The following is a 144,179-nucleotide window of genomic DNA, read 5'->3' as shown; positions in this document are numbered from 1 at the left end:
TTTAATGCAACCTTATTTGCACTAGTAAGAACAGCACTGAGAATCAAAACAGACGGTAAGAAAACAATATGCAGAAGAAATACATGAAATTCTTGATAGGTTTCTTATGCCATAAAATCAAAGACATAGATTTGTGAGGGGCCAACTACCTGTTCATTGATAAATCCAACAAATCCAAATTAGAGTATCCCTGAAAATGTAAATAGTGGTTGCTAATCATGGATTACCTGTATTTACAAGGAAAAGGCAAGAAACAAAAGAAACAGATGTATATTCATATCCAAATTAATTTCTGTTTGTAATACCTTTTTTCTGTGTCTCACAGGGCTTAATTAACTTTTCTTGAGGCAGGTTTTCATTTTCATATTAGTATGTAGAAGATGCAAACCGTTTCAATTCTGAATTGACCTCATACTTAAAATTGCATTTATCATGTCATTGTCTTCCAAGAGTTGTATTGCAGTATCATAAAACTAAGGTCATAATATAGAAGACTATAGCTAGATATTTGATGAATTAACAGTTACTTGAATAGGTGCAATATGAATTATGATCCACTCAAATTGCATATATAGATAAAATTTTTGTCCCCCTGAAGTAGCCCCTAACCTCTAGCTGTAGAATATTCTTTAAAAAAGAACACATTTAACTAATTCCTAAAATATTTTTGCTACTCATGAAACTTTCTGCTGTTCAAGGAAATCTTTACATTCTAAATTCCCTGAATACCATTCTACCTTTGTAAGATCATTAACTTAAATCTGGCTTCGTCCTTCAGCCTCAAAAACCATTCTATCACTATGTTTTAACAGTCCTAATAGGCCTAATAGACTGTCATTTTTTTCCATTTAATTGGGTTTAATAGGATCAGAGTTACTAAGAGTCTACTATAAGTTACTATAAGATGGCCTCTTATTTTTAAATGGCTCTCTTTTTATCTGTGGACCAGATAAAAGTACTGCTCTATACAACAACTGAAAATTATTTTACTAATATTTCTTCGTATAGGTAATTTGGAACAAGCCAACGAGGAGTTGCGTGCAATCATTAAGAAAATCTGGAAACGCACTAGCATGAAGTTGTTGGATCAGGTTGTACCCCCAGCAGGGGGTGAGTACATCCTTTTTTTCAATACTATATTTAATACCAATTCCAATCTGTAACACACTGTAATTCCTGAATAAAGGAAGATTAGTTTTTTTTTAATGGGCACTAATACGGTACTTTGTTAGTAAATTACAAAAACAAATAAACTATCAATAGTTTTATCTTTATCTTTGATTTTTTCAAAATGTTTGACATCTAGATGATGAAGTTACAGTTGGAAAATTCTATGCCACATTCCTGATTCAAGAGTATTTCCGGAAATTCAAAAAACGCAAAGAACAGGGTCTCGTGGGCAAACCTTCACAACGTAATGCTCTTTCGCTACAGGTAAGTATTGAATAATAGGTTGAGGTTCACAGAAAAGAAAGTCAAAAGTGGCTCTTGTATATTGCTTAGCATTATGATATTGATAGAAATTACCAGCCCAGCAGTTTTATTATCTACTCCAGAAACTTTGAGAAACATCTCTTTAAAAATATGAATTTAGTTAATTTTGAAGTTACAAATTCAAGATGGTGATTCCCAGCCTCAATTTTAAAAGCATTTTCATTTAATCTAATAAATTGGGTATATCAGTTATCATTAACATATTTTTTTAGTTATTAGAATTAATTATAAATTATAAATATAATATAAATATAGTTAAAATAGTATATGTAAGAACCTCTGGTTGGAAATAAGGTATCTTGATAACAAATATATTTACTTCTAGATTAATACACTTGAACCAAATATTTAGAACATAATTATGAGCAAGTGAAGTTATGAGGTTATTCTATTATCAAATAGCATCTCAAGGATCCATCATATAGATCCTACAAAAAAAATCTAGTGAAATTTAGGAAATGTTTATGAAGGGTATTCATTGTAGTTTTCATCATGTTTTCCCTAACTTCAGAATAGACCAAGTAGCTTCACTGCAGGGGAACAAGTTATACGCTACATTCTTTTGAGTCCCATTGTCACAGTTGGATTGAAAGTGATACTATTTTTCTGAATTGCTTTTTTTCATATTTCAGATTCAGGGAAACTATTACTGCAAAACTCTAAAAGAGTGCTTTTGTCAATTTAGAATTGCAGAATGAATCAGCTAATAGGGAAATAGCATTTAGCACAAATATGTTTATGCTAAATTACTTGAGCCCAAAATAGCCAGCACTATAATGGTTCCACCACAAAACCGCGATGCCCTTATCCGCGCCGACATAAGTGCGGAGGCAAATCCGCGGCGTCCGAAGCGCTAATAAAAAAACGACCCTACCGCCGCGACAACAGCGCGGTGACAGAAGGGCGTTCTACATGCTTCGTTCTTTGCCTCCAAAGGTAGCCCTCCTCCTCCAGCTGACAGCGGCAGCGGGCACGGGGCAAAGCGGGCTGCCCAGCAGCAGCAGCCCGGGGAAGGGTCCAGCACAGCCGCGGGGGGCATCAGGAAGCGGAGGAGGACGTGGCAGCGGCGGCGGCTGAGGCTCTCCCGGGCCGGCGAAGCGGGCTTGCCCGGCAGAGGCAGGCTGCCCTCTTCTTCCTCAACAACATCTCCTTGGACGGGCGGCCTGCGCCGCCGGCGCCTCCCCCGGAGGAAGAGGCAGGGCGGGCGGCGGCGGCGGCGGCTGAGGCTCTCCCGGGGCCGGCGAAGCGGGCTTGCCCGGTGGCGGCGGCCGCCCATCCAAGGAGATGTTGTTGAGGAAGAAGAGGGCAGCCTGCCTCTGCCGGGCAAGCCCGCTTCGCCGGCCCCGGGAGAGCCTCAGCCGCTGCCGCTGCTGCGTCCTCCTCCGCCGCCAGCGTCGGCGGCCCTGCTCGGGCCCCCCGCGGGCTTCCTGCTGCCCTCCGCGGCTGAGCTGGACCCTTCCCGCGGGCTGCTGCTGCTGGGCAGCCCGCTTTGCCCCGTGCCTGCTGCCGCTGTCAGCTGGAGGAGGAGGGCTACCTTTGGAGGCAAAGAACGAAGCATGTAGAACGCCCTTCTGTCACCGCGCTGTTGTCCCCGCGGTGATGACGCGCGATGATGACGTCGCGACTTTAGTGACGCGATTTAATCTCCGCTATTTTGCGTAGCGCGGTTTTGTCGTGCCACGCACTATAATATCTAATTACATTGAGATTTAGTGGCTGTTCAGAACCAATGTAAATAAATACTGTATTTTAAGATCAATTTTATTTATCTACCAGTACGCTAAACCATAATATTTTCTAGGCTGGTCTGCGCACATTACATGACATTGGACCAGAGATTCGAAGGGCAATATCTGGAGACTTAACAGCAGAAGAGGAATTAGACAAGGCCATGAAAGAAGCTGTTTCTGCTGCTTCTGAAGATGATATTTTCAGGGTAAGTGCTTGCAGCATGAATCTGGTGTGCAGCAGAATGATCCAAAAATATTCAGTCAGATTCATGGACTGAAGTATATGCAGTACAGGATGAACAGAGAAAACTATATAACTAAGAATAATTTAAAAAACCAGATCACTTAAAAAGGCATTTCAAATTTATTTATACTGCAATTAGCGAGCATCATCTGTGTTTTTAGTCAGTATCTACTTCTTATGAGAAATCAAAGATCAATAGAGAGGATTGGCAGAAGTACTGCATAGAACTGAGGTTTAAAAGACATGCCCATTCTTAGCTGAATGTGATTAATACAACATAAAACTAATTTCTTTCCATCACTACTATTAATGTTGTTTCTACATTCCCAACATGTTAAAGCAGAGATGAACAGCCCCAAGAGCCACATTACTTGCTGTGTTGTGAAACTACAAGTATGATACACACAAACATTCACCAATACACAGGCACAGGTTTCATTCACCTCTCTCTCTTGCCCTCCTCTTCCTCTGCAGCTTTGAAGAAGAAAACAATAACCTAAAGGAATCTATTGTAGAAATCAAGCAACTCTATAAGGTGTTTTCTGCTTAGCTCATTTTCCCCTCAATGAAGGGTTGCTGGGAACTCAGTTCAAGGTTGCTGAGTTCCCAGTGTAATAACTCAGGAATCTGAATGCCAAAGATGGAAGGATTTCTATTCTATTCCTGATAGACAGAAGTATCCTCATTACAAGTACATTGCTGTGCAATAAGGAAACTAAGACATTGTACATTGGAGTTTTAAGAGCCAGATATTTATTTGCAAGTACTGCTCCAAAAAAGCATCCTATGAAATGGATTGCTGAATGCATACAACAGGATATGCTGTTATAGCATACTGTATATACTCGAGTATAAGCCTAGTTTTTCAGCCCACTTTTTGGGCTGAAAAAAGCCGCCTCGGCTTATACTCGAGTCAGTGAAAAATTTGCCCGAAATGGAGGAGAAAAAGGGGCGGGGCCATGCCGCTGGGTGACGCTCGTGAATGGCCCGGCGCCCCTGTGAGTTTCCCCTCCCTCTGTGTCAGTTTGCCGCGCAGCGCGCACCGCACCATCCCCCCTCCTCACGTTCTAATGTAATGCAGGGCTGTCTTACGATTCCCCTTCCTCCCCCTCCTGCCGCTCTGCAATGATGTCCCACCTCCTCCTTGTTATGGCAAGCAGCCACATAGCGATGTCCCACCTCCTCTGGTACAGTGATCCAATGATAGGAATCACTGTGCCATGTGTCATAGGAGGCGGGACATCTCTCCCGCGGCTGCACGGGACATCATCATCACAGCGGGACATCAGCATCATGAGGTGAGTGAAGTATTTCATTGAATACACCGCTAGTTTACTGTTTTTCTTTGAAATAAATATTCAAAAACATTATTGGTATCTATTTTTATTTTTGAAATTTACCGGTAGCTGCTGCATTTCCCACCCTAGGCTTATACTCGAGTCAATAACTTTTCCAGTTTTTTGTGGTAAAATTAGGTGCCTCGGCTTATATTCGGGTTGGCCTATACTCGAGTATATACGGTATTCAGCAACCTTTTATTCAATTACCATTGATGTTACCACAGCAATGAAGAGAGAGACTTATGACTGGTCCTCATAGTTACAATTATTGAAGCATCCCTGTGGTCACATGATTGCAATTTGGGCACTTGTCACCAGCATTCCCCTATTACATGATCACCATTCATGACCTGCATGCTGGTTTCCGACAAGCAAAGTCAATGGGGGAAGCCAGCAGGAATCACAAATGACAGTCACATGTTGTTGTGCCCAACGACCATATGGGATTTGCCTAACAATAGCAACTGGAACTGCCACAGCTACCATCACTTGCCCGTGGTCAAGTGTTCCATCTCTCAGGCTGGGGGGGTCAAATACTACGCCCCTCAGATAGGGTCCGCAACTTGGGAGTCCTCCTGGACCCACAGCTGACTTTTGAACACCATTTGTCGGCTGTGACCAGGGGGGCATTTGCCCAGGTTCGCCTGGTACACCAGTTGCGGCCCTACCTGAACCGGGAGGCTCTCACAACAGTCACTCGTGCCCTTGTGACCTCTAGGCTGGAATATTGCAATGTGCTCTACATGGGGCTGCCCTTGAAGAGTATTCGGCGACTTCAGCTGGTCCAGAATGCGGCCGCGCGAGCGATCGTGGGTACACCCCGTTTCACCCACGTAACACCTATCCTCCGCGAGCTGCACTGGCTGCCTGTTGATCTCCGAGTACGCTTCAAGGTGCTACTTGTCACCTACAAAGCCCTGCATGGTATTGGATCTGGGTACTTGAGAGACCGCCTACTGCCAATTACCTCCACTAGGCCGATACGATCCCATAGATTAGGCCTCCTCCGAATTCCATCAGCCGGCCAATGTCGGCTGGCAACTACCCGGAGGAGAGCCTTCTCAGTGGCTGCTCCGACCCTCTGGAACGAACTCCCCGTGGAGATTCGTACCCTCACCACCCTCCAGACCTTCCGCGTAGCCCTTAAGTCCTGGCTGTCCCAACAGGCCTGGGGCTAAAGATTTCAACCCCACTCGAATTGTATGACTGTTGTGTTTTTAATGATGTATCGTTTTTATGTTTGTGACTCGTTTGTCCTCCCTCCCCTTGAGTTGTGAGCCGCCCTGAGGGAAAAGGGCAGCATACAAATAAAGCATCTCATCTCATCTCATCTCTCATCATAAATCAGCCCAGTTGTGTTATATTTGTTTTATAACCTATACTTTACTACTTCTGTAGTGATGCTTTTATTCATTCATTAATATGCTTTTGTTTTGCTTCCAGAGAGCTGGTGGCTTGTTTGGAAATCATGTCAGCTATTACCAAAGTGATGGCAGGAGCTCATTCCCTCAGACATTCACTACTCAGCGCCCTTTGCACATCAACAAATCTAGCAACAACCAAGGAGACACTGAATCCCCATCCCATGAGAAGCTTGTCGATTCCACCTTCACGCCAAGTAGTTACTCCTCATCAGGTTCCAATGCTAACATCAATAATGCCAACAATACTGCCTTGAGACGCTTTTCTAATCCACCAAGCTATTCCAGCACCGTCAGCACCGTGGATAGCTACAGCACCCCTTCCTCCGCCACTGTACGGATCCAGGAAGTTCCTTGGAAGTTCCGTTGCAGAAGGTAAAGACTGTTGACAGCAGCAATATTTCTATCATTTGCCAGTTTAATAGATCATTGTAATTGTACATGGAACTTCAAAGAGAAATATAAAATAATATAACAGACATTTGAGCCATTATGTATATACACATGCGTGCATGCATACATACATACTCTCCCTCCTAGAAGATGATGAAAATGGCTATTCCAAACATTTCAAAATATAATTAATTTTAAATTGTTATATCTTTTCAAATCAACAGAAAATAAATTATTAAATTTTAGTATAGGACTAAGCACCTCCATCAAAAACTTGCTGCAACCTAATGGTTGAAAAAAACGAATTGAGACAGTATTTAGTCCTAATCCATCAAGATTCAGTCCCATCTCCTTTCCATCTGCTCTTTGTAAATAAAACTTTTGGATTATTTTATTTATTTGTATCCCAGCTTTATTATTTTTACAAATAATGCAAGGTGGCAAACATATCCAGCACTCCCTCCTCCGATTTTCCCCACAACAATCCTGTGAGGTTAGCCTCCTGCTTTCTAGCTTTAACCACTACCAAACTGGCTATTTGAGGTGCATACAAGTACTCCAAACACATTACAAAACAATGTATTATTATTTGTCAACATTATTTGAGAACATTTTAAGCAAAATCACCTTATAAGAGTTCCTATAATAGAATCCAATAATGTAAGTTGGGGTACTCAAGTAAACTATCCTAATGACTTCTTGGTATTCATTTACTTATCTATTTAGTAGGTTCCCAGTTTTTCCAATTGGAAAAACAACTCTGAATGGACCACCTCCATAGGGAATTCCAAGGCTCAAACGTCTATTACAGTAATTCTTCCTTATATGGGCCAGAAAGTTAATGTCTGTAACATAATAAATATTACAGCTTCATAATCTAAGAAGAGCTTTGATGGATGTCAATCTTAATATAGTATTGTTTCTAATAAGGGCTGACCAGTTGGCTCAGAAGAACAGGAAAGAAAGTATTAGCTCATGTTCACTTATTATTGGTAGGATTACTGCCTTTTGATTATTGAACATTTATGGATAAAAATTACCACAAATTTTCCTAAGAATTATTTAAGGATATTTGTTGCAAATGGCAGCCAACAAGTCCATATTCCAGGCAGGAACGGACATAGAATCCTCATCCAAAGATGAGGTGCCCTCTATAGAGTTAGATTGCTCCAGATTCTCCAACTGAAAGAGCTCTAAACCTGAGGTGTGAAAAGCATGGGGCTAACTGACTAAAATTGGGAATCCCAGGAAAATGAAAAATCCAGGAAGATTAAAACAGAAAATACGTTTGAGAAATAGGTAGATGTTCCAGCCAGAAATTCTCTGGGTTTTTTTCCTCTATGATGCTAAAAGGTGTTTTTTTTTCATTTTCTTTGTACAACCTAGTGAAGTGTGTCCAATTAACCATTTATCAGGGTAAGCATGGAGATATTGTGTTTATAATAAAAGTTGAAATCTCTGCAGTAGCAAAATTCAACAGGAAAAAAATCTGTTTCTATTTACATCAGACAAGAATCATCTAACATTTCCTTTGCTTCATAAACTTGTTATGTTTCATTTTGCATGCTATTTTTTTATTTTGGCAGGGTTTTTTTTCCTTTTTCTAAGAGAATCTAATTTTGTTTTACTCTTATTTAATTTATTTTCTTCTACAGGCGGGGGGGGGGGCAGGAAGGACTTGTACTCTTCTCCATTTCAACACAACACAGGCAGAAGTTTTGGACTATTTAAATTATTTCTATCTTGGTATCTTTGGGTGATGGGTTCTGAAGTTATCAAACTAGCACTTCAAAAGCAGTAGGTGGGACCAGGATATGATGATCCAGAGTACTCCTGGAAGAAGAGATTGTACCATAGGGGCAGAGTCATCCCAATATTTTTTCTTAGTTACTTCTGTGAGATAATTAAGCATATGCAAGAAAAGTACTTTTTAAATCTGTTCTAAATTAACCATCCATTATGAGGTCTTTGCACCCATAAATCCTTTTGAAATATTCAATATAAAGAAGCAAATATTCAGGATATGTGTGATATAATTAAAGTATGAAAAGTAAAGTATGAAAAATATAACCAAGATCAACCTGTGCCTATTTAAAAGCTTCATTTTATTTTTCTTTCTGTGTGTTCTTCAATCCTCATTACTGTGTTCCTTCAGAATAAATAGGCTTAGGCCATGCAGAAAGAGGAAAAGAATAATTGGCAATGAATAAACACTGCATCCTAGGAGATGATGAAAGTCCTAATATCTGCGTGATAGATAAAACAAATTTTTTTTATGGTGAATTCAACTTGTAGGTAAATAGAACCAATGAGTCCTTATTCTTGCCCTCTTTCAATCCTGATAAAATAGGCATGGAAAAGAAGATTTAAGGGGATGAATGCTTATCATATTGAGATGAAATTGGGATTGCTGAAAAAATATTGCTGAAACACTTTGGACGTCTAAATCTGGCCATTTAATTAATTTGAAACATTTACTTTAAACTGGCAGAAACCACTCTTAACAACTAGGTGGATTGTGCTGTGACCTGCCAGGGGCCAGCAAAGCTGGCAGCAGATTCGGACAGTGAGGAGGTTGGGGAGGAACAAGGGCCAGTGTTGGGGTCTGGGGAAGGCTCTGACAAGGGCTCTGTGTCCGAGGTAGAGAGGGGGCCAGAGCTGTATGCCAGTTATCAGCTGCCTTCAGAGTCAGACATCAGTGAGGCAGACAAACAGCTGGAGCCTGTTCCCAGTGTGCGCATGCACAGAGTTGTTAGACGAAGGGAACAGCTAAAGAACAGGGGTCGACTTGGGAGGCCACAGGTGGACGATGAATGACCCCTCCCTGAGGACATAAAAGAGAAGCGAAAGGGGAGTAGAGTTTGCAGGAGACAATTACTTCATTTAATTGGTTTGTGACTCTCCGAGACTCCTTGCCATGTACTGCAGATATCGGCCTGGCAGCTCTCCAAACCAGATAAGGTCTGTGACTAAATCCTCTCTTGAAAGACTTTGCTGGATGTGAATGAGCAGAATTCACAGTAAATTAATAAAAGGGGGTTTTGTTGGGACCAGGAGTTTGCTTCATGCTCTTGGGAAGCCTAGGTCAGAACAGATTGTTTAGTATACTATACTGAGGAAAATTCAGGTAAAATGTCATTGAGATCCTCTGTAGTTTAATTATTTTTAAATCATATTGTTTAATAGGAAATATTGTTGTTAATATTTTATTTTTGATGAGATTGCATCAGTTCATAGCAAGGCAATTTGACTAATGTTTGCCCTGTTTTCTGAAGCATTTTAAAAGGCTAGGCAAATAGATCTGTGCTCCAGTTTTCTGCCCTACTCTGCAAAACTATAGCAATCCAAAAATACCGTACCTCTTTCTTTCCTTCTTTCCATCTCTATTTCTGATTATCTTCTTTTTTGCTTCCCATGCTTTCCAAATTAATTAGGATATATTATTATGAAACATTAGGGAGGGAGGTAATCTTGCTGTTCATCTGTATTTTATATAAACATTCATTTATCAAATCATGTTAAATTTTAGTTTTCAGGTATAGTGAGGGAGGAAAACTACTATTACTGCTATAATATAACACAGATAAATAAGAGGTTTGTTGCTATTGTAAACAGCAAACTTAGAATAATTTTGCGAATTACTATCCAAAATGCATTTCAATTCCATTGAATCAGTGTTGACGTTATGGTCAAACTACAAGTTGTATACAATCTTAACTTATTTGCAGGACCACTTGTCCATAGCCTTTGGGTCTACCCCACTTGCTGTCATAGGATGGGCATGTTTCCCTGAGGCAATGCCTTTCTATGGCAATGTCTTCATTATAATCTTCACTAATAATCCCTATCCCACCCCACCTCACTCAAAGCTCAGATAGCCCCAATTCTCTTCACCATGAAGAAAGTTTTAAAGGAACTTTTTCCCTTTAGATATTCGGTCAGAAGGGCAGATTATTTTGTTTTCTGGGAAGCAAAATACAGGGATTGATTGACGCTGCCCTCTGTGTTGATGATATGTTGCCTATGGATTGCATTACTTCTTATGATCTCTTAACTGTACCCAAATGTTTTTTGCTTGGTTTTAATTTGATATACTGCCACCTAGAGTCATGATCACACATGTCAGGTAGCTATATACATGTAATCAATTAAAAAACAATTGTTACTGGAATGCTATTATGTGAATTGGCAGTCTATTTGGAATAATGGCAGAGGTCAACTTTTTCTTCCTGTGCTGTTTTTCTGAATCACAGTTACATTTATTACTAGCATGTTTTTTTTAAATAGCAAAAAAAAAAAGATAATGGAAAACATTAATTAAGCCGCCTGCCCCTCTGATTTACTCCTAAAACAGTGACAGTTATTTCAATTAAATCACGGTAATGCATGTGAATCACCAAATACCAGTGAGAGAACAGTAATGGCAAAATTAAGTGTTTTAAGATTATGTGTATGTAGGTTTCCTGGAAGCAAAACAATTTAAAAGCTACACTACCAACAAGATAAAATGCAATTACATACATGAGCACTGCAGTACTAACAGACCATTTGAGTATCAATGTAGGTTTTAGACATTTTTTTCAAAAATCATTATTGTTGTTGTTGCTATTATTATTATTATTATTATTATTATTATTATTATGTTAATCTTTGGTGAGATTAACAGCCTTTGGGGCTGGTTGGTAGCTCAACAACTTGAGTCCTAACCAAGGACCTAGGAACCGTTAAGATAACGTTGGAGGATATAAGCTGTTCCAAGTAGGGTGGTTTTTTGTAGAATCAGAATGTTCAAGTCCAATAAATTTAGAATTTCCAAATAATGAGGTAGCCCTTTACATATTGCTCCAAGGGCTCCAATTACAATCGGGACAACACTCGATAGTCGCTCTACTTCTATTATTATTATTACATACTTTATTCACTAAACATGAAACTCAGCCAACTGAACATTCAAAAATGCATTACAAATACCATTGACTGGCGCTAATGGTTGATACGGTTTTCTGCCAGCATCCTAGGTATCAACCAAGTACCTTCATAAAATATAAGATGTTCCGAGTAGCACAGTTTTTTTGCAGTTCTGCTGGTGTTATTGCAGGAAGCTGCAATTTGTTGATGTATCTTGTAAAATTCTTGGACATGGTGCCAAGTGCCCCGATGACAATGGGTATCACTGTTATATCATCATCATCATCATTTGTTTCAGAAGTATGGCATGCATGGTGAACAGGAAATCTAAGACAGATGCTTCCCCATTTTCAAATTAGTTTCCATACATGAGATCTGTATCTCATTTGCCAGGCCAATTCAATTTGGCAGGGTTGGCACATCCTGGGTTCCACTAGTGCTATCTTGAAGAAGGTTCACTTTGAAATTTGAATAACTCCCACTCTATTAGTATTTTAAAGAACCTTAAAGAGAAGACTAACACTTTCTTCCTTTTTGTTCCCCTCTGAGTTTATTTTCTTTGCCATTGTTGTTCTTTTGTCTTGTGCTGTTTTGTTCTTGGTTTTTTAAAAGTTTTAACAATTTTAAACTGCCCAGAGTTGCTGGGAGTCCGATAGTATATGAATTTAATATATTATAGTTCATTGCACAGGCAGACAGATGTTCAGAGTAGATTTGCCATTTTTGTCTGCCTATCAAGTCCTTTTTCACAGACTTGGGATAGGCAGGTGTAGATGTTTGATGGTGTGAGAGGTATTGTTGCAGGATATAAGCTGTTCTAAGTAAAGTATGTTATCATTATCATTCTTATCTTTCTTGTAAGTTAATTTTGCCAGGACCTGCTTAAAAATAATGCAACAGAAACAGTGTTTCCACTGCAGCATTTCTACATTTTCTTCATTATTCATAAATCCTTCTGATCTTTTTGCTGATTAGATCCTATTCCAGAGACAGCCAAGTAGCAATTGTTAGTGAAGAGGAAGCTCCTCAGGAGGAAGAAACATATAGTGAGCAATTAAATGAAGAAACTGAATATTGTAGTGAACCAAATTTGTTATCACCTGAAATGTGAGTATTTTATTGTAATATACAAGTTGTTTTGGAATTTTAGGAATAGAATCACAACATTCAGTCTTGCCTTTCCAATAGTTCCACATTAGAAATACATTAGTAACTTTTTCCACATGTTTATACCATAGTTTAAATTGTAATTTGCTGATAATATACAAGGGTAGGGGAAAAAAGAAGAGGGAACAAGCAAGTAAAGTATTTGTAGTATTTGTAAATCATAATTTAGCACTGTACCTGAATTAATAATTTAGTGCTGTAGTATGAAAATAAATAGGTACCAGTAAGTCATAAATCTAAGCATATGTATATCATACCCCTAAAGGAATTATTTCTGGTTTTACCACTAGCTAGCTCCCAGATTCTCCTATAGTTCTCTATAGTGAGAAGAATATAATACTTGGATTGTCAATTGCTGGAGATTATAACAACCTGCTCCCACATACCAATATATTCCTAATTCTTTTGGATGAATTATCAATATATTCCTAACTATACTATTAGTGTGGTAGAGGCTGCTTAAAAAATAAAAATGGTTGTAAACTAAGGCATAAGAAACTCATTCTAAAATATATTTCTCATATATTTCATCATTCCATTATGGTACGAGTAACAGCTTGGTATGTGGAACAGAACTGAGAGGCAAAATCTGCAGATTTGGGGGTCACTAACCCAACATTGTATAGTGTGACATTAACCTAATTAAATCTGATAGAAGAGGCTGTGTTCCTTTTTTAAGAACTGTACAACATGGTGGCTAATTCATATATTTTGGAAAAACTTGACATTTTCAATTACAGGTTATCATACCAAGATGATGAACACAGACAGCTAACTCTCCCAGAAAGCAAAGAAGATATCCAGCCATCTCCAAAGATTGGATTTCTACATTCCTCATCACTAAGTAATACTGTTGACATTTTTAAAAATTGTGCAATCTATTAAAAATCTATCATTTATTGCAAACATGAAATAGATTACACAGCTGATACATATTTTCATGGCTTTTAGCTATTAGCTGCCAGAATGTTGGAATATACAGAGGGCAGCACAAATATTATTCAACTACTTGAGAACTGCTATTAAATTAAAACTTACAATTCAAATAGGATAATCCTTGTTTTCAAATAAACAAATATGATGTCTTCAAACTATAACTGGAGACATATGTTAGAGGGAAATCCTGTAAAATGAGAGTTCCTATCTAGATTATTCTTGACATTTACATTTTGCAGATAATAGACATTTTTAAAAAGAAATTGCAAAATGCTCTGCAATGTAAGTTTCTACTTAAAGTCCAGATTTATTATCTCAATGAGAAGTAGACCATGTAAATATGTACACTGTTTAATTAAGAACAGTGTAAACCCAAATTGTGTGTTTGTCTGCTTAACATAAAAGCCCATTACATGAGGGGAAATTCCTAATCTTTTCTATGCCTGTGATTTTCTTCTACCAATGCCATAACCACCACCCACCCCGGAACTATTTTGCCTCAACTCACATTAATTTAACAGAGTTGGGCTAAAAAATATAAATAGGAGACTTAATTGCAGAAGATGGCAATACTCTTCTAGTTGACAAACCTTACTACAAGCAAGTCCTATCAGTGATACAAGGGAAGTATGATACTTCAACATAAGATCATAATTAAGCCCAGGATTATGGTCATAAGTCATGCTGCTTGTTAAGTGAGTCACCATGTGATGGTGCACCAATTTTACAATGTTTTTGCAGTAGTCATTAAGCAAATACTGTGATTATCAAACAAACTCCATGGTCATTAAGCAAACCCATTGTATCCAATGGGTGTTTTTTTGCCAGCAATTAGAAGTAAATGCTGGTTTCAGTCACGCAGACTACTGCAGTCATAAATGAACACACAAGGCTAGTTGTCAAGCACCCAAAATGCAATCAGATGACTCAGGAGGGGGGAGCCATCAGAACTTCGAAATTGTATCATAATAGCTCTGAAGAGGTCTATTGTATTTCAAACAATCACTTAGTGACTAGTTGTAAGTCAAGGGCTACCTCTATTTGGTATCTGTGTCTGCTTCATAGGCTAATGCTCTCTTTTCAGTGATTATGCAGTTGGACTGATCTATTTTCATACCGTGCAATTGGCTTTCTAGGTCGAAGAGCATCCTTTCATCTGGAGTGTCTAAAGAGACAGAAAAATCAGACTGCAGGTGTCCCCCAAAAAACAATATTACCTTTGCATCTAGTACATCGCCAGGTGAGTATTTGCATGTAGAAACAGCTATCCTTTGAATCATATTGCATTTAAAAAATAAGGTATACAATCTGATCTTTTGATCATAAATGTTATGGTTAATTTTCTTGACATGAATGTATGCATTTAATAAGATATATGTATCTAATGTCCAATGTATACATCCAATAAAAAGATTATTAGTTAAAATAACATCAAATTAATATAAATAATAAGCTATCTGCTTAAAATATCACTACTGAGTTTTGTTCTACAGAATTGGAAAAATAATTGAAGACTGTTTAGAGGGTAAGATCTTCCTTTATATTTGATGACTTACATTCCTAAAGCAAATTCCCAACAGCACAAAAGTTATCAAAAATTGAAAACAAATAAATTATTATGGTATCATCTGCATGTGACGAAATGGACTGTATCTACAAACACCCATGCCATAATATATTTGTTCCTTGATAAAGTACTACAAGAGCCTTAAAGGTGTCATTTCTGTATTTAACAGATTTAAATGAATCATTTATCTGAAAAATGTTATCCACCTGGATGAATGAGATGTTTTCAGAGACAAAGTTTCTATAACTCATGAAGAAAAATATAAAGGGTGTTTCTCGCATGAAACCCAAATTTCATGTGATAAACACCCTTTATGTTTGGTTGGGGTTTTGCACAGTGGGTTTTGCACAGTGAAGGGGGGGGAGTCTGCTTTAGAAGTGATAATTTTCTCTTCCAGCTATCAAATCTGATAACACAGTATTTAAACACTTTAATACAATCTTTCCCAAATTTTACAAATTGACCTTCCTTGTAACAGATTCATGAGTAGCATAAGGAGGGATGTCATTAACAATGGATTCCAGCAGCTATCAAAGTTTTTGGGAGGCTAAACTCCAGCCTAACTGCTCAATAGCTCCATTAACACAGCACTATAATTTCAAGCAGGTCTGATGAAAGCTGAAGCCTAAGTTTGATTTTTATTAGTCAACTATTGGTTTAAATTAAACTACCTTCCAGTGAGTTTTTCACTTCTCACATTACTAGATAATAATTGTTGATACAGAAATGCAACATCTGATATGGCTTAATTTTTACTCAATGCAAGTAATTCAGCTTTTATATGGGCAAATTTTGTGCTGCAGTTTTCACTCTTTACTTTATATTGGTCAAAGAGTATAATAAAATCATGGAATTGGATAATTTAAAATAGGGCATGATGTCTTAAAACAATACAATGGGAAATATCTGTTATAATAATCTGTCACAGAAATTATGGTGACTATCTACAAATCATGTAGAGGTGTTAGTTTATCCAAACACAACTTCCCAGTAAGCACACTAAAGTTTCAAATGAATGGCACTCTTCTCTATTCCCAAAACAATAATAGAATCACTGCTACGTATAAAGTATACCTAAATTATCTTAAAATCCATTAAATTATCCATCAAATTCTAAATGGCACTTCAGTATACATAGGAATTATGAGAACCATGTATTATCCTTGTTCAGTTAGCAAGTTTCAAGTTACAAATAGGTGAAGAGCAGACATATATTCATTTTTTGTTAAAGTTTCTTTTTGATCCGTGTTCTAGTTTTCTATAAGATTGAGGACATTGTTAGTATGAAATATAGAACAGCAGGTTAAAGGAATATCATTATCCAACTACAGCCAGCTCCCCAAGTTAAGCTGAACTTTTTTCAAAAATATTTGGCTCATTTCCCCCCATGTTCTGAGTCATCATGTTGCTGACATACTAATTTATCATGTTTTCTGTCTACAGGCACTAGCAGTTGCAAGTCGGAGTCCTCTTCAAAGTAGTCATTCATCAATTAGATCTTCTCGACCCTGTTCCACATCCTCTGCAACACATTGTATGCAAGACTGGCCACAGCAACATGATAAAGGATTGTGGCTTGATGAGGAGGAATCCAATGAGAAACTCAATAATAGTTTCCCATCATTATACTGCAGTTCCTCATATTGTGATAGCACCAGCTCTAGCATCACCCGAAAAGCCAGGCCAGTCTCCCTTATAATCCCCAGTCAGACAAGAGAGTGTGGCAGGCAATTCCATGGTAGTGCCAACAGCCTTGTTGAAGCGGTAAGTTGATGTCTGTTATAGTTGTAAACATAAGAGCAAGAACCTACATGTGAATTTTTAGATAAGCATCTACACATACACACTTATCTAAAAATCATATATTTTTAACAAATGTGTGTACACATATATAAATATATATGACGCAAATATAGACAAACAGTAAGATGTACTTAACTAATTATTTCTTAAGTTGATAACTTTAATGATAAGCTTCTTATCAAACATGTATGCTGTCTGACTCGCAAAGATTCTGGGCAGATGACTGATCAACCAAACAAATTACAATAAGATAATAAAAGATAAAAGTTGATAAACCTGGAGACCAAATGGAATGAAGGAAGAGGTCTCATTCTTCCTCATTAAAGGCCTGGCTAAGAGAAAAAGCACAGTGGTGCTGCTACAGGGAAGGCATGCTTTCGTGGTCCTGAGAGATGATATTGTTTAATCAAAGGAACACAGAGTGAGCCAAATCTGCAAGACTAAAGTGGCCAGATAGATAGGACTACAGCCATAGTTGGAAGTCAATCTTCCAATGTATCTGGAGGAAATTCATTTCAAGAAGGCAAGATTCTTAGTCCCATTCATCAGATAGAACCTTCAGTTTTTACTGGATAGATATTTTTTCCTAATAGCATTAACAATAAATATATAGAAAGAAATAATTCAGTACAGAGAGGATGCTTGCCAATAGAAATGGGAAGACTAGTCCAAGGTAAATAATTAATTTGATTAATATATTTTATCTTTGACAGTTAAAACAAAATCCCCAATGCACACCAGTTTGGTTGGATGGCTTAGAACTAGTCAATTAATAACAGCCAGATGGTTTCTTGGTGTTACATTAGTTTACACTGTGAAAAAAAAAGATTCTTCTCAGTCCCTGCTGTAAACATTGGGGGGGGAGGGGAGACACATACCCAAAACATATACTGTAACTTCTAACCAACACAAGGGATCTTTTTTTTAAACCTAGCAAGTAGAATTAAGATCCTAAGTGATGTCTTCATTTTTATCATCTCATTCAAACAATTTCTGACCTCATTTCCAGAAGTCCCCACTCTTCAAATATTTTTTGGAAGAGTAGGCTTTGGAACAAAGGTGGTATAACTGCCAAGGTTTTTCACTAATTATTTTTATTAATTTAAATTTCAAAGAGAGATAAAATACAATAGCAGAAAAGTAAAATGGGGGGAAATGTTAAAAAGTGACAAGAAAAAAAATATCAAAACAAGGCAAAGTTGTCTTCCAACATTCTTCAGTACAGATATAAACATAATAAAGCAACTGCTTACTCTAGGCTGAAACAAAAAAACAGAAAGATCATATAAAAATATACAAGTTAAATAATAAAAATAACAATAGAATTATATGACAAAATAATATACAGTACGTATGTCTACTAATAACAGTAAGAATAGGCCTTATTTCCATAATCATAATGGATCTAACTATCAAATCCTAACACCAAATCTTCAGTTTTATCTTTCTTAAACAAGAAGTCCAAAACTGGGAAACAAACTAGATAGGTTTTGTCTTTCATCAAAGTAGTCAGCTTTGCCCTCTCTATCAATTCTATTAATTTTACAATCTTCCTTTTAGTTGTTGGAATTTCTGTATCTTTCCACCTTTGATATATCAATGCTGTTGTCATATATAGAAACAAAATCCCATGTTTTCTTTCAAAACGTCTATCCACGATACCTAAAAAATACTTCAGATTTCAATTTTACAGCCATTTAATATTTTCTGAATCAAACAACATATCTGATCCCAATACTTCTTAGCAGTCTTACATGTCCACCAAAGGTGATAAAAGGTACGTTCACATTTCCAATACTTATTTGATATTCACTTAAACATCTTTGACTATTTTTCAGAAGTTAAATACCAGCAATATGTCATTTTATTAAAAACATTTCAAATTATACTTCAATAAAATTTCAATCCTTTAGGCCACATATTTTCCCATTAATCAAGCATAATGGTATATCCAAAGTTTTTGCCTATTTAATCACATGCACTGTAACTTTATCCTACTGGTCCATTTTCAACAACTATTTATATAACTTGGCAATGAGAAGTTTATAATTAGTAGATAATCGCTTACAGTCTGTTTTCCATCTACAAAAACATTTTTTTTAATCCAGTTTAAATCTTTCTGCCAACTGGGCATAGGCAAACTATTGACAAATATATCCTTCCTTTTTCAACTCTTCTCTTGTTTTTAATCTTGGTTCCCTTTCAGTAACAATCAATACATCAGCATAACTAAATGAAGTTAGTGTAATAAAATTTCTCTTCTAAAAAAGGCTTCTGGTGATGAAAGCCATAAAGAGATTTTAGGACAAATTTTTACTTTACACTTATTCCAAACTCTTCAGCTCATGTTCTTTTAATTCCAATAAATCTATTCCTTAAAGTCACCCAAAGTCACTTCATAGATACCAAATAAAATACCTCAAAATACAATTTTAAGTCCAGTAGTACTAAACCATCTCTTTCTTTCAGATCTTGCAACAATTTATGTTTAATTATTGTCATACAACTCTAGAAATTTCTTTGTGCCATTGTTTAAAGCAAAGGTCTTCAACCTTGGCAACTTTACGACTTGTGGACTTTCATGCCAGTTCATGCCAGCTGAGGAATTCTGGGAGTTGAAGTTCACAAATCGTACAATTGCCAAAGTTGGAGACCCCTAAAGGGTGAATCAGTTGTCAATACTGATATAGTTTGAAATAAAAATAACATCCTAATTAAAACTTCATTTTAATAACATTCTACTCAATAGTGAGAACTGTAGTTTATCCCATCTTTCTGAATGTCATTCCATACTGCAATATACGGTAGTTATTCTGAAACAACATGTGGTTAGTATGTTGTTAGTATAATGTCTAATATTTAACTTTATCTTCAATTTTAAAACCAGTGTTTTTCATTAAAATCTTTTAATCTCTCTCCCAACATTGTTGTAAAAATTATTCAAGAATGAAATTGGTCTATAAATCTTATTAGAAACCAATGCTTCCTTAGTAATAAAACAAGATTTGCCTCTTTCCAGGAATCTGGCGCTGCAAGTTACCGTATGTATTAAAGTTTTTAGTTGCATCACTTTTTCCACTTTTAAGGGGAATTAAAAGTTGATTCTCAAAACATTTCCAGCATAAACTCAAAAATCTGCTTTCCCTAGTTTAATTTTCATTTTAACTTCTGAGGTTTCTGAAGTTGTTGCCCTATTCTTAATTTGTTTCTGAGCTTGTCTAAGATTTGGTAAATTGTTTCTTCAAATAATTATACATCTCCTTTCTGATACTTCCAAGGAGACTTCCTGTCTCTTATATAAATTTGAATAATAATGCATTATCTGCTAGAGCTGTATTATCTTCTTGAATCTTTTTTTTCCCTTTTTCTCAGTTTATAAGCCAACCATCTCCTGGTACGTTGGCAAAATTCATTTTTTCTCTTTCAGTAATTTTATTAATTTGGTTTCTATTTCTTGTGTAGTTAACATCCGTAGTTGTTGCTATAAAAGTTTTATTTGATATACAGTGGGGGAATCTATTGGTGCTTTCTGTAGTTCAACTTTTCCTTGAATTTCCTTTAGAATAGATTGCATTTTTCTTGTGATTTTTTAATTTCAGAATTATATTAAATAAAACACCTCTGCAGCTTTACTAGCATCTCAGGCAGACTTTAATTCTGTAACTTTGTCAAGGTTGCCATCAAAAACCTCATTTTTTTTTTTTTACAATTCTCTACTACCCAGTCTTTTTGAAGTAATTCTTCATTTAATCTCCATCTGAAAGTGGTAGATTTTGTCTTTAGTATTAACTTAACTGGATTGTGGTCAAAAAAAGTCTTTGATAACATGTCTAGTTGGACTATATTTTAGCCACTTTTTAAAAAATCCATATCAAATCAATTCTTGAAAAAGATTTGTTTTTCTGTCTCCAAGAGACTTTATCAACACAAAATTGTCCATCAATAAATAAATAAATAAACATACATAAATACATACATACATATAAAATATCCTGATTGGATTTAATTCCCTTACTATATGTTCTATCAAACTGAAGAATGGGTACAACATTCCAATCCCCCAATGTATACAAATTTTGGTATGAAAATGAAAACAAATGATCCACCAAGTTATTAAAAATGTTTATCATGTGGTACATATAACCCAATACAAATAGATTTGATCTCTTGCATCTCCACTTTCACAGTAACATATTCAGCACCTGTCAATTAAAGACATGGATTCAATTGTGATTTTATATATAAAACAATCTCCCTGGACTTTTTTGAATTTGCAGATATAAATTCATCTCCCCAAATTTTATTTATCAAGTGTTTTATATCTTTTTTTTATTTCACTGATTTCTTTGATCCTTGCTATAACAGTGATACTAATACTGATATCTGCTTTTGTTCCTTGTTTTTGATGTCCTGGATTATCAAAGGTCTTGATTTCGGAAGGACTGATGCAGTTTGCTCAAGATCCAAAGTTCATTGAGGTTACCACCCAAGAACTAGCTGATGCCTGTGACTTGACAATAGAAGAGATGGAGAATGCTGCGGACAACATTCTCAATGGTAACAGCAAACCAAGCCCCAATGGCAACCTCTTGCCTTTTGTTAACTGCAGGGACCCAGGGCAGGACTGTATGGGCAAAGAAGCAGAAGCAGCCCAAAACCCAGATTCTAGGAAAAGTCAAGAGGAATCTAAGGATACCAGGATTTATATCAGCAGCCTGTAGTTGCTGAAGCTGAAAGTGATGCTGGTTTTTTAATTTGTTTCAATGTTCCTAATGGGTTTGTTTCAGAAGTGCCTCACTGTTCTCGTGACCAGGAGTAACCAGAACAGCATTCTTCATTTATTTCTGTCGGGAATTGCAGAGTTGGGTGGTGTAAAAGAGCTTTTCAGGAGTGAATATAGAACCCCAGCATGTGTCCGTGAAGGAGGAATCAGGAGAAGTAAAAGGCAGTGTCAGCTCCCTTCTTTTTTCAGTCCCTGCACAAGGAACAACAGCTGCTTCCTGAGTGTGAAGGAAAACCTCAACTTCCTGTGGATGGCCGTAGCCAAAAGGACACTGTATCAAGCGGGTGTCTTTCAATTCTGCTTGTACAAAAAGGAATCATTTTGCACATGTTCTGTATGAGCCTCACTGTCTCCATAAAGCCAAGACCCTTCTGATCTACAAGTGGAATAGACTTCTGCAACAGATCCCACACATTGCTGAGAAGGAAGCAGAAGTTGCAAGATAGGAGATGCAGGTGGCAATATTGCAGATGTTTCTTGATGGAAATGCAGACTCCCAGGCAGTCTTTTCTGCCAACCAATCAGAGCTCAGGCAGTCATCTCTGCCAAATTGAGTTCAAGACAGTTAGCTGTGCCAACGGCTCCAAGAGCATGAAGCCAGCTCTGTCAAAAGGAGTTCAGGCAACCCGCCCATTTCTAAGAGAGGTGGTGATGGGCTTATGTAGATCTCTCCTTGTTCTTGCTATTTAATATTTTCTTGAAAGCATGTTCCAATTTTTATTTTTGGATACTTTATTTTATTGTATTTTATTTTTTAAGGGAGAGGGATGGAGTGTTTACAGAGTTTGTAATCACCTGCCTTTTTGTTTTACACCTTCACAAATATTTAACATTGATTTATTTTTATTTTTGTTTTCCTCCACTGACATTTGGTAGAAGCTAATGATATTAGGAGTTTTGCCAATCATAATGTATACCAGACTTTGTAATTTTATTTGAAGTAATGAAAATTTCCTTTTTTGTTGTTGTTTTATAATTTAAAGATAGTAGGCAATGCACTTGATATAATCTTGCACATATGAATGATTGATTTGGATTCTTTATAGTACTAGGTATATTTGCAATGTGTGAACGAATGAGCAGGACTGGGTGAATGAATGAGCAAGTGAATACACACCTGAAAGTGTGCAACTTGATACAGTTCTCCATTTCCTGGTTATAACTGAAGGAGAGCTTTATCTGGGGTGATTTGAGTGCAAAAATAAATCACTGTCTCTGCTTTTGAAAGGGGAATCAGTAACTCTTTGCATTTTCTGTTCCACAAGATATGCAAAAACAATGCAATAATATTAATTTTGAATAAAATGTGTGAATTGTGCTGGCATTAAATCTGTATAGAAAAACAAAACAAGGGGATTAAAAACAAACAAAAACAACCAAGTGAGAAGGAGTTATATTTCAATATATTCCGTGTGATGTTTTATTGCATTGATAATGTTTCTGTTGAAGAAACCGTAATACTTGAATTCAGGTCAGTTTCAGTATTTTTCAACTATTTTTTTAAACTGAATAGCAATTGTGCCAAGCAAATATAATGAATTAAGTTTGTTTAAGGGAAAAAAATAACAATTCTTGTATATTTTGCTGCATGTAAAGTAAATCATTTCGTATTTGGAGTGTGCCAAGCTTTATCTTTGAACTTTAAGTGCTTTTCTACATGTGGTTGGGGGAAAGGGTATACTATTTTTTTTTTCATTTTTTAATTTGTATAATGAACAAAGTGTACCTAGTGCTAAGTAATTATCCTGCAACCCACTGACAGGTTGAACATTAACTGATTTTGCATATCTTGTGTTCATTTTCCTTATTCTGCACTTTCTTAAACATGCATGATAATGAATTGGGAAGACTATCTTGCATTTTGAAGCTATGGATTCTTATCCAGCTTTCTTCTTTTGCATAGTTTCTCTCAGTAATTCTCCTAATTTAAAAGGTGAATAATTCCATATGCTAGGATAATCAAATATATCCAATCCTGTAAACTGAGCTGGCATCAGCAACCTGGGACGGGAATATCTTATTTTTATTATATGCCTCAAATATTACAGAGATTCTTATTATGACATCAAATAATGATCATTAGCAATTGGTTGAATATTTTCTATACATTCACTAGGACATAGTATACCTTTAACCAAATTTGTATGTGTAGAGAAGCTTCATTTGTGTACTTCAGAAGACTAGTTAAATATTTTTCATGGTAAAATAAAAGGGAAAGAAACATATTAAGGAAAATAAGAATGTAAGAGTTATTGCAACACATGGTCAATATATAACAGGGATAAGCTGCACAACTATAAAATGAAGAATAACATAATAATAGTAATATGCCAAGAAGTATTTAGAGATTATGATTAAAAGTCTGATATAGGTCAAAAATCTCATAATGCATACATAAAAAAGAATTTTATATTGTATGATATTAACTGATTAAAAAAACATAGAATGTAATTATAATCTTCCAGAATTCATAATTCATAAAATTACAAAGAACAAATATGGAAAGGCGTGATATGGTAGCATACTAAAAGAAGATAGAAAGAGATGTTGAACCCTTTCAAATATTTAAAAACAGATCGCAGTTGCTTCTGTAGCCTCAGTTCATTCATATATGCAGTAATGTAGTACTTGGAAATGTTTGATCATATCTATTACCACCTACCTCCTATCATAAGGAAAGCATTTTGGCATAATTCAACAGCAACCACTTGTTTGAGAATTAGTAGAATCATCTGAGTAGTTGGTTTAATATTGTAATTATATGATGCTCAGGATGAAAACTATAGAAATAGTTTGCAATTCAACATCTGGAAACTTTTCTGCAGGCCCACATGCTCAACATAATATAATCCTCTATAACACACAGGTCTCAAAAGAGGTGGGGGTACAAGCATCATGATGTACAGTGTATTCATTGATGGGGAGAACATATATAAATCACAGGCCAAAGGCAATTTGATGTAAATATTTCAAAGAAAGTTTCTAACAGAAGCAACTTTCCTTCACAGAAAATGAGTAGTTTTTAGAGATGCTACTCAAAGGAAATGTTATTTTCAAGAAACAAAGGTCAGAAACTATCCTACCTGTAGGAATCCAACCTTTTAATAATCGTTGATTCTCTGAATACTGAAATCAGATTTCTTCCAAATCAAGTAAAATCTACTCTAGAGTGCTGTTTATACACCATATAGTTATACATTATACACCCTTCAGAATTATAAAGTTGAACATCTAAATCATTATTTATAAACTTTGATTAATGCAGACATCCAAATTAAACTTTTTCAGAAAAATGATTTCTAATATTCATCTACTGGAACACATCCAAAGAAGCAACCATCTTTCTGGGTAGTTGGTTTCATCATCAAACAGCTCTTAACTTACTAAAATTTATTTTGAATGTCATCCTATAGGTTAAATCTATTATATTATTTGTTGCACTCTGAAATGAGAGAACTGATTCTAAGTTGTTGTTTTTATGTGGTGTTCTTTCAGGTATTTGAAGAGTGCTGTTATATCCCTATTAAGATGGTTTTTTCCTAAGCCATCCATAGTCCTCTGCCAATCTTTCTCTGAGTCACCTTATAGATACAATATTTTACTCCAGTCTGAAGGAACCACATGATACTCATGTTCAAGCCAGCACTTTATCCATGAATATGTTATCCAGCCTATACAAACTTTGACAAATGTATTCTGAAAAGAAAATATATTATTCTCACTAATCTGACATTGATTTTACCATTTGTTTTTAGGTGATAGTACATTCAGAAGTGTGAAAGCATATCAATTTACTGAGATTTCTTTTAAACTCCAATCTTTCAAAAAATATCCTACAATAAATAATTTTAGATACTTAGCATCATTGTTTGTCATACTACACATCTGTTTCTATCTTCACAGTACAAAACTAAATTTCTTCTATATTAAAATAGTAGAATCTGAACATATTTAACATTCTTTTCTGTTCTGCAATGTAACTATTCTTTTTCTTTAGGGTATTATACTCCATTCTTCAAACCCAAACAAACCCTACCTTTACTATGAACATAATAAATAGTCATTAATTGAGCTTTTTAAAGTTTCAAAAGCCCTGCAAAATGTTTTTCAATATCCAAAATATTCGCAATTATTGATAAACAAATCTTGCTCACTAAAATCTTTCTGCATGTTAATCATAAAACATAAAATAGTTTCCCTGAAATTAGAAATTGGCTATCAGTCAATAAATATACTGTCTATAAGACAAAGATACAAAATCTGCCTGAGTATTAAATTTCTTCTTTCTTTCTAGTTATTTATCTAGTCTTCCCCTTGATATCATCATGGGGGGATAGTTCATATCAGCATTTGATCGCTAGGTTGCAGTGCCTTGGAGTAAATTCAAACTTAATGAGAAGTACTTCTAAATACAACTGTGCTAGTTGTAATTTTGACCTTGGGTAAAGAAATTGCAAAAGCACATAAGCCAAAGCAGACATGTTCTTGTGGGTTAATTTAAATTGCTGACTTTTGGCCATTATAAAGAATTCCCCAAACATCCACTAACTGAGATAATTAATTTATTGCTCAACTACAGTAGATGAAACATCACACAGTAAAAGAAGTAAAACTTCACATTACATAAAGCTCAGATATATTGTGCAGAATATGAACAATGTGAATCTCAAGACGAAATGCTATGAATCTACAATATGGCTTATTCCCATAGAAGCATACTGTAAATCCAGAAAAGGTTAATGTTTGTGTACAAATTTATTTCAGATTATCATGAACTTTTCCCAAATTTTCTGGGGCTTTAATATTGCATTGATAGCATATAAAAAAACCTCTGTTGCTACTCAGTTATTTCAGAAACAGCTTAAAGTTTTTCACCAGAATTAGTTCATACTAATTAGTTCATCAGTTGTATAAGCACTCAATTGGCAAGAAATTGTAATATATACATATATACTAATGCATATACACAGTAGTCTTAAAATGTATGCTAACCCTCCTTTCCAATACAAATATATATTACAAATTCTGATGAACAAGGAATAAGATTAAAAACAACTAGTTGAATTAGTTTTATACCAGCTGTGAAAAGGGTTAAATATGCAATTACAACATTACTTGTGATAACATTCCGTTTACCAACATCAAGATGTTTCCAGGTCAAGTCAGCTACTAGTGACTTACATGGATACACATGTATTTTAATGTGATAAACAAGTGGTTTGCCAATGCCTTCTTTCAAGATTTTTTTTAACTTCCCAGTAATACTTCCAAGGTTTCTCTCCTTCGCTTCCTAGATCAGCCAAGGTCAGCTAGGTGCTGCCAGGATCTTTTATTTACAAGATTGAAATCCACAGGTAGCATAGTACCAGTGTAACTGGTCATATATGGTGCTATTTCCTTATCTCCTGTGGTTATATAAGCACCTCTAGCCCAGTCATTGCAAATGCCAAATTGCTTTATTTATTTAATTGGTATAAGAATTAAATTGTGATATTGCACATTCAAGTAAAACATAGCTGCAATAAGTGATGACAGAAGTAATGACTATTGAACAGTGCCAGATCTATAGAAAAAGAATACAGAAGTATGTTCTCCAGAAGATAGTAAAGAATATGTCATTTATGAATTGATCAAAAGGAATAATTTCTGTACTGATCAAGTAGTATATGAAGTAATCTATTTATACCGCCAATTTCTGCATATGTGCTAATATGTTTTGAGACTATATATTTAACAGTATTCTAAAAGGCTCTTATCTGAACTATTCATTTGTGTATATTCTCTAAGCCTCATGAATATGCATAATAATTTTTTATGCAAGTTACAGTCAAAATAAGTGACAACATTCCAAAAGCCTAGGGAAGAGCATTAATAAACTCTTTACATAAGGTACGGTGCTTATTTTGTGCTTATGTAAGAGAAAAAAATCTATGAGATCTCAAAAGGGACAATATTTAGGCTCATATTTTGCCATGATTATTCATTTGGGATATTAGTTACATCTCCAATTAAAGAAGAACAATTCAATACTCAGCTTGGTAGCAACATTTGCTTCAGTATATATGAACACTAACATACTAGTCCCAATTTGCACCCTTTCAGATGTTGATCAGTAAAAACAAAACTCTATCCTGTATCTAAATGACAAATTGGTGGATATAAGGGAAGAGTTTGCTGGTGCCAGCACATTTTGCTGGTGGATAGTTGGCAGTTGAGCTCACATGGCTGTAACCTAGAAAGAGAGAAACTTCAAATGGGTATGAGCAAAGAGCTACTGCCTCTTTTAAGCGGGGCAGAGTTTGGGGCACAGTAGAAAAAAAAATTGACTTCATAACATGTTCTCTTTTCCCTTCGTATTGAGCTTATATGCTGGATACAATCATTGCACTGCAGCTGGAAGCTTTACAGAATCTAAAGACTGGGCTGTTTCTTAGAAGGGAAAATGCAAGCATCACTCTTGAGTTTGTCTACTTGTGCAACAACTAAAGACATTGATTGCAAATACCAAGATTTCCATCTTCCCCAGCCAGCTTGGTAATTCCACCAGATCAATTATTTTGGATCTATTTTTCTTTTTCTTCCTTCTGCTGTATGATTTAAATGATGGGAGGGAACAGGGATTAATGATCGAGAGCAGGAGTTCCCTTAGCCCCAGAATTTCTCTGCATCGTCTACCTCTTCAGGTGAACACACATGATGAAGAAGTTTCTGATTATGATGATGCAGATACTGCTGCTACTGCAAGGGATCCAATCTGCTTTATTAACCAAACTCCCACTGTCTGAGGAAGCAGCCAAAGGAGCACTATGTACAGGATTGCATCTATTCTGGTTTGTTTTCTATCCCTGGCCCCATATCATTGATGACTATGAAGACAACAACAAAAAAGGGCAAATGCATTTTTTTACATTTCTTGATAATTTTCAAAGCAATGTATCATTGCTTTCTTTAAATTGATGCCAATATAACAATTGTATGGGTCTCAGCCAGCCTCCTGTGTCTTTTTCTGACTTAGAGTTTGAGATCTTTCTGTGAAAAAATCATATTTATATACAAATATAATTTGACAACCCAGAAGAAACTTTTAGGTAATACAAACTCCACTAGCTGATCAGTTACTAAGATAAAGTGAAGTTTCTTCAATACTTACTTAAAAACAACACACACTATCCTATAAAGCCTACGCTTTCTATATATTTGTGTTAAAACATTACAATATGCGTGTGTATACACATACGCACACACACAGAATATTTTTCATTAAAGAAGAATTATGGAACAATTGTGGAACTGAACAACTGAGCTCCATGACTGACTTTATATTTCACAATTAAAATAATATTTTACAATGTCTAGAAAACAGATTATAGTTATTTATATAGGCCTTCAAAATCCTCTTGCAGAAAAAGATGAGATGCTAACAGAAATGTATATAGGGAACTGTTACAAGAATAGAGAACATTAACTATTGATCTAATAGGCATCGCAAGCCATGGTAACCAAAGGTATTTATTGCATGAAGGGATGTAACATAATCAGAATTATATTTCTGGAAGGTACCTCTATTATTATTTATTCAAGTGGTGTGGAGAGGTCTAGGATCAAAAGTATATTGGTGCTGCTATCATGACTGCTGACTGCCGACAGTCAGCAGTTCAAGTCTGACCGGCTCAAGGTTGACACAGACTTCCATTCTTCTGAGGTTGGTAAAATGAGGACCCAGATTGTTGGGGGCAATAGGCTGACTGTAAACTGCTTAGAGAGGGCTGTAAAGCACTATGAAGCAGTATATAAGTCTAAGTGCTATTGCTAAATGCTATAATGAAATAATGTTCTGGATTAAATTAGGGTTTCAAAATACAGTACATAAGGTTACAATTTCCTATGCCAAAATTGACTGGATATAGTCACTTTTAATTTACAATGGAAAAGGAATTTATCCACATTTGATGTATTGATACATGTTACAAGTATGAAATATGATAAAAATCAAGAGTTCATGAACATATGTGAGAATGGATCAGATCCCCTTCTTCCTCTGAAATGACTGCTGCAGATAGAGAAATATGGAAGGGAGAATGATAATGTAACCTAAACACAATAATACAAAAAGCAGGTATTTTTTCAAAGAAACTGGATCCAGGTTTAGCATATGCTATAGGGACTACAGTACACAGTATGTCTTTACATGCAGCTTATCCTATACCGTATCAAATAGTGCAGGTTGATGAATAGCCAACTCTGAAAAATCAGTCCTGATCCTGAGTACACTAACATTGCCAAGATGTGGAGATCAGGTGTAATAGCACACCCTCGATATGAGCACCAAAGAATAGAGAATTTCTTTAAAAACAAAAGCTATTTCTTTTATTATATTCACCATTCAGGTTGCTTCCTCTCCCCACTTTTATCATTGTCTGGGTTTTTTTAAACTATTTCTAAATTAGTTTTATTTTTAATCCCATTTATTCAGCACTTGTTCAGAATGTTTTAGAGTCTAATATCACTAATGCCATTTTGAAATGGTTTTGTCAGAAAATAGGACAACTACCAGATTCAGCAGACACAGAATTTTCAAATTCTTTGCTCACATGTAGCAGTCATCAGATTTTTGGTAGATTTCAGATTTCATTAGATCTGGTAGTTCTATCAGATAACTTTCCCTCCCAAACTCTTAATTAATGACTATTAAAGCTACCAGGCACTCATTATCATAATCTTCTGCCAAAATCAAATTGAACATAGAGATTAGGACAGAAAAAGAGCCTAGTAATGTAGTTGAGATATATATGCTTTGTTACTCCATTTAATAATATTAAAAACTGAAATCTAATAAGTTATTTCACCTCAGTTTCTTACATTACTATATAGATTTTAATATGTTCTTTCACTATCTTGTGCTACAAGCATGCACATTCTTTGTTACATCTTGTACTTCTAATACTCAAGAAAGAATACCCTTTCCACCCACTTAGTTCTGCTCACAGCAGGAAACCTATATTATTTCTCAGCTTCTGATGACAATTTATTTTGGACAGGCATTTCACAATTGAAGGGGCTAAATACAGAATCCTACAACCCAGAAAACCTATTGAAGAACTGTCTAGAAAATATATATATATGCTGGCTTACTTGTTAATTATAGTGGGCACATATGTGCTATGGACCAAAGCTGCAGATGAACAAATCTCACATTTTCATTTTTCAATGACTAGAGAAGATTTACCATCTTACATCATTGCTGACTGCTAAATGGAGGTGAGACCAATTCCAAAATGAAAAAAGAGGAGAAAATCCTCCAATTACATTTTCCAAGAACTTTTACATAAATTGTTCCCAGGCAAACAAGTTAGCTACAACTGTTATTGTTGTACTCCAGCTAGAAACAACTTCCATAAAATATTTAGATAGGAAGGCAAAACTCAAGGCTGCCCATTTCCTCTGTATGTGTAACTGAATGCATTTGTTTGACTAGGATACACAGATAGGTTCTCCCATAACTTGGTTAGGCATACTTGGCAATCAAAGCTTATAACCATTACAGAAATTTTTGGAAAAGGGCAGAAAAAGATGTTTGTTATCTTCCAGTTCCCTAAAAGTGCAGCTGTGGGCTGACGGCAAACAGGCTCTGGAGAACAGTTGAAAAAAAGCATAGTGGTAACTTCTCTGAATGATTGAAAGGTGGCCAAATAGAATTTTGCTCGTGTTCTCTTGATGAATTGATGAACTGCTTCTTCTGTCCCTATGCATACAAAATTAAACATATATTTTTTCTGACTTTATTCATTATAGTTTAATTATGTTTCTCCAAGAAACTCAAGATGATGTGCATGATCATATCCTTAAATATAATTAAGTTGCTTTCATTCCCCTTATTTGCCTTAATTTCCTATCTCTTCTCTGGACATATTTCTAATATAAGTACCTGGGCAATTCAAAATGTTCATGACTTAGTATGTTTGCAGTGGCTTAACAGGAATCAAAGGCTTAAAAACAACAAGCACAATACAAAATAGATCTCAGCTTTCTTTTCAGTGTATATACCATGGATCTATTCCAAGAAAATCCTCATAAGTTGATAAAACAACAATTTATTTTCTTAATCTTCTATATTACAAATACATTATAATTAGAATAACTGAATTCTTCCAATTAGTTCCTATAACATTACTGGATAAAAGGTGTCTTACGAGGCCTATACATCTAAAAAAGAAAAAAATTCTAGATTCTATAATTATGAATTTGAGATTCATACATAAATAAGGCATATTATAACCTCACATACCCAGAGCTTCCATATCAACATTCTTCCATAAAATAAACATGCTGCATGTCTCTACCAATAGATATTTTAATATTTATAATACTATCTCTATGTCAAAGATGCCTCTATTGCAGATATGTTTGATTATCTCAAAGTGTCTGGATGATGAGGCTACCTTGTGCCTTTCTTCAAGATGTATGTATAGAGAATGGGAAGATTTATTCCTATATGAATGTAATTTAGAAAGATGAGAATTTTTGAATTAACAATTTATGTAATTTTACTTTAAAAACGACATAATGTAGGGTATTATATCTATAGATCACTGTCTCTGATTTCAGCTTAGCACAGTACAGGAAGAGCCATATTTATCCTTACCCCATTAAGCTAAGAGAGTTGATCCTGAAAAAAAATATTAGCCACCTTTTCTAATTTCATTGTAAGGTAGGCTGGAGTAATTTTGATGGCCTTTCTGACCATCAGTTATAAATATTTATTTACATGATACAGCCTTTTGCATGTATTTTTTTTCTGTGTCTGGATTTGTGAATTAACTGGATTCTCAAAATGTAAGTCAGTTAAGAGATATATGTCTATTCTACATTTCCCTTTTCTCCAACCTGAAATGCTCATACTGTTTTAGAGATGTGCCCAGGTATAACTGTTTACCACATCTAGTTTCACAATTTTAAAGAACTTAACTGAAATCAAGAAGGCTGCACTGCCCTTGTAAAATAAAACTGTATACTTTGTAACCATGCAATCCTGCCATAGGTTAAAAACAAAAAGTCTCACCCTCTTTTCAAATATTTTAAATAAATAGAATTGTTCAGAAGTGAGCCAGAGAATTGCCTTGGTGTGAGACAAATGTATATATCTGTAAGACTGCATTTTTATTTAAGGAATTATGTTATTTTAAAAATTACTAATAAATTTTTTAACTATGTCATTTTTGGTTTATCCTAACTGTTTCTAAATATAATCTTTCCTCTTGGAATCTACTGCAAAAGGACCAATTTCCCTGATATTGTCATCTATTTATAAATGTACTCACCCCAATCTTATCTAAAATAGCCCCATCAATGCAAAATGTAAACAGAATCAGTCTTAATTGGCTACTACCAAAAATGTAGTTATTGCAGGTAAAGGGCAGTTCAACAATCACAACAGAAGACATTATCTCGCTCACACACATGAACACAGGCACACAAACAGATTATTACAAGCAATGAACAATTTGAGATAAATCAGAATCAGATATCAAGAATCTTGATTTATGATAATTCTTCATGTTTTAACAAAACTATTTCCCATAGTTTTATTATTAAAAATGCTAAGGGACTACATTTAAAAACTAAACCTAAAACCCCCACTAAGCTGTTGTTCAGAATAGCTCTACTGCAGGAAAATATACTCAATTGTACATTCCTGTTTATATAAACACTTCAGGAAATTTTCTACATGGAACGTATCATGTGCCCATCAAGATGTCTACAGTTCTAAATGCTATTCACTGCATTAAGAGAAAAGTATGAGGAAGATGTGAGATATTATAAGAATATAAAAGTGAAAGGGGCAGGAAAAAATTAAAATTAATAGCATTTATTTTTAAACAGACAAATTGTACATTCATAATTTGAGGACACCTGTAATGAATTAAGTTACAAGAAGTCAGAACTCCAGCTGATTATTGGGGGGGAAAATCCTAAGAGCAAAAAATATCAAATAATGGAACCAATTAATTATCCAATTAAGGCGAGTCTTCCTTCACAACATATGTTCAAGCAAAAGAAAGTCATCTCTCAAAGGGATTGGGCACAATAGAAAAATGCCCACTTCTAACTCTATATTTATAACAAATATTAAATTTGTTTTGATATTACTTTGATAGAATTATTTGTATAAGAAATAGCCTTACTTATATATTCCTATATTTTAAGACTCCTGAAACGCTAGTTTAAAGTATGTGAGCACTCTATTAATAATTTGAGGACCCAATAAAAACTTAAACTTTATATAGTAGATCTGAATCAGTTCTTGTTCTAGATTAATGAAATGCGTGGATTTAATATTCTTATCTGTAGCATTGTAAGAAACCTATGTGGTTTGGTTTGGTTTCCAAATACATTTTATCATTTAAAATAATTAATGTATATATTCTATGTTGGTCATTGAGGTAAGTAATGAATCAGTCAGTATTGGACTATAATTTGCCAAAGAACATAAGAAGAACTTATCAAGAACAAAGGCCTATTTCGGCTAGCATTCTGTTTCCCTATTGATCAATCAGATGTCTATGAAGATAACAACCAGTAAGATATCGGCACAACAGTGTCCTCTTTCTTTGATTGCCTAGCAATTTGTACGGTGAGACACAATGCCAGACAATGAAAATAATACTAGCCATTATATGTAGTAGTTACTAATAAATGTAAATTCCATGAATATATGGAATCTTTTCTGAAGCCATTCAGCTTGACAATGATCAATATGAAAATCATAATTTAACTATATGTTGTAAGAAAGGTAAGTCCTTATTAGTCCAACATCTGAGAATTCTGCTTCATTGATTAATTGGATAATTATGGATTGTATTTTTATATCAGGAGGAAAAAATATTTTCCATTGTCTTTCTACCATGCATAATTTTATATATTTCTATTGTGCCTTGTCTTAATAGTATTTTTCTTACTTAAAAACTCCTGTTACAAATACATAAAACTGTAAAAGTCACTAGCGCTGTATAGACAACTAGCTGATTATAAAAGCTCTGGAAAGATACCATTTTTATGTTTGTTCTGAATAATTTACCTAATACCTGAAGTGGCACATAACCATCATAACTGATACTGGAGATAATACATAATCATGAATGCTGAATGCTTAGAAACCAAAAACTATAGCCTCCTTGAAATGCAAATGCAGCTCATGAAAGATTATGCCTGTTAAAATATCTTACCATACTGATCTTTTACAGAAAAAGGCAAAACTGGAAGAGGGCATTGAAGGAAAACAGGCTGAAATAAAGAGAAAAAACATTGTTCCCCAGAGCCTCACAACTGGAATTTCCGAAAGAAAGATAAAGCCTAATCAAATAAAGGAGAGAATGTCTGCTTCAAGGGTGGGGAAGGGACTTTTTCTTTAGAAAAGGGTATATATTCTAGTCAGAATTTGCTTCAGACTGTTTTTCTTTTTACACCCATGTGTGTGTTAAGGCACACCTGCTGTTGTTGTTAATTCTCTGTACACAAAACAGCACCGTGAAAGGACACTTCTGCTGCGTACTTTCAAGCCCATTATTCAGGCTGATTAGAAAGATGTTTTTGGTAACTTATGTAATAAATCTCATTGTCCCCTCTCATAGGACAAAGCATTAACTTGTAGCGGACTAACCTTACATTAAGGACAGTCCAAAATGCATTTTCTTTAGTACTTCTGAGGGCTTTCTTCTATATAGCTTCTTCTTAAAAGTTTACTTCTTTCTGAGGACATTGGGTTTATTTCAGTCATTTTCGATTTTCACTCTCTCTATCTTTTTTAGCTTTGGAACTCCAGAAGTACCTGTACACGAGTCAAAAAGAGGAGTGTGAAAATATTTACAGATCCCATACATCCTGGACATAAATTGTTTCAACTCCTACCCTCAAAACGATGCTATAAAGCACTGCACACCAAGACAACTAGACACATTTTTTTCTCCTAATACCATCACTCTGCTAAACAAATAATTCCCTCACCACTGTCAAACCATTCACCAAGGCTGCATTACTATTACTATTGGTCTTCTCATCATTTCTATCACCCATCTCCTCCCACTTATGACTGCAAGATTGTAACTTTGTTGCTTGTATCCTTACGATTTATACTGATATTGTTTGCTGATTGCTTATTTGTACCCTATGACTAGCATTAAGTGTTGTACGTTATGATTCTTGACGAAAGTATCTTGTCTTTTTATGTACACTGAGAGCATCTGCACCAAAGACAAATTCTTTGTGTGTCCAATCACACTTGGTCAATAAAGAATTCTATTCTATTCTCTGTCAGGTATCAGGGATAGCAAGAGGACCCCAAAGGATGGAGACGGTGGGATTTGGGCGGGAAGGCTTAAGATTCCCCGGCCTGAAGCTTCCACAGCAAACCTATCAATATCAAAGCAGCAACCCACACAAACCAATATTGGCAATAAGGTCTCTTGTCAACGCCCGCCCCCCCCCCCGGTAATACGCGCTCGCATCGACAAGTTAACCGATACCCGCAAACTCGAGCTAACTAACGGCCGCCGCTCGCAGTCAGCCACGCCCCCGTTTCCTCAGCTTGTCTCCTCACCGCCGGTCCAGATAAGGGGGAGGCCCGCCCGCCTTTTTCTGACAGCCCCGCCCACACACCTCCTCGCCTCAAGGTAACGCGCGTCCGCCGCGCCCCCTTCACCGAGAAGCCCCTCCTTCTCTGGGGGACCACGCCCCTCCCGCCTATGCCCCGCCTCAGGTGAGCTTCCCCAGACTCCTCCCTCCCGACTGTCCCGTTTCGAGTTGGGTCCCGGAAGCCGGAGGCGGGCGGAGCCAAGTCAATGAGGCCGGTGGTCCCGCTTCGGGAGCAGGGCGACGGCGGCGAGGATGAGGGGAGACGTTTCGTGGTGCTTCGTGCTCGTGGCGGGGCTACTCCCGGGGCTTTCAGGACTGAGGCTTCTGCTCAGCGTCCCGCCGCTTTTCAACTGTTCCCAACCGGTATGTCGGGCCCGGGCGGGCGCACAGCGTGGGAAGTGCGCGTGGGAAGCGGGGCGGAGGGGACGCGCTTCTTTCCTCCCAAGCGAAACTCGCTGTGTTCGGGAGACACGAGTGTCTTAAGCAGCCTTTCTCACCTGTCAAGATGCGGGGAATGTTAACTGGCTCTCAAGTAAAACACTCCGAAAGTTTGTACTAATGCTTAGCTTGAAACTGCTTCCTTTGCAGTTTAAACCCATTAGTTTATGTTGGTCTATGAGCATAATAAACATTTAATTTGGTAATCTATTACCGTGGTTCTATTCTGGAGCAATAAAGAAATCTATTCCCTCCCCTATAATCCCTTAAATATTTGAAGATTGCTATCTGGTGACTAGTCAAATAATGAACAGATCCTTTTATTGTTCCTATTTGTGCAGTTTTCAGATGCTCATCCTTAGGTGCAGTCCTTTCAACTTGCTTCAATTATTACTTGTTTTTTTAAACTATAGTATCCAGAACTGGTGTCTGGTATTTCCAATGGGGTCTGATCAGGGAACAATTACTTGTCATTACCTGGACTTTGTTTTGCTGTTAATTGCATCCCAGGATAGTATTTGCCTTTTTAGCAACTGTATAATGGAACAGCATATTGTGTATTTCCTAGGTAAAGAGATGTTCACCATATTTTTTGTGAAAAAAAATATTTTGACTGAAAATGGATTTTTTTCTACATTTTATATTGATTTTTTATTACATAGTAACTTCTAATACAAAAATACAAGCAATAACTTTTTAAAAAATTAATATAAATAAGTATCCAGCATACATTCAATACACATGGGCACTTGTATGTCTGTGTTCAGCAAATGCAGATAAAATTAATCAGCAGTTAGATAAAAAACAGCTTATGTAAAAGTCATCAGAAACAAACCATGTATATATTTGTTTAATTTTGATTGGGGATCATCATACAGGTAGTCTTCAATTTATTAGCACAACTTAACCCAATTTCTATTGCTAAATGATACATTCGTTAAGTGAGTTTTGCCCCATTTTACGACCTTTCTTGCCACAGTTGTTGAATCACTGCACTGTTAAATTAGTAACATGGTTGTTAAGTGAACCTGCCTTCCCCATTGATTTTGCTTGTCAAAAGGTCACAAAGGGTGATCACATGACCCCCGGACACTGCAACCATCATAAATATGAATCAGTTGCCAAGTGGCTGAATTTTGATCACATGACCATGGGGATGCTGTAATGGTCATAAGCGTGAAAAATGGTTATTAGTCACTTTTTTCAGTGGTGTTGTAACTTCGAACGATTGAAGTTGTAAGCCGAGGACTATCTGTATAGTGTCAGCCCTTGGGCTGCCATTCCCGAGTCGCGCGGATCCAGCGATGCTGGGACATTCGACCACAGGGTTACCAACCATCTGGCTCGTTCTGATCCCTGCCATTCAGCGTGCTTCTCTAGTCCATCCCTGTTTCTTCTTCAGGACCATGTCCTGAGCAGGATAAACGCTAATGATATAGCCTAAATGTACTTCAGATATTCTATTCAGTTTATTGCTTTTCATAGTCCTCATGTTTTCACTGAATTATTTTTTTCTTTAAAAGATTTATATGGCCACCCATCTTGTAGCACACAATTCTGGATGGCTATCAACAGTGATAAAGATATTAGAACTACAGTACAAATATTAGAACTACAGTAATTCACAAACAAAAGAAAGGGGAAAAAATTAAATATTCCCATTCATCTCTTCAATCCTTGGGCTCCAACTTTAGTGCCTGAGGAGAAAGCCAACTCTTCACTAATTCCCAGAAGGCATTACTGATAAGATCATATTTTTATAGCATTCTTGGAATGATATTTTGAATGTTAAAAATGTAATGATATTACCAAATAAAGCATTTGTATATTTATGTTTGCTTTTGTTTATTTTTTTATTTTTTTTTAAATCTGCACCCATCCATGTATACAAAACATTGCCATCAATTATTACTTAATTCCTGAATGGGTGTCAGCAATTACCTTTTTTTTAATTAAGTCTGTTTTCCAAAGTTCTCAGTCTAAAAGGATTTTTTTTTAAAAAGCAAAGAGGTGTTATGAGGCAGAGGAGAGAGACCTTGGAAGAAGGAAAGATGGCTCTACTAAGCCAATTTTTTTCTTTTAACTAACAGGTCTGAGTAGCAAAAAATGGATAATCATTTGTTGGTGGCAAAATTAAATGTTTGTGCTATGAGAAATCTAGCCCCAACCCTAGACTTAGGAATAGGAAGGAAACAAATAAAAAGTTACATAGATAATCCTCATCTTATAACCACAACTGGGATCAGAAGTTCTGTCACCCAAGCAGTGCAGTTATTGAGTCGTCACATGACCACACACGCTTTTACGTCCTTTTTCACTGCGGTCATTAAGTGAATCCAGTTTTCCCCAAGATTTTTGACCTTGCTTGTTGGAAGCCAGCTGAGAAGGTCACAAATTGTGATTGTGTGACCTCAAGATATTGCAACCGTTGTAAATACATGCTGGTTGCCAAGTGCCCAAATTGCAATCATGTAACCACAATAGTTGTAAGTGCAAGGAACAGTTGTAAATAATTTTTTTCAGGGTTGTCATAATTTTGGTCGTAAGTTGAGGGCTACCTGTACTTAGAATATTGAGAGTGCAATGCACACCTGAAAAAGTAAGTCGTCTAAAACGAGACAAGACTACTGGTAATTCATTCAAGCAGTTAAAGTTGTTCCACAAAACAACAGTCAACACATCTGTTAATAATTGTACAATAGTAGGAAACCAAAATTATTAACTTCCGGATGCAGACATAGTACATTTCTTAACCAATGATGATAGTGCAGTTTGTCCGTGTTTTTCTTGCATGACCATCTATGTTGAATGTGCATGGTGAGAAGGGAACAATTGTGTCAAGAGAAAATGTATATAGAAAGTAGAGATAGTGATTGTGTGATTATTACCTTAATGTTTTTTTCATACCCTCAATAAATGGAGTGATCCAGTTAGAGTAATATTGCTTAATGTCATGTTTCTCCAATTACTTCATGACATATGCATTTATACTCAGTTTCATTGAATTTAATGTATATAATAAATTTAAATATGTTTAAATAAAAAATAAAGAATTTGATTTAATATTTTAGTAAATATGCCTTCAGTATTTACATGAGTTCACATTATGAATTCAGGATTGCAAAAATTCATCTGTAAGATTGTAAGTTACTTCCTCCAACCTTATGTTTACTCATGTAAGTGGCCTATAAGTAGCACCTAGTAACTAAAATAAGCTTCAGAGTATCATAACCAGTGAATTATTGGAAAAATAAAAACAATTATTTTAATAATGAAGAATGCTTTTTGTAATTTTGAGGATGAAAATGGCTAAATTAAATTATTCCTATATTATATTAAAATACAGACTGAATTAACTGATTCAGTACAGACTGAATTGACTCTTTAGAAGAGCAAATGAAATCTACAGATAGACCATAGCTTAATGGGACTGGAATTTTCATCTTATAAAATCAGACCTGATTTTATGGCAATTTTTACAAGAGTCATTAAGTGGCTTCCAAGATTGTTAAGCAAAGCAGAGGTTGTTAAATAAATTACACAATTTTTAAGTGAATCCAGCTTTTCCAATGGGTTTTTTTTTCGCCAGAAAATTGCAAAAATAGTTGCAGATCATGATCACAGAATGCTACAACCTTTCATAAATGCAAGATGGTTGCCAACTGCCCAAAGTGCAATCACATGGCCATAAAAGTGGCTGAAAGTCACTTTTTAATGAAGCTTCATACTCATTAAACAAAGTGTCATAACTTGAGGACTACCTTTTTAAAATTGATAGTAATTTTAATTTATTTTTAAGATTTTAACATTCCTTAAAATCTTCCAGAATTCAAATCTAGTCAATAAACTTTTTTAAATAATAGCTTGATCTGCAAATTTCTAAAAAAAAAAAAAAAAAAGCTATAAAAAGGTGGGGATTTTTTCTTAAAGGACCCCCGCTAGAAAAACGTCTTAGATTTCTTTAGGTAATTTTTAAAGATTTGAGAAACTTCAGGAAAATTTAAAGTTTTCTTATATGACTCAATCTAATGCAGTACAATACATTTTGTATTATTTGAATAAGTCATAGTCTACCTGAACAAGTTTTATTTGATCTTTTTAAAATCCAATTCATCTTTGCATATTTAACAAGATCATTTATAGCAGATAAGTGCTATGGGAATACCGTAGTTCTCTGTCTTCTTGTGCTGCTGATAATGGTGGTAAAAGGAATTGAGGGATCCCAGAATAAACCACCACTCCAAGAAATGCCCCCTCCCAAAGTAACATATTTAACTGCCCTGCAAGCACGTGACTTCTCCATATGTGTTTGCATTTCTTAATAAGGATCTTAATACTGAACCAAAAGATTGCATGCCTGAGTCTGTATTATTATATTTATTGTCAAAGGTGTTCTCTACAAACATAAAAATCAAACTCTGCAAAATAAATTGCAGGCAATATAATTTGCACAAACACCTAACTATATTGCTTTGCATTCCTTTTACTGCCTTTTAGAGCTATAGGAAGGCTGAGAACCACTGGACGGCAACAAAGAGATTCAAACTACAGTAGACTACACCTCCATTTAATGGTCAGGGGTAGTTTTTTAGCTTTGAAAGAATAGCCCAAATATTTGATTTTAAATTCTATAGTTGATTCTAACTTTGAACAGTTTATATACTAGTGTGAGAATTCTAGGAGGAATCTAGCACAAGCATAAATCACTGGGAACTTCAGAATATAGATAGAAGCATATAAGAACCCCTACGTGCTCAGTGTATATAAACACTAACTTCTGTTCTTCTATTGTTTATCTGCCAAGCCTGTCCTAAAACAGGTTGTGAAGAACATGCATTGACACTTTTCTCAACCACATATAGAAACTTATACAATTCTTTTTCCTTTCTTCCTTCCCTTTCTCTCACCCTCCCTCCCTCCCTTCCATTATATCTAGCTATCCCTCCCTCCTTCTTTCTTTCTTCTTACTCTGGCTGAAATCACACAGCAATGATATGACTGATTAAGGCCAGATATGCCTAACCACAGTTTTGAAAAGATGGGGCAACATACAGGAAGTATGTGCCAATACAGTAACAGTAATAGGACCTCTTTTACAGTATAAGCTGCGCAAAATCACTACTCATAGTAACTGTATGTTTATTTTGAACATCACCATAGTAGAAGCAGTGACAGAACGATGTTGGAGACATTATGGGGTCCATTTAGGTTGACCCTTCATGTATCTGTGAAGGATTCTTAGAGTCTAGATTTTTTTTCATGAGATGACATTTGGGAAATTTTGGCAAGCATGTAAACATTATCCACATATACTAGGATCAAAATAGTATCTTACTGATGTATTAAAATATGGTGTCCTGGAACTGGTTTTTTTTTTTTTCATTGTTAGAGGACTGTTCTGACCCCCCACCTTGCCCGTTCAAAAACAAAAGCCAAACAGAACTTCAAAGGAATATTTTTATCAGTCCCGGCTCTTGCTGGTTGCGAGCCCAAAGTAAACACAGATAAATGCTCTGGCAAAAGTCCTCACTCATAAACTAATACAAAACAGGATTATATAAATCAAGTCACTTATCCAAGTGCTTTTTCTCGATGGTTGCACACAAATGGAGAGCTTGACTAGAACCGGAACGGAATGGAACGTTGACTTCTGCAACCAGGGCGTGACACCATCAGTCTTTTATCCGCAGGAGGAGATCCTAATGAGCCACAACTGCTCGTTATCATCCTCAATTGCTCCTTACGTCGGTCAGCCCTTCTCCTGCATGCATCCTGAAATAACGCACAGGAGGTTTCTGTTTCAGCCTCTCTCACTGATCCCAGGCTCAGTCATTACCTGGGGACCAACTAGTCTCTCTGAGCCCTGCTCAGTCAGAACCCTGTCCAGGGCCCTCCGCCTCCTCCAAGCCTGACTCACAGGGCTCCTCGCTGTCAGAGTCTGATAGCAGCTCCAAAGGTTCCTGCCGAGTCACAACAGAGGGCTATGCACAGATTGACTAAATAGTCATTTCAGCCACTCTCAATATTTCCTAAGGATAGAAAAGCTAAAGATTTGAGTATTTTGCATAAAATTACCCTAGGCATTTGGGCAACCATAATGGGGGGGGGGGGGAATCTATAGTATCAAAATGGTGATTGCAACTAAGCAATCAAAAGCCTATCCCTTTTAAAAGTACCTAGGTTTCTTGTGTTTGTCATTCTTTGTTCCTACAATAAGACATTCTGACTACTTTTCTGCTACTTATTTGAACCCTTAGAATTTAAAAGGGGAAGATGCCACCTAATCTGTTTGGGGAAAAAAACAACCTTTTGATATACAGTTGAATCATACAGAAATAGAATTAACAGGAAAATAAATGTCAACCATTTTTATCTTTTTGATCTATGTTAACTATTCTGCCTATTTTTATAGGATTATTTGCATATAAACAAGATAATACTCTCCTTGTATATAATGATTCAGCAACATAGCTTGTTACGTTTCTTTATCGTATTAAATTAGAATACACTTATCATCACATGTATGACAAAGAAAAAATATATACATTTTAAATATGTTAAAGGTGAAAATTCATTTAATAAATACCCAGTTTAGTAGACTAATAAATAAATGTCTGTTAAGCTTAGCATCTGTTAAATGGGGGGGGGGTGAGTTGAAAATATGCGTGAGAAAAACTACTGATAAAAGTTAATACTATTTTGAGGTGAAGCAACATTCATGATCTGTATTATTCTTAAGACTTTTTTTAGTAACATGTTTGTGTTCTCTCCTGTAGGGTTTACGCTGTCTTGCACGAAACAGTAGGTGCCCTTTTTTTGTTTTGCCCTTAATTAATTTTGCTTATTTTAGAACTGTAATACTAACTCTGTTCTGTGCAACATTTTATAATCGATTGATATTTCAGTAGGAGGAATGTTAGTGTGAGGTAGCTATTTCTCATGTTTGGTTCAAATGAGTTCAGGAGCTATATAATTTGCATATGAAAATACACATATACATTCACATCCCCAACTCTTAATATCACCACAAGCATTTGTTGTATATGCCTCTATAAATATATTAAATAAAAACAGGAATATCTCACATCTGTGTCTTCCTACTTAATGTTAACCATTCACTAGGCATTCTGTTTATTTACATGTATGCTTTATTTTTCTCGTACATTACTTTTACTGCATGGAGCCAACTCCATATTCACATAAAATATTCCATAACTTAATCCTATTCTGTTTATCATATGCTTTCTCTAAATCAAGAAATACACAATAAGCTTGTTTTTCCAAAAATTAACCCAAAGTGCATCTTTTCGTCTGGAATGAAATGTAACAATACTCTCTAAATTATCCATATCTATACCCTACTATGGAATTATTACTCTAAATAGCTTGTGTCCAGCTACATCTCTTAACATACATCTCATCATACATATTTTTTTATCTAGGCTTTCTCAATCTTCCAGAGTTATCAGAACTGGCTAGAAATTCTAGGAAATGCACATCTAGAGATAATTTAAGGAAATCTAGTGGTAGGTTAGAAGTTTAGTCAATATTAGAAGACACATTTTTCTAAGAAACATAGAAGCTAATGTGAAGTATTGACTATTCAACGTGGACATTAATAATGTGTGAGCTCATTTTGGTTCACCCTTTAACTCTATTTTTCTTAGCTTTTCTAAAGAGTGTTGTAATGCAGCAGGTAGTTTTTGATAGGTTGCGCTGCACTGGAAGTTTGAGAGGAGGCAACACAGCTAGAATGTTATAGTCCAAAGGAAAATCAGTTGTTATTTCAAAAGTGGGACTGAGTTCATTTCCATCAAACTTGTAGGTAACTGTGTGGATGAGAACTGGCTCCTTCCTTGGAAATGGACTCCTTCAGCCCCAAGTTCTGTTGACATATTTATTGATACATTTTTTGCTGAAGATGGGAAATTGGTCCCTGTGCTGAAGATAGAGTGGAAAGTGGCTACTGATGGTAAGTGAGGAAGAAATCAATATAGAACTGCACTATTTACAGCAGGTAAGAAGTGTAGCATTAGACAGTTGTCTAATTAGACAAGTTATAGTAGCCAAAACTATCTCCATCATGTTTTAGAGGCGGGTTTGGGAGTTTAGTAATAATAAGAACTGGTAATGTTTTTTAAAAATTATTCAATAGTTACAGGAAAATAACCCTGATTTTAAGATATAAAACAGATAAAAAAATTAATCTGCCTGTAGCGTGTGTCCCCAAAAATAAGCCCTAGCCTGATTTTGGGGGGGCTAGGCCTAATATAAGCCCTGCCCCCAAAATAAGCCTGGGGGGATGGATGTGGCCAGCTCAAGAGGCGCAGGCAGAAGCAGAGGAACTGGGGGGTGGGAGGCGGGAGGCAGGTGATCCCAACACCCCGCATGGGCGCCTGCCCCAGCATGGCCGAGGACAAGCCAAAAGACAGTATTTTGGTCCCAAAAGAAATATAAGACCTGGTCTTATTTTCAGGGAAACATGGTATTACTGTTTGTGGTGAATCCATGGTACCTTCCAATTTTAAAGGTAAATTATTGGGGAGGGGTTGATTTTCCTTTCAGATAACAACAGTACAGAATAAAAATGTAAACAATTTAGTATAATTTGGGGATGAATATTAAAATGCCAGTATAACATGTCAATATGTATTGTGTTCTTTTCATAGAATAAAATACAAATGTTTCAACAAGTCTTTGTTTTCTTTATACTGACTGTTATCACTGGTCTTTCTAACCCAGGATTCTCCATTTCCTAGACTAAACATTATAACTTAATTTTGCACAATTGGGGAGTTGGGGAAGAGGAATACTTTTTTAAAAGTTGGCCCTGACCTCCTGCACGTGACTTCTAAATTATGAATCTTGTTATGGTTTAGCTTCCAGCATCATCAGAGGATACAAAGAGAGATCTCTTTAGCAATGTTTTTATGTCTCTCCTTTTCTTCCAACAATAGCAAGCATCATATATCTCAAAGGAGCGGAATTGTCTGTACTACAATTAAGCAATAACCGCCAGATTTGCGCTCAATTTGACTTTCAAAATAACTTGACGTTTCAAGTCCGTCCAGACAATGGAGGCCGGGTAAGCGATCGTGAAAGTTTTACAAATTTATACTTTGCCTTCTTAGAATCCAATAGAATCGTAATGGAGTTGGGCAGGCTGGCACATTTAGTAAACTAACTAACAGTATATTGGCTAAAGAAAGTCTGACATTTGCTAGCCAAAGAATAACCTGGTGCTTAAGAAAAACTTTGTAATTAAGAACATGGTCCGTTACATACAGCAAGCATAGATGATTTGGTATGGCCTCTACTGTGTGTGAAATGCTAGTGTTGGAATAACTATATGATTTATGCTGTAGTGCAGAAAAAAAAAATGACCTATTCCAGGAGAAGGGACAAGAAAAGGCCAGGCTATAAGCAAGGAAACAGTTGCTTCCATTTCTGCTCTATGTAAAAACACCAACTATGTTGCATTCCCCAAGTTAGGGAGGTATTAGAACACGGTGCTGTAACTTTTCTTTTAACAGCATTGACTGAATATTTCTGGATGTCCTGGAATAAAAGGTCACCACATTCATGGGAAGCAAATATAATTGATCATCCCAGAATGCTTTTCTCTCCCCTGGCTCCTGTTGTCAGCCTATAAATCTTTTAATCCCTTGTTTAACACCACAGTTTTGTCACTGTCTATTGTGTTTTATCAGAAATATGGGAGAGAGGGGGGGTCCGAATTTACTTCCTAGACCAGGTGTCCCCAACTCCAGGGTCGCAGCCCACTCCTGGGGCGTAGCCCATTTGCAACCAGGCTGTGCAAGTGGGCAGGTGAGTGTGTATGGGCACGCAGCTCCACTTGCCTGAGTGGCAGGCGTTCGCACTCAAAGCTCCATTAGCGCAAGCGGGATCATTCAAAGCCAGATAACTAGATCTGAACAAAATGAATTGCTCTGCCTAAGTGATCGTATAGATCTTAGAAAAGAAAAGAGAATTTCATACAAGGTCGGTGTTATAAGCCACTGCATTGACTCACTGCACATTTCAAGAAACATTTCTCCTTATATTGTTTCAGTGGAATTTCTCTTTCGATCGTTTTGAGGTACAGCCAGGCCAAAAGTACCAAGTAACTGTCTATCATTTGCCCAAATTAAGTACTCCGGGGGACTACAACAGGATTTCAAATCCATTCACAGTACCAAGTAAGGGACACATTTATGATATATTTATTTACATATTTTTTTTTACTGACAATCCACTCCTAGATCAGCATTTTCCAACTTTAGCTACTTTAAAATGTATGGACATAAATTCCCAACTTGATGGGCATGACTCTCAATATCTGTCTGAGGATGAAAGCACGAGATAGCTTGATTCTACCTGAAGGTGGCAGTCATGCAAATATCTGGTTTTTAAGCCATTTTGGGTTTTATATATCAAAGCAGCACTCTGTAAAGTACCAGGAAGCTTAACAGAAATTAATGTGTGCCTACAGAGCCAGTGTTATATGGCCAACATGCTAAGAAAATAGCCCTATACAGTAGAACCAGAGGTGGTATTCAGCAGGTTCTGATCAGTTCTGAGAACTGGTAGGGGGAATTTTGAGTAGTTCGGAGAATCGGTAAATACTGCCTCTGACTGGCCCCGCCCCTGCCTCCCGAGTCCCAGCTGATCAGGAGGAAACTGAGATTTTACAGTATCCTTCCCCTGCCATGCCCACCAAGCCACACCCACCAAACCATGCCACATCCACAGAACCGCTAATAAAAAAATGTGAATCCCACTACTGGGTAGAACCTCTGGTCACAATCATAATTCGTTCCATAACTTTGGTTGCAACCCGATTTGGTAGTGACCCGAACCTAACCAAAATTTACCCAAAAAAAAAATGGTATGGAAGGGGAAATCGGCTGCAGCCATGTTTGATCGCCCCCTGAGTATGTGTTCGTGACCAGATTCAAAAATTTTGTGAATTTTTTGGTCGGAACCCTATTTGGTTATGGTCAGAAGCGTTGGTGCCCAATGTTCTACTGTAATTTGTAATTTGTAAGTTTATTTATAGGCCGCTCTTTTCCCTGAGGGGACTCAGGGCGGCTTACAACTTGTGGGGAAGGGAATACAGACAGTGACATATAAAAACAATACATAATTAAAAATAGAAACAACATTCATCATTCGGGTGGGGACGAATTACAATCTTTAACCCCAGGCCTGACGGGATAGCCAGATCTTGAGGGCTGTGCGGAAGGTCTGGAGGGTAGTGAGGGTACGAATCTCCACGGGGAGATCGTTCCAAAGGGTCGGAGCTACTACTGAAAAGGCTCTCCTCCGCGTGGTTGCCAGTCGACACTGACTGGCGGATGGAACTCGGAGGAGGCCTAATCTGTGTGATCTGATAGGTCGCGAGGAGGTAATTGGCTGTATACTGCAGTACATTGCAGTTCTTGATCTGGGAGGTGGTAACCATTACAGGGGCTTCATGTCTATACAGTTAATGACCAGTTCAGTTCAGCAACTGTTCAAAGTTACACCAGCATTGACATAATGGTCCTTACATCCAGATCACCAAGTTACAGCCATTAACAGCATTCCTGTGGTCACATGATTAAAATTTAGGTGGTTGGCACCTATCTGCTTTTGGGAGGGGGGGGGCGTAATATAGGCTATCTGAGGCAGAATTTAAAAAATGGAATTGAAAGAGATGTAAATGAAGAATCCTTAGTTGCACCAATTGACACTAGAATATCCTGCACTTTCAGGATATGAAGAAGAATTTACTGATAAGCAAAGCCTACCTAGTGTGAAAGATGCACATTTGAAGTTGCAATTTGTAGTGCTTAAAGGAAATACAGTGAGGAAAAGGCCGCTGCTCAAAAAATAAAAGTAGGGGAGTGGAAAAAGAACTAGTTCTAAGCAAAGTGGAACCACATAAAAGAAACCTGCCATTTCTTTTAGAACACCTCCATGTTTAAAGTGGTTTAAAGCCACCTTAAAGTTTTTAGAGTGGTTTAAAGCCACTCAACTGAGAAGCCTATGAAAGGATGGAGTAGAGGCAAGAGTGGTATTGTCACCACTGCCATTTTGTCTCTGCATATCTGTAACTGGGATCCGGGGTGCCAAGCAGGGATAAAAAAAGCCCCCAGGTCTATGCCACCCTATTTAGGCACGTTTTGAGACCGGGCACATGTGCAGAAGGCGCATGCGCAAACAAAGCACATGCAAGGAAGGTGCGCACAAACCCCCTTTGTGCGTATGTGCAAAGTGGGCGGGTGCATGCAGGGCAAACCAGTGATAGCGAAATGTGCAACCCACCGCTGATTGGCTTCCGTACATTTGAGCATAGTTCTTTTCAAACTGCTTGCAAATTGAAGTCGTCAGTTTAGCCAGTATTGTCTTTCAGAACACAGATGCAATCTTTCTGATTTTATTTTATTTTTTTGCCATTGCAGATTGCACACATCCTATCATGAGAACAACCGAACCGTGTCTGCGAATAGGTATGCTTTTTTCAGGTGTTTGGGTGCATCCGTGAGCAGTGCCATTTGATGCCATTGATGAGTTTTCTGCATTTAGGGAGTTTGTGGGAACCCAGAATTAATGGAACAAGTCTAGATGATCATTCTGTGTTGGTGAGCTTTGACCCCGCAGAGATACCAGCCACCTATATTATCCATGTAATCAGTGTTCAGGAAGATGGAAAGGAGTGCAAGAAGGCCACGGAAAGCATTTCAAAGGTAATCAGTTTTGTTCCACTCTGTTTTCTCCTCCAGGCATTTAATTTTTAGGTTAGCAATTCCTCATTATCATTACTTAACAATCCATCAGAACTCTTGTCTTCCCAGTAACAAAAGCCCAACAGTTAGCATGTTTGGAATTTGAGCCTTTTTAAAACACATGGTTTACTACAAAATGTGAATTCTTCATAAATAGCAAATTAGGAGAGTTAGACACCTGTTTATTTCCAGGATTGAGACAGTTTTTGCATTTTGAATTTTCTTTTAAGGAAATTTTTGTTTTTTAATGTGGTTTGAAAGGTGTGCCAGGCAAAAATCTGCTTTCTCAATATATATACCTTTAAACAAGAACTGCTTCCAAGCAAACAAGGAAATGTATGTTGCTGTTTATTGGAAAAGAAGAAACCATTTAAGAATAATTGAATAGAAGAAGCTGCAATGTCTTGCTTTTTCTTCCCAGTCCTGTGAAAGAAGCAGCAGAACTGTAGTCAAGTCGCTGCATGCTTGTATGTGATCAGCCACTCCAGATTTATGCTATGCCATTTGATTTCCAAGGTGGCGCAGTGGTTAAATGCAGCACTGCAGGCTACTGCTAGATCAGCAGTTCAGCGGTTCAAATCTCACCGGCTCAGGGTTGACTCAGCCTTCCATCCTTCCGAGGTGGGTAAAATGAGGACCCAGATTGTTGGGGGCAATATGCTGACTCTCTGTAAACCGCTTAGAGAGGCCTGAAAGGCCTATGAAGCGGTATATAAGTCTACTGCTATTGCTATTGCTATTGCTATTTCATGTTGGCACAGCTATTGAAAAATGCACCAGTGCATCACAACTACAACAGCTGCCCCTCACATCCACGCGGGAGCTGTCCTGAATCCATTCACTGCTTTATGATAACCCGCAATTGGCCCCTTGATTTCTATTTCTGAGCCCATTTAGTTACCTGTTCTGACCCCCCCCCCTCCATATGCTGAGACACTCCAAGAAAAGATTACTGCTAGACAATTTATTCATAGTAAATTAACACACTGACAAGACTTGGGCAGCAATCCTGACTTCCAAGATAAGAAATACACCCGAGAGCTTCTCCGGCGTTGGTATATCAGTTGAATCCTGCAAACAGCCTCCTCCCAAAATCTCTCCTTATATACTCTCTTGGGAGGAGCCTAATTACAACCACCTGGGTCCAATTATCTTCTGTATCTGCGTAGTTGCTCTCGCCGTTTATCTGCCCGCCTTTGCCTGGCATCTGGGACCAACTCCCTTAGCTCCTCCCCACTGTTCCATGGCCTGACGTCATGGGCACACTCCCTTTGGCTTTCACCGCTGCTCCATGCCTCACGCACCTCCTGGTAGCCAACCAGCCTCTCTGGTCCCTTCTCGGAATCGGAACCCTGTCCAGAGTCCTCCACATCTTCCAGAGCTGACTCATAGGGCCCCTCGCTATCGGACGTGACCCATCAAAACCGCGCTCGACTAAGCCGCACCCGATTAAACCGTATCGCTGACGTCATCAACAAGGCGACAACAGCCAGCACGGAGAAAGAAGGGCGCTTTAAATAGCGCTTTGAAAGCAAGCCAATTCAACTTAAGGTAAGGGTTAGCTTTAGGGTTAGCTTTAGGATTAGGTTTAGGGTTAGGTTAAGGGTTAGGTTTAGGGTTAGGTTAAGGGTTAGGTTAAGGGTTAGGTTTAGGATTAGGTTTAGGGGGGTTAGGTTTAGGGGTTAATTTTAGGTTTAGCGTTTACAGCGTGCTGTCTCCGCGCTGTTGTCGCCCTGTTGATGACGTCAGCTACGCGGTTTCGTCGAGCGTGGTTTAGTCGAACGCGGTTTTGTGGTGGAACCCTATCGGAGTCTGTTTGCAGCTCCAACGACTCCTGCTGGGCCACAAGAGTTACCCCAAAGGTACAATATATTTAGATTGATCCCACTGTGCTTGTTGGTCCTGTCTCAGTTGTGCCTCTTGATTTCTGCAGGAGGGTCTGCAGCAACGCCTTAATGTAACAGTCAAGCTGGAAAGGAACCTGAAGATTTGTTGCAAATACAAAGTGCAGGTAGGTTTCTTCCATGTTAATAGTCACATTCGGTTACAGGTGATTTTCAAATATTTATTTAGTGACCATTCGAAGTTGAAAGAAGTCTTAATGACCATTTTCCACATTGACGACCATTGTAGCATCTGCATGGTCACATGATTACAATTTGGGTACTTGGCAACTGGCATGTGTTTATGATGGTTGCCCTGTCCGGGGGCCATGTGTTCCATCATTTGTAATCTTCCCAGCCGGCTTCCAACAAGCAAAGTCAATAAGGAAAAGCCAGATTTGCTTAATGACTGCATGATTCACGTAACAACTATGGCAAGATCGCAAAATGGGGCCAAACTCACTTAACAACCATGTTGTTTAACAACAGAAATTTTAGGCTCAATTGTGTTCATAAGTCAAGGACTACCTTGGCAGTGGGGGGGAGAAAACTAGAAATAAGGATGTTCTCCAGAGGTCAAGCTCAGCTCCTGGTAACCAAATCGACACATCCATTGAAACAACAGTTAAAAAAAAAAAACAGATTTGCTTTCTTCTGTGATTTTTTTTTTGAGTACCCAATTTTATCTCCAGTATTGGGATTTCCTAATAACCTCCCATCCAAATAGTAATCAAAACTGCAGAATAAACAATTACTGCCAACCTGCCTTCCATTGTACACTGCCTGAGTCAAAAAAGGGCCATGAAAATATCTACAGACCCCTCGCATCCTGGACATAAATTGTTTCAACTCCTACCTTCAAAATGATGCTATAGAGCACTGCACACCAAGACAACTTGACACAAGAACAGTTTTTTCCCGAACGCCATCACTCTGCTAAACAAATAATTCCCTCACCACTGTCAAACCATTCACTAAGGCTTCATCACTATTACTATTAATCTTCTCATTGTTCCTATCACCCATCTCCTCCGACTTATGATTGCAGGACTGTAACTTTGCTCCTTGTATCCTTATGATTTATATTGATATTGATTGTTTCCTGACTGCTTATTTGTACCCTATGATTATCATTAAGTGCTGTACCTTATGATTCTTGACGAATGTATCTTGTCTTTTTATGTACACTGAGAGTACATAAAAAAAAGTTTATTTAGATTGTTATGCAATATATTAATATACTATATTAATAGAATATTATAGTATATAATAATACAGTGCATTATACTGCATAGTGATACAATTACATTATATTAATATATCATTGTACATTGTATTGTCTAATAATGTATAATATATTACATTTTATTTACATAATGTAGCTGTCAGGCCTGGAAGCCAACTTTTGCATTGGGCCTTAAGGCCTGCGACATTTATTGCTGTGGGAAACTGGGAAGGAGGATTATATGGAGTGGGGTAGATATAATGAAATTAACATTCCTTTGCCAGAGAGTCGAGGGCATCTTGCCCTGCACCTGGAGTGGCACGACTGGAAGGCATCTCCAGTTTTGGAACAGTGCCTGATTGGACCATATAATGGACATGTGGGTGCTGGGCAGGGACTTGAACTTTCAGTTGGGTGGGGAAAACCTGGAAGCTTTCAGATTCAGGTTTTCCCAGATGTGCCAATATAACATCTCTAATAAAATGGAACTTTGAGGACACTCAAGCCTCGGAGTCTTCTTTCATTGGGGGTGTTACTTGGAACCCTGACAGTAGCCAAGAGAAAATAGTCCTACATAAGCTTTTTTTTAAAAAAACTTTTTAAATCAAGTGGCTGATTGTGCACAGAACTAGTTGCTATAATTATCCTCTCTTTTCTTTTTTCACCAGATCCAACCATTCTTTCCTGCCTGTGGTACAGACTGTATGAGGCAACTATTTTTAATCCCGTGTTCTTCTGATGATGCCTTAATTCTTCCTGATCAATCCGGAGTGAATGGTGCATATATATACTCTTAAAGTGCTCTGATGTAGTTAGAAAAGAGTCAATTTTTGTAGAGATTAGGAGCTTAAGAACTGGAGATTCTGTTGTTGCTTTTCTACCACAAAATGTCGACTTGGGGTTGAGTGCCCAGAGCAGAATCAAGAAAAAAAATATTTTTGCATAAACTTGTCCTACTTTAGCCCTGTCAAAAGGAACTTTCTTTTGAAAGTTAATGTTTTGGTGGATACAGTAACAGATTGTGTGATGCCTGACCACACTTACGTACATGTGCCTTCTGTTATACCACACTGAGAATGCACTAAACTGAAGATAGGAGTTTGAAATATTAAATATCACAATAGCTTCTGTGCAGAACCAATAAAATAAATTGTTCTACTATTTCCTGGTCAATTATTGTTAAAAATGTCAAGGCATTCTTCATAGTAATATTTGGTTTGATGATTCTCCCTCTCATTTTTATTACGATTATTATTTTTCAGATACATTTTCAGTGGGGCTACCTTGGATCCACACTATCATCTGCATTTTGTTAATTGGTTCAGCTATTGGTTCCGCAATCTGCATTACTCGAAGACAAAAAGGTGGGTTCTACAAATGGGGGGGGGGTGTTTTGTCTTCAGAATAACTTTCTTGGAATGGTGTAGGGTTGGACCAAATTTGTGCAATGGGGCAGCAGACATTAATTTTCTCACCCTGGAAGCTTCCCCCCAAAAATCCTCAATGTTTGATAGATAAGGTGAATCTTGTAGAGCAGTGTTTCTCAACCTTGGCAACTTGAAGATGTCTGGACTTCAACTCCCAGAATTCCCCAGCCAGCGAATGCTGGCTGGGGAATTCTGGGAGTTGGAGTCCAGACATCTTCAAGTTGCCAAGGTTGAGAAACACTGTTGTAGAGCACTGCAGGCTGGGAAGAGGCTAACCTCTGAAAAAATCAGGTCAGAGTTTTAATTTTCCGCTTAATTTTCAGGTATACCCTTCTTTGCCTCCCCATCTGTTAACCCATACTATTCCACAGGGGAGGAACAGGATAGACGCTGGGAAAACTGCCAAGGAAGAAGAGGAAAGAGGAAATTAGCAGCTCTGTTACACTAGCAGCTCCGTTACACCTGTGTTAACTTAAATTCAAGCTCAATTTCAGCTCTTTTGGGGAAGTTTTAGATAGCCTACTGATAAAAAGTTATTCAGTTTTAATGTTTTATTCTACCCATTGTTAATTATAGCCAATCATCTTAATTTCATGGTCAATCTGACACCATTTTTTCAGCATTTCATTTATGTTCCCCCGGTTGTGTCAAGGAAAACTTAAATTCTTATTCAAGAATTTCTGCTTTTCTTTGCTTGCACTTGAGTGTCAGATGAAGGTCATTGAATTGTTATCCCTTCTTTTTCAAAAGTATCTGAACTTTTATGATCAGAGTTACATTCCTTAACGTTTTCTGTGTTCTTCTTTCCCTCCTAGAATTAAATTCTGCAGCAAAAAACGGTGATTATGAACTCCAGGGTAAGCAAACTTTTACTTTTTATGACTCAGCATTGATTTATAAGCTATGTACAAGGATTAGATTCAGAGGTGACAGTATTGACTTTGTATTTTCTTAAAAGTTCTGTGTGTGCTTTCAGTTACATGAACACAAACGCAGACAAAGCCAATTCTTACAAAGTTAACTGTTCATCTGTTTCTGTAGTTGAATATCGGCTGGGCAATGTTGACATTAATGTCAATGACTACTACTTTCTGACACAGCTTGTTTTTCAGGAGAAATAAATTTCTACATCAAGGATTGCAATTTTCTGAAATAAAATATCTTCCATCTACATCACTGGTATTGGAGATAAAGTTTAGTTGGCTAAACTGAAGCTAATAATCTTGAACATTGTTTTAATATTAAGTGCAGTAATGTACACATGAAACAATCCTATTTCTTGTACTCTTTGTTTTTCCATGTATAGGGAGGTGGGGGAGCAGTAACCATAATATTACCCCTTTTTATATATTTTAACTTTTTTGACTTTCCAGATGTCACCCCTATGTTGCAACCTCCTCCACCCCTCAAGCCACGTACAGTTTGGATTGTGTATTCTGCTGATCACAAGCTCTATGTAGACATTGTGTTGAAGTTTGCTCAGTTCATGATCACCGTGTGTGGTACGGAGGTCATCCTAGACCTGCTAGATGAACACCAGATCTCCGAGATGGGAGCCGTGTGCTGGCTTACTCGGCAGAAACAGAAAATGGAAGCGCTTTCTTCAAAGATCATCGTCTTGTGTTCCCGGGGTACTCGAGCCAAGTGGCAGGCTATGCTTGGGCACAGGGAACCCAATGTACACCTGAAGCAAGATAATATGCTGCCAACAGGGGATCTGTTCACTCCAGCACTGAATCTGATTTTACCAGACTTCAAGCAGCCATCTTGCTTTGGACTGTATTTAATCTGCTATTTTGAGGGCATAAGCCATGAGAGTGACATTCCAGACCCATTCCACGTCACCTCCAAATATCAGCTGATGGATAAGTTTGAGGAAATTTACTTCCTAATCCAGGATCTTGAAAAATTTGAGCCGGGGCGAATGCATCAGATTCCGGCCATCTCACCTGAAAAATACACTGAAAGCCCCTGTGGCAAACAGCTGAAGGAGGCCTTGCAGAAATTCCAGACATGGCAGGATGAGCATCCAGATTGGTTCAAAAGCGAATGTCTCTGCGATGAGGATGAAGATGATCTACAACCTCTGATTGAGGAACTCCCTGAAGAATTAATATTCCCCGGAAAAGGGATTCTTAAGAAGCAACTGCTTCCAAAGGAACCTGACCCCAATAGCTGTTGCTTAATCAATCCTCTGGTTAATGAAGATGACTTGGGAGCATATAAACTGACACCTCAGCATCTGTCACGAGAAGATCTATCATTCCAGACTCTGGTCACTCCTGCTGAGACACCTTCTGTTCAGGTGGTCATGCCAGCTGCCCTCGCAGAAGAAAATGAGATACTCAGTCATAAAGTGTTGACCAATGAGGATTGGCTAGAAAGTGTGCCTTTGATAGAAGGTAGCGTCCCAAGAAGAAATAATGTCATTCTTCAAGAGGATTTATCCTCAGATCCCCAGGCCTTGCCAGATGAGGTGAGGCAACAACTGGAGGGATTGATGTATTCCCTCTATCAACAAAGTGTCATCCCCTCTGATATGCCCCTTTGCCAAGAAGATGTTCATGAGCAGCAACAGCAGTTGCTTGATGAGGCTTCCAAAGTTCAGAGACAGTCAGTACAGTCAGACCAGGGTTATATCTCCAGATGTTCTTCTTTGCCTTCTGATAGCCCCGTTGAACCGGAGGAAGAAGAGAACCAAGAACAGGAAGGATCTTGGTCTGCTGGGCATCTCACTGCAGATGTCTTAAGTAGTCTCAAAAGTCTTCAGCAGCAGTTGCTTTTCCAGGATATCCAGAAAAACTCTAGCTAAGGTCCCTTGGGAGAAGGAAGGGAGAATTGCTTCTCTTTTTCAAACAGCGAGACAACCCATGACTGATGAGGTCATTCTTTTTTCAGTATGTAATATAGACCCGCATTGTTTCCCCTCCCCTTGTGACCTTTGAGAGCCCTGGTGAAGCACCTCCCTCCTCTTCCTCAGCTGATTCACGAACTGCCTGTAACTTTACTAGAGGGAAGGAGAACAAAGAGAGGAAGGGGGCTCAACTATCCCTGGCACTTGCCCTTTTTGTTTCCAAATATAATACAGGCTTGCACCTTTCCCTTCCGTTCACAATCCTCAGAAGAACCCCTCCTCCTGCCCTCAGCTGGCATGTGGAACTGCCAGCCACTTTGTTGTGAAGAGGGAGAACTATGGGAGCCATGGACTACAAGGAAAACTGCATCCTCTTCCTCATTCTGGCATGTCCCTAAAGGATCCCTCTCCAGAGAGGAAGAAGGCTCATCTCAACGAACCCTATCTCTCACCAGCAGGCATCCAAGTTACTCCCTCATTCTTCCCTTACTAGCCACTACCATTAAGAGTTTTAAAATGTTGACCATGATTTCAAAGCTGCCAGTGGTCACTTGTCTGTCTGGTCTTGCTACCAGCCAATTGGGCATAGGGGCTAGAGGAAGACTGGAAATAGGGTAGGTATGTGCCCCTCCCATCTTTCCTTCTGCTATGCAACCTATAGTTTCCTGGAAAGTATAGTCAGGGAAGTATGGCATTAAAACATTGTCAAATTTCAATCCTACGGGAGTCATGGCTCCCAGATTTTGGATGCACTCTGTAAATTGGTCCATTTAAAGTACGTTGATTCAACAATTGTTGCTCTATGATGCACCATTTTACCCAATTGAAAGCTGCCAATTATCAAACAGACGCAAGAGTTTTAGTAATACTGTATATAAGTTTAATGGCTGTTTGTTGGATTGTGCAACGTTCAACCTAAGCTAAATAGCAGTGTGCTATGATGATACAAACTGCCTCTTAAGAATACAGGCATAGCCAAAGAAGATCAGGAGAATTCGCCAAATATTCTGAAAGCTGCTCTGAAAGTAAGAAGTATTAAAACGGGGGAAAAAACTGTAGGTGACATGAAAAAAATGTCTAGTCCAGCACCATTTTCTCCACTGTGGCTGATAGCAGAATATCTGTGAATTTAGCAGTTGTAAGGCAAATCAGCAAGAATTGCCAGTCTCTTTTTATACAAGTATTCACTTTTGTAACTATGGTCACAATTTGTAGCAATGAATTTTGTCAGCCAGTTTTGCCTTATACAGAGAAGTGTTTTCTGTCACCTCTGTTATTTAATTTTATAGTATTATCTGCATTTCTCTTTATTACCAGCAAGGAAGAAAAGCTCTACTTACCTTATGGCCTTGCCCCCTTCTCTCTTTTGTACCCGATGTCACTTTGCTTTTTTTCCTGAACTATAGTATCCGAGAACACTTTGTCAGAATTGGTAACTGATCAGTTGGACAGCTTATTTATGCAATTTCCTATGCTAGGATGCCTATGTTGAGCTAATATGGCTAGAGTTGTTAACTGAATTCAAGTCTATTCAACTATAGACTGATATCGGTTGCTTGATTTTCAGGTCTTTTTATAAAATAACTTCCCCCTTTTATGAACTGTCCCTATTTCATAGGCAGAGTAGGCCAGTGAGTCACGTTGTCCAGCCTTAAAATTTTTTCTTAGTCTTTTCTAAGACTAAGGGGCGGGGGGGAGAGAGAGAGCACTGGGATATGTGGCCAGGGTAGGCGTGGCCAGCTTGACATTTCTCGAGGCTTTGCTACATCCGCAACGGCCGCATACAGTCTCCCCAAGCTCTGTTTTCGTTGGCAGAGGCACAGTGGGCCAAGCCTTCACTGTTTCCAGGGTGAGCCCTGGGCCAAATCTAAGCACCCCATGGGCCGGATCCGGTCCGTGGGCCTTGAGTTTGACACCCCTAATGTAGATAGTATATAGTTTTACATTTCTACAGTCTTCCTGGTGCTCCCAAGTGATGCTGTGGCTGCCTGGAGACCTTAGGGACCTGGATGGAGGACAACAGGCTTCACTGAACCTTGTCAAGATAGAGTGGCTGCGAGGGAAGGCGACCTCAGGATCTAGTTATCTATCATTTTTAGTTCTGTATATGGTTATACTACTCCAGACAGATCTGGTGCGCAACCTGGGAGTTTCTCCTGGAATCGCAACCCTGTGCTCAAACAGCAGGTGACAGACGTTGTCTAGGAGAGCCTCTACACAACTCTTGAGTTGTGCAGCAGTTGCCCCTTGATCTGGATCATGAGGCCACAGTCAGTCACACCCTAGTTATCTCTCAGTTGGATTACTGCAATGCTCTGTACATGGGGCTACCTTTGAGGAGTATTTAGAAGCTACAGTTGATGCAGAAGACAGCGACACGCACAGTTCTGAGGGCCTGTAGGGTGGCATGTGTAACACTGCTGTAGCACAAGCTGCATTCGTTACCAGTTTGCTTCCAGGTCCAATCCATGGTGTTGGTTGTTAGCAAAGCCCTATATGGCCTGGATCCAGGGTATCTGAGGAGCTGTCTCAGCTCAGCGTGACTAATCCACCGCACTTGGGCCAGCGGAAGAGGCCTACTACAGACTCAGTGTGCTAAGGAATTTAAGCAGGTGAGGTAAAGAAGAGCTTTTTTCCACCATGAGCTCAACCCTGTGGAATACGGGTCGTCCCCAACTTACAACAATTTGTTTAGTGACCGTTCAAAGTTACAACAGCACTGAAAAAAAGTGACATGACCCTTTTTCACAGTTACCATCTTTGCAACATCTCCATGATCATGTGATCAGAATTCAGACTTGGCATCTGGTTCCTATTTACGACCGTTGGTCATGCGTTCAAGGTCATGCGATCCCCTTTTGCGACTCTCCGACAAGCAAAATCAATGGGAAGCCAGATTCCCTTTACCAGGTTACTAAGTAATCAGCTGCAGTGATTCACTTAACAACCATGGCAAGACAGGTGGTAAAATGGGGCAACACTCACTTAACATAAATTTTGGGCTCAGTTGTGGTTCTAAGTGGGGGAGTCCCTGTACTCTACCACTGAAGGTGAAAACTACTCCCAGCCTTTTGGCCTTCCAGAAGGGCATTAAAATGCAGTTTTACCATTTGGCCTGGGGCCCCTACGGGTGTGGGGTGTGTGTGCTTCTGCTGGGGGTGGTTGACCTGTTATTAAGACCTCAACCCCATATCATCCACCTCATTGGTTCCGTTTTTTTGCAGGGTTTTAAATCTTTATATGCCACCCAGAGTTGCCCAACTCAGGGAGATGGGTGGCATATAAATTTAATAAATTTTTTAAAAAATCAGATGTAGGAAATAGCCACAATTGCCCGAATGCAGCAGCTTTCAGTTTTACCCCTTTGGGTTCTCCATGGAGTGTTCTTTGCAGCAACAGAGAGAGTATTTCATAGCAAAAGTCTGTTGCCTCTGAAACATGCATGGTTCCCAAACTTGACAGTTGCCCTGACTACCAGTTGAAGCAAATAGTTGTTGTTAAAAGCGTGTGTGTGAGTGTACAAGTGCATAGATGAGAGAGGGAATTGGAAATTTATCTGCCAGAAATTATTTAGTGTGCAGAAAACACATCTATCGCCTGATTCAAAGTTTAGACTTCTTTTTAAAATTAGCTTCAAGAATCCAGATAAAGGTTCTTCAGAGTTAGATATAGGGGATTCTCGACTTTACAATTGGGATCAGAATTACCACTGCCAGCCAAGACAATTGTTTAGTGAGTCATGCCCGATTTTACAACCCTTTTTTTGCCATGATTAAGCAAATGACTGTAGTTGTTAAGGGAATCACAGCAGTCATTAAGTGAATCCAGCTATTCCCTCCCCCCCCCCATTGACTTTGCTTGTTGGAAGCTGTCTGGGAAGGTTGCATGCAGGTGGCAATCAAGTGACTTGGGATGCTGCACTATCATAAATACATGCAGTTACCAAGTGCCTAAATTTTGATCATGTGACTATGGGGACGCTGCAATGATTTTACCTGTGGGGCCTGGCTATAAGTCACTTTTTTTTCAGTGCTATTGCAGCTTTGAAGGTCACTAAACGAATGGTTGTAAATTGAGGACTACCTATACTGTTGAATACCTTTACATTGCAACTTTAATACCGTGTATAGCAGAGGTGAAATGCTACTGGTTCAGACCGGTTTGCCTGAACCGGTAGCAAAGATGCCAGCTGTTCACCAGAACCAGTAGTAAAAAAAATGAAAAACCGGCAAACTGGTTTTTCCAACAATCAGCTGTGCCGCGCGGTTTATATTAGCTAGAAAGTAGGATTTCTTGCTTTCTAGCTAATTAAATCGCATGGCACAGCAGATTTTCCCCCCACCCTCGCTGTTCACTCACTTGCCTGGTGTCCTCAGTAGCAGGCTCCGCCCACCCTCTCGGAAGTCATTTTTGCGCTCTGCGCATGCACGGAAGGTCCTGCACATGTGCATAGGTGGTGCAAGCAAAGCAAGCAAGCACGCTCACATTGCTACCAAACTGGTAGCAAAGATAAGTGGATTTCACCCCTGCTACATGGGAATTGAAAAGGCTATTAAAAGATCCAAGTACGTAGGTTAATTCAGTTCAAACTCAGTTAAAGAGCAGCCGCTGTGCAGGATTTGGGAAAAGTAATTTTCCAACTTGATTATCTTATGCTCTTCATACATTGTGAAACCTGCTTTCTTGCTAATTACATCAATATATTAAAGCAAATGAGCATGTGTTTTTTTCAACTAATGAGCTTGTAGCCTACTGGAAATTGCTCTGCAGTATCTTTCAATGTTTATCATTGATGTTCAAGCTGGTTATTTTAATTTTACACTCTGTCTTTTCAGGTGCAGCTTTTATTAGACAATTAAATTATGTACTATATTTTTCAGCGTCGCTGGCTTAATTTAAATTTGCAAATAAATGAATCCATATTTTTAGTAATGTATTAATCAGATTGTTTTGTTTTGCATTTGCATGTTTACTACTTTTGGCCAAGCTTGGAAATGAGCAGTTAGAGAATACCGAACAGAGGCTAAACCTGTTTCGTTTTTTACCTAAATATTTAAAGAGCAAGTATCCATTAGCTAAGTCAGAAAACTGTGGCTAACTCATATCTAATTATCTATATATTAGAAATAGGAAGAATTAATAATTAACACTTCAAGTACTTTGCATTTCAAAGACACAGTACATCAACGGACAGTTCACAATAACAATGTTATTCTAATAAAAGTTTGGAATATTTTATGTAACAAATCTTTTCTTACAAATGCCCTGAAATGATGGAACATAAAGAGTATTCGTCATTTTCTTCCTTAGGTCAGTCTTTCATAACCAGTTTTTACATAGTTGTAGCTGTTAGCAAGTTTCATGTCAAATTTAAATAGCTGTTAAAATATGCAAAATTTATCTTGAAACATTAAACTTCGTTATATATTTAATCCAATCTGCTCCGATGATCATTACCCAGAAAGTACCGATTGTCCTGGACTTACAGTGGTTCATTTAGTGACCTTCCAAAGCTATAACAGCACTGAAAAAAGTGGCTTATGACAGTTTTTCAGTTACAACCTTTACAGCATCCCCATGATCATGTGATCAAAAATTCAGAAGCTTGGCAACTGGTTCATCTTTATGACAATGCCAGTGTCCCAAGGTCATGTGATCCCCGTTTGAAACCTTCCGACAAGCAAAGTCAATGGGGAGGGCAAGTTCGCTTTACAACCAGGCTTAATAACCTGGTTGTAAAGTGATTCACTTAACTGTGGTGGCAAAAGTCATAAAATGGGGTAAAATTAGGATCAATTGTGATCATAAGTTGAGGACTACCTATAAATTATGTTGTTAGTTGAGAAGTCATGTCCGACCCATCTCGACCCCATGGACAACATTCCTTCAGACCTTCCTGTCCTCTACCATCCTCTGGAGTCCATTTAAGCTCATGCCTACTTCTTCGGTGACTCCATCCAGCCACCTCAATCTCTGTCATCCCCTTCTTTTGCCCTCAATCTTTCCCAGCATTAGGCTCTTCTCCAGTGAGTCGTTTCTTCTCATTAGGTGGCTAAAGTACTTGAGTTTCATCTTCAGGATCTGGCCTTCTAAAGAGCAGTCAAATTGATCTCTAGGACTGACCAGTTTGATTGCCTTGCAATCCAAGGGACTCTCAGGTGTCTTCTCCAGCACTATAGTTCAAAGGCCTCCATTCTTTGGTGCTCAGCCTTTCTTATGGTCTAACTTTCACAGCCATACATTGCAACTGGGAAAACCATATCCTTGACTATGCACACTTTTGTTGGCAGGGTGAGGTCTCTGCTTTTTAGTATGCTATCTAGATTTGCCATAGCTGTAATTATACATAGTTAAAATCTGAAACAGCCAGTGGAATATTGTAAATATCTTGTTTATCTGTTACAACAGCTAAACTTACGTATCTCTTGAGTTTTCTAAATGCATCCGTCCTCAGTACCTTTCTGTAGCTATATAATAACATAAGAACTTGAAGCTCTTATGTGGCCTTCAATCTAAGGTCATGATTCAAGTGAAACTTTAACCTCTACTGACTGCAGTGGAGATTAGCACAAACTCTAAGATTTGTACCATTGAAAAATGATTGACTTTGACTAGTAGGCATCCATTGCAGTGAAATAGCTAGGTCTACGTGAAGTGCTTGAGGTACCTATGTTATCTTATATGCCATAAAGCAAACATTTTATCTTGTCAAAGTGTAGAAATATTGCATATGGTTTCTCATGGCCCAAAGTCATGGTAGGTGGATAGTAAAGAAAATTCTAGTTTTGAAGAACTAATAAATTTCCAATGCATGTTTTGATAAGTATCCAGAGCATAAGAGGTGTTTTTAAATCTCCCAGCAAAAAGGAGAACAATAGAGTCAATAACTATCCAGCCAACTGCCAACTATGTTAGCATCTTATCTCCATATTGTATTTTGATACAAGAATTGGAATTGCCTGAATTCTGAGATTTTTGCTAGTTTAAAATTGGGAGGATTACATTTTTTTCAGGCCTGAATTGCAAATATTTAACCAGATACCAGCCAAAAATCCATTCTTTTTATTTTAAGAACAAAATCTTTATTTTTTTTTTAATAATCTGTTAAGTGTATGGGGATGCTAAGTTTCCTAGGCTATATAACTGTTTTATTTTCCATGGCATTGTTGCTTGTTTATCTGCCCTTGTCATATACTGGAAGTTTTCTACTTAAAACTAAGGGTGTGGGACATAGCTTCCTACAAGTAGTTGTAGTTCAAATTTGTGTGCTAGTTTGCAGTCAGCTATCATTTCAATTATGCCTACTTAAACTAATCCAACTGCATAACAACTTGCAGTCATTGTTATTTCAGTTAATATGTGTGTATCATTTTAAAATGTACAATATGGGCCAAGGTGTAATACTTATTCTATGCTATGAAATATGAAGTGATTGATGCTACAAAAGATTAGTCCAACTGCTTCAAAAAGGAACAATTGCATGTATTCTAATGATATTTGGGGGAGCAAATAGAACTTGGTATTTCTTTAGTAGGCAACTAGCATCCCCATTTAAAATATCACAGGGTTCAGGAAAGGGCAGGGAGAAGAGTGCACAGTACTTAAGCTTCACAATCACAATCACAGCACCAAGATTGTCCAGACAAATAGAAAGGAAATACTAAAAGGAAGGCCTCTGGCCCAAATTTTACACCACTATTCTTCAAAAGCTCTGCTTTGGGACCAGAATAAAGCATTAGTGAAAAAGTTAAACAATTTTCAGTCCTGTAATAACAGGCTTAGCAAACATCCCAAGAAGAGTTGTATAGAATTATATAATGAAGCACCCAACGGAGACCCTTATTCATAAATGATAGAGGAAAAAAGTAAAATGTAGTTTTAAAACTTAAATTGGAGGCCATTTATTCATTTTTTTTCATAATTAATAACTTAATGGCAAAGAATTGGGGAGAAAGCAGTGCTTCCCCCACATGCCATCATGTACATTTTACATCTTTTGTGGAATAGTCTTCTTGATCTAGCCAGTTTATAGGGAAAAAGATGTAACTTTACATTTCTTCCATATTATGTCCAATAATTTGTTTCTCTGAAAAAGTAAGTATTAACCAAAAGTGAGTAGGTGGATATTTTCTTACTTGCCAATCACTGAACATACCACCATTTCTGAGCTTCTACTCTGCAAGTAAAGTTTTAACAACATGGGTGGCTGAAAACAAGTTACTCTAAATCCACTTTGGAGCCTCATCCAAATTTAGAGGTTGTTTTTGTTTTTTTATCTAGCCCTGTTGAAGCCTGACTGCATTATGAAATGTTAGGACTCTTGCCAAGACATCCAAATTCTCAATTAGTGATCTTCACCTATCACATTTAATCCCTTATCGAATTAGTTTGAATGTATGAGGAAGCTATGTCACACTCATGAATTATCAGGTACAAAAAGGCTAATCCCAATTTTATTTGGCCTGCCTCTAATGGACATTTAGCAAGTAGAACTTAATAGACCTGAATGAAGGCTGTCCTGAAAACAGAGCACCAATTTATTGAAATCATACAAGGCTTATCCCAAGAGACATGAAAGCCTCAGTTGAAGGTTGTTAAGAGACCCTGTTATCACCGGTGAGTAAGCTGTTAATCAAGAGAGATGGACATTCAGGCCCCTCTCCAGATGCAATAAGTTTCAAGCACAGAGGTAGACGTCAGCAAAGGAAAGGGGAACACCTTCTTACAAGAGTGTAGGCAGCACCCTAATTCCAGGAACTTCCCCCAAATGGACTCTATCTCTGCGAGGAAGGAGAACAGCAAGTGTTGGTGATTTTTGTAAAAAAAACTTTTAAAAGGAGGTACAAGAGAGGGAGAGCCAGGGGTTCAAAAGGCAGGCATGCTGAGGAAGGCAAGGTCCAGGACAGTCGGCTCCTAAGTTACAATGATCAAGAATATTATACAGTCTGAAACACTTTGGAGCCTTGGCATCCAAGAGGAGAGGACAAAATCAAAGCAATGAAGGGCACTATGATTGTGCCTTTCCCCCACTCCAAAAATCAGCCTACAGTACATATGTGGCTGAATCCTTTGACACCACAAGAAGCAAAGGGACCTGCAGTAGATTCCTGAGAGGTGAATCTTAACTGATTTATGTGTTCTTATAGATGTTTGGGATCTTTATGCTGAATTTTCCTCCACACTGTGAGCCAAGGGAATGTAGAAAAGGAAATAATTGTTAAGGGGGTGGGGGGGAAATGTGTCCTTGATTTGCCCTTGGTCAAAGCAGCTGGTACAACAAGAGCACCTTGGAGCAGCAATGCTGAGGAGAGGCACATTTTTTTAAAAAAATGGCTTAACTCTCAAGGAGATGGTATTTTTGTGCCCACCCATCACTGCAGGTGATAACTCACATCCATAAGATTCCCACCCCCGCCAACCCTAGAAACAAGAATCTATGGGTAGAGATTTGACAGGGAAAAAGCTAAAATCCACATGCCTGACATGTCATTTTGACATAGAAATAATATTTACATCAGAGGGCCATCTGATCAGGATCTTCCTTTTTTTTTTTTTCATTTGGAAAATCCCCTCCATATCCTTAATCATAGAACTATTCCAACATAGCATCAGCAAAAAAATAATTATTTTCTTTCATTAGTCAGCATTGCCATCAATACTTAAGTCCATTAGGAAATCCAGGCAGGTAGGCTCGATTGGGAAGTGTTTAAAAAACCCAGGAAGGCAGCAATGTGGAAGCTGTATTTGTGTGGTTGCCAAGAGAACTACGTAGATATATTCATGATGTTACCAAGAGTCTGACTCAACCCAAAATAGATTTTAGCCACTACTGCAGGAGGGAGACTCTTAAGATACTGTACGTATGGACAATTTGAACAGTTTAGAAGAACATATCAGGCAAAGCTTCATGATCTTTCCCACAGCATGCCACAGAGTAGTTGGTTTGTCCCCAGTTCTCCCTTCATTGTAGGCATTGATGGCAGGAGGCACCTCAGCAAGGACAGGTGAGTGGGAAACCTGACAAGGTGAAGAAATGGAAATAATGTACATTCCCTCTTCCTTAGGAGGATAAGACTAAGAAGCTGCCGCTGTCTCCTTGATTGAAATCATAGGAGATGAGCAAAAAGGAGTCCGTAGCACAGCACATGAAGCAGCTTTTAGAATCTATAGAATAAATAGGGTCAGGTGTGTGGAAAGCAAATATTTAGGACTCATGAATCTAAATGGGAATGATTTTGTTTTTGATGAAAAAGCTTATTGCTGCCAACATTGGGCTAGTGAATACATTACCAGGATTAATTGGGAATGGGATGGGAATGCATCTAGTCCCTTGGAGAAGAGATATCCGTATACATTTCCAAAAGTTATATATGCTTATGATTATAAATGGGTGGCTAGAGAAGAGAATGAAGCAAGAAAAGCATCAAGAATGCAACAAGAGAGCCAAATCACAAGGGTTGTCTCTGTCCAGGCATCCATTTCATAAAGCATTCTACCCATCTTGACCACTGCTGCATGGACATTCTTGCCCTGATGGAATCACCACAAGCCAATGTTCACATTATCAGCCAAGTATCTACAGGGAAGTACTTGTGTGGCAATCTTCAAAAAGCCAACTGAGATAGGGAATGGATTTGTGAACAATGACAAGGATAGTATGGGAAAGCTCATAATTTAAGACTTAACCAAAAGGAAACTTCACAAATATATGGGGGAAAGGTATAAAGACTACAAACTAAATACAGGTTAGAACCCCTCTTTCCAGTTGCATTCAGTAAGTGACCAACACAGACACAGAATAGTAAATTTTGTGGGACAAGTGAATGGATGCCATCTACTGAAGGTGACCTAAGTAACTGGAGAGATTAAACACAAAATAACCAGAGTGGGCTGGGCACCTAAACAGGGTTAAGAAATAATAGTTTACAGAGGATGGGTGGGCAGAATGAAGGAAGCCCCCCACCACAGTCTGACTTTGAAACCCCTTTCCTTTGTCCTCAGCTCTGGGCAGTGACGGCCAATGTGTTGACGTAGCCATGGGGCCCCATGTCGTTCTCTGAGATGCAATGACTGAGCTGGCCAGCCCCGACGCCCGTGGAAAGGACGGGCACGCACTTGCCCTTGCCGCCCTGCCCGCTGGCAGAATAGAGAAGGTAGCAGGTCTCCATGGCCTCCAAGCTCCGGCAGGCCAGGAAGAAGAGGTTCTTGAACATGAAGATGGAGAGCGGCTGTTGGTAGCGCACCAGCAGGAGGCAGCGCAGGGCCAGCAGCGGCGCATCCAGGAGTCCGGCGGGGAGCAGCCAATGCACGGCCAGGCGGCCAGCGCCGGGAGCCCGCGGCGCGCTCAGCTCGTACAGCCAGAGCACGGGCGAAGCCAGGCACAAGAAATAGACGGCGATCAGTACGTAGCGAACGGCCGGCGGCAGGGGCAAGGCGGGCCGGGCCGGCTGCAGGAGCAGCAGCTCTAGGAGGGTGAAGCTGTCCAGCAGGTCCAAGCAGGTGGCCAGGAAGGCGGCGGAGGCGCGGTGCTGGGGCGGCGGCTGGGGCGGCAGGAGTAGCTGGCCGCCGCCGGGGTCGGTGCTGATGGCTCGCAGGAGGCAGTAGAGCAGCGGGGCCGAGAGGGCCAGCGTGATGCGGAAGCCCGTGGCGCCCAGCGGCAGGCGCAGCTCCACCAGCTCCAGGATGGACGTGCCCAGGATGAGCGCCGCTTTGGGCGTGAAGGCGATGGCGTAGATCAGCCAGGCCAGGTGGGCGTAGGCGAAGTCCCCGCTTCGCTGAGCGGCCCCCGCCTTGGCCCCCGAGCCCGCCCCGCCACCCCTGCCGCCGTAGGGGCCGTGACCCAGCAGCGGGTGCAAGGGCGGGGGCGGCGGGTGGCCCCCGACGGCCCCTAACGGGCGCTCCCGCCGACGGGCGCGGCTGTTGCGGCAGAAGAAGATGCTCCAGCCGGCCGCCAGCACGAGGTCGGTGGCGATCCAGCTGCACCAGTACAAGTCGGTGACGGCGATCAGGTAGATGTCCAGCAGCGCCCCCTGGCCCAGCAGCAGCACCAAGGACAGCGCCTGGTAGCCCCAACGCGGCCCCGACGGGCCGGCGACAAAGCCCCCCGGCCACAGCAGCCCGGCCGCCGGGGCCCCCGCCGCCGCCCCCGGCCCGGCCAGCGGAGCCCCGTACAGTTCGCCGGCGGTCATTGTGCAGCCCGTCGACGAGGAGCTGCTGAAGCCTGACGAGGCGCAAATTGAGGCGGCGGCGGCGGCGGCGGGAATAGCAACGACGGCCGCCGGCGAGGCGGGTTCCTGCGCCGGCACCAGCGGCTTGGCTTCCTCCCCTTCGCCGTCCTCGTCCTCCTCGCTGCTGCGGTCGCTGCTGCTGCCGCTGTTGGTGCTGGTGCCGCGGGTGCTGCTGCTGCTGCTGCTGCTCCGGGTGCGGGTCGAGGCCGAATTGGACACCGAGCCCCGCCTGCCCCTCCGGGTGCCGCCGCTGGAGCTGCTGGTGCTGCTGACGCCGCCGCCGCCCAGAAAGAGCGGCTGCAGATCCCCGGCGGCGGCGGGGGGAGGCGGCGGGGGAGCCTGGAAGGAGCCGGAGGAGGAGGAGACCGAGCGCTGGTTGGAGACCACCCGGTGCATGGTCAGCGTGGCCCCGCCGCTGCCCAAGGCCACGGGCCGGCTGGCGGGCCACAGCCCAACCCGCCCGGGCGGTTAAAACACACACACACACACACACACACACCAGCGACCCTGCCCGGCGCAGTCGAACCGCTGGAGCCGGAGCGCTGGGCGGGCGAGGCTGAGCGAATGCGGAGACCCGGCCTGGATCGTCGGGATCCGGGGAAACCCGGAGCGGATCCGCGCGGAGGAGGAAGAGAAGGCAGGGAAAAACGGGGGGGGGGGGCGGTTAGGACCGCTGGAGAGAGAGAGAGAGAGGCGGCCTTTTGAGGGTCCTGGGCGAGCGAAGCGAGTGTCGGCTCTGCTCTGAGGAAGCCGCTGCCGGCGAGGTAGGAGGACACTTGGGAGCAAAGCCCCCCCCCCTCTTCCAGCGCTCTTCTTGGCAACTGGGTGGGCGGCCTGTGGCGGCAGCACATGAGTCACTTGTTGGAGGGGGCAGGAAAACGTTGCCTAGCTGGAAAGAAAGCCTGAGACCCTGAGTATGTCCTCCCTCGTGATTTTGGGAGGGAAAAGATCCTTGTCCAATGGGGAAAAAAACACCTTCTCTTCCTTGAATTGGTTTGGGGGGGGCATGGGTGTTGGCATGGATGTGCTTTCAAGTCAGTCTGGGACTCCCTATCTGAACTTGTCCCTGCAGTTTTCTTAACAAGGGAATTTCCTAGAGTGGTTGGTCCAAGGTCTTCCACCCGACCTTGTGCCTAAGGCAAGACTAGAACTCACAGTCTTCAGGTTGCTAGCCTGGTGACTTAAACCACTACACCTGTCTCTCCAAGATTGGACTACAGTTTCTATGTCATCTCTAGAGAAAGTCTCAGGAGGGTGTCAGGTGGAGAAGGGTGACATCTGTATTAGATGCCTTCTACTTTACACTCCAAAGTTGGACCATAAGGAAGGCTGAACACCAAAGAATTCAGGCCTTTAAATTGTGGTGCTGGAGAAGACTCCTGCGAGTCCCTTGGACTGCAAGGCGATCAAACCGGTCAGTCCTAGAGGAGATCAATCCTGACTGCTCTTTAGAAGGCCGGATCCAGAAGATGAAACTCAAATACTTTGGCCACCCAATGAGAAGGAAGGACTTACTGGAGAAGAGCCTAATGCTGGAGAAGACGGGGGGGGGGGGGAAAGAAGGGGACGACAGAGAATGAGGTGGCTGGATGGAGTCACTGAAGCAGTAGGTGTGAGCTGAAATGGACTCCAGAGGATGGTAGAGGACAGGAAGGCCTGGATGAATGTTGTCCATGGGGTTGTGATGGGTCGGACACAACTTTGCAACTAACAACACTTTATACTCTTTAAGCCCAAGGGTCCAAATGGGGCTTCTTCCACCTTCTCAGATTCTCAGGTTTACTCCTGCCCAAAGCCATCTCAGAGAACTTAAGAAGGACATTTACTCCTGCCCATGGCTTTGGGTAGAAGTCTTTATCACCCTGTCCTCACCGAACCAGGACAGTCTGGTGTGATGCAATATCAATGATCCTGAGCTGGTATTCTTTGCAGCATCCTCTTGGCCCTTTGAGAAAACCTCAACCCAACATCTGGAGATCAGTCAGGAGAAACTTAGGCCTTCTATGGCAGGGCTCACCAACCTTTCTAGCTTTGTGAACCTGCAACGGTTTCAGCAGGGTGGAAGAGAGGCGATGATTCCTCACGAGAGGCAGATGAGCACACATGCGCAGCTCCGTTTGTACAAGCTGCACACCACTCACACAATGGAGCTTCATGCGTGCATGCACCAGTGTGGCCTGCTTCCAAATAGATCGGATCCCTATTCCCATATTCTATGGTATGTTAGTGGACTACAATTCTGCAAGACACAAAGAGGAATCCAAAATGTTTCAAGTATATTCAGAGCGTAGTAAGAAGATACCGTGATAAAGAAAAACATGAATGGGTGTTAGGATGAAAGAACCTGAATTTAGAAGTACGAGTGAAGGACCAAAAGATAAGTTCCCTTCTAACAGGGAGGACGGAAACCAAATACTTGTCCAGAGCACAATAGAATGAATCCAAAGTTTAACACCAGGTTCTGTAGTTTCTGTAGTTAAAAGTTTGGCATCTTACAATCTGAGATGGGGCTTCTATTTTCTTCCCCACAGACAGCCAATTCTCTTCAACAGAACAAAAGCTTCCAGCAAACTTCTTTCTGATGGTATAGCTTCAAAGAGAGGAGAATTATTCTTGCTCTGGGATTGGGCTAGGTAACCTCACATGAACATACCTTAATAGAAGCAGAAAGAAAAAGTCTACAGATCAATCATGTTTGGATCTAACAGGACTCTGTAGAACAGGAGTGTCAAACTCAAGGCTTGCGGACCGCATCTAGGATACTTAAATCTGGCCTGCGGGGCTGGCCTGAAAATAGCAAAGGACCAGCCCGCAGTGCCAAGGCAGCCAAAAGAGGGCATGGAATGCCGCATGTTGGGGGCCCCCGTGGCCCCCACGCGGCCCCGTCTCCCATTTTTGGCCTGGACGGCCTCCTGCAGCACTTTGACAGTCAATATGGGGCACGGGAAGGGGGGCACACATGACATCCCGCACCCAGATTTGGCTGGCAAAGTGCTGCAGGAGGCATCTGTCCCATCTCCCCATCTCCCCCCCCACACACACAGCCAGTCTGTGGAGGAGAACTACAATGCTGATCTGCCCCTCGAAGAAATCCAGTTTGACACCCCTGCTGTTGAAGCTTGCTTTGCTAGACTGACACCCCAAAATCCAATGTGGATTTGCAACGTGCTCAAATGCTTCAGTACAAAATACATATCTGGAAAGAATCTGCTGCAAAGTGACATCAGGCAGGGCTATCTGCCAAAAAACAAGGTTAAAAAAAAACCTACTTCACAATGTCGTGATTCATGTGTGGGTTTTTCTACCAGTCTTTTAATAGTCATTTTATTAAACATTGCAATATATAACAATAAAAACTGATGCAAACTAAAAAGGAAAAAAAAATAAGGCCTAGATTCTTACGTTTTGGTCCATAGATAATACGTTAGATGACATTTAAGATGATAATTTATTTTATGATTAAATTATTTGGTACAATGCATCGTAATTATTCTTCTAAGACCAGTTGCACTTAAAAAAAATTGAGACTGCTGGACAGCAAAACAGAAAACCTAAGCCAAAATGTTAAAAATAGTAAAAACAGACTTCACACTCTCTCTCTCTCTCTCTCTCTCCAAACATTGTATGAAAGAGCAGCGGGTGAAAAATTTATTCTCCCGATTATCAAGAGCTATCTTTCTTTAGAGCAGAGAGACGAAAGAAGGGGGAGTGTTTTAAATAAAACAGCCGAAGCCCACAATTATGCCTCACAAAATCTGTCAGGAGGTAGCAGGTGCAGGAGGGAGACAAAGAGAGTAAGACAATTGGATTCCTCTTTATAAGTGCAAATAGCTGCTTCAGGGGGAGTGGATGGATGACACTCCTGAGACAGTAAGCGGCTTCACAGGCCAGAATTAACATGCCAAGATGGAGCGGAACACTCTCTCAGGCTCAATGGCTCTCGTCTTGCTGATTTCCCAAGCACTGCTCTCCAATCGCTAATTCCTATTTTCCAATCTGTTCAGCTTGCATCTCTTTTCCCCTCTTCTGCCTCTTCACTGGTTCCTTTTGTTCATTACCCGAACACAAGAAGCCATGTTTTACAGATCTCCTCCTATGCCCAAAGGACTTGCTGCAGCTCCCCAGAATTGCAGGTCCAAAGAGGTTTTGGTCACCTTGTCCGGAAATCTTGTTCCGGGATTCAGGGGTGGGCTGCTACAGCAGTGGTGGGTTGCTGCCAGTCCTGACCAGTACAGCTGTACCAGTAGTGGCCTGGAGCAGCTGAGAGCGTACCGATATGTTGGCTCATTTGGCCACCGGCCCGCGCTCTGTAGTTGTATTTATGCCAAAAGGCACACTGTGCATGCGTGCACTGCGTGCAGTGCCTACACGCGCCCTACCAAGCAGCTGAGTGTCGCAGGGGTGGTGGATTGCGCATGCGTGCGTAGCACATGTCAGGCACGTGCATAAACAGACCACAATCAGCATACCCATAGCGACAGTAAGAGCAACCCACCACTGTGCTATGGGTTCGCCCAGGTTCGGGAGAACCCGTAACTAACGTTATGGCCATTTTGGAGAACCTCCAAATTCCATCCCTGGCTGGCCCCGCCCACCCCACTCTGTCCCTCCCACCCAGTCTCTTCTCTCCCAGGAGTCTCCATGCAGCCCATTTTGGATGCGGGGTAAGTGCAGGACCCACACGGAGGCTTGGAGAGGGGAAAAAACGGGGCTTCCGAAAGGCTGGAAATGGGCCCATTTCCGGCCTGTGAATCCTGGGGGAAGCAGTTTTCGACCTCCCAGAGGCTCGAGAAAAGCCTCTGAAGCCTGGGGAAGGTGAAAACAGCCACCCTGTCGTGGTGCGGGAAGCCAACCAGGCCACGCCCACCATGGCCACGCCCACCCAGCAACCGGGCAGAGAACCCGTTGCTGAAATTTTTTAAGCCCACCCCTGCCTGGATTGCATCTGAACAATTTGGATTGGAATCTACTGTTCTGTAATTTGAACCTATAATTCCAAGTCCTGTACTCTACAACAAGACAGGTAAGCCCTTGACTCACAACCTCAATGGCGACCAGAATTTTTGTTGCTAAGCAAGGTGATTCTTAACTACGTCATGACCAATGTTACATTTTTTGGATTGTTTGATTAAGCGAATCACCGCATCCAGTGAATCGTAGAGTTATTAAATGAACCCAGCCTCCCCCATTTATTTTGCTTGTTGGAAGAAGCGGGGGAAGGTTGCAAATGGTGATCACACGACCTGAGATGCTGCAACTGTTTTAAATACATCCTGCTCACAGAATTCTGCACAAGACCATGGGGACCATGCTACAATCATAAATGTGAAGACTATTTGTTGCTATTTCCAGTGCTTTTGTAATGTTGAATAGTCACTGAACGAATGATTGTAATTCAAGGACTACCTCCATATCCTTCCTTGTAGATTATATGCCCTTCCTTGCAAGTGACCTAGGTAAATTCATGACTAGATCTAGAAAATTTATAACAGGAAGAAAGGGGCTTAGTGTTCTGACCTAGTCTTCCCTCAAAAGCACGAGGCAGAGTCCTGGTCCCGACAAAACCTCTTTTATTAAAGGAATGTGAATTCCTCTCATTCACATTCAGCAAGGCCTGGCAAACAGTCTTTCAAAGGAATATTTATGACTACAGACCTTATCTCTATCTTGGAAAGCTGCCATGTAAATATTTTCCAAATGAGGTGCTGTGCAAGGGAAGACTTGGCACAGAGTCTCTGAGATTCACGGACAGATCTTCACACTCCTGAAACGAATCTAACGAACAAATTGTTTCCTTCAAAAGTCCACTCCTCTTTCGTTCATTTTTTATTTCCTATGGGACGGGCCAATCACCTTCCATCTGTGACTTCATTCCCAAGTCTACCCTGATTTCTGAGTTGTTCTTTTCTTCTGGCAGCTCTGTGCATGCGCACACTGGGAACAGGCTCTAGCTGTGCCTCTGCCTCACTGCTGCCCAGCTCCGTAGGCACCCGATCACTGCCAGACAGCCTCGGCCCCCTCTCTGCCTCTGACACAGACCCCTCGTCCGAGCCTTCCCCAGCCTCCAAGATTGGCCCATGCTCCTCCCCAACCTCCTCACTGTCGTATTCTGCTGCCAGCTCTGCCGGCAGGTCACAACACATAGAGGGAAGATTGAGGTAAGCACAGCCCTGATTTAAAAGGGTTTGTGACACTTTATACAAATATTACCACAAGCTCAGAAAGGAAAGTCTATTTGGGAGACAATTATACATTAGCCCTTAATATTGGGTAAGAGCATCTACCTTCTTAAGGTATTTTTCTCTATTCCCCTCATAATTTCAATTTTTGTTAAGAGAGATGCTTGTGATCTTTCCATCCCACACTTGCTTTGGGAGAGAGGCTTGTGAATGATAAAATTTGCCAATGAAGTAAATCAGATTCCAGTTTGATGAGCAAGCAGTCAATCAGTGATACCAATATACCCCAAGAGTTGGAAATTGGAGGATGACAATGCAGGTGATGGTTACCCTTATTTTTTTATTCCTTCTATTGCAAATAAAGTACTGGTGTACATGCCCAAGTTTGAACTTTTAAAAAAACTGAATGACCAATTTCTGATCAATGTTATGTGGAGAAATGATGGTAGAAACAAACTCTGAAAATATCCAAATCTTTCCCCAGCAGCATGCTACTATAACTATTATCTTCTTAACTATTATAAAGTGTGTTGGATATGTTCACCACTTTGAGGTGTTTTTTTTTGTAAAAATAATAAAGGTAGGTTCTTTTGCATTCATTGTTTTTTTTAAAAAACTGAAGTCTTATACACTTTTTAAGTATGGGAGTGTGTGTGTGTGTGTGTGTAAACCTTTGTGCAAGTACGTACAATTTTATTAGTTTTATATGCAGTCATTATATAGAGAATAATCTATCTCTAGAAAATATTCTTTAAAAAGGTAAACTACTGTTAAAAAGATGATCCTGGATAAATTTCCTTTCCAACTTACTTAAATAAAGTTTTTCTTTTATAAAAAAGATGCACTTCTCACATTTTTATACCTTACTTTTTGTAAGAAAGGATAGGTCTGTCAGAGCACGCATGTTAAGACCTTCAAAAGTGCAATTTGGAGGGCTTAGGCCCTTTATGGCAAGTAGGGATAAATATTTAAGGGCTAGTAAAATGAGGTAGTCATGAAGAAAGTCTGAATTCATTACTACGGTACCTACCTATTATGATCCTCTCATTTATATAGCATAAAGTAGCATTCCTACTGTGACGAGGTTCCATAGCTTCCAAGAATTTACGATGTACAATATCATATTAAATTGTGTGGCAAACCCTGAAAGTGTACAGGCAGTCATCAGGTTATGACCGCTGGTCAGCAACTGTTCAAACTTGCAATGGCACCGAACCAGGGGACATATGACAGGTCCTCAGGGTTCTGACCAACAGAGCCCTGCGCCCATGTGATTGAGATTTATTACCTTCCCTGATGGCTTCCCACAAGAAAAAAATCAATGGGGAAGCTGGCAGGAAGTCAGAAGTTGCAATCATGTGAAGTCCTCACTGAACAACCCACGCGGTCCTCACTTTACAACAGCAGCTGGGACCGTATGTTTAGCAATGGAATTCTGGTCTCAATCACTGTTGTAATCCAAGGACTTCCTGTAGCAGCACTCATGATACTGGATTACAGTATTTAGACAGGATTCCCCCATCCCAATAATAAAATGGATGAAACAAAGTCACAAAGTGGGATTATTCAATGACTGATTGTATTTTAGGCAAAAGAAGAGTTTTAAAATCTTACAGATGTGTGCATCCTATGGGATCACCAAGTGATCCATTCAATTAAGTAGTCCTTATACCTCTGTGGCCAAGTCAACGTTAGCAAAGGGGATTAATTTTAAACTACATAATTGACCATTTCAGGGTTTGAAAAATTGTTTAGTATAATCCCTACAAAAACAAAAGGAGTTGGAGGATTTTCTTTCATTTTGGCATGAGTTAAACAAGAAAAAGGTCAAGTTTTCTTGCATCCCCACATCAGATGCTGCTGGCATTAGGTTGGTCAATCTTGTTCCCAATTCTCTTTTTGAAATACAAGTTCCACAGCATCATTCACATCATGAACAACATAAGAAGCTTCCACCAAGGAGGGATCAAAATGGAAGTCACGATGCCCGTGGGATAGAGTCTTCAGGATGTTCTCGGGATCAGTAGGGATGTCTCCATGAGGATTGTAGACCCCGGTGCAAACTAGGATAGAATGGCAGCTCTTTGCAGAGCTGACCGAGATATCGCAGTCTCTCTGGGTCTCCAGATGTTTCTCCTTCTCTGCTGCCATAGCAGTTACACTGACTTCAGCCTGAGTCTGGAGGTAGCGGTGGTAGAGGTTGGCACCATAAATATCAGCCATTGGATTGTCCCTATAAATAGAGTCATGATATAAGAACACAGTAGGGTGGGGAGGGGACAAAGAGTAGTTAATATATGATTTTGGCCAGCCATTAAATCATTCTTCTCCAACATAGTATCCTCCAGTTGTGTTGTGACCAAAACTCCCCAATTCCAAGTTAGCACAGCCAATGACACATTTACAACGGGAAAAACATCATTAGTACACTTGTCTCCACCTGATACACTAACCATGCATTTGTTCTGACCTAGGCTTCCCAAGAGCATGAAGCAAACTCCTTGTCCCAACCAAAAAACCCTTTTATTAATTCACTGTGAATTCTGCTCGTTCGCATCTAGCAAAGTCTTTCAAGAGAGGATTTACAGTCACAGACCTTAACCAGCTTGGAGAGCTGACAGGCCGATATCTGCAAAACTTTACAAGGAGTCTGGGAGAGTCACGAACCAATTAAGCAAATTAATTGTCTCCTGCAAACTCCACTCCCCTTTCGCTCCCGTTTTATTTCCTCTGGGAGGGGCCATTCATCGTCCACTTGTGGCCTTACTCCCAAGTTGCCCCCTGTTCTTTAGCTGTTCCCTTCGTCTGGCAACTCTGCGCATGCGCACCCAGGGAACAGGCTCCAGATGTTCGTCTGCCTCACTGATGTCTGACTCTGAAAGCAGCTGATAAGGAGCCGAGGTGGCGCAGTGGTTAGAGTGCAGTACTGCAGGCCACTTCAGCTGACTGCTATCTGCAGTTCGGCGGTTCAAATCTCACCGGCTCAGGGTTGACTCAGCCTTCCATCCTTCCGAGGTGGGTGAAATGAGGACCCAGACTGTGGGGGCAATATGCTGACTCTGTAAACCGCTTAGAGAGGGCTGAAAGCCCTATGAAGCGGTATCTAAGTCTAACTGCTAACTGCTATTGCTAACTGGCATACGGCTCTGGCCCCCTCTCTGCCTCCGACACAGAGCCCTCATCAGAGCCTTCCCCAGACCCCAGGACTGGTCCATGTTCCTCCCCAACCTCCCCACTGTCTGAATCTGCTGCCAGCTCTGCTGGCCGTTGGCCAGCCACAACAGCCCTTTACTGCTTATAAATAGATACTCCATTCAAGATCAACAACAGCAACAGAGACTAGATTCTCACACTGACAAGTTGTGCATTGTGCTTAGCCACAAACCATTTACACACAATAGCTGGATGCATATAATTTTCTCAACCCAAACATTTCATTTCATTTATTGAATTTCTAGGCCGCCCAATCCCAAAGGACTCCAACAGTGAGCAACACAATACTTCTCGCCAGTCTTTGCACTGTGTCAAAAACCTTCCTCATCCTTTAACTCAATTAAAGTTGACTTCTGCAAAAAAAAAAAAAAAAAAAAAAAAAAAAAAAAACCTTCTTCTTCCCAAGCTAAAGTACGAGGATTGCTTACCCAACAGCATAGAGTTGGCGAAGAGGGGATGACCAGCCACAACTCTCCATCTGCTGCTTGAGCACATGTTCAGCATAGCGGTAAGTAACAGTGCTGGGCTTGCCTAACAGGGCCTCGTACTTCAGTTCTTTCCCTGTCATTTTCTTGTAGATGTTCTCCAAGCAGACAAGAAAGGTGCCATGGCCAAACCTTGACAATGGAAGACAATGAGAAAGGAAATCAACGTAGATGCTGACTGATTGCCTTATATTGCCTTATATGTATTCTGGATTAAATGTACCATATTTCAATGTCGAAACACTGGCCACAGCAACTGCAGTGGAGGCAGGATCAGGACTAATTACTGTATTTTTCGGGGTATAAGACGCATCGGAGTATAAGACACACTAAGATTTTGAAGAGGCAAATTAAAAAAAAAGTTTTTGCACTCTGCAGACCTCCCAAAAACAGGTAGTTTTTCATGAAAATGGGCCCGTTTTTTGTCAAAAAAAAAAAAGAGAGAGCATGCATAGCCTTTAGGAGGCTTATAGAGTGCTTGTGGGGGCTGGGGAGGGTAAAAATGAGTGAAAAATGGCCCATTTTCCACTCATTTTGCCCTCCCCAGCCCCTAGGAGCACTCTGGAAGCCTCCTAAAGGCTATGCATGGCTATTTTTGCAAAGGGGGCAGGGTTTCGGGAGGCAAAAAAATGCTGTAAGACACACCCAGATTTTCATTCTCTTTTTTGAGGGGGGAAAGGTGCATCTTCTACTCCAAAAAATACGGTAATACTTCCATGGAAAATCACCTAAGAATCCCAGAACTATTGGCTAAATTGGGACGAAAAGAACTAAAAAGGGCCAGAGCAAACTTATTCCATCACAGTGCCTAGAACAAGGGTGTCAAACTGAAAGTCTGTGGGCCATATCCAGCCAATGGGGTCCTTAGATCTGGTCTGTGGGGCCACCCTGGAAGCAGCAAAGGACTGGCTGGCAGTGCCTCTGCCAGCGAAAACAGGGCTGAGGGGACTGCCTCCCGAGCTCTATTTTCACTGGCAGAGGGCTGCAGGAGGCCGTTGTGACACCACTGATGTCGAGCTGGCCACACCCACCCTGGCCAGGTCCACCTGGCCCCCAGAGGTCAAACACAACCCTGATGCGGGCCCTCAATGAATGGAGTTTGACACCCCTGGCCTAGAAGATGGCTTAGAGATGCTGTTGGCAAGCTCCAGGGTGTTTTTGTTTTTACGTGTCAGGTGACATACACCAGGATGTTCACCTGTCACTGATATTTGCTCTTGCAAAATTCAATATTTGCTGCTGCTCCCTTGTTAGTGATTTGCTCTGTTACCATTAGACTACAACAAAAATGTTCTCTCCGAACTCTCTCCTAATAGATAGGAAAAAATTGCCCGGATTTCTCTAGAGGAAGGAGAACGTTTCCAACAATTTGTTAACTCATAAATGCCTGGACATAAAGGCATCATAATGGGGATATTACTCAAAATTCTCAACTCCTGGCTACCACCTTTTGAACCGTTACTGGTATGTCTATGAGCAAGGCCCACCAAGCAATCTGACTGCACAAGCTGAATGAGATAAAGGAAAGCGATATTTTCAATACTAGAATCCTAAACTATAATGACTTTATAAACAAACATCAACCCTTTAAGTTGAGCCTGCCAGTTCAAGGTGCTAAGAGTATAATAGTTTCAGGCCCATAATTATATAGCCCCTGTTAAAAATTAGGCAGCCACATTCTATACTAGTTGTAGCTCCTAGATTATCTTCAAGCAAGCCATGAATTGCAGCAAACAAATAAGAGAAACTGAAAGATCAAAGATCCCAAGAGCCTCAACTCTTAAAGTACATGGTTGCAACTATTATTTTTTAAGCGAGATACTAGAGAATTGATGGCCATCAGTCATGTTTCAAGACTGGATATAATAGGAAAAGCCCAGGAAATACTATTATGTTGGTTTCTCTGGCTCTCTCAGCAATCTTCAACACAATTAATCATACAAAATCAGTGGTGGGCTACTGCCGGTTTGGACCAGTTCAGGCGAACCGGTAGTTGCAACTTGCAGGGGGCCCACTAACCTGCCCTGGCGCTATGCTGTCCTATTTAGCCTTGTTTTTTATGCCGCACGCATGTGTGTGAGGCACGTGCATGAGCGAGCAAAGTGCATGAGCGCAAGGCCGCGCGCATGCGTGGATGGCACCCGCAATCACAACCAGTGAACTGGTTGTTAAGGTAAGTGCAGCCCACCCCTATATAAAATTGCTAATGTTGCACAGTCAAATGTGAAATGAAGACATTTCAGTGGTACCACTACTTAGGGCTCAGTGGTGGGTTCCGGATCCCGTTCCAACTGATACGGTTGGAACGGGCCCAGTGTCACCCACATGGACGCGCACGGTGCAAGCATGCGTCGTATCTGCCTGTGACACCTCCACAAGCTTCTGTGATGCTCCAGCTGCTTGGTGGAGCGTCGTGCAGGCGCCGTATGCGCCACGCACGCGCGCGGAAGTGCCAAAGGCTTAAAGGACCGGTAAGGAGCTCAGGCAGGCAGGTGGGCCCTACAGAGCACCGTACTGGAACGGTACCCAGTATGCCCGTACCGGAGTGTACCGCCTGCAACCCACCACTGTTAGGGCTTCCACTATAGAATGGCACTAGCAGATCTGTTTGACTGAGGTATATTAAAAATAAAGACAAAAAACCCTTCCCTTCCTAAAATAATACCAAATTACAACTTGTTTAATGGATAACAATCGGCTTCTAGTTCATGCAAGCTAACTGGGAATGGCCTATTTTGCAAGAGATTTATCAAAAATGCTAATGATATTTGGATAGGTGGGGGGAAATGATTTAAAAATGTAATAAAGACATACATCCTCGCAAGTTATTTTGCTCACCTTGGCATCTTGGCTTCTGCCATCCATAAGAGGTCCATGTTGCAAGCAACGATAGGTATATGTGGATATGGCGCAGAAGCGAACTCAACTCCTGGATTTCCATTGCTCAGGAGTATATCAACAATCAACTGAAGACAAGTTTCCCACCTTACTGGCTCTCCCAACAGAATTATTCCTAAAGTTGGAAAAAGCCAGGTAACTTTGTAAACAAGGCATGTCTGCATGACACACGTTCTAACATTTTTACAGTGTTATTCATTCGATTATCCACAACTATTTTTTTCTATTTTTCTAGTGCTCTTTTTAGTTTGATCAAGACCATACATTAAGTCTGAAGAGCAAACTGTATCCTTAAACTGTATCCTAAAAACTGCAAAGGTTCCCAACAATAGTTACCTTCTATGGCGGGAAAGTCAACGGTTGGAGGAGGCTACAAAAAAAGAACAAATAAATTTTAAGCAAATGAGCCAAGGTATTGCCAGAGAAAATAATCAAATTTAGAAGCAAATTTTATTAAGTCCATAAAGCAAGAGAGGTCCAGCTGGATCTTATTTCCCTCCCAGTAATTCTATCCCCACGTTTCCTTTTTCTGAACAAAAGACTTCCTTTCCAAGAGTAATGACAGATAGCAGAAGACATACCGTATTTCTTGGAGTATACGATGCACCTTTTTCCCTCAAAAAAGGTGAAAATCTGGGTGTATCTTATACACCGAATACAGCATTTTTGGCCCCCTGAAATCCTGCCCCCTTTGCAAAAATGGCCGTACATAGCCTTTAAGAGGCTTCCAGAGTGCTCCTAGGGGCTGGGGAGGGGAAACAATGAGGAGAAAACAGACTGTTTTTTGCTCCCCCCCCCAAGCCACCAGGAGCACTCTACAAGCCTCCTAAAGGCTATGCATGCCCTTTTTGGGGGGGAAAAAATGGGCCCATTTCCACGAAAAATGCCCCATTTTGGGGAGGTCTGCAGAGTGCAAAAACTTTTTTTTTGCCTCTTCAAAATCTTAGTGTGTCTTATATTCTGGTGCGTCTTATACTCCAAAAAATACAGTAGCTTCAAATCAGCAGAGACTTCAATGTTCCAGAACCTTGCCCCTGATGTCACTAAGGGCTTTTCTTATATCACAGATATAAAGGAATGGCATTAATTGGCTTCATGTGGGATTCCTCTAGAATTTATAATATCTATAGACTGTGATCAAATCAATCAATTAATTAACTTCTGACTGAAGTCAACAGGCTGTCCCAACATGACAGAATGCGGACAAATAGGGGTGCATGTTACCCGCAAAACCTAACTTTGTCTTAAGTTGAGAACCACACTTTTTAAAGCCAGATAATGTTCTTTTATCACTATTGCTTCAAATTAGGTATAATAAAATCCTCAAGGCAGAATGCATTTGTCCACGTGCCAGTAAGGAAATTGAAACTGCCTTATACATAATCATTACATTGTAAATTTTATAGGGACATAAAGTTTATCTTTATTTCGCCCCCACATCACACTTTTTTCCATGGCCAGGTTAATACTTGCCAGTTCTTTAGGTCGCCTCGTCTGATCAACCATATCCAACAAAGGAAATGCTTTCCTGATGTCTTCAATGGTGAGAATATGCTGAAATCCCAAGCTATTTCAGATGGTCAAGGAATAGCATTTTTCCCCTCCCCGAAGAAAAATGATCAGAAATACAGGTAATCCTTGACTTACAACCAATTGTTTAACAACATCTTGAAGTTAAGACAGCCTCGGAAAAAGTGCCTTCTTATGACCCATCTTCAAAATTACAACCATTTGCACCATCCATGATTGCAATCAACTCACATTTACATTGGTTGCATCATCTTGTGGTCAAATGGTTTCAATTTGTGACCTTCCCAGCTGGCTTCTGACAAGCAAAGTCACTTGGGGAAGCCAGACTTGCTTAACAACCATGTGATTCATATAACAACCGTGATAAGAAACACTCGTAAGTTTTAATTCAGTATCCTTGAACTCATTGGTACTGAAATTCTTTCGTTTCAGAGTTCATTTTAAATGCATTAAATCAGGGGTGTCAAACTCGATTTCATTGAGGGACGCATCAGAGTTGTGTTTCCCCTTCGAGGGGGGGCTTGGTCAGGGTGGGCGTGGCCAGCCCAGCATCACTCATGTCGGGGGAGCCTGGTGATTGACCAAGTGCTCTGCCAAGCACAGAGGTTCCCAAGACCGTTTTTGGCTGCCACAGCCTCCTGCAACCCTCTGCCAGTAAAAATGGACCATGGGAGGGCCGCCCCTCCTGAGCTCCATTTTCACTGGCAGAGGGTTGCAGGAGGCTGTTGCAGCTGAAAACGGAGCTCAGAAGCCTGTTTTCACTGGCAGAAGCACTTCAGGCCAGTCCTTTGCTGTTTCCAAAGCAGCCCCACAGACCAGATCTAAGCACCACGTGGGTCAGATCTGGCCCACGGGCCTTGAGTTTGACACCCCTGCATTAAATGGTAACCAAAGACCCACAATCCAACTTTCTTTACCTCATATGATCATTCTTTGTGGGTTGCCATTTATTGTAAATTGCACCTGGCAGACTTTTCAGCTGATGCAAACTGTGCACCGTTTTTCAAATTACAAGCGGACCACATCCTATTTTGAAACCTAACACCCCATTTGGAAGGAGAAATACATGACCATTTCTTTCAGGATTGTTTTGGGATAATGATTCCCTCGTGGTTACATAGAAGTGAAGCATAGATTAACCAGTTACCATCGACGATCACTAATTCGGTGAGAATTGTTCCATTATTAGGGACAGAGGAGATATAATAATCCACCTTAGATAAGACACAGTTTTCTGTAAAAGACTCCAATAGTGGGAATGTAGAAGGGAAAGGGAAGATGACCAAAAGCAAAATGGCTAGCTAAAGTTACAGTGGCAAAGAGTGCAAGTTCTGAAAGACCAGCCAAGGATCATGGAGGAAACCTATGTTGTCTCTAAGAGTTGGCAACGATTTGATGGCACATAATCAATCAAACAATCAAGTTATGCAAAACTATGTTCCTCAAACCGCCACACTGATATCTTATTTCTTCCTCATGTCCACAGAATGGATGAGGCCACAAGAATATTTGGCTTGGGATCACTGATTGAGTGACATGGTCAGGGGTGGGCTTCAAACATTTTAGCAAGGTGTTTGCCCAGTTGCTGGCCTAGTCAGCATCCTGCGCCATGATTGGGAGGGGGGCGTTTTTGCCCTCCTCGGGCTCCGGAGGCTTTCCTCGAACCTCTAGGATGGCGAAAACGGCCTCCCCAAGGCTCCAGAGGCCGGAAACGGGCCCTGAACTTCCAGTAGGCCGATTCTTTGCCCTCCCCAAGCCCCTGTGCATGCCCTACACTTACTTGCAACCAAAACAGGCCGGATGGGGTCTCCTGGGAGGGGAGGGGAGGGCGGGGCCAGCCAAGAGTGGGATTTTTGGGTTCTCCGAACTGCACAGAATCTTATATATAGGTTCTCCCGAATCCCTGCAAACTTCCAGCAGCCCACCCCTGGACATGGTACTTCAGCCCCTTTTTCTCACTATATCCAACGTTCCAAACTAGCACATGGGCTACCATATTGGCCTGTAACCAGTGAGATCTAGGTTTATGTTGCCATTCCTCCACGGAGTGATTTGGACCTCTCACTGTATCTCCACCAACATACTTGTTTTTCTGTAGAAAACAATAAGGGGAAATTTCCATGTCTGCTATTCTGAACTCTCCAAGGGAAAACAGGACAGTAACCGAACAAATGCATGCAGTTCAGTGGTGAGTTGCAGGCGGTACGCCCTGGTACGGGCATACCGGAGCCAGCCCGGAGCACCGGGTACCGTTTCGGTACGGTGCTCTGGAGGGCCCACCTGCCCACCCGAGCTCCTTACCTGTCCTTTAAGTCTTTGGTGCTTCTGCGCATGCGGATGGCACGTACGGCACCTGCGCAACGCTCCGCCAGGCAGCTGGAACGTCACGGAGGCTTGCAGAAGCATCACAGGCAAGTACGACGCATGCACGCATTGCTTGTGTGTGCGTGCGTACCGCATGCATCCATGTTGGTGACGCCGGGCCCATTCCAAACGTACCAGTTGGAACGGGATCCAGAAGCCACCACTGATGCAGTTGTACCCATTATATAACAGTGTTTCTCAACACACAACTAAGGAAGTGGGAGGAAGAGGAACAGAAAAAAGTTTGGAAACCGAAAAGGATACTCCCTGGCATTTTGTTCCACAGGACCTTGTCCACACACAAGCACACACTTGTCATGGAGCTGGTGGAAAAGTTGCAGTGGGCTATAGGAAAGGATTACCCATTCAGGAGATACCTGAAAAGAAAGAAAAAGGACACGATAGCTAACCAATTTTTTTTACCAAAGACTGCCATCATAAATAATTTGCCTGGTTAATGCCCAGATTATTTCCATCCCATTCTAAAAAGCCAGGTTTAAAACTGAAAGATTCCTTAGATCCAACATTTTCACTGAAGGATAGATAACCCACTCAGTTATAGAACTGGGCATCCTTATATATTTGTTTAAATAAATGGATACATATATAGGCAAGTTTTTATATGGTTGATATTCTAGTTACTAGCTGCACCTAGACAAGTCTAGATATACATGTTGCGGTGATCTTTTGGTTGACTTAGCATAACACATGGACCATAGAGGTTCCTTTAAACATCGCTCAGAAACTTATGCTTATCCAAATTCAGGATCATACAATCTCCCTATTTCATTGGGTTTATTGTATGCTAATTTTTTTTCCAGGTCAATGCAAAGTCTTGAACAATTTGGAGCCAGATTATCTCAAGAAACTTTTCTTCCTGTAAACAGACCTTTGCATCACTATCATAGGTCTTTCCATACATGTGTGTTCCTTCTTGGTTACAAGAAAGAAAGCCTTTCTATTCCTGGTAACCCACTTTTCAAATATTCTTTCTCAAAAGCCAACCTGGCGTTTACAGAGTTATTTGATTAGGAATGGAATAAATTATTCCTCTTCTCCCAGCAATCTGAGGAGTAGGGCAATTTTGGGCTCTGATGGCTCTTTTTGTTCTGTAATTTATGGAGGCATTTTAAGATTTTATTATCTGTCATGTATGCATGAATCTATATATCTGGCTTTATAATCTCCTTGGAGAACTCTTAGTCCCTTGAAATGAAAAATAATAATAAATAGGAACAGAAAACACACATAGACTTGATTAACTATATTCTTCCCTTTTTTTCTGGCACATACATACCGTACTCCCCCCCCCCGCCCCCCAGGCTTCAAATGCAGATTAATGGGATTATTTTTCAGAACTGAACCAATATCAGATCCAGCCCAAAATGAATATTTCATGGAAATATTATGTTAAAATTTCAGCTCAACATCCAAACAGGGCAGACTGCAAACAGCCCAATTTTTGATGAAGATTTTAGTGATGGAAGGAGAAGTCCAAATATACATTACAATCCCAATATGAATCCCTTTATGAATTTGCATAGCTACATTTCACCTGAAAGAACACCCTGACAAGGAACATCATATTTTTATTTTTTTTAAAATATTAATCTATCCAGAAGTATGGAAAAAAATGTACCTACAGGTAGTCCTCAATTAAGTCCAAAATTTTCACTGCTACCCAATGGTGGGATACAACCGGTACGCCCTTGTATGGGCGTACCGGTGCCTGCTGGGAGCACCAGGTACCGTTCGGGTACAGTACTCCGGAGGGCCCACCCGCCAGCCCGCTCTCCTTACCTCTATTTGAGCCGATTGGGGTATTTGTGCATGCGCACAGAGCGTATGGTGCCTGCGCGACGCTCCGTCAAGCAGCTGAAGCATCGCGGGCGGTGGATACGCATGGGCAGGCTGCACGCATGCACGTGGTGGACTCGCAGCCCCGTTGTAGCAGAACCGGGGAGCCAGAACCCACCACTGCTGCTACCGGTAAGCAAGGCGGAGGTTAAGTGAGTTTTGCCCCATTTTATGACCTTTCTTGCCACAGTTGTTAAGGGCATCAGTGAGGCTGTTAACTGAGTAAGATGATTATTAAGTGAATTTGACTTCCCCATTGACTTTGCTTGTCAGAAGGTCACAAAAAGTGATCACATGACCCCAGGACATTTCAATGGCATAAATATGAGCCAGTTACCGAGCTTTTGAATTTTGATCATATGTCCCTGGAGGTCAGTGGTGGGTTTCAAAAAATTTTAAGAACCTCTTCTGTAGATGTGGCCTGCTTTGTGGGAGTGGCTTGCTGGCCATGTAACCGGGTGGGAGTGGCTTGCCAGCCAAGTGACTGGGTGGGCGTGGCCAACTTGTGAAATGTGGTGAAACTCACTTAACAACGCTTTTGCTTAGCAACCAAAATGTTGGCTCAGAAACTCTGGCATTTGAAGCACACAAGTCTTAAAGCTGTCAAGTTACAAGCCCCCTGCACCCCTAACCCTTTAGAAAAAATACTCCAGGAGTGTTCAAATTTGACAGCTTTAAGACTTGTGGAATTCAACTCCCAGAATTCCTCCTCTTGCTCCTCATCTTGATGATGTGCGGATGGGCGGGGGGAGGGAGCTGGAACCGGTTCTAAACGGCACTGTAGATTTGTGGAACCTCTTCTATAGAAGAGGTTAGAACTGGCAGGAACCCACCTCTGCTGGAGGTGCTGCAATGGTCGTAAGTATGAAAAACGGTCCTAAGTCACTTTTTTCAGTGCCATTGTAACTTTAGTCACTAAACAAATGATTGTAAGTTGAGGACTACCTGTACTATTAATGCATCAGCTTGGAAATAAGAAAGAGCCAGTTTGGTCTAGCGGTTAAGGCACCAGGCTAGAAGCCAGGAGACCATGAGTTCAAGTCCCAGCTGGAGCATGAAAGCCATCTGGATGACTTTAAGCCAGTCACCCTCTTTCTCTCATCTCAACCCACCTCCCAGGGTTGTTGTGGGGAAAATAGGAAGAAGAAGGAGTATTAGCTATCTTCGCCATCGTGAGTCTATTCTTCTAAAAATAATAATGTAAGGATACAAATAAATCAATAAAATAAACGAATAAAAATAAATAGAAATAATATCCAACAAATGGACTATCATTTATTTGTTTGTTTGTATCCCACCTGTATTACTTTTACAAATAACTCAAGGCGGTAAACATATCCAACCTACTTTCCTCCTCCTATTTTCCCCATAATAGCAACTCTGTGAAGTGGTTTGGACTCAGCGAGAGAGTAATTGCCCCAAGGTCACCCCAGCAGCTTTGCTCCTAAAGCAGGATTAGCTCATGATCTCCAATTTCTATCCTGGTACCTTAACCACTAGATCAAACTAATACATGCAGTATTAGTTGTACTAAACCAATTCTATAGTGAGATTCTGTTAATTGAGCCTATGAGTTTGGGATCAAGTCCTACCAACTTCAGAGACCAATGGCCAATCACAAGGGAATAGAAAACTTGCAGTCCAAAGTAAGTTGATGCAATCAGTTGTCCGTTCTTGCTCTAAGTTTACTAAGTCTGCACTACTATTAACCTTCTCATCATTCCTATCACCCATCTCCTTCCACTTATGGACTGTACGACTATAACTTTGTGCTTGTACCCTTATGATTTATATTGATTGTTTCCTAGTATGATTTGATTGCTTATTTGTACCCTGTGACTATCATTAAGTGTTGTATCTTATGAATTTTGACGAATGTGTGTTTTCTTTTATGTACACTGAGAGCATCTGCACCAGAGACAAATTCCTTGTGTGCCCAATCACACTTGGCCAATAAAGAATTCTATTCTATTCTATTCTATTCTCTGTTTACAATTAGACATTACAATAGGTTTCTTTTTCCTTACATAGATCCTGCACAAGACTTAGAGAATGATCTTCTTAGTACTTCAGAACTCTACTCTTGTAGTCAGCCATTGACTTGATAACATAGATCATCTAGATACCTTAAATCCAAGGGCTTCCGTCAGTTCCTCAGCTTTGCTATCCCGAGAACAATTCCCGGCATTGGTTACAAATGCAACTGGCACATGGAAGTGGCCCTTCACATTTGTTAGTTTCTGGAATGCCTTCTTCGCAGCGGGAATGACTAACCGGCCCCGTAAAAGCACTCCATCAATATCAAAGAGGAATCCAAATGAGGGAGATGTCGGCTGCAGTGGACAAAATTTCAAAAGGAATTGGGATTAGGTAGACTGTTAGTTTTCAGAACGACAGTGAGAATGAGTTGCCTTAAGAGCAAATATCAAGGCTACGTTTCCAAGAAAAGATAAACAAAGGCAAGTCAAACATTTCCAATCGTTTATTGAATTAATACATTTCAACCGTTCTCTAATCATACGTCCAAGGAAGCGATCAAGAATGCTGCTTAAAAGTCAACACTAAAAATCCATGCACAGTCAATAAAAGCTTGTGTAGAAAATATCCCTATTAACAGTAGCTTCTCAAGGAACCAATTCATTTCACAAGGTCTCTAAAGAGATGGGCTGTTCTTGATTTAAAAATAAAAAGTCAGGAATAAGATACATATGCTAAACTCCAGTAAATTATTCCAGAAACCCAGGCTCATTATTGAAATTCAGTTTGGGACCTCAAAGTATTATCTATCAGTAGCTAAGAGACTTTGTAAGAAAGTCACTTGGAAATATCTGTGGAGTAACTCCAGAAACCTGTAGAGCAGTAATGGCTAACCTTTTTCTAAAGGTGTGCCAAAACTGTGTGCAAGTGCGCTATTGCACACACATGCCCACCCACCTGCACATGCGACCCCCCCACCTGCGCATGCACAAGTGACCCCCCCCGCCACCTGCATATGTATGTGCGACGCCTGCGACGCAGGGGAGGGATTTTTGTCTTCTCTAGGCTCCGGAGGCTTTCCTGAAGCCTGGGAAGGATGAAAACAGCCTCCCACAGCCCTCCGGAAGGCTGAAAATCATCTGGCCAGCAAATATGGCTCCATGTGCCACCTGTGGCACGCATGCCATAGATTTGCCATCACGGCTGTAGAATAACTCCAGAAAGGAGTGTGGACATGAGAATAAAAATTCTAGTTTTTATTTCTCTTCCTAACACTATTTCTTCAGAGTAGTGTTTCTCAGCTCCTGTCAACAGGGAAGAATACCCTCCTATTCCCCATAACCAGATCACCAAGTGGGGTGGTGAGCAGAGAGGGCCACAGGAAGGTCAAGGAACATGGGCTGTTGACTCTTGAAATACAGATCAGGGGGAATATAACTGATAGCATTTTACATGATGATCTTTCAGTAACCTTCAAACTATTACAGTTCAGAATCACAGCTAAACAAGGAATCCTGGCATCAGAATCACCTTCAATTGCTTGGGCCACTCTTAAGAGGAGTTGGATGCGCTACTAACAAGAAACCCACAGTTACCTAGAGTTAACCTGTCCTTTGCACCTGTCTTGCCTCGAAACTGAATTTTAAGCCAACCCACTTAATACAGGTAGTCCTCGACTTACGACCACCATTGATTCCCACATTTCTGTTGCTAAGTGAGACATTTGTTAAGTGAGTTTTGCCCCATTTTTATGACTTTTTTCGCCCCAGGGGTTATTAAGTGAATCAATGCGCTTATTAAATTTGTCACACGGTTGTTAAGTGTATTTGACATCCCCAACAACTTTGCATGTCAGAAGGTTGCACATCATATGACACCGGGACACTGCAACCGTCATAGATATGAGTCCGTTGCCAAGCGCCTGAATTTTAATCTCATGAGCAGGGGGATGGTGTAAGGTAGTGGCCACCCAACTTTTTGGTTCCATGGAAAGAGGTTTTGGAGGAAGCATGGTTTTGCACGCCAGCTGCATCCCACAGATGGGGCTACACTTGTTGGCATGGATCAGTTGCTGGCCTGCCGTAGATCGCTATCGGTCCATGGACCAGGGTTTGGGGATCCCTGCTGTAAGGGGTTGCAGCAGAGGTGGTATTCAGCAGGTTCTGACCAGTTCTGGAGAACCAGTAGCAGAAATTTTGAGTAGTTCGGAGAACTGCTAAATACCACCTCTGACTGGCGCCGCCCCCATCTATTCTCTGCCTCCCAAGTCCCAGCTGATCCAGAGGAAATGGGGATTTTGCAGAGTCCTTCCCCTGGAGTGGGGTGGGAATGGGGATTTTACAGTGCCCTTCCCCTGCCACGCCCACCAAGCCATGCCACGCCCACAGATCCGGTAGTAAAAAAAAAAATTGAATCCCACCACTGGCTTGCAAGTGTAAAAAATGGTGACAGGTCGGTTTCCCCCCGGCCCCCCAGTGATGAAACTTTGAATGGTCACTAAGCGAACTGCTGTAAGTCGAGAACTACCTGTCATCGGACCGGCTTCTTTACATCCCTTTTCCAGGTTGGTTCTGTGTGTGTGAGAGAGGGAGAGTGCAATGGCGAATCGCGCTCGCAAGCGCTTGGAGGTCACCAAACAACTATTACAACAGCCCGATGTTTCCGAGGGAATCCCCTTTTTAGGATCCCGGCCAGGGAATCCCCCCGCCCACCGCCAGCTCGGAAGAGAAGCGGCTGGAGACGAAGCCCGGCAGGCCAAAAGTGGGGAAATCGTTTCGCCTCTTTGCCCGGCTGGCTCTCCTTGGAAAGGTCACCGACCAACAAAAAAAAATACCCTGGAAGGCACAAGAGATCGGGAGGTTCCGCTCACCTGATGGAGCCCGGCGGCTGCGGTGGCAAAGCCGCGGCTGAGGCTGGACAAGCGGCCGGACCCGGCCCTGCTTTGCTCGGCGCCGGCTCGCAGCGCCCTTCCCAGCGCCGCTCTGCACACAGAGCGCCAGCAGCGCAAAGCCATCCGCCTAGGCGACAGTCCCTGCCCGAGGGGAACCCCGGGGGCGGCCGATCCCGGCCAGATCACATGGATCGCATGGCGCTGGGAGGAGGAGCCAGGGAACTACAGTTCCCAGGTTCCGCTGTTTTTGGGGTGGGATGGGGGGTTGTTGGACGAAGAGGGCTCACCCCGAAGCGGCTCTTTTGAAACCCTAGAAAAGGGTTTCGCAGAATTGAGATCGATCCAATCCGATCGCTTGATCTCATGACCCATAGGAGCCCAGCCTGATGCAAGGGCTGGCGTCTGAATCCCCGGGGGAAATTTTAATTTTTTAAAGATTTTTTTTAAAATTTTTAAAGGGTTTGAAAAAACTTGACAAACTTTTAAAAGTTGGGGGGGGGGTTCTAGGAGTTGAAGTGCCCACCCCTCTGGAAGTTGCCAAGTTTGAGAAACTCTGGTTTAAAAGAAGAATCTGCGGGCCGGGGTGAAGGGTTGGCAGAGGGAGAAAGAAAGGATTTGCACGCGTGGCATCTTTAAATAACTAAGGTCCACCCGCAAATGTATCCTTTGGAGCAAAGGTCTCTCCAACCTTGAAAACTTTTAAGACTTGTGGACTTCAACTCCCAGAGTTCCTCAGCTAGCAAAGCAGCAGCAAAGCTGGTTGAGGAACTCTGGGAGTTGAAGTCCACAAGTCTTAAAGTGGCCAAGGTTGGAGAGACCTCTTCTTTGGAAGAACAGGGACGGAGATTACAGATTAGCAGAGTTGGAAGGGACTTTATAGGTCATCTAGTCCACCCACCCCCACACACACACTCAAGAAGGGGATAGTTCTCAGAAAGTTCCTCCTCATTTCTAGGTTGAATCTCTCCTTGGCCAGTTTCCATTCATTATTCCTTGTCTGATCTTCAGGTGCTTTGGAAAATATCTTGACCCACTCCTCTCTATGGTAGCCCCTCAAATATTGGAACACTGCTATCATGTCCCCCCTGATCCTTCTCTTCACTAGACTAGCCATGCCCAGTTCCTGTAACCATTCTTTATATGTTTTGGCCTCCAGTCCCCTAATCATCTTGGTTGCTCTTCTCTGCACTTTTTCTAGAGCCTCAACATCTTTTTATAGTGTGGTGACCAAAAGTGGATGCAGCATTCTAGGTGTGGTCTTACTAGGGCTTTATAGAGTGGTATTAGTACCTCACTTGATTTTGATTGTGACCCTCTGTTAACGCAATTTAGGATTGTATTGGGTTTTTTTGGCTGCTGCTGCACACCAAAGAAATAACTTTAATATATATTTATTTTTGTGCAATAAAATAACGCATCCCAGGGCTTTTTCTCCGGATCGATGTGTGGAACTCTATGTTCTCCCCCACCAAAAATAAAGTTTGACAGAGACTAGAGTCAAATTTATTTTCCAAATTCCCCTTATTTCTCCCCTTCCACCGTTCTGCACAACTCAACAACCAGCGCACGACCGGGCGATGCTCATCACAAAGGGGACACTAGGAAGGGAGGGAGGAAGAGAAGGAGGGAGGGAGAGAGGAAGGAAGGGAGGGAGGAAGGAAGGAAGGAAAAATCCAAACAGTTTTCACGCATGTAGCCAATTCGTTTGAGAGCGCATGCGCCTGCAAATTGTACTTTTTCTGATGCATTTTGGAGCTTGTAGTTTTAACGTCCTTCAACAGTATACGTTCCTTGATTGGCTAACGCCAAACTACATCTCCCAGAATGCAAAGACCTTCCGGAAGAGCTCCGGCTATAATTAGTTACTTACATGGATGTGTTTTGCTTCGTTTGTTTTTAACGGTGGCGGCGATATAAATTACCCAGTTTCAAAAATCTAAACGTGATTCAGACTAAAGGAAGATTTAGGATCTAGATTTCCACACTAAAACTGAAGCTGGGATGCATACAATGATATAATTCGCCCCCTAATTAAAATTCAAAATATGAACCAATTATTTGGGCAGAAAAAAGTGGCACTTGCAGTTGGAATTTTTTGAATTTCAAAAAAACGTAACAAGAAAATAAATTTTCAGTAAAATATGTATATTTTTGGTAAAATAATACTATGAAAAATATCTCATTTCCCTTTAACATATTCATCTGGGTAGTGTTGATATCTGAAGCAATGACTTATTTAAAATGTATCTCTGTGTTGGTTTTTCATATTGTCCCATTGGGAAGCTTTTATTCATTTAAGAAAGTTAACATCTACCCTTCCATAGATTTACAAGGCATGTGACAAAAATTACAACAAAGAATTACAGCACTAGAAGAGCGATTGGGCTCTTGAATCCAGCCTTCTGTTTGGTGCAGGAATCCAAATTTAAGCAACCCTATACCTGGTTATTATTCTGGTTATAGTTAATTTTACCATTGCAATGCAAATTGGGAAATTGGGAAAAATGGTTTTCCCAGTTGCAATGTATGGCTGTGAAGGTTGGACCATAAGAAAGGCTGAGCGCCAAAAAAATGAGGCCTTTGGACTATGGTGCTTGAGAAGACTCCTGCGAGTCCCTTGGACTGCAAGGCGATCAAACTGGGGAAATCAATCCGCACTGCTCTTTAGAAGGCCAGATCCTGAAGATGAAACTCAAATACTTTGACCACCTAATGAGAAGAAAGGACTCACTGGAGAAGAGCCTAATGCTGGGAAAGACTGAGGGCAAAAGAAGAAATAGCAGTAGACTTATATACCGCTTCATAGGGCTTTCAGCCCTCTCTAAGCGGTTTACAGAGAGTCAGCATATTGCCCCCAACAATCTGGGTCCTCAGATTGGGATGACAGAGAATGAGGTGGCTGGATGGAGTTACTGAAGCAGTAGGCGTGAGCTTAAATGGACTCCAGAGGATGGTAGAGGACAGGAAGGTCTAGATGAACATTGTCCATGGGGTCATGACGGATTGGACACGACTTTGCAACTAACAACAAAGAAGTTAATTTTGTAGCCTTTGTAGCCAGATAAGGACAGCCCAGAGCTTCTTGTGTAATAATAATTAAAAGATGGTGACTGTCAGACATATGAATTTAAGAATAAGTTTATTTAATCTATGTGGAAATTAAATTGAATTTAAAACTGGATTTCACAACTGGAGGTCCACGAGAGGCCACTAAGAGTTCCCTGGGAGATCATGCTTTACAGTTCATTTAGTGACACTTGGAAGTTACAACGGCACTGAAAAAAAGTGATGTGATCGAAATCCAGACATTTGGCAACTGATTCATATTTATGATGGTTGCAGTGTCATGGGGTCGTGTGATCACCTTTTGTGAGCTTCTCACAAGCAAAGTCAATGAGGAATCCAAATTCACTTAACAACTGTGATATTAACTTAACTGCAGTTATTCACTTAACCGTAGCAAGAAAGATAGTAAAATAGGGAAACTCATTTCACAGATGTCTCACTTCGCAACAGAAATTTGGGGTTTAATTGAAGACTAGCTGGTTGTTTTTTTAAAATGAACAAAACCCTTCCAATCTCCAACACTGGGTTGGTTCCCTTGAGCAAAGCAAAAGCAAAGGAAGAAGTAAGGATATCATACCATTAGAGTCGGACTCAGCAGCAGGCTACTTCAGTCACTCACTTGCCCCCCTCATTTCCTGGCAATTTCTCCTGGGATCTCTGCATTCCACTGAAGTGTGCAACTCACAAGTAAACAGCAAGATATTGAACTAAGCAGCAAAGCTTAAGGGAAGATTGGCAACAGCTGTGCATGTCAGGCAAGGAGGTGATTTAAGCCTCTCCAAGTTTTCCCTTACTGCAAGCAACTTGAGCACCTGCCTTTGCGTTCTGTGACTCTTGCCTGGAATCTAGTTATGTATGACCCCGGCACGTTAATTAACAAAAACTTTCTCTCTCCCTTGACTTGGCATCTAAATCTTCAGCTTGACCTTGGTCAGCTCGACTCCGAATTCACCTTTGCTCAGCTAAGTTCTTATCTGCAAGTAATTGCTGGTTTTTCTGACTTGGCTTTTTTCTCTGCTCGTTCTCTTGCTGTCCAGCTGTTTGAAACAAGTCCTCGAATTCTATCTTTAACACTGCGTGCGCATATGCCTGGCTTCTAAAAGGGTGCTAAGAAAGCCACGATGCTAAAAGAGAAGGGGAGAAGGAGGGAGGAGCAGCGGACGGTGAGGCAGCACAGAAGAGTGTGAGATGCTGCTAGGAACTTCATACTGGGGCTCCTTGCTGTGGTGTTGCACACCTTTCTGCAAATGCAGTGGTGAGGGGAGGAGGCTCCATCTCAGGATAGGCACAAGAGGTCTGGGCAGGACTCTAGCAGCAACAGGTGCACACCTGTCTTCTGCAGGTGCAGCAGCCCAAGGGGCTGCTTTGCCTTGGGGTGGATGCTAGAGACCAAGGGCTTGCCAGAAGCAGAATCAATCCATAAAGCAGGAGAAAGGAAAATGTTTTATTCTTTATTTTTAGTTTAACTGTTACTACATATATAAAGGACCAGATAAGGAATGTAATAATTTTGTAACTTCGGTCCTACATTTGAGCTGGATTCATAGATTCCCCAAGACCTGAAAAAATGTTTTGAGGGTCCCTCTGGGCTCTAAAGGTTGTAAAAACATGCTCTGGAGCATATAAATAGGATTGATTAACTTCAAATGTCTTTTTTAATGTTATTTTGAGGACTTTTTTAAATTGTCGGTTTTAATCCAGTTTGAGGTACCTAGAGAGTCCCATCTGTAACTTGGGGGCATCCATGTAAATTGAATAAACAGTAAATGTTCGGAACAAGAAAAGGGAAATTGCAAGTATCCACGTATTTAGTTTGGACCCAAAACTGGCGTTAAAAGAAGTTCACTTGAATAGCTTAGAAGATGATGGGGAATTGTGTTGAACAAGTGCCAAGTATCAGATTCATTTGGATCTGCACTATTTTGCAGGAACATCGCTGGTATTCAAGCTCTAATCATTCTGAAGTGTCAACAAGTCTGAATAATTATTAGGATCATAATTCTTATGAGTGCTCAACATGGATATGGTGTTTTCTTCTGTTCATGTTAATCCTACTGCATTCATTCAGGCGAAGCTATTGTTTTGATTACTATATACAGGTAATGCTCGATTTATGACCACAATTGGGTTGGAACAGAATTTCGATTGCTAAGTCAGGTTTTTTTTTTTAGAGAATTGTGCCTGATTTTATGACCTGTTTTGCCACAGTTAAGTAAATCAGTGCAGTTAAGTGAATCATGAAGTCTTTAAGCATCTTGCCCCTCTCCCCCCCACCCCACCCTTTGACTTTGCTTGTGGGATGCTGGCTGGGAAGATTGCCAATGGTATAATCACATAACCAAGGATGTTGCACCAGGGGTGGGCTGCTGGGGGTTCGCATGGGTTCGGGCGATCCTCTAGCTACGATTCTGCCCAATTTGGTGAACCCCCAAATGCCACCCCTGGTTGATCACGCCCACCCCCATCCAGGAGACGCCACGCAGCCCGTTCATCATGCCAGGTAAGTGCAGAGCCTGCATGGAGTCTCGGAGAGGGTGAAAAATGGTCCTATTGGAAGTTCTGGAAGTCCAGAAACGGGCCCGTTTCCAGCCTCGGAAAGGCCCCGGATCCCAGGGGAAGCAGTTTTCGCCTTCCTGGAGGCTCAAGGAAAGGCCTCCAGAGCCTGGGGAGGGCGAAAAACACCCAGCCACCCCACCCCCGTGGTGCAGGAGGCCGACTAGGCCGCGTCCACCCAGCAAGGTGGCAGCGAACTCGTTGCTGCAATTTTTGAAGCCCACCCCTGTGCTGCACCTATCATAAACACATTCCAGTTGCCAAGTGCCTGAATTTGGGTCACATGACCCTGTGGATGCTATGACAGTCCTCTAAGTACAACAGTGCCATTGTAAGTTTGTGCGGTGGTTAAATGGTTGTAAATTGAATGTGGGATACCAACCTTAGGAAAGTACAGCAATTTAGATATTCAGTCCCAAAGTTCTTCTGGCCATCCAGAAGACGTCACTTTTGGGCCATAAACATGAACTTATTAGTACCAAAGTGCAGTACAATATAAATTAACACTCTCTTGTTGACCAAGTATTTTTAGAAGCTAGTAAGGACCAATCTCATGAATAAACCTTTGCTCCTTCATGTAAAGAACTACAGTAAATTGATTTTGTGTCATTAACTTGGTGTCAGCTCTTAGAAACACGTGTATAGAGTTAAAGGACAAAATAGTGAATACTGAAAAGGAACAACTGATTATTATTGAAAACTAATGATATTTCTCTGGAAAATACAAATGCTAGTAGCAAACATACAACTTAATCAGAAAATCACTTTGTTAATTTTAAATTAAAGTTATATAGATATTCATTTTCACAATAAATGTATGTTATCCTGCTTCCAAAGCAGGTGGTCAAAAGAAGGTAACAGATTTTAATTGCTGATAAGAATTGATCCAAAGTTAAGCCCTTTGAACATCTTAGTGAATTAAGTGCTTTGAAGCGCCATTCTGCATCTGGTTACTCAGATAAAAATCCTTCTGAATTCAGCAGGCTTCACTATATGTGTCTGTGGCATAATAAACTCTGCTAAAATTAATGGTATTTAGCGTATACATGCTTGCACTATAATTTACATGCTGAATAAAATTTATACAATTATACAATAGCAGAGTTGGAAGGGACCTTGGAGGTCTTCTAGTGCAACCCCTTGCCTAGGCAGGAAACCCTATACTGTTTCAGACAAATGGTTATCCAACATGTTCTTAAAGACTTCCAGTGTTGGGGCATTCACAACTTCTGGAGGCAAGCTGTTCCACTGATTAATTGTTCTAACTGTCAGGAAATTTCTCCTTAGTTCTAAGTTGCTTCCCTCCTTGATTAGTTTCTGCCCATTGCTTCTTGTCCTGCCCTCAGGTGCTTTGGACCCTCTTCTCTGTGGCAGCCCCTGAGATATTGGAACACTGCTATCATGTCTCCCCTAGTCCTTCTTTCTCTTTAACTAAACATACCCAGTTCCTGCAACTGTTCTTCATATATTTTAGTCTCCAGTCCCCTAATCATCTTTGTTGCTCTTCTCTGCACTCTTTCTAGAGTCTCCACATCTTTTCTACATCGTGGCGACCAAAACTGAATGCAGTATTCCAAGTGTGGCCTTACCAAGGCATTATAAAGTGGTATTAACACTCCAAGGGATCTTGATTCTATCTCTCTGTTTATGCAGCCTAGAACTGTGTTGGCTTTTTTGGCAGCTGCTGCACACGGCTGGCTCATATTTAAATGGTTGTCCACTAGGACTCCAAATTTTTAACTGATGTTTATAAAGTTATAGAAACCCCATAGAATAATTTCCTATTGGAAGCACTGCCAGTGTTAAATGTTGTAAATGAAGAAAAAAAAAGTCTAAAGCAGTGTGTGGACTTTCTCAGCATTCTGTTAAAATTGCCAAGGTTGAGAAACAATGGTTTACAAAATAAACTAGGATTCTTTTCCAGTATTTTTTTTAATAACATGGATTTTTCTATTGACTGTTTTTTTTATTCCATGTGTTTTCCAATGCCCCAACCCCTCTGGTTTTTTTGGTTTTTTGCCAAATGTTAGATGCAGTAGCAGGAAAGGAAATATTTTATCAATACTCCCATAATCCCAGGCCTTCAAACTAAGCTATAAAATTTAATGAAATAGTCCATTCTTGATATAAGAGTTCCAGGGGCCTATTTCCTTGCTATAAAACCAGCACATACTGCCTCAAGCATTTACTGCCTATGGATCATATCAATGTTTTAAAAAATGAAAGTGGCGTGAGGTAACTCTCCTTGGGTTACCTCAGAATATCATTCTGGAAGGATTTCTTTGATGTTCCAGGGAATAACCCCTTTTGTACTTTCGGGGTCAGACCAATTTCATTCCCATTTCTTCACATGTCTGGTATAGAGTTCAATTTCCTTAGTAATGGAGGTCAGAGCCATTCAGCAAAAAGACATCATTCTCTACAGAAGGATTTCATTTGAAGGAGCTCACACAAATCATATTCACCCTGAAATCAGTCCCCAGAACAGCCTACTTATAATCCTGGGGAAAGGAGACTGCATTTATTTATTATCAAAATAAGCTGCCCCTGTGAGGCAAGGTATCAATTTTGAAAACATAGTCAAGAAGATATGCAGTCAAGCGATCTCTACTCTCGCGGTAGAGTGAGTTAACACAATATGGTTGGCAAAACGCCACAGGCCCCTTTTGACAATATATCCATTCACCCTGCTGGGCTCTAAAATTAGGGATAAAGCATCTTGAAGAGGCACAAAGAGCCATAAAGCACAAAACTAAAGCATCTTGAGGAGACAAGACTAGACGAGAACACAAAATATTGCTACCAAAATCTAAAGGACGCGCTATTTCTCTGGGTCGCATGGTAATTTCAAACAATCACTTGTTATTTTTACACCTGCAGAGTAGATTCCCTTAATAAAAACACAATGGAGGAGTGGCTATTTGTTTTGTGGCTTTCTATAAGAACATAGATGCAAAGTGGGATTCACATTTTATTTTTCAGATTGGTGGCCACTCTTAGTGATTATGACCAGAGGTGGTATTCAGCAGGTTCTGACCAGTTCTGTAGAACCGGTAGCAGAAATGTTGAGTAGTTCAGAGAACCAGTTCACCGACAAAAGGGCGAATGACAAAACCGCGCCCGACTAAACCGCGTCACTGACGTCATCAACAGGGTAACAACAGTGCGGAGACAGAAGCACGCTGTAAACCCTAAACCTAACCCTAAACCTAACCCTAAACCTAACCCTTAACCTAACCCTTATTTTCCCTGCAGCAGTGGGAGTAAGGACATAGCAAAGATCAGTGGTATTCTGGAGAACCGATAGCGGAACTTTTGAGTAGTTCGGAGAACCAGTAAATACCATCTCTGGCTGGCCCCGCCCACATCTATTCTGTGCCTCCCGAGTCCCAGCTGATTGGGAGGGAATGGGGATTTTGCAGTAACCTTCCCCTGGAGAGTGGAGGGAATGGAGATTTTACAGTATCCTTTCCCTGAAGTGGGGAGGGAATGGAGATTTTACAGTACCCTTCCCCTGTCATGCCCACCAAGCCACGCCCACAGAATTGGTAGTAAACATTTTTGAATCCCACCACTGTAATGAACCCCCAGGAGTGCCATGTGAACTTGACATTAAAGGAGGCTCCAATCACCCCACCGCCCCTAACTTTTGAGATCCCTACTGCTTTACACGCTACCACCCCAACTGATCTTTGCTATGTCCTTGCTCCCACTGCTGGTAAGACTTCCCCACCTTGTCGGTTGGTGAGACAATTGCTGGCCATATGAGGCCGTTTCCTCAGGGCTCACAAGAAAACCATTGGGCCCCTGAGGAAAAAAGACTCAAGCAGCCAGCAATGGCCTCTAAAAGGCAGGGCCAGGATGTTCAGTCTGCAATGAAGCAAGAAGACGGTGAAGGTCAGCTAGGTTGACAGGAGCCATGGAGTACAAGGGGGCAAAAGAGCAGGGAAAATAAGTGGGTAGGAGGAGTTGAAGTGCCTCACTGTTGTCCTCACGTCACTGTTGTGAGGGTGGGCTGCCAAGGGCCCAAATTTTGTTCATGAGGGCACTGCAATGCCTATAACTTTGGGGACTGGTTGTGAGTCCCTTTATTCAGCATCACTGTAACCTCGAACAGTCGCTAAACGGAATGGTCATAAGTTGAGGTTTACCTGTACAACTAATGTTCTCTCAATTTGAAGACTATAACTTGAAGGCAATTTTTGAAGAAGCTTTGCCGTTTCAGGAATGGCAAACTGTTCTGGGATCTCATATTTACCAACTGTGGTATGAATCAGCAGAAGACCTCCATATCCACAATAGCAAACTAGAGGATCCTCATAAATATAATTGATCCAATCAGGAAGTTTACATTCTGCTAGCAGGTTGGAGGTTTAGTTTGGCAGATTAGATCAGACAGTGGTTTTAGTAACGGAATTATTTTTCCTTATCTAAGATAGTTTTGAAAAACCTGGCAGTAACAATATTTCTTGTCCCAAAAGGAAGATGAGCATATATTGATTATGAATTATTAGACCATAATGTAAGACCTTTGTAAAATCAATCAAAATATGAAATTATTGCATCTGCAATTTTCATCAATTACAGTTGAAGGAAATTGGGAGTATAGCACAGCAAGGAGGTTGGGACTAAATGCTGATCAGATTTTAAAAAGTATTTGAAAAGTATCTTACTATGGTTTATCTAATTGACTCGTTCTAATTTTTAGCCATTTTTCGCCTACAATACCCACTCCTTCCCTTACTTATAGTGAAACTATGATTCCAACTTACCTTTTGATCTAATTCAGTTTTCCCTTCCATGCTACCTTGAGACATGAAATAGTTGTTCTTTTTTTCTGATCTATCTAGCTTATTTGCATACTGGACTGTGATTGGTTGTAATGAACAATGTTTTGAAAAGGGGATTCTTTGTGTAATAATCACTGCACATCACAGTTATCTCTATGATGCGGCATATTTAGATGAAAAGAGGCCCTAGGCTATTCCACTTATGGGGCCCTTTCACCTCCCATTTTTAAGTTTGTAAATTACATGAGAGACAATAAAATTCATCATTACTATGATATATATCAATATGTTAAATTAAACATGTTGTGATTGGTACTAACCTTTATAAAAAATGTGGCACAGGTCGACTCACCTTGTTATTGTACTCTTCTACGAAGCTGCCGAGGGCAAGTCGAAAGCACTTGTCGGGCCTGACGCTCCAATTCATGGTGTAGACGGTCCATGGCGCCTCGTACTTGTAGATCTCCTTGCGCTTCCCGTGCAACGACATGGCAGGTGGGAAGGCTTTACTTCGTCAGCCCCTCACGACCTCCTCCCGAGGTATCGCTCCCGACAGCCTTTCTTCACCTCACACAACAACGACGGCTAACCTGACTCCTCCATTCACCCTATTCAAACTCTGGTTTCTCATTGGTCCCAGACCACGCCATTCCTCAACTCCAAGGCTTCTCGTTGGTTTTCTGAAACGTCCCCCTCGCTCAACCCCCGAAGATTTACATATTGGCTATCGCGGAATTAACCATTAGCGGACAAAGTTGTCGTTCTTGGATAAAGCCCGCCTCTTTCATTGCATTTGAGCGTATCATATTAGATAAGAATTTCTCTTTATTTTCGGTTCAGTGTTTTAGTGTTCACTGTTTTTAGAATAATGTAATTTTAATTTTGCTAACAATTTGAATGTAGGCCCCTCTTGATCTTGAGGCCCTAGGCTGAAGCCTAGTTAGCCTATAGGAAAATCCGGCCCTGATGATGCCTACTGGATTGCTGTTTTCAGGGAAATCTCATCAAAAATGTATTTTGATCCTGACACATTAAATTTTCAGATTGAAGTGTAGAAAATCAGTGCCTACCCCTCCTAGAGGAATGAAGCATTTTGAGGAATATTTAAAAAGGCAGAATATTATATTTCCCTAAATAAGAAATAGAGAAACATGTTTTTTGAGGCAAGAAGCAGACTCAGTCTTTCTTAATAGCCCCAGCAGATATTTTGTGGCCATTAAGAAAGATTGGGACAGCCTATTCAGAAACAGCCCCAATCTCCCTGACCCCAAGCAGAAACTGAGGAGGCAGCTTTTAGAAATACAGATTTGGTAACCATTCAAGACAGGACGTTTTGAAACTCCCTGCAGCAAAGTCTGAACAAAGGCAGTATGGTAGAATTAGCCCTCACTGAAGATCCAAAACAGGACGAAAGCCATTAAGACGCAATAGGAATTGCCCAACTCCCTTTCAGAACATAACACCCTTCATTGTGCCATCTCCAGAGCAGGTGAAACTTCAACCAAACTTGGGAACTCAGACAAATACCTAGGATATGCATTTCCTCTTTTGCCTATAGAGCTATGAGCCCTACATGACCCCATAGGAATCTGACAACAGCCAATAGAATATATGTTCTTGCACAGGAACAGGAAGCTCAAGTGCAAAGCCCAAAAGCCGGTATAAACCCCACCCCCCACTCTCAACTCCATTTTGTCAGCTGCCCAGAAACATAAACTGTGGTTCTGCTTCATCAATAAACCATCTTTTTAATCAGCCTCCGTGTTTCCAGTGTCTTTCTCCCAGCTTGGAACTGAACCAGGTGGATATTTCTTCCAACAAAAGTATTATTCACAGGTGTAATTTTGTAATAATAAATTAAAGAAGCAAAAACTTGTAATTACATCCTTTGAATTAGTACTAAAATCATGGTCTTAGAAAACATTGGAGGGATTTTACTGTATCTATGCTATCATGGTTTTTGGCTGTTCTTGGCAAAATCTAAGCATTAGAATAGGTGAAAGGATATTGTTTGGCATGTTCTATTAATCTAATCAAGGGTGATCTATTTAATAAACTATCATTGTACAAATCATGGCTTAACATCTTTATAATGGGAAAAAAATCCTCTGTTTTGTTCCGAGATATAAAAGCTGGATTTGCAAAGCATATTAATTAACCTAAATTGTAAATTCCTAGTTTTTGCATAAATTTATCTTACACAAATTCAGAAAACAGTATTAGTTTACGATTCAGTTGTTCTGAAAATCCAATTTTATTGCTTGCATGGAGAAAATTAATTTCAGCACAGTATATGATAGAAATATTTATTAGAGTAAGATTCATGTATGCTCCATTGCATGATTAATGTATTCATAATTGATTATCAGCACTTTAACAAAGGAAGATTTTTTTTTATTTTTATATAGTTAAATATATAGTATAAAGTATAAACAGACAATAAATGAATAGCATTGATCTCCGATACATACAAAAATGAATGCCTCAAACATTCTGCTATTACTATTTTACCAATATTTTTCCTCCAGAAAAAAAAGTGCTTTATTTATGTACTTATAGTGAAATCAAATCTGATTAGTTAAACAGAATTCAAATGATGAATTGAAGAGGATATTAATTATAGATCAAGTCTTCTCATAGTCATTAAACATATATATAAATACTGAATTTGGTAATCAATATATTCAGAAAATATTTTGAAGAAAATTGTATTGCTGCTAAAGGAAAAAAAAACATATAGTTCATATTCAACTCTACGTTTCTAATATTGACTTGAATAGTCAATATACCCAGGTTTTTCTTTATCTTGATGGTATTATGTCCCAATATAAATACTGTTAGACAGTAGTATGTGTAATATTACTATACTGCACTCTATTAAACTTTGTAAACCATCTGGGTTACATATAAATAAACTACTCATACTACTCATACTCATATACAGTGAAATAGATAAATTCAATAAATGATATTACACCTGTATAATTATTGGGATAATGTGTTCAGATATATCTGAACTAAATTGCAAACATCACAGATTGTCTGAAAATCAACAAGGTTTTTTTTTCTATGCTGTAAAGCTAGGCTGCATATTTTTTAAACATTGGCTTTTTAAAATGAAGCATACGTGTAAGCATTTAATTGTATTTCCATATTTTTCTAGCCCCAAAATGCAGGTAATTGCTTCTCTTCTGATATGATACATGTTTGATAAACAAAAGTAGTAAGGAACAATGATTACAATTACAGCCAAGTATAATCTGTGTTAAATATCTATAGGTGATTGATCATACCTTCATTCTTTTATTTATTTTACTGGGCATATGGGCGCTTCCCACCGTAAAACATTCTGAGCAACATAGAGCTAATACAGGTGAAACTCGAAAAATTAGAATATCATGCAAAAGTTCATTTATTTCAGTAATGCAACTTAAAAGGTGAAACTAATATATGAGATAAGACTTGCAAAGCAAGATTTGTTATAATTGTGATGATTATGGCGTACAGCTCATGAAAATGTGACTGTGGAGATGTTCTGTTGGTTGTGTGAGGACTGGTTGTAAGCACAATTTTCAGTGCTATTGTAACTTTGAATGGCCAATAAAGGAATGGTTATGTGAGGACTACCTGTACTTAATACACCTGCCTCCTGTTTACCCAACAACCATTATACAACAACAATTTCCAATACAACTAAAAGTTAGAGAACTTTCTATCTTTTAGTGGGGAAAGGAATACTTCTATTCAATCTCAGTACAATAAATGCCACCTTTATGCAGTATATTCTGATTTCAATTATTTTTGCTGGATTGTTAAATGAGCAATGATCTGATCAAATTACCTGGGAGAAGCAATATTTTGTATAGAACCTCTACTCTGACACAATAGTCACATTGAGTGAAGAAAACTTTCTATGAAGTCGTTCCACTTTTTTTCCCAAACTCCCAGGGCCTTTTTCTTCTCATTAGGTTTCATACTACTGTATCTACAAAGGGAAAAGATTCATTGATAGCAAGATACTTTTGAAGAAACAAATGTAGGCAGCCCTCCTCCCTCTCGCTCCTTCCCCCCCCGAAAATCATAATCTTAAAACCTAATACATTTGTATTCAAATAGAAGATACCGAATAAACAGAATACGGCGTGCTTTCCAATTAAACACATTAAAGCCAATTCTCATTTGCACTTAATGGTGACGCCAGGAACATCTTTTTTCTGCCCACTCATCTGAATGAGGGAAACTGAAGACATCCTTAACTGTGTTAGAATATTCATGATTGGGAAAGACATGGTAACAAGGTCAGCCAATGAATAGGCATAGCAACTAAGTCAGCCAATGGGAGTTTAAACAGATCTGAGTCTGTGCTGAGAATTGAAACTGAAACTACTCTATCTGCTCTGAACTCTGAAATGAAACTAACTGTTCTCTCCTGCTTGGGTTCTGCTTGTAATTTCTATCACGTTGAAAGAATCTACTATTGGTATTGTACATTTATTCATCTGTTGTTATGTGTATAAAGTTAATTAATCCAGCTGAATCAGTTATCTTTGTGTGCTTTCTGGATTTGATTTTTCTGCAACAAACTCTGATAAACTGTACCACTTAAAGTAGATTTCTCCCCTCAAATCTGCTAGAATCCATTAGCCATAAAGAGTGTGGATTATAATTCAGCAAAAGTTCTTAATATAGTAGCTGGTATGGCCCCAGCCTCAAGCCTTCTCTGTGGCTGCTCCGACCCTCTGGAACGAACTCCCTGTGGAGATTCGAACCCTCACCACCCTCCAGGCCTTCCGCAAAGCCCTTAAAACCTGGCTGTTCAGACAGGCCTAGGGCTAAGAACTATTGCCCCCGTCTCGAATTGGTATGACTGTTATGTATTTTAAATTATGTATTGTTTCTGTGTCGTTTTAATTTTCTGTTTGTATCCCTCCTTCCCTGGTTGAGTTGTGAGCAGCCCTGAGTCCCCTTCGGGGGAAAAGGGCAGCATATAAATAAAATCAACATAACATAAAAACATAAGCTCAGAGTAAGAGAAGGAAAAGCTTGAGTCATTGTGATACTACTGTCTATAACACTGGATCAGATTTCTGATGCTGGTGCAGGATCAGGGGTGAGTTTCTGCTGGCGTCACTGCTGGTTTTGTGCTTGCGCGACTTGCCTGACTTGCTCTCAGCACATGTTTGCAGTTGCTTGTAAATAGGTCTGCGCATGTGCAGAACATTAAAAATGTAAAAAAAAAACATGCAGCGGTGACCAGGGAACCGATTCGGGGGTGTGGCGAACCTGCCGTCCCTACCGGTTCAGTGACCCAGTTATAATTTCCACTACCTGTTCACCCGAAACAGTAGCAACCCACCTCTGTGCAGAATCCAATCTGGGTTGGTCGCCAGGACCAAAGGGTTTTGGACTTATGCTGGAGCCCATTCTCATGGAACTTCTCTCTAATGGAGTATCTAGGATCTGCTAGAGAGACGTTCCATGAGGATGGGCTCCAGCACAAGTCCAAAAGCTTGAAAGACTAAACCTCTGGTCCCGGTGACCAACCCAGATTGGATCCTGCAACATTATTCTGGGACCCATACATTTGTTCTGATGCTGGGCTTGAGGCTAATGTCCAGCAGGTTTCAGGAATTGATCCAAGATCCTTTAGATGCCTTTGCTGAGTCCATCCATTCTATTTTTTTGCTGAACAGATGAGTGCCAGATAGAGGCCCAAAAAGGTTTTAAAAAGCCCTTGCCTTCAAGACAAAAGGTTGGCATTTGAGGTTTCACACAAACTTTAGTTAAATAGAATCTAGGAGGAACAGAGAGCAATGTCCCATTCATTCTAAATCTTTACTTAAGTATTGGCTCCAGAGGTTCAGAGAGAGAGGAGCAGAAGCAGAGATGGTACCGTAAAAGAGAGAGACAGAGAAGGGGAAGATGTGCTCCATTAGGCTTTGAAAGATGTAATAAAAAATAAATCTTATGAATTCAGTAGGACTTTTAGTAGGACTGGCACTCTAGGAAGAAGATGATGGGCACAATAAACAAAAAAAGGGGGAATAATTTGTAGTGCTTGTAGAGTTTCTTTATAGTGTGTGAGGTTGTGAAGAAGACACCACCTAGTTCCATCCCAAAGTACCTAAATCAGCGATGGCGAACCTTTTTAGGCCCGCGTGCCATAAGCAGGGGGAGTGCAGGGGAGTCGTGAGCGGGCATGCCACACCCATAATGCAATGTGTGTCCCCCGCCCAGCAAGTATGCGTGCATGACAGGGACAACCCCACCCCCATTTTTTCATGCTTTTTTGCCCTCCCCAGGCTCCAGAGGCTTTATAGGAGCTTGGGGAAGGTGAAAATAGCCTTCCCCCCCCCCCCGGGAGGGCCTACGGAGGCTTCAGGAGCTTCCCTGAAGGCTCTGGAGCGCAAAAAAACAGCCCTACAAGCAAACCGAAAGTTCGGGAACAGACTTTCAGTTTGCTCGTAGGGCCGTTTTTTGTCCTTTGGAGCCTTCAGGGACCTTCTGGAGGCTTCCCTGAAGGCTCTGGAGGATGAAAAAAGGCCCTATGAGCAAAACAGAAGTCACTTCCAGTTTGCTCGTAAGGCCGTTTTTAGTCCTCCAGAGCCTTCAGGGAGCTTCAGGAGGCTTCCCTGAAGGCTCCAGAGGGCTTAAACCAGCCCTACGAGCAAATTGGAAGTCTGTTCCCAAACTTTGGGTTTGCCCGTAGGACCAGTTTTTTGTGCTCTGGAGGCTTCAGGGAAGCTCCTGAAGCCTCCGGAGGGCCTCCCAGGAGGGGGGGGGGGTGCCCTGACAAATGGCTCCACGTTCACCTGTGGCATGTGTGCCATAGATTTGCCATCCCAGACCGAAATGTTTTTAGGCCAGCAAACTGTGTATTTTCATTTTTTATGCAAAAAAACCCTATTGTAGCAGGATAGGTGTAGTTTCATATTTGGGTTTCCTATCCAAATTTTGTTGACTCTAAATTCAATGCTGATATAAACTAGGATGGTGATACATGTGAACAGTCTAACTGGCTCTAAATGTTTTCCCTATTGATTGCCCGGTTTGCAGAGGTGCGTTGTTGGGGGTTCGCATGGATTTAGACGATCCTCAAGCCAAGGTGGCGCAGTGGTTAGAATGCTTTACTGCAGCCATTTCAGCTGACTGTTATCTGCAGTTCGGCTGTTCAAATCTCACCGGCTCAGGGTTGACTCAACCTTCCATCCTTCCGAGGTGGGTAAAATGAGGACCCAGACTGTGAGGGCGATATGCTGATTCTGTAAATCTCTTAGAGAGGGCTGAAAGCCCTATGAAGCGGTATATAAGTCTAACTGCTATTGCTATTGCTATAGCTAGGATTCTGCCCAGTTTGGCGAATCCCAAAATGCCATCCCTGGCTGGCCACCCCCACCCACCCCCTTCCAGGAGTTTCCACACGGCCCGTTCATTATGCAGGGCCCATGCAGAGGTTCAGGGGTGGGTGGGTGGGGAAACAGGGCTACTGGAGGTTCTGGAAGTCCAGAAACAGGTCTGTTTCCGGCCTACAGAGGGCCTCTGGAGCCCAGGGGAAGCAGTTTTCGCCCTCCCTGAGGCTTGAGGAAAACCTCCGGAGCCTGGGGAGAGCGGAAAAACACCCCTCCAATCCCTGCTGTGGTACAGGAGACCGACTAGGCCACGCCCACCCAGCAATGGGGCAGCGAACCCGTTGCTGCAATTTTTGAAGCCCACCCCTGCCTGTTTGGATATATGCTTGTACATAGATGATGGTTTTTTTATCCATAAATGTCAGCATACAAAAGATATGAACTTACTTGAAAGAGTTTAGCACCAGTTGCTTAATAGTTCTCAGGTTGGCACTCATGCCTCCTACGCCCATAAACATCTCGTAGAAGTCGTGGGATAATCCCTTTGATCCAAAGATGGCCGGATCATCCGAGGAAACCACTATTGGATAGCCCTCTGACAACAGAAAAGCAGCAGGATGGTTTCTCAGATCTGATACTAGCTTCAGGACCTTGAAGAAGAAGAACACATGAGCCAAGCGTTAATTCATTGAAGCCTGCATTTGATTGTGAGGCCATTGGTGCAAGGGAACATTCAGAATTCTGAGAACTTATCTAGATCTACACAAAATCACTGTCACAAGGAGGACTTGTCTCTGCACAAAAGAGCTGCTATTTGGATATGGTCAGCAACAAAAATACTTACTTTTGTAAATGGTTGAGGTTATTCAACCAGTAGTAAGAGAGCAGTAAACATCACTCCAGAAATTTAACCAGTATTCAAGAATCAACTGTAAGTGAATCAACATATCTTGGATAGATATTTTACACTTTCTGGACTTTTTTATTTTCTCAGATTCTTCTTTTTTTCTCTTCTTCTCAATTGTCTTTTCCTCTATAGCAGGGGTCACCAACCTTTCGGACCTCAAGGACCAATAAATTCATAATTTTAAATCCCGCGGACCACTAAGATGATCTGGCCAATGAATGGCTGGGTGGGCATGGCTAGGTGGTCATGTGACTGGGTGGCTGTGGCCAAATTGATGTCACTCATGTCAAGGGACGCCTCACCAGCCTCTCCTCATTCCTCCTCTCCCAGCCACTCCTTGCCTGTCCGCCCAGCAGTGGTGGGTTTCAATTTATTTTACTACCGGTTCACTCATGCGCACATGACACATCCGGGCAGATGGGCAGAGCCGCCCTCCACTGTCACTACCGGTTTGCCCAATCTGGGGCAAACCGGCAGAAATCCATCTTTGCTACCTGGGCTCCTTAGGGCCCCAACAGGAAGCAGTTGCTGGAGCTAAGCAGCCACCATAAGGAAGAATTGGCAAAACAGCACAGTTCAAATTGGATCTGATTGAGAAGGAGGTTCAGTAGAAGCACCTCACTGAGGACTACCAGCATAGGCTTTCCAAGCAGAGGGAAGGCCTGCGGGAGTGCAAGGCCAGGTTCCAGCACCTGGAGGCTCAGTGGGCTGAGATGGTCAGCCAGTTCCAGGCCATGATAAAGTCCCACTGGAACGAGGCCCTCCGGCTCTTCGCCACCAGCGATGCTTTCCTCCAGTCTGTGCCCAAAGCCCCACATCAGGAGGCTGAAGCAGACCCCAAGTCGGAATTTCTGCCCCCCTGCGACCTGCACAAAAAGACCCAGAAGGGGGAGATTCTCTGCAGCAACAGAAGTGTTCGTTGCATGTATCCGGCCTAGGGGCTGTAGTTTGATGACCCCTGATTTAATGCAATATAAAAAATACAAAATAATTTTTCTGCGGACCATAAAATTCTCCCACAGACCACCAGTGGTCCACGGACCACCAGTTGGTGACCGCTGCTCTATAGGTAGTCCTTGACTTATGACAATTGGGACCAGAATTTCTGTTGTTCAGCAGGGCAATTGTTAAGTGAGTTACGTCTAATTTTATGACCTTTTTTGCCATAGTGGTTTGGCAAATCACTGCCGTTGTTAAATGAATCATGAGATTGTTAAGCAGATCCAGCTGCCCTCGGCGACTTCCGCTCTTTGCATCTTTTATCCCACTGAGTGCTAGGGGAACTGTGAACAAAGACAACATGGAAAAAGTGGTATTTTGTTTCTAACTCTAATCTGCTCTTTCATGATTGAAAAACTGATACTCTAATCTTTACCCTCCTTGTTACAGGAAGACTTTCCTTCCCATTTCTGTATTCCACCATGTAGATGTTGCCACCTAAGCATACAATTTCCTTATTAAAGTAAACTGCTCCTTTTAGCCTACAATCATGTTAATACCCTTCTTGGTGTGCTCACTTAGCAACTGTTTGAAGTTATAACATTTGGATCCTTCCAAATGTTACTTACAACCCAGTTCTGGTGGCTGCACAAAACCTCTGTGGTCACATGACTTGGCACTTCAGGTGCTCGGCAGCCAGCTTGTCTTTAGTGTTCCTGTAGTGATGTGACCACTATTTACAACATGTTTGCTGGTTTCTGGCCTTTTATCCTTTATAGTCTTTTAATCTGGCTTAATGACTGCCACAAAAAAAGTCACAAATTTGGGTCAGGCCATACAAGGGCCTTGACTTATAACCATCATGATTTACAATGAAGATTCCAGACTCCATTAAGATCCTAAGTCTTGGGTACACAGTGCCTTCTCTGCGGGCATGCGAGCCGTCGCCCCAGTTCACCTCCGCCGTGCCTGTGCGGCGCGCGTGCCTCCCACTGGTCAGCAGACTTTTGGGTCTCTGCCGCGCATGCACAGGGTGCATGCAGGAGACATATGTGCATGCGCAGGGGCGGGATCGTGTGTGCATGCGTGGGGGGGGAGTCACGTGCACTCCACACCCCGTTTTGTCTCCTAGGAGGCTGCAGGGAAGCCGCCTACTAGGACCAAAATGGGGCATGGGTTGCACATGCATGCATGGGGAAGGGAGCACGGAGGCTCATGTGTGCATGTGCAGGGGGGTGCGAGGTGCACACAGGGAGTGTCGCATGCACATTGCATTATGGGTGCAGGCACACGACAAAAAGGTTGGCCATCACTGTCCTAAGTCAAGAACTGCCTGAATCGAGCTATTTGCACATGGATTGTCTGCTAAGTAAGGTTGCCAACCAGGGCTAACTCCATATGTTCCCTATAGTTTTTTCGTCATCCCACCTAACTTACCGTATTTTTTCAGATTATAAGATGCACTAGAGTATAAAACGCACCAAGATTTTGTAGAGGCAATTTTTTTTTTTTTTTGCATTCTGCAGACTTTCCAAAAATGGCCCATTTTTCGTGAAAACGGCCCTTTTTTTCTTCTTCAAAAAAAGGGTCCGAATAGCCTTTAGGAGGCTTGTAAAGTGCTCCTGGGGGGTGCACCCCCACAAACAAGCATAAATGGTCTGTTTTTCATTTTAAAAAAAGGGCAATCATAGCCTTTAGGAGGCTTATAGAATGCTCCTGGTGGCTGGAGGGGGGCAAAGTTGAGCAAAAAATGGCCCGTTGTTTGCTCATTTCAGCCCTCCCCAGCCCCAGGAGCACTCTGGAAGCCTCCTAAAGGCTCTGCATGGCCAATTTGGTGAAGGGAGTGGGGTTTAGGGAGGCAAAAAATGCTGCATTCAGTGTATAAAGTGCACCTAGATTTTCAGCCTCTTTTTTGAAGGAAAAAGGTGCGTCTTATACTCTGAAAAATACAGTTATTCTAACACCTAGAATGTTCCTCAATCTCCATCTTTTATCCTTCCTTTTTTTTCTGGGCTGACAGGAATATTCCCAAATAAGGCCTAGTATTTTTCATTTTCTATGGAAACCTATGAGATCTGTAAAAGGATTGGAAATAATATATTAAGTCATCTCCCCATTTCTTTTCTATCCCAGAAGGTTCTAGAGCAAAGCTCAGCTCTCTTTTTCTTGAACAATACCTGATTAGAAATAGGGCAGACTTCTACAGCAATATCCCTCTTCAATACCACCCTCCTAAGTTCTGAGCGCTTGGTAAGAGCAAATCCGTGACCAATCCTGTGGGTGTTCATTAGCAGAGCATCCAATAAATTGTTGTCTATCGAAGTGCCTTCCCAATCTGAGTAAAATAGAAAAAGAAGAGTTATTATATAACTTTACAAAAGGATGGCTATCATGGTAGAACTCTCTCAAAATTTTATTCTGAAAGAAAAAATACTAACGTAATGTGGAAAAGCCTTGTGGCATCTTCTGTGTGTTTTTTAGAGTCTCAAGGATTCAAACTAAATCAAATTGGTATCATATACCTATTTTAGCCATGTAGCAAGACTCTTTATGAAACTCAACTGAAGTCATTTGCTCCACTTTGCCAAACATTAAGCATCCGCTTAATGACTGTTGCAAAAAAAAAGAGGCATAAATTCAAGTCAAGTCTTAACTGACTCAAATGAGCTAATTGCACATATATAATCTGCTAAATTAGATTGCCAACCATGGTTAACTCCATGTTCTCTCTATAGTTTTCCGCCATCAGATCTAATTTTTAATCCTAACATCCAGGATATTCCTCAATCTCCATTTTTATTTTTCCCAAGATAAATCTTTAGGATTCCCACCCTTGTCCTGTCTTCTCTGTACCCTGGCTTTCTTATATCCTTCTGTATTTTGGAGGGGAAAGGGTGCAAGAATTTCTGAGAACTGCAATCTGATTCTTAGCATTGATGAGTTCACCACCTCCTTTTAAATATCTTTTGTGGCCCTGGACTCCCAAGATTTTAATATTTCTTCAAGCCTTCACAGACCTCTTGTGACAACATCTTGGCCTCCCAGGGGTCTGTTCTGACTGAGGCTTCCCAAGAGCATGAAGCAAACTCCTTGTCCCAACAAAACCCCTTTTATTAATTTACTGTGAATTCTGCTGATTCATATCCAGCAAAGTCTTTCGAGGGAGGATTTACAGTTACACACCTTATCCATCTTGGAGAGCTGACAGGCTGATATCTGCATAACTTGGCAAGGAGTCTCAAAGAGTCATGAACCAATTAAGCAAACTAATTATCTCCTGCAAACTTCACTCCCCTTTCTCTCCTCTTTTATTTCCTCTGGGAGAGGCCATTCATCGACTATCTGTGGCCTTACTCCGAAGTCGACCCCTCTTCTTTAGCTGTTCCCTTCATCTGGCAACTCTGGGCATGCGCACATTGGAAACAGGCTCCAGCTGTTCGTCTGCCTCATTGATGTCTGACTCTGAAGGCAGCTGATAACTGGTTTATGACTCTGGCCTCATCAGAGCCTTCCCCAGACTCCAGGACTGGCCCATTTTCCTCCCCAACCTCCTCACTCTTCGAATCTGCTGCTAGCTCCGCTGGTGGGCCACAACAGGGTCTATGGACGACAGGTTGGGAACCATTGTCATATATTATGTATATTTACTTAGAATTACCTTCTGATATGTTCAAAAGATTCACCTGAGAGATAATTACAAAGACGTTTGCAGAATTCATTTTCTAGTTATTTACTGCACTTCAAAGGTGCATTGTGATGTATTTGTGCTTACCTGTCTCACCAGCATGAAAGAAATAAGGCAATGTAATTTTTTTAATTTTTGGCAACCATAAAACTTTTTGCAGCTCAAAGAGAGACTTTCCACCATCTTCCCAACCAACCTGAAAAGGAGCATTACTCTGGATCAGCATTCAGTACTTAGATATTATTAATCTATCAATAACTAGCATTAAAAAAACAAACAGATCTACTCTATTAATACAGATAGTCTTCGATTTATGATGAGCCATGGTGGCACAGTGGTTAGAGTGCAGTACTGCAGGCTATTTCTGCTGACTGCCGGCTGCCAGCTATTTGGCAGTTCAAATATCACCGGCTCAAGGTTGACTCAGCCTTCCACCCTTCCGAGGTCAATAAAATGAGGACCCAGATTGTTGGGGGCAACAGGCTGAGTCTGTGAACCATTTAGAGAGGGCTATAAAGTGGTATGTAAGTCTAAGTGCTATTGCTATTAAGACCACAATTGAGCCCAGAATTTATATTGCTAAGTGAGAAATGTGTTAACCATTCTACAACTTTTCTTGCCACGTTTGTTAAGTGAATCACTGCAGTTGTTAAATGTGGTTGTTAAGTGAACCTTTTGCGACCCCCATTGAGGTCGCAAAAGGTCACAAAAGATGAGCACAGGACCTTGGGACACTGCAATCATCATAAATGTGAACCAGTTTGTCAAGCATCGAAATGTAAATCATGTGACTATGGGGATGTTGCAACAGTCCTAAGTGTGAAAAACGATCATAAGTCACTTTTTTCAGTGCAGTTCTAACTTCAAACGGTCACTAAATGTAAATCAGTGTAAACCGGTGTAAATCAAGGACTACCTGTAGTATGGCATCAGCTGCAAACAATTGGCACTGGAAATTAGGGACCCTCCCTAGTTTTCCAGAGAGTACAAGTCATCCAGTACAATCGAGCCAAACAGTTTTGTTGCTAAGCAAGACAATTGTTCAGTGAGTTTTGTCCCGTTTTATGACCTTTTTGCCAAAGTTATTCAGCAAATCACTTCAGTTAAGTGAATCTGGCTTCCCTCATTGCTTGTTGGAAGCCAGCTGGGAGGGTCATGAATGGCAATTACATGACCCCGGGATAGTGCAATTGTCATAAATACATGCCAGCTGCCAAACAACTGGATTTTGATCATGTGACCACAGAGAGGCTGCAATGGCCGTAAGTATGAATGGTCAATGCTGTTGTAACTTCGAACAGTCACTAAACAAGTGTTGTGGCCCGCCAGCAGCCAGCGGAGCTAGCAGCAGAGTCAGACAGTGAGGAGGTTGGGGAGGAGCATGGGCCAGTCCTGGACGCTGGGGAAGGCTTGGACAAGGGCTTTGCATCAAGCAGAGATGGGGCCACGGCAGTGATCAAGTGCCTTCGAAGCTAGACAGCAGTGAGGCAGAGGAACAGCTAGAGCCTGTTCCCTGTGTGCGCATGTGCAGAGCTGCCAGAAGAAAAGAACAACTTAGGGTAGACTTGGGAGCAAAGTCACAGGTGGAAGGTGATTGGCCCCTCCCATAGGAAATAAAAGAGGAGTTAAAATGGAGTGGCTTTTTGCAGGGAACAATTTGTTCGGTTGGTGGTTAAGATTCTTTTCAGGAGTGTGAAGATCTGTCCGTGAATATCAGAGACTCTGCGCCAAGTCTTCCCTTGCACAGCACCCCATTTGGAAAATATTTACATGGCAGCTTTCCAAGATAGATAAGTTCTGTGGTCATAAATATTCCTTTGAAAGACTGTTTGCCAGGCCTTGCTGAATGTGAATGAGAGGAATTCACATTCATTTAATAAAAGGGGTTTTGTCAGGACCAGGACTCTGCTTCGTGCTTTTGGGGGAAGCCTAGGTCAGAACAAGTGGTTGTAAGTCAAGGATTACATGTAAAAGGGAAGAAATACTTTCAGTCTTGCATGGTGCTGTTAATGTAATCTAACAATAAAGAAAAAGTAGGTTTCCTGGTTGAGTTTTGGTCGGGGCTTCAGTGCAAGGCTAAGGTAGTCGTGTGATGCAGCTTAAATAGCCCCCTACCATTTCATCCCCTTACAGTCCTTCTAAAATAAAACGTAAAACCAATGAGGAATATCAGGAATTACCAAATCAAACCCTGCCACAGTAATTGGGAACTCAATCCTGAGATTCATGGCTGTAAGAATGGCTGATTTGATCTGGCGAACAGTTCGCTGTCTGCAAGGCAAAAGCAGAAGAAAATATCAAGGGGGAAAATGGTTGTTGCTTTGATTAAAAAGTGCTGCGCAAATATTTGGCTAAACTCGTACGATGCCTGAAAAACAAGCCCACCCTTGCACCCGAAGTCAAATACAACCCTGATGTGGCCTTCAATGAAATCAAGTTTGACACCCCTATAAATCTCACAAATAACTTTGAGGATACCAAATTGCGTGACCCGTCAAAAGCGCGGACGACAAAAGCGTGATCGACAAAATCGCGCCTTTGACGTCATCACAGCGCGACGAAAAAGATCGAAAAATTCAAATAAAAATTAATAAAAATTAAATTAAAGCAAGCCAATTCACATAAAGGTAAGGGTTAGGTTTAGGGTTAGGGTTAGGGTTAGGTTAAGGGTTAGGGTTAGCTTTAGAGCGTTAGCGTTAGCGTTAGGGTTAGGTTAAGGGTTAGCGTTAGGTTTTTCGTTACTTTAACGGTTAGGTTTAGGGTTAGGTTTAGGGTTAGGTTAAGAGTTAGGTTTAGGGTTAGGTTTAGGGTTAGGTTTGGGGGGGTTAGGGGAAGGTTTTAGCTTTATTTTTACATTTTTTTGAACTTTTTCGTCGCGCTGTGATGACGTCACAGCGCGCTTTTGTCGAGCGCGATTTTGTCCTACGCGCTTTTGTGGTGGAACCCCAAATTGGAGCAACATGCCAAAAGGGATTCTTTTTTACAGTATCAAATGCATAGTTCACAGCTGAAATTCTTCTACATGCTCATTGTAATGTCCAGCTCAGTTAGGATTGGCTTGGCATAAGCCAAGTTATTCCTCACTTCCATTATAACATATTTTAGGTTCACTCTTCTGAAGATTCAGAACTTGCTACACCCCAACTACACCTGCCCCGCCACACCCCAACTACACCTGCCCTAGTCAGAGGTAGTGAGGTTCAATTCTATTTTAGGCCCATGCCCATGAGCTTTCAAGCTCCTTCCCTTTAATACTCTCCAACAAACCCACAAATTCCATCACACTTAGCTCTTTTGTATCAATTGATCTAGTTTCTAGTTTCTATTCTAGGGAAATAAGAAGTAAGTTGGAGGAAAGGAAGGCAGGAGACTGGTAGTCCTTAAAAATTCATCCAGAAAAGAACTGTGGTAGACAGGGAAGCTGTGATACCCCTAATGTTGCCCATTTCCCTTGCCACTGGCAACAATGATGTGGGTGTTGGGATGATGTGGGTCAGGATTTATGGATTCACAGTCCTAGTGGGCAGCAGGAAGAAACATATCTCTAGATACTCATTGGATAGATAGCTATAAAGAGTATGAAAGGATTTTAAGTCATTACCCAAAGGTAGTTTAATTTTTTTTTTTAAATTAAGATGGTTTGATTGATTGATCATGTGCCATCAAGTTGGAGTCAACCACACAGATGTTTCCCCCCCCCCCAAATCTAATCCCAGCCTGGTCCTTCAGGCCTTCCAATGCCAGTATAATTGTGCTCTGCCACCTTGCTCGTTAATATTAATTACTTAAATTCAAATGTATGGATCTGCCCCACTTGCAAAACTACCTAGACAACTCTTACCGGGTGGTCGTATATATAAGTTTTAGACCCAGAAAATCAGGATATTTTTTTTTAAATTTGGCAGCCACTTTTTTAAAAACTTTCACAGACCAAACTTTACCATGAACTTTTCCATTCGCCTCATATATCTGTGGGCAAAACAAGAACAAAAGTTTAAGCCATGTGAAAAAAGCTCCTAAAGGAAAATACGTAACCACTTGCTAACCTAGATCACCAGGAGGCAGTATGCGACTAATTTCATGGTAAAACTGGACTCATTGGATGTATGTAGCTACTGGTAACTCTTATTCAAACCACAGAATAAGATCTCTCCAATGAGTCCCAGTATAGGGCAAAACCAGTTATCTACTGCCACCTAGAAATAAAAGCACTAGATACACTGTGCATGATATAAAAATAGATTTCCCCTTCTCCAAGAAGGGTGGTAGAAGTCACATATGTGATGTAACATCCCCCACTCTCTCCCTCCCTCCCTCCCTCCCTCCCTCCCTCCCTCCCTCCCTCCCTCCTACCATTCTGGTAGTTTTGAATTTTGATTATGATGTTTGAAAACCATATATTTTTGTCCATTCTGTCAGGGACACCCAAGCTGTACTTTTTCAAAGATCAAAGAAGGAAGAGAAAGGGGATGGGGGAGGAGAAGGGGAAGCGGGAAATGAAGAGGAAGGAAGAGGAAAAGGATAGGGGGACAGGAAGAAAAGCAGGAGATGTAGAAGGGGTGGGGGAAGAGGAGGAGGAGGAAGAAGAAGAAGAAGAGGAGAAATGTATTACCGCTGGCAGGATAACTCTGATCTCAACATACTGCACATTATCTTTGTAGAGTTCTAGCAGCCCTTGATACAAATAGGACTTAAACACAGGTGCATAATTAATAAGGCCAGAAGAGATTTTAAAGATGCTTTCAAATTTCTTCCAGATGGAAGCTTGAGTTGGGTAGGTCTCCTCTGGAGTATCTGTTACTAGGGTTATGTTCCTTAGTAAGCTGGAGAGGGAGAAAAAAAGGCATAGTGGCAGCTTAACAATGTGCAAAAGAAGCTTGACTTCTGACTTGAAGAATCATCACAAAATATCTTGTTCTTGGACACAAGCTCAAGATCAAATAACCTTTTATATAGTCCAAAGATCATTTTCTTCCACAATCACTTAAAAAAAAAAATTAGTTTATGCAGACACAATTAATAAACTTCAAACCTTAAAGAAACAAATAGAGAAGACAATCCCAAACAAATTAAGATGCATTAATAAATTAAGATGCACTAATAAATTAAGATATCCTAATATCTTAGATTGCATAGATTAGGCCTCCTCCGAGTTCCATCTGCCAGTCAGTGTCGACTGGCAACCACACGGAGGAGAGCCTTTTCAGTAGTAGCTCCGACCCTTTGGAACGATCTCCCCGTGGAGATTCGTACCCTCACCACTGTCCAGACCTTCCGCACAGCCCTCAAGTCCTGGCTATCCCATCAGGCCTGGGGATAAAGATCATATTCTGTCCCCACCCGAATGATGAATGAATGTTGAGTACTATTTTTACCCATGTATTGTTTCACGTTTACTGTTTTGTACCCCCTTCCCTATATTTTGTAAGCCGCCCTGAGTCCCCTCAGGGAAAAGGGCGGCCTATAAATAATAATAAAACTCTAAACTCTAAACTCTAATAAGGAAAAGGAAAATGAAGAAAAAAAATTCTTAAATATTATACATCAATAGTCATTGATTTACTAATGAATATACCAGAGGTGGGTTGCTCCTGGTTCGGCCCAGATCGGGTGAACAGGTAGTAGTAGCAGTAGGAGGCTCCGCCCACCCACCTGGACGCTTCTGTGCATTCATAGAAGTGGCATGCAAGCACGCCCAAACCGGTAGTAAAAAAATTGGCAACTTACCACTGGAATACGCTACATAATATGATCAATATTATTGTAAAATATTACATCTCTGCCATAGTAGCACATACATCTGCATATTTTGATGGGAGAAAATAATCAAATAAATAATCTGAAAATAATTTCCCAAAGAAATAAATGACACCTTTCCAACAGCCATTCCTTGAAGTTTGGAGTAATAACAAATTTCCATTTTCTCAATATAACTCTTTTAGCTCTCTTTTTTGCACCAGCATTACTAAGCATGATAAGCTCGACACTCATGAATCAATTAGGGCATTTTTAGGAAACCTGACAGTATTCTTTATTCTTTCTTTATGTTTTGTATTTCTTAACTGCCCTTTTCCCTCCTTGCCGTAAATTCCAGGGGACATTTAGTATGTTTGCTTCAGGTGTTATGGCTAGGATTCTGTCCTATGCATATTTAGTCTCAATAATAAATTCATTCATCCGGCTATTTCAGGTTACTTAACTTTTTTTAATGAATTAACCACAAATACTAGATTTTCTATAATCCATAAACCATGGCCAACAATCAGAATATGCTAAACCAAAACTGAAGTAGCCACAAAACAGGTTAAAAAATTCAAAAAGGGGATATGACTGTTTTTACTTCCCAGTGCAGTGGTATTTCCTGGTAATCTCTCATCCAAGCATTAACCAGAACTAATCCAGTTTATCTTTTCAAGATTTGGTACTGTTTCAAGATTTGGTAGCTATTGTGATCCTTATTAATTAAAAGGGGAAAAAAACTGGGAAGGTATACAGCCCTTAATATTCTCTTTTGAGGCATTTTGAAGGTAGCTCTGTGTATAAGAATTATATTTTCTATCTAAGCACAGTGGGATGCGGTGGCTCAGTGGCTAAGATGCTGGGCTTGTCGATCAGAAAGGTTGGCAATTTGGCGATTCATATCCCTAGCGCCGCGCAACAGTCCGAAAGCATGTAAAAATGCAAGTAGAAAAAATAGGAACCACTTTTGGTGGGAAGGTAACAGAGTTCAGTGCGCTTTCAGCATTTAATCATGCCAGCCACATGGCCACGGAGACGTCTTTGGATAGGTCTGGCTCTTTGGCTTTGAAACGGAGATGAGCACTGCCACCTAGAGTCAGGAAGGACTAGCACATAAGTGCGAGGGGAACCTTTACCTTTATCTTATCTAAGCACTCTGTGCTATACATTGTGTTAATTTAACACCATCTAGGTTCTAGGCTCTGTGCTGTTCAGATTATTTATCAATGACTTTCATGTGGGGAGAGAAAATGTGATATTGAAAAGATAAACACGATTGGATCAAAGTTGTCAATGTGGGATAAAACAGATGAGAATAACCTCAAGATTCAGGAAGATCTTGACAAGCTGGAATAATGGGCAGAAAAGTTCCTTTATCTAGGTAGGAAAGGCATGATTTCGGGATGTAGCATGGCACCAAGCTGGGCAACATGGTATTTGGGAAAGGTGTCTTGGTGGAGCCCAAGTTGAATATGAGCCAACAATATGTCAGTGTTAAATAAAAGGTCAAGATCATGAGAAATCATTGTTCCACTCCATTCTGTTTATGCTAGAATGTACAGTATCTAGAACATTGTGTCTAGTTCTGGTCACTGGACTTTGTCGAAAGGAGAACACTCATGAAGAGCACTGACCTGGTAAGGAAAGATTATAATGAAAGATTGGAAACCTTGACTGTGCTTAATCTGGAGATTAAAAAAAAAAGTATGGTAGCTGTCTTCAAGGCTCTTAAAGGCTCCCATGCTGAACACGGGAAGCAATCCTTTCCACGTGGCTCAATTGCCATAATCATATCTCAGATCCAAAGAAAAAGAACACGAGAATCCAAAGAAAAGACGATTATTTTGCAAACAAATAAAACTGGGATGCCGGTTTGTTATTACTGCTAACAATTATATTGTTATTACACTTATAGAGAAGAAAGAAGACAGCATGTTCAGGACAAAGTTTAGCAAACAAGATTTGCTAAAACTGAGAATTGTGCAACCAAAAGTGGAACCCCAGAACAGACAACTGGCCAGATCCATGGGCCATGCTGCAGCAGCTGAAATGCTGAGGATCCTATTGGTACCAGATCAGCAGGAAGTCCACCTCTGATGGGTATCCCAGATCCAGAGTTTCTGCCCTTCCCCTGGGAAGCCTTAAAAGACATTATGAAGAAGGCACCAACTACTTAATGCAGGGACTGCTTCTCCCTCACTCGATTAATTCTTCTTTTGCAAGAATTAGCATTGTAGGAAGTTAGCACCCACCCCTCTCCTAGAAAAATGGAATATCCTAGGAAATATTGAAAAGGCAGAATATTATATTTCCCTGGATCAGAAATAGAGAAACATTTTTTAGGCAGGAAACAGACTCACTCTTAATAGCCCTCACCTTTGTCAATGGGCCAGTCTATTCTACATAACACAGATTTCCCCTCCTTCAGCTCCAGGGTGATAGGATTAAGACATGATACTATTAGCTCTTTACCCATCTCACCACAGGGCACCTGGGAGGAAGCAATGCTCAACCAAATGTGGACTCAAAACACAGCCTAGAGAGTTGCCTCTGCATGGCTCCATGGGAATCTGACAACCAATCAGAATACAAGATCAAGAGCCAGAGAGGTCATAAAACCAGAGATTTTAAGCATCTCGCTCTTTTTTTCTTTCTTCACCCAACATCTGGAAGCACGTGATCCCTCTTTTCTGTTCAGGAGCTCAAGCCATGTGATCCTGTCCACCATTAAAACTATCTTCCCAAGCAGCCTCCATGTTTCCAGTGTCTTTTTCCCCACTTGGAACTGAACCCAGAAGGACATTTCTTCCAATAGCATCTCATGAGATTAGCATCAGGGTATAAAACTGCAGATAGCACTAATGTCGGCTGACTCTGGGGGTTGGGAGAAAAGCTTCCTTCTTCTTATGAAGCTGAGCAGAAGGAATGAGAGGAAAGCTGCTTTCTGAAAGCTGCCTGGGAAACATTCAGTAAAACCTGGCTAATGGGCTACGCTACATTTTGGATTCACATAATGACGTAAGTTATGTATCTAGTTCACATAAACTAGAAATATAGGTTAGATTCATAAAAACACATCATGTCACAAAAATATATGGAAGGTCAATCTGCACAAGGACCCACTAACTCTTCAACTAACTTGGTTGTGCCATTCAATATACCGTGTTGAATTTCAGTTTATATCTTGATATTTAGCAATCTTATTGTCAAATTTAGACAATGAGCACATCTTGACTATATTAGTTGTAAGCCCACAGGGCTACCACATGAGGTGGTGAGTTCATTTGCAAGTCTTCAGGTAGGGGCTGGATGGGCTGTCGGAAATGCTGGAGTGGATCATCCACTGAGTAGGCGACTGGACTGGATGACCTCTAACATCCCTTCTAAGCATAAGATTCTACTACCAAAAATGAATTTGAATACTGAACAATTTCTACACTCATAAATATTTGTTCTAAGGACATGATGGTGCACCTATGGCATGCGTGTGCCACAGGTGGCAAGCGGAGCCATATCTACTGTCATTTGAGCTGTCAGCCCCAGCGCGCATGCGCGTGCCGGCCAGCTGATGTTTGGCCTTCCAGAGAGCCAGCAAAGGCTGTTTTCATCCTTCCCAGGCTTCAAGAAAGCTTCCGGAGTCTGGGGAGAGGAAAAACCAGGCCCAATGGGCCTACCACAATATCAGAGACGACCTGTTTCCGGCTTCAGGAGGGTCTCTGGGGGGCCCGAGAGAGGCCGTTTTTGCCTTTCCCAGGCTTCTAGAAAGCCTTCAGAGCCTGGGGAGGACAAAAAATGGGTCGGTCCAATGGGCCAACTGGAAATTTGGAAACGATCCCTTTCCGGCTTCTGGAGGGCCGCCGGGGGGGGGGGGTCGGGGGAGGCCATTTTCGTCCTCCCCAGGCTTCAGGAAACAAACTTCCAGAAGACCTGTTGGACTTGTTTTTCACCCTTCCCAAGCTCTGGAGGCTTTCCTGGAGCCTGGGGAGGGAGAAAACAGCCTCCCCCACCCCCCCAGAGGAAATATCAATCTCAGCTTGGAGGTGAGTAGTGCGGTGTGGGTGGGTGGGGGGCGGTTGTGCGCATGTGCAAATGTGGGGGCACACTTTGCATTACGGGGGGCCAGCACGCGTACCCTCGCATTTTGGCAACCAACAACAAAAAGGTTAGCCATCACTGTTCTAAAATGTTTTGATATAGATTTCAGTGTTCAATTTTCATCAGTACTCTTGCATTTTCTTTGGACTGAGTAAGTCCAGTTTGTTTCATCATAAGACGTGTCAGCCTAGTGTCTTTTGACTCAATATCACACCCCCAAGTGAATAAGATGCAAATATGCTCATTATATAAAGGAGAAATATGCAAATCAAGTTTGGCTCATGCTCTGGCTCCATCCAAGCCCTTCACAATAAACCAGGGTTTCACCCAGGGCTCAGATCACATTCCTTCACTATGACAACTGTGACCAGGTCCTATAAGTAGTTCATGCTTGGTGCCTTTCCTAATCAGAGCCTGATCAGTGGAACAATATAAATTTTTTCACAAGCAAACAACACCTAGATTGAATTTCCCCCATCATACCTGTCATTATTATTAATCATAATAATATTTGTGCTCCTACAAATTACAAGAAATAGCGCTGTCAATTATCATCAACCAGGTAGCAATGGGTCTGGTCCAGAGGTGGGTTCCTACCGGTTCGGCCCAGTTCAACTGAACTGGTAGTAATTTGACCTGCTACGCCCCCAAACCAGTTCTCCTACAGGGCTGTCATCTTGATTTTCAGTTCTGTGCATGCACAGAACCATTGTAATTGCAGAAATTTATTTTCCCCCCTTTTTAATGTTTTGCGCATGCGCAGACCTATTTTTATGAAAATGCCCCAGTGGTGGGTTACGACCAGTACATCCGATACAGGCGTACCGGTGCCTGCCAGCAACAGCGGGTACCATTCTGGTACAGTGTTCCAGAGGGCCCACCCGCCATCCTTACCTGGGGCTTCCGCACACGCGTACGGAGCACACTGCGCCTTCGCGACGCTCCGCCGAGCAACTGGAGTGTCACAGAGCATCGCAGATGGTAAGTATGCATGCGTGTTCATGTGGTGGATGCCGGGCCCCATTGCATCGTACCAGCTGCAACGGGATTCGGAACCCACCACTGAAATGCGCACATGCGCACACCGAACTGGCAGTAATGCTGGGAGCAACTCATCCCTGGTCAAACAGACAGGATGGGAGAGCACAAAATGAATTCTCTTTGCCACACATTTAAAGGATCAGCTGCTGTTTCCCTGCCCAAGAAGTCCTCCCTATGCTTTCAACTGCAGGTAATGTTTCATTCCCTTATTAAGCGGGATGGGAGGACTAGATTAAAAGTGTGGGGAAGGAAGCTAAAAACCCAATTGCCCTAATTTGCTCAGGGTGTTTTCTTTCTTTCTTTTTTTTTTTAAAGTGTCCACCAGTCAAGGAATTCAAAGTTAAGGTTTCCACAGCAACCTTAACTCTGCCCTCTTGTGCATGACAATGGGGGTCTTTCGTTACATTAGCAGACAAAAGATTGGGCAATGCAAGAAACTACTCCATAAACAATGCAACATAATAGAAAGGAAATGAACCATAGCAAGCACAGCAGCATTTTCTACTAGTTTATATGTGGTAGTAACTGCCATTTCAGCTCTATTCTGAGAAGAACTGCTTATGTAGTGGACATAGCAAACATCACCCTAGAAACCAGGAATGAATGAAGGGCAGAGATGCATCTTTTACAAAGTTATCTGAAGACACAAGGAATAGCCAAGAAGGATAGTTTTAAAAGACAGATCTCCTTCAGCTCAGCAGGGAGATATCACAAAGATTTGGCAAAAATAAAATATAATAAAATCGGAGAGAATCTTATTAAACTATAGGGTTTGTTTGTTTTTAAATGAACACAATTTTGGGCAACTTGATAATATTTATTCAAAATAAGTCATATTATATCCTACTAAAATAGCGTAGAATTGCATTTTAAAGACTGATATGTGTTCAGTGTGATACTACAGGTAGTAAAGTTCATTTAGTGACTGTTCTGTGGGAAGAAATGTCCTTCTGGGTTCAGTTCCAAGCCGGGGGGGGGGGGGAGAGACACTGGAAACATGGAGGCTGCTTGGGAAGATGGTTTTAATGGTGTACAGGACCACATGATTTGCGGTCCTGGGGAAAACGGTGGTCACAGACTTCAAGATGTTGGGTGAAAAAGAAAATGAAAAAGAAAAGGCTTGCTGAGAGTTCCTGAGTTTTTTATACTCTCTGTTTGGCCCCACCTCTCTGTTTCCTGTTCCTGTGTAAGAAATGTATTCTGATTGGTTGTCAGACTCCCATGGGGCCATGCAGGGGCAACTCTTTAGGCTGTGCTTTGAGTCCAGGTTTGGTTGAGTATTGCTTCTTCCCAGGTGTCCTGTGGTGAGATGTGTTAATGGGCTAATACTATCATGCCTTAATCCCATGGCCCTGGAGCTGAAGGAGGGAAGATCTTTGTTAGGTAGGATAGACTGGCTCAGGCATTTTAATGGCCCATTGACAAAGGTGGGGCCGAGGTGGCGCAGTGGTTAAATGCAGCACTGCAGGCTACTTCAGCTGACTGCAGTTCTGCAGTTCGGCTGTTCAAATCTCACCGGCTCAGGGTTGACTCAAACCTTCCATCCTTCCGAGACGGGTAAAATGAGGACCCAGATTGTTGTTGGGGGCAATATGGTGATTCTGTAAACCGCTTAGAGAGGGCTGAAAGCCCTATGAAGCGATTTATAAGTCTAACTGCTATTGCTATTGCTATTAAGAGTGAGTCTGTTTCCTGCCTAAAAACATGTTTCTCCATTTCTGTTCCAGGGAAATATAATATTCTGCCTTTTCAATATTTCCCAGGATATTTCATTCTTCTAGCAAAGGGGTGGTGCTAACTTCCTGCAGTTCAAAGTTACAATAGCACTGGCAAAAATAACTTATGACCATTTTTCACACTTGCAACTGGTGTAGCATACCCCACGGTCTCTTCATCAAAATTCAGATGCTAGGCAACTGACTCATATTTATGACCGTTGCAATGTCCCGGGGTCATGTGATCTCCTCTTACAAACTTCTGACCAAGGGAAAGCCAGATTCACTTAACAACCCATGTTACTAACTCCACCACTGCAGTGATACACTTTAACAACTTTCTTTACAAGAAAGGTCATAGCATTGGCAAAATTCACTTAACAACTGTTTCACTTAATGTGAACTTTTGGGGTCAACTGTGGCCATAAGTTGAGGACTATCTGTATTGCCATTCACATTTTAATCTCAGCAAAATTTTGTCCTTGCAGAAGCAAGATGTCCTTGTTCTCCTTGTTCTCTTCAGAAAAGAGAACGTGTCTCTGAGGTAAAATGAACCAAACAGACACGATGGGTTTGTAATCCCTCCACGGAATGTTTACTATGTGTAGGAAAATGGATGGAGAAATTTAAAGAGAGTTAAATGCTAGCAGAAAGTGCGTAGATGAGGAATTCCTGTTTGTCAGTAGAAGCAAAACTGGCTGGGTATCCGAGCATGAGAGCTGGGAATACCAGGAAAAGCCTAAAAGTTGAATGCAGCAGGAATGGGGTACTTAAGGCTGTGGGATAAAACAAAACAGAGATAGGGTCAAGAATGAATGGGTGAAGAATGAATGCAGACGGAACACAAATCCGTGTGAAAGGGGTGTGTTGATATGGCTTGGCCACACGGTAAGAATGAATGAGAACTGAATTGCAAAACAAACACATGAAGGAAGAATGTATGGGTCGAGAGGAAGGAGAAACAGAATCATGGCTGGATAGAGTTGGCGAGATCTTCAAAACAAAAGAATCTTGGAAAATAAAAGGCAATGTTTCGAGGTACAGCATGAAATCAAGGATGGGATGAGTTACAAAGATAAGAAAATATGGAGAGGGGGAATTCATTTTCCTATATATTGGATTTAAGTGTACCACTTTTCCTTTTCCTTATTTCATGCCTTTCTTTCCCTTTGCTTGCTATTTATTATTCCTTCCCTGTATTTTGGATTAAATTGCTTATCCAAACAAGGCAACTGCATGACGGTTATGTATGTATGAATGTAAATTGACTTTCACAGGATGGAATAAATTGGGTATTCTTGCTTGATTTTAACTAATACTTGCCATAGTCAGCAGATTCTGGGGAGGGGGGGCAGGGTAACACACATTTTCTCAGTTCCAACCTCCATGCAAAATGCATATTGTATATATGATGTAACAGTGGTCTGTCTCTTTTTTGAGGTTTAATTTTTAATTAGGCTTAATTAAAGGCTTAAATGGTGGGACGTGGTTGCTCAGTGGCTAAGATGCTGAGTTTGTCGATCAGAAGGTCGGCAGTTCAAATCCCTAGCACTGCGTAATGGAGTGAGCTCCCGTTACTTGTCCCAGCTTCTGCCAACCTAGTAGTTTGAAAGCATGTAAAAATGCAAGTAGAAAAATAGGAACCACCTTTAGTGGGAAGTAACGGTGTTCCGTGCGCCTTTGGCATTTAGTCATGCCGGCCATATGACCATGGAGATGTCTTCGGACAGCGCTGGCTCTTCGGCTTAGAAACGGAGATGGGCACCACCCCTAGAGCCGGAAATGACTAGCATGCATGTGCAGGGGAACCTTTACCTTTACTAAAGGCTTAAATACATTAATTAAATCCTTTTGAGAAGAGAGGGAAAATGTATATTTGCGAATTAACAGTTTGCCATCATATGCAATGGTCCAATCTCTGTAAATTATAGAAGGTTCAATAAGAAAACTCAAGGGTCACATGTCTTCTGGAAGACATGTGTTGTCCACCTTGTATATAAATCAAGTAACTGAGATTCAATAGGCAAAAACATGGAAGCCTTTCATTTGCAGCAGGCCCTTGAATCACTTTCTACTTATATTTTTGCCCCTTAACCCATCAAGCAATAACTCCTGAGCCTACCCATGCTTACTACATATATAATGTACATATTGCTTCTAAGTAAAATCTCCCATTCTGTGACTTAATGTATCATTTTGTGTTTGTACATGGGATGGGTACAAAATTAGCTTTGATCTGCATCGTAGCCAGAAATAAAATTATCAACTTTCTCCATGTTTAAAGCTGGCATGGTAGGACAGTCTTCAAAATGTGATGCAGATGCCCTCCACATCCAAGGCTGAAAAACAGACAGCCAAAAATCCACTTTCACATAGTAAATAAACATAAGACATTATGAAGGGCTTGGTTGCTTCTTCATTATTAGGTTTCCTAGTATCTGCAATTAAAACAACATAACTATCCCAGCAGCCTTGACCTTGATTCCTCTATTGGTATAGCCTGAATGCTGGTTGAATTTTGAAACAGATCTACTTCCATGCCCTGAATGAAGCTCTTTTATGAACAATACTCCTTATATTGAAAAAATAAAGAACTAATACATCTAAACCATTATAGTGAGTCAGAACCAGTGGTGCGATACGACCGGTACGACCCAGTATGGACGCACCGGTGCCTGCTGGGAACACCAGGTACTGTCCGGTACGGTCAGGGCCGGATTTAGATGAAAAGAGGCCCTAGGCTATTCCACTTATGAGGTCCTTTCACCTCCCATTTTTAAGTTTGTAAATTACATGAGAGACAATAAAATACATCATTACTGTGATATATATCAATATATATCAATATATATAGCTGGCCTCCCGACGGAGGGCGGCTCTGCTCTGCGGCAAAGGCAGCGAGGCCAGCCGCCTCCCCTGCCGTGCTCAGCTGCCTGGCTCGGCCCCCTTGCCCTCACCTGCCTGGCCGCTGGTGGGCTCCGCATCGACGGGGCGGCTACTGGGAGCGGCCCCGCCTCTCGCCCAACCGCTGGTGCCGGGAATGTGGGTGGACTCCCCAACTGCTGCGGCGCTGGAACGATCTTAACCAATACATTTTTATGTTTGTTTATTAATCATATGCGTAGAATTTCTCCTTATTTTCGGTTCAGTGGTTTAGTGTTCACTGTTTTTAGAATAGTGTAATTTTAATTTTGCTAACAATTTGAATGTAGGCACCTCTTGATCTTGAGGCCCTAGGCTGAAGCCTAGTTAGCCTATAGGAAAATCCGGCAATGGGTACGGTGCTCCAGAGGGCCCACCCATCCGCCAGCTCTCCTTACCTGTATTTGAGCCGATCGGGGCTTTCATGCATGTAGCGTACGGCCCCTGCGCAATGCTCTGCCAGGCAGCTTGAGCATTGTGAGCAGTAAGTACGCATGCACGCGTGCACGTGGTGGATGCCCAGCCCCATTGCAACATACTGGTTTGCAATGGAATCCATAACCCACCACTGATCAGAACAGTAATTCTCCTAGTCCAATAATATTGATCCTGAATGGCAATGACTACCCAGAGTTTTAGATAGGTATACTGGAGATACATACCAAGGTCTGAACCTGTAATCTTCTGCATGTAAAATACATGCTTGAGGTGCAAGATACATATTTACAAAGAGATGCTGGTTGAATTCTCTGTCTCCACTCATTAATTCACTAAGAAGTTTCAATGGATGATTAACATATGGTCTTATCAGCCAACCCAACTTCACATTTTTTTATACTGTAGGGTCATAGTAAGAATAAGGTAAGGCACCCTGACTAATTAGGGAACACATTGTGCAAAAGTTAAGTACTTTGGTTAAAACAAATTCAACATAATGTTTGCTCCACTGAAGCACTATGATGGTTTCTAGATTAAAAGAATAGGCCCTGATGGAATAAACATGCAGAACAAGTATTCCATCTTTCAAATTATGCAGATAGTGCTCCAAACCAGCTTTCTTCAATCTGTTGTATTTCAAATTGACCAGAGGTGGGTTGCAAATCCCGGTGCTAATGGTTTGCTCATGCTCACACAACGCTTCTGCACATGCGTCTGGGTGGGTGGGTGGAGCCTCCCGCCACCACCACTACTGGTTCGGCCAATCCGGGCCAAACTGGGAGTAACCCACCTCTGAAATTGATGTGTACTAGTTACACATTCAGGGACTTGCAGTCCCAGCACATCTGGAAGAGGCAACTTGGGGAATGAAGAAGCAACATAATAGTGTAAATATGCTTGTAACCAATCAGAAATGTTTTCACCCACCTCTTATCAAATGCAGATACATCCTTCAGATTCTTGCGGTAGGTCTCCAGCAAAATCCACTTGGAGCAAGAATACACTTTTTTGGGATGAGAAGGCTTTGAAAACTTGAATCGAACAGTTTCTTTGCAGAAGGCGACGTAACAGTGAGGCCAGTAACTTATATTATATATCAGCCACTCAGGATTCACCATAGCATAGTCGTGAATATGTAAAAGACCACCTGTTGGCAAGGAAGAAGCAAATGAACAAGACCATGGATTGGATTGCTTTGTCAAGACAAAGAAGTTATCTGTATCCAGTGCAATATAGTGATCTGACCGGTGTGGGTGAGGAAGCCTATAAGTGACTACTCTGTTTCCCTGAAAATAAGCCCTCCCCTGAAAATAAGCCCTCCTCGAAAATATTGCAACACAGCAGCAGCCACGAGGTGACCACGCTTGCTGCCTCCTGCACCTCAAAAATAATAAGACCTTCTTAAAAATAAGGCCGAGTGCTTATTTCGAGAGTCTTATTTTCAGTAAAACATGGTAGATGAATTGTCTCAAACACTAGAAAGCTAGGAAGAGGAATGCTGTTTAAAGACAATACAATACAATACAATAGCAGAGTTGGAAGGGACCTTGGAGGTCTTCTAGTCCAACCCCCTGCCTAGGCAGGAAACCCTATACCATTTCAGACAGATGGCTATCCAACATCTTCTTAAAGACTTGCAGTGTTGGGGTATTCACAACTTCTGGAGGCAAGCTGTTCCACTGATTAATTGTTCTAACTGTCAGGAAATTTCTCCTTAGTTCTAAGTTGCTTCTCTCCTTCCTTAGTTTCTACCCATTGCTTCTTGTCCTGCCCTCAGGTGCTTTGGAGGATAGTTTGACTCCCTCTTCTTTGTGGCAACCCCTGAGATATTGGAACACTGCTATCATGTCTCCCCTAGTCCTTCTTTTCATTTAACTAGACATACCCAGTTCCTGTACCCGTTCTTTATATGTTTTAGCCTCCAGTCCCCTCATCATCTTTGTTGCTCTTCTCTACATTCTTTCTAGAGTCTTCACATCTTTTCTACATCGTTGTGACCAAAACTGAATGCAGTATCCCAAGTGTGGCCTTACCAAGGCATTATAAAGTGGTATTAACACTTCACGTGATCTTGATTCTATCCCTCTGTTTATGAAGCCTAGAACTGTGTTGGCTTTTTTGGCAGCTGCTGCACATTGCTGGCTCATATTTAAATGGTTGTCCACTAGGACTCCAAGATCCCTTTCACAGTTATTACTACTGAGCGAGGTACCACCTATACTGTACCTGTGCATTTCATTTTTGTTGCCTAAATGTAGAACCTTACTCTTTTCACCATTGAGTTTCATTTTATTAGATAATGCCCAATGTTCAAGTTTGTCAAGATCCTTCTGTATCTTGAACCTATCTTCTGGAGTGTTGGCTAATCCTGCCAGCTTGGTGTCATCTGCAAATTTGATGAGTTCCCCATTTATTCCCTCATCCAAATCATTGATGAAGATGTTGAAGAGTAATGGGCCTAAAACAGAGCCTTGGGGTACTCCACTGCATACCTCCCTCCATGAAGATGCAGTTCCATTGAGGACTACACGTTGAGTGCGGTTGGTCAGCCAGTTACGAATCCATCTGGTGGTGATGGAGGCCTATGAAGCGGTATATAAGTCTACTGCTATTGCTATTGCTATTGATGCTGTCTAACCCACATTCTTCTACTTTATCTAGTAGTAGGTTATGGTCTACCTTATCAAATTGGTCCTGTACAAATTGGCCCTGTATAAGTCTAAATTAAAATAGCAAACACAAACCCTAGTCAATAACACTGTGCAAAGGCTGTTTAGATTGCACCATTGTCCAAAAGATTTCATTTTTAGCAAACAAAGATTGTATTTATTTAAAATTAGCAATATTTGCATATCTAACTGTAGGCAGTGAACAAATGATGGTGTGGGAACAGCTTTCACGGTGTTGAGCTATGGTGGCGCAGTGGTTAGAGTGCAGTACTGCAGATGACTCCTGCTGTTGGCTGCCTGCAATTTGGCAGATCAAATCTCACCCGGCTCAAGGTTGACTCAGCCTTCCATCCTCCCGAAGTGGGTAAAATGAGAACCCAGATTGTTGGGGGCAGTGACATGCAGTCAGGTGAGGCAGGTGAGGCACAGCCTCACCGCTCTTGTCAGGAAAAGAAAAAAATGTAAAAGGAAAAAGGCGAGTGCTGAGGTGAGGCTAGCAGCTGCCTAACTGTGGAAAAATGCCTCTAAAAAAGCGCCCTCTACTATGAGGCAGGAGACCTGCATGCCTCATCTAGTCTGACTTTTTAGGCGTTTTATGATCGCTCAAGCAGAGTTAAACGAGGCTTAAAAGCCTAAAAAAGTCCCGGGGTAGGTGAGGCACGCAGTTCTCCTGCCTCATAGTAGAGGGCGCTCGTTCTTCCTGTGACTCAGTGGCACCGCAGCTACCCTTCTTTCCTTTTTCTTCCCTTCTTGCTTGCGATACAGTGACAATAAAGGGGAAGCGCAGAGATGTACCTTCATCTCTTCATTGATTTCCCTTTTTACTGGATGAGCCAGCTTCCTGCTTCTTTTATTTTCTGGAGGTCTCACTTCTTTCTCCATTTCTGCCACTTTTTATTTTATTTTGTTTTATTTTTTTGTTTGGTGTGCATTCCTGTGTGTGTGTGTGTGTGTGTGTGTGTGTGTGTGTGTGGCACGCATGCATGTGTGTATGTATCTACTTTGGTGGAGATGAAATGGCTGCTGGTATTATTTGGGAAAAAGCTTTCGGGGGAAGGTTGTGGCGAGGAAGGGAAGGAGAACGGGGACAGCTTTTAGTACTCATTTGTTTCCCTCTCTTTTCTCTCTTTCTCATTCTCTCCTTCCAGCTCTCTTTCATTTCTCTCTATCTATCTCTCTTTCTCCCCTTTTCTCCTTCATCTCTTTCTTGCGCGTGCAAGCAAAATACCCCGGGATCACAGTGGCGGGGACAGCAACTTCTTCCGCTGCCGCCACTGAGAAGTGAATACCTGGCTCCGCTACGGAGAAGAGTCACTCTGTGCAGGAGACTCCTTAGTGCTAGACTCAGGTCAGCGCGAGCCGCGGTCCCTTTCATGTTGGCTCAGGAAGGAGAGGAATAGCACCGCGGCTCGTGCTGACCTGAGTCTAGTGCTAAGGAGTCTCCTGCACAGTGTGACTCTTCTCCGCAGCGCAGCCAGGTATTCACTTCCTAGTGGCGGCAGTGGAAGGAGTCGCTGTCCCCGCCACCGTGATCCCGGCCCAGAAAAGTATTTTGCTTGCATGAGATGAAAAGAAAAGGGGGGAGAGAGAGAGAGAGAGAGAGAGAAATGAAAGAGAGGGAAACAAATTAGAGAGAGAAGGGGGAGAGGGAGAGAGAAATGAAAGAGAGCTGAAGGGAGAGAATGAGAGAGAGAGAAAAGAGAGGGAAACAACTCAGGGGGAAAGAAAGGAAGAGGGAGGAAAGAAAGAAAGAAAGAAAGAAAGAAAAGAAAAGAAAAGAAAGAAAGAAAGAAACTTTCTCAGACTTATGACAAAAGCAATGGCAAGCTAGATCTCTTGCCAAGAAAACTATAGTTTGCCAGAAGGCATAAATTGGAAGCAAGCCTGATTTTTTAAAAAGAAAATAACAGAGATGGCAAAAAATGCATCTGAAAATGAGATTATTTATAATTTTGGATAACGTATTATATTGTCAAACTCAAAAGGCCTTTGATACTTAAATATCATCATTATCATCATCTCTCTCTCTCCTCCCACACTCGGAGGGACTATCGTCCCTTGTGGAAAACACAACAAGAAACTCCTCGTCTTCTTGCTCCCCTCCCCAAATCTTTTTTGTTGTTGTTGTTGGCCACTGGTGGTCACCGCATATAGTCCTTGGCAATATGTTCTTGCCCGCCACTCCTTCGAAACGCGCAAGGATGGGAAAAAATGGTGCGGATCCTTTTATTAAAACCCCCTGTATTACAAAGGCATTTTAATAAAAAGATTGTGATGTCAGTGCCTCACCAGCCTTAAACCTCACCGCACTTCACTGGTTGGGGGCAATATTTAAACTGCTTAGAGAGGGCTGTAAAAGCACTGCGAATCATTATATAAGTCTAAGTGCTATTGCTATTGCTATTGTCTCTTAAGACTTTATTTTCTTGATTTGTTTCTTTATATGTTGGGATCTCACTACAAGTTTACTGAAAACAGATTTTATGAAAGGCTTGGATAAAATGTATACAAAGGCAATCATGTTCCAAATCTGAGACAAGAATGCAAGAAAAACACTTTTTTTAAAACTACCATCACAAGTTCTGGTAACTCAAGCCAGGATATTTTTTTCAGGGTAAAATTTTTTAATGGAATTGAATGCTTTGGGAATTGACAAAAGGGGATGGATAGTATCTATTGAGATGCTGTAATAGTAGATCACTACATTGGGCTGGAGGTTAGGCACAGAGAAGTAGATTAGTTCTCCATTTTTTGTTTTGCGTAATAAATTAACAACATGTAAATATTGAAAGAAAACATTCAGCATTTGAGTCCGTGGTTTGTACCTTAACTGGAATACTCAAACAAGCTGGGAAAATAATTTTACCTATAATTGTAAATAAAAAACCCGTCTGCAACTAATTTTAAGACTTCTTCTAAAAAACAAAAGCTTTAAAGTTGGAAAGAAGCAGATCATTTATAATAGTCGCCATTCCTTTACTTCGTAGAGTTTATTTTAGTCCACGCTCAACAATATAACCAACCAAATTATCTGCCTACTTAGTATGAAATTCATGGAGATGCTGAAGAAATCAGGAATGTTTTACCTTTGGGCATTTTTTTCAAGATGTCGAACACAGCACTTTTTTCAATTAATTCTTTGGCCTTGAAGAAATGCATAGCCGGTGGAAATAACCCAGTTTCCATAGCTGTCGCAATTTCTGCTTCTTTCAGTTTCATGAGCTTGCTGTTGAATTCCTCTTCCTCTGGTCGTAGGGTAAGGTTTCCACCTGTACGCCGGATTTTCTCCATCTCAAGTAGCATCTCCCGATCATGCAATTGGAAGGTTACACAAAAGGAAACACAACTGAAAAAAAGGATCAGCCAACCTCCGAAACTCTGCACAACCACTTTCATTGCTACGGGGGCACACCTAAAAAACATGGACACAAATGCAAACAATTTTTAAAAAAATCTAAATTTTCTTAAGTATAGGAAACAACTGGAAAAGTCCGAGAGACCTGTTTTCAAAAACAGGTTCTCGGCTTGACACCGAAGGAACTTATGTTTTAGAGATTCAAATCTTAATTTAAGGGTTTGAGAAGTTCTCCAAGAGATTTTCCAGCCCACAATAATAATTTGCACAATAATAGTTTGACCAGGGGTGAAATTCAGAAGGTTCTGACAGGTTCTGGAGAACCGATAGAGGAAATTTTGAGTAGTTCGGAGAACCGGCAAATGCCACCTCTGGCTGGCCCCAGAGTGGGAGGGAGTGGGATTTTGCAGTATCCTTCCCCTGCCGCAGCCACCAAACCATGCGCACAGAACTGGTAGTAAAAAAACTGAATTTCACCACTGAGTTTACCCCTTTCTAACAAAGGGTCCTTAAAAGCTCACTTGGGGGACACCCCAGGGGTGGGTTGCTGCTGCCGGTTTGCTTCATGTGCGTTTTGCACGTGCACTACTCACACATGTGCATTCGATTGTAAATTGCTAAAAAATTGCTAAAAAACATTCCCCGGCAACTGGGGAAACCAGTTTGGGTGCATAGCAAACCTGGGTCGCTGCCGGTTCTGCGATCTAGACCTAAATACCACTACCAGTTTGCCTGAACCAGTGCGAACCGTTAGCAACCCATCTCTGACACACACACACACACACACACACAAACAGAGAGAGTTTACTTACTGATGATTTTTCCTTCCTTGGGCTTGGCAAAAGCTCTTTCACAAGCAAAAAGCCAGTGTTTCTCAATAACATACAGGTAGTCTGGCTGTGTGTGGAAACTAATCCTCCAACATAGGATGAAGTAGATCTACCAGAGGTTGCAATGCCTTTGTTGTTCCAGTCAGACCATAGATTTCCTCATCCCTCTTTAAATAAAGGAGGAAGCCATGAAAATGGTAATGAATTACAGAAAAAGTACAATTGTCATGCTCACCTAAGCAAAAATTAGTATTATTCACGATGAGAAGTATGCATGCACGGAACTGGACTACATAAGAATTTATTGATCACCACCTCTCTGCCTCTCAGCTACATTAGCATTAGTGCTTTAGGGCCTTGGATCCAATTCAGAACAAGGCGTCTTGATGCAATGGACATCTAGCAGTTCAGTTTTATAAAGGATAGTGGAAGTAAAAATTAGCTTTTTGAATGGACTGTGTTGAATAGGCTGCTTACAGATAGTCCTCGACTTACAACCACAACAGAGCCCAAATTTTCTGTTGCTAAGTCAGAAATTTGTGAAGTGAATTTTGTCCCATTTTACAACTTTTTTTGCCGCGTTTGTTAAGTGAATCATTGCAGTTGTTAGGTTAGTAACACGGTTGTTAAGTGAATCTGGCTTCCCCATTGACTTTGCTTGTCGGAAGGTCGCAAAAGGTGACCACATGACCCGGGACATCACAACTGTCACATGAAGCAGTTGTCAAGCATCCGAATGTAAATCACGTGACCATGGGGATGCTGTATCGGTCGTAAGCATGAAAAATGGACATAAATCGCTTTTTTCAGTGCTGTTGTAACTTCAAATGGTCACTAAATTAATGTTGCAAGTTAAGGACTACCTATATTCAGATGCATATTACTACGGACGCAGTGACTCAGCTGAACTTGTCGATCAGAAAGGTCGGCAGTTCAGCGGTTCAAATCCCTAGCGTCACATAATGGAGTGAGCTCCCGTGACTTGTCCCAGCTTCTGCCAACCTAGCAATTCGAAAGCAGGTAAAAATGCAAGTAGAAAAAGAGGAACCACCTTTAGTGGAAAGGTAATAGTGCTCCGTGCACCTTTGTCATTTAGTCATGCTGGCCACATGACCAGGGAGATTTCTTTGGACAGCGCTGGCTCTTGGGCTTTGAAATGGAGATGAGCACCGCCCCCTAGAGTTGGGAACAACTAGCACATATGTGCAAGGGGAACCTTTACCTTATTGATTTATTATTTTTAAGAACGTAGGAAAGGCTGATGTAAGCCCTTAACGGGCAAAATAGTAAGTTGAGTAGAGTAGAGCAGTGTTTTTCAACCACTGTGCCGCGGCATACTAGTGTGCCGTGACATAGTGTAAGGTGTGCCGTGGGAGAATTACTTTATATATAGTCAATATAGGCACAGAGTTAAATTTTTTTTAACATTTTCTAATGGTGGTGTGCCTCGTGATTTTTTTCATGAAAAAAGTGTGCCTTTGCACAAAAAAGGTTGAAAAACACTGGAGTAGAGGACAATCACATTTCTTACATTAGCAGAGCGAACATAGGCATCAGACAACAGGAAGCTCTGATGCCTATACAATTATTGCCCAATCATCTCAATCACAAAAAAACTAGTAGAAGAAAAAAGATATTTCTAATGGAACTCAACAAATTTGCAGATGACACCAAGTTGGGGTGGGGGAGGACTACAATTTTGGAAGGGAGACTCAAGATTCAAAAGGATCTTGATAAGACTTGAGCATTAGGCCCTATCTAACAAGATGTAGTTCAGTGGTGAGGAAAGGAAGATCCTGTACTTAGGCTGGAAGAAACAAATGTACAGTACAGAATAGTCAGTACCCGACTCAACAGTAGTAGTAGTTAATTGTGTGAGAGAGAGCTACAGTACGTGTCCTCCTGGATCACTACTTAAGCATGAGCCAGCAATGTGCTACAGCTGCCAAAAAAAGCCCATGCATTTCTAGGTTACATCAGTAAAGGGATAGCATCAAGATCACGAGAAGTGATAATGCTACTTTATACTGCACTAGTGAATCCACACCTGAAATACTGCGTACAGCTCTGGTCACCAGGATGCCGAGATCCTTGAAAGTATGCAGAGATGATGATCAAGGCTGTGGAATAGAATGGGAATGGGAATGGGAATGGGAAGGGAAGGGAAGAGAGTAGAGTAGAGTGGAGTGGAGTAGAGTAGAGTAGAGTAGAGTAGAGTAGAGTAGACTAGACTAGACTAGAGTAGAACAGAACAGAACAGAACAGAACAGAACAGAATAAGACATTGGAGGTCTTCTAGTCCAGCCCCCTGCTCAAGCAGAAGAACCTATACAATTTCAGATAAGTGGCTGTCTAGTTTCTTCTTAAAAACCTCCAATGATGGAGTGACCATGATTTCTGAAGGCAAGCTATTCCAATTGTCCTCACTGTTAGGACGTTTCTCCTTCATTCCAGGTTGCTTCTCTCTTTGGTTAGTTCCCAACCATTGTTTCTTATCTTGCCTTCTGGTGCTTTGTAAAATAATTTAATGCCCTCTTCTTTGTGGCAGCCCCTCAAATGCTGGAATATTGTTATCATGTCACCCCTCATTCTTTTCTTTAGACTAGCCGAACCCAGTTCCTGCAGCCATTCTTCATATGTTTTAGTCTCCAGGCCTTTGATCATCTTAATTGCTCTTATCTGAACCTTTTACAAGATCTCAATGTCTGTATTGTATAATGTATAATTGTGTAATGGACATTTGAGGGAGCTAGGTATGTCTAGCCTATTGAAGAGGAGGATTAGGGTGGACACAATACCTGTCTTCCAGTACAGACAGAGGAGAGGAGAGCTGACTTATTTTCCAAAGCACCAGAGGGCAGGACAAGATGAAATGGGTGGAAGTTGTTAAAAAGTGATCCAACCCAGGAGGAGACATAACCGAGGAATCCAAATAGACCAGAAGGATGCCATGAAACTCAAGGAGATCAAAGCCATGGCAGGAAGGATAGCAAATAGGACTAGATAAGCCTATTTCCTTTTCTTATTCTGCATTATTCTTCTTCCTCCTCCTCCTCCTCCTCCTCCTCCTCCTCCTCCTCCTCCTCCTCCTCCTCCTCCTCCTCCTCCTCCTCCTCCTCCTCCTCTACTGATACAGGCATCTTAACCTCTCCAAAAGGAGCTAACAATGAGCAGAAAAGCTTCCCCTTTGAAGCTGGGAAAGCCAGCCCTAGTTTTCTGCCCAGTTGCCATAGACAAGACCTCTGAAGATTCTTGTTCTGTAGGACAACTGAAATCATTTTTGCCTCCTTCCACTCTGACCCTGCTCTGTTGATCTTAACAATTGCTACCTGCTGGCATGCAACACAAGAGGGCCAGGGGGTTGGGCACAAAGGCCTCTTTCAGATGAGGGGTTTACCCTAAAGCAGCCAGGATTGGAGAAGGCAGAGTGAACAGTTTTCCTCCCCCCCCCAACCCAACCACTTTGCATTTCAATCAAAGCCAACAATCATTTTGCAATCCCCATTCTCTGCTGTTCTCTGCATTGTGGGACTTATATCCTACCTGCCCACCAGTAGCACATGAAAGGAAAAGGATACTCACGGAAGGAGAAACAGGATAAATCTTTTTCTCTTCACAGTAGTAATTTATGAGCACTTGTGGTGAAAGAATACGGAAACAGATTAAGTGCCAACATACCTCACTTAATCTATAAACAGAGCATCTACAGGTAGTCCTCGACTTACGACCACCATTGAGCCCAACATTGGTTCTTAAGTGAGACATTTGTTAAGTGAGTTTTGCCCCATTTCATGACCTTCCTAACCACTGCAGTTGACAAGTTAGTAACCTGGTTGTTAAGTGAATCTGTCTTCCCGCATGGACTTTGCTTGTCAGAAGGTCTCGAAGTGTGGTCACGTGATCTTGGGACCCAGCAACAGTCATATGTATGGACCAGTTGCCAAGTATATGAGATTTGATCACATGATCATGGGGATGCTGCAAAGGTCGTAACTGTGAAAAACCATCACAGTTGCCATTGTAACTTTGAACAGTCACTAAATGAATTGTTGTATATCAAGGACTACCTGTGCACACTAAAGCATGGTTTCTCAACCTTGGGAACTTTAGGAAAATATATGTGGATGTCAACTCCCCGAATTCCCCTGGCTGGCTGGTGAATTCTGGAAGTTAAAGTCCACAAATCTGGCTGAAGAATTTTTGGAGCTGAAGTTCACACATCTTCAAGTTGCCAAAGTTGAGAAACACGTCACCGGAGTAATGTTTCCTAACCAGTGCCTCTGAGATGTGTAGGAATGCAACTCCAATCACCCACAGCCAAAATGCCCCTGTTGTCTGGGAATTATGGGGGTTGTAACATACCATGATATCATCAATTTGGAATCCTGTACTAATGGAATAATTATTCTTTTCCTGATAAACTTGGAACTTTACAACAAACCATGGTTGTCTTGGCCTGAAGACATGATTATAATCTCACTTTGTAGTTTAAACAAGCCTTCCGATGGGAACTAATTCCACTCACCAGATCATTTCCCTTGATTTTTTTTTTTAGCAATTTCTCCAGTCCTTTCACCAGGACAGTAAAACATTTTTCAGACCAGGAGATGTTAGACTGCAGATCAAGAAAAAAAAAGGCAAATACTAATCAAAGTCTTTAGGTAGTCATTAAATGCTGTTCCCAGTGAAATAACTTCACATGGCCCATTTGCCCGTTTATCTGATAGACAACTCTATTATTTGCCTTTTTGAAACTGAATGGCAAATCAAGTACAATTTCTTATCCCCATCTTATATTTATCCCTTTATACTAGTCTTATGGTCGTAACCATAGGATGATCGTGCTAACTTCATGAATTAATACTAGTTACCAGATACCTTTGGGTTAAATCTGCTTCTCTGATCACCAGTTCAAGGTCATAAGCGAAGTATGAAAATATGAATCCCTACAGTAAACACACAAACAAAATTAAACAAACACACACAAACCCCAAAGCGGAAACCAAAAATGTAAAAGTGCCATTTAGGAAGTGAAAAAATGGTAATTTTAATTAGAATCATATCTCAAATCTTCTGGGTGACCTATCTTTTTAGAATAAGTTCTAAAGCAAACCAACATTATCTATTTAAATAAACAAAAGTTTACTAATCCACCTTGTATCTCTTTAAAAGGTTACAGCAATCTGCCCTTGGCCTTTCACTAAACTATACTGCTGGGTAGGATTATGCATGGTGAACAAGGAAACAGCTTTCTATTTGTATTTCACAACATATTCTTGAGTGCTGTTAAAAATCTCTTGCCTTTTGTTGCCACTCATTAATTTGGACATAGGTGAATGTTCTATTTGCCTAAAAAGAAAAACAAACCAAAGTATCTGCAATTGACACAGTATTGGGAACAATAAGCCTTTTGAATAAATTTGTCAAATTTACATAGCAATCCTGCTTTATATAT

At 41.0% G+C, this 144,179-nt stretch overlaps 5 protein-coding genes across 8 annotated transcripts in view; 2 read left to right on the top strand and 3 right to left on the bottom strand.

The window, feature by feature from the left end:
- The window catches only part of CACNA1C (calcium voltage-gated channel subunit alpha1 C), a 610,648-nt gene extending 585,191 nt beyond the window's left edge, over positions 1-25,457 (top strand). For all 4 annotated transcript variants that reach the window (XM_087722897.1, XM_087722893.1, XM_087722896.1 and 1 more), the window contains 10 exons: positions 1-55; positions 1,009-1,110; positions 1,307-1,434; positions 3,296-3,430; positions 6,252-6,604; positions 12,506-12,637; positions 13,438-13,541; positions 14,770-14,873; positions 16,644-16,964; positions 21,428-25,457. The exon at positions 1-55 is cut by the window's left edge and continues 48 nt beyond it. In XM_087722897.1, the coding sequence (XP_087579023.1) occupies positions 1-55; positions 1,009-1,110; positions 1,307-1,434; positions 3,296-3,430; positions 6,252-6,604; positions 12,506-12,637; positions 13,438-13,541; positions 14,770-14,873; positions 16,644-16,964; positions 21,428-21,724 (1,731 nt within the window). In that variant the 3' untranslated portion in view covers positions 21,725-25,457. The remainder of the gene's footprint in view (positions 56-1,008; positions 1,111-1,306; positions 1,435-3,295; positions 3,431-6,251; positions 6,605-12,505; positions 12,638-13,437; positions 13,542-14,769; positions 14,874-16,643; positions 16,965-21,427) is intronic.
- An 11,114-nt stretch (positions 25,458-36,571) lies between these two features.
- On the top strand, positions 36,572-58,719 carry IL17RA (interleukin 17 receptor A). The gene is made up of 12 exons (XM_087722892.1): positions 36,572-36,777; positions 43,629-43,653; positions 44,678-44,824; positions 45,810-45,937; positions 46,925-47,051; positions 49,299-49,346; positions 49,423-49,583; positions 51,556-51,633; positions 53,399-53,507; positions 53,993-54,094; positions 54,973-55,014; positions 55,531-58,719. The coding sequence occupies exons 1-12, from the start codon at positions 36,667-36,669 to the stop codon at positions 56,967-56,969; spliced, it is 2,517 nt and encodes an 838-aa protein (XP_087579018.1). The 5' UTR covers positions 36,572-36,666; the 3' UTR covers positions 56,970-58,719.
- Positions 58,720-66,394: 7,675 nt separating this feature from the next.
- Positions 66,395-69,707, bottom strand: TMEM121B (transmembrane protein 121B). The gene has a single exon (XM_014067747.2). The coding sequence runs from the start codon at positions 69,632-69,634 to the stop codon at positions 68,009-68,011; it is 1,626 nt and encodes a 541-aa protein (XP_013923222.2). The 5' UTR covers positions 69,635-69,707; the 3' UTR covers positions 66,395-68,008.
- Positions 69,708-76,977: 7,270 nt separating this feature from the next.
- Positions 76,978-92,818, bottom strand: HDHD5 (haloacid dehalogenase like hydrolase domain containing 5). Its single transcript, XM_087722891.1, has 8 exons — positions 92,611-92,818; positions 89,891-90,097; positions 86,172-86,284; positions 83,487-83,580; positions 82,350-82,383; positions 81,954-82,128; positions 79,059-79,247; positions 76,978-77,650 (listed from the first exon to the last, which is right to left on the bottom strand). Exons 1-8 carry the CDS (start codon positions 92,752-92,754, stop codon positions 77,293-77,295), a joined length of 1,314 nt encoding a protein of 437 aa, XP_087579017.1. The 5' UTR covers positions 92,755-92,818; the 3' UTR covers positions 76,978-77,292.
- A 13,603-nt stretch (positions 92,819-106,421) lies between these two features.
- Positions 106,422-137,935, bottom strand: ADA2 (adenosine deaminase 2). Its single transcript, XM_087722465.1, has 9 exons — positions 137,626-137,935; positions 132,798-133,017; positions 120,533-120,743; positions 119,762-119,889; positions 118,101-118,191; positions 116,008-116,116; positions 114,413-114,570; positions 110,837-111,039; positions 106,422-107,025 (listed from the first exon to the last, which is right to left on the bottom strand). The coding sequence occupies exons 1-9, from the start codon at positions 137,933-137,935 to the stop codon at positions 106,929-106,931; spliced, it is 1,527 nt and encodes a 508-aa protein (XP_087578591.1). The 3' UTR covers positions 106,422-106,928.
- Positions 137,936-144,179: the final 6,244 nt, after the last annotated feature.

The sequence above is a fragment of the Thamnophis sirtalis genome, unplaced genomic scaffold, assembly GCF_051295495.1.
Source record: "Thamnophis sirtalis isolate CommonGarterSnake01/CBP01778 unplaced genomic scaffold, rThaSir2_p1.2 scaffold_9, whole genome shotgun sequence".
NCBI lineage: Eukaryota > Metazoa > Chordata > Lepidosauria > Squamata > Natricidae > Thamnophis > Thamnophis sirtalis.
This window is presented reverse-complemented; position numbering and strand designations above follow the sequence as displayed.

What these genes read in the sequence shown, in the direction of transcription:
- IL17RA (XM_087722892.1), top strand. Translation starts at nt 36,667, where the DNA reads ATGAGGGGAGACGTTTCGTGGTGCTTCGTGCTCGTGGCGGGGCTACTC. An exon ending in ACGCTGTCTTGCACGAAACA is followed by an intron (nt 43,654 to 44,677) that starts GTAGGTGCCCTT and finishes TCAAACTTGTAG; the next exon opens with GTAACTGTGTGGATGAGAAC. An exon ending in AAATCCATTCACAGTACCAA is followed by an intron (nt 47,052 to 49,298) that starts GTAAGGGACACA and finishes TTGCCATTGCAG; the next exon opens with ATTGCACACATCCTATCATG.
- TMEM121B (XM_014067747.2), bottom strand. Translation starts at nt 69,634, where the DNA reads ATGCACCGGGTGGTCTCCAACCAGCGCTCGGTCTCCTCCTCCTCCGGC.
- HDHD5 (XM_087722891.1), bottom strand. Translation starts at nt 92,754, where the DNA reads ATGGCTTTGCGCTGCTGGCGCTCTGTGTGCAGAGCGGCGCTGGGAAGG. An exon ending in GCAGAAGCCAAGATGCCAAG is followed by an intron (nt 79,248 to 81,953) that starts GTGAGCAAAATA and finishes TCCATTGTCAAG; the next exon opens with GTTTGGCCATGGCACCTTTC. An exon ending in CGCCAACTCTATGCTGTTGG is followed by an intron (nt 77,651 to 79,058) that starts GTAAGCAATCCT and finishes CTCTATTTATAG; the next exon opens with GGACAATCCAATGGCTGATA.
- ADA2 (XM_087722465.1), bottom strand. Translation starts at nt 137,935, where the DNA reads ATGAAAGTGGTTGTGCAGAGTTTCGGAGGTTGGCTGATCCTTTTTTTC. An exon ending in CTTTCATGCTGGTGAGACAG is followed by an intron (nt 114,571 to 116,007) that starts GTAAGCACAAAT and finishes TATTTTACTCAG; the next exon opens with ATTGGGAAGGCACTTCGATA. An exon ending in CTGGTGCTAAACTCTTTCAA is followed by an intron (nt 107,026 to 110,836) that starts GTAAGTTCATAT and finishes TTCCCTTTGTAG; the next exon opens with ATACAGTAGTATGAAACCTA.